This window comes from Hippoglossus stenolepis, chromosome 1 (assembly GCF_022539355.2).
Source record: "Hippoglossus stenolepis isolate QCI-W04-F060 chromosome 1, HSTE1.2, whole genome shotgun sequence".
Lineage (NCBI taxonomy): Eukaryota > Metazoa > Chordata > Actinopteri > Pleuronectiformes > Pleuronectidae > Hippoglossus > Hippoglossus stenolepis.
In genome coordinates this window covers 3,454,700-3,598,878 of record NC_061483.1, presented here as the reverse complement: position 1 = coordinate 3,598,878, position 144,179 = coordinate 3,454,700, and the positions used below count along the sequence as shown (strand labels likewise).

General features: G+C 42.7%; 4 protein-coding genes and 1 long non-coding RNA gene across 5 annotated transcripts; 1 reads left to right on the top strand and 4 right to left on the bottom strand.

Annotated features, from left to right (window-relative positions):
* Positions 1-33,427: 33,427 nt before the first annotated feature.
* On the bottom strand, positions 33,428-41,476 carry LOC118103924 (NLR family CARD domain-containing protein 3; the record flags this gene model as incomplete). The annotated part of the gene is given in 16 exon segments (XM_047344073.1): positions 33,428-33,586; positions 35,164-35,189; positions 37,731-37,786; positions 37,788-37,882; positions 39,703-39,855; positions 39,857-39,926; positions 39,928-39,955; positions 39,958-40,050; positions 40,053-40,436; positions 40,439-40,814; positions 40,816-40,881; positions 40,884-41,089; positions 41,092-41,266; positions 41,268-41,331; positions 41,333-41,460; positions 41,462-41,476. Coding segments are annotated over 16 exon segments (2,094 nt in total), but the record flags the coding sequence as incomplete, so codon positions are not given.
* An 865-nt stretch (positions 41,477-42,341) lies between these two features.
* On the bottom strand, positions 42,342-67,879 carry LOC124851221 (putative palmitoyltransferase ZDHHC13). Its single transcript, XM_047338274.1, has 4 exons — positions 67,798-67,879; positions 66,062-66,282; positions 42,497-42,633; positions 42,342-42,397 (listed from the first exon to the last, which is right to left on the bottom strand). The coding sequence occupies exons 1-4, from the start codon at positions 67,819-67,821 to the stop codon at positions 42,378-42,380; spliced, it is 402 nt and encodes a 133-aa protein (XP_047194230.1). The 5' UTR covers positions 67,822-67,879; the 3' UTR covers positions 42,342-42,377.
* A 7,635-nt stretch (positions 67,880-75,514) lies between these two features.
* Positions 75,515-140,470, bottom strand: LOC118103932 (NACHT, LRR and PYD domains-containing protein 12-like; the record flags this gene model as incomplete). Its single annotated transcript, XM_047343493.1, has 9 exons — positions 140,341-140,470; positions 125,670-125,789; positions 124,998-125,206; positions 82,644-84,104; positions 82,250-82,589; positions 77,725-77,898; positions 77,168-77,341; positions 76,120-76,296; positions 75,515-75,686 (listed from the first exon to the last, which is right to left on the bottom strand). Coding segments are annotated over exons 1-9 (2,877 nt in total), but the record flags the coding sequence as incomplete, so codon positions are not given.
* LOC118103944 lies at positions 84,473-85,671 on the bottom strand. The gene is made up of 3 exons (XR_004694981.2): positions 85,485-85,671; positions 84,865-85,002; positions 84,473-84,533 (listed from the first exon to the last, which is right to left on the bottom strand). It is a non-coding gene; the product is annotated as an uncharacterized LOC118103944 (long non-coding RNA).
* Positions 89,478-92,141, top strand: LOC118103940 (cysteine and glycine-rich protein 3-like). The gene is made up of 3 exons (XM_047338393.1): positions 89,478-89,586; positions 91,054-91,165; positions 91,941-92,141. Exons 2-3 carry the CDS (start codon positions 91,054-91,056, stop codon positions 92,138-92,140), a joined length of 312 nt encoding a protein of 103 aa, XP_047194349.1. The 5' UTR covers positions 89,478-89,586; the 3' UTR covers position 92,141.
* Positions 140,471-144,179: the final 3,709 nt, after the last annotated feature.

The following is a 144,179-nucleotide window of genomic DNA, read 5'->3' as shown; positions in this document are numbered from 1 at the left end:
TGGTGCTGCTGGTGCTGCTGGTGGTGCTGAGGTTCTCCCACTGCAGGAACACGGAGCCGCCGGACCTGCTGGCTGCCAACAGCATCGTCCGATCCCTGAAGGGGACGAGCCTGAAGGGGCCTTTACCCAAAACTACAGACAGGACGCCATGTCAGTGTTTTTACAGTATAACAAACCAACCAATTAATGCTACTCAACTTTGATTTATATTTATTATACTTTTTTAACACTTAAAAAAAGTAAGGAATTGAATCCCATTTTCACAGCCATACAAACAAAGTATAAACTGTATCAGGGACATGAATTCATATAGATTTTTGATCATGTTTTTAAACTTCCCAGCTTTATCTTATTATAATATTGTTAATAATAATAATTATTATATTGATATTTAATTATCTGGAGAAGCACAACTAACGGATGGAATAATGGGTCGATGGATTAGCCAATAAAAAAATAAGGTGAGAATGTCTGTGGTCTGGAAAAAACCTCCCACACTGATAAATACTGTGAAAAATGACTGAGCTGTGGGTGAAATAAATAAATGTTCATACCTTTGTTGAAGAATTCACAATCATAAGCTGCAGAGAGAAAATAATCAGTTAATAACAATAACGTAAATATTAAAAAGAGTTTTATAACTAAGACAAATCTGTTTGTCTAATTTAAATTTAACATTTTAAAGGGCTCTTTTAATGATGAATGATTTATTAATGTTTCATAGGTTGTCAGGTTTACTGTTTATGATTATCTCTTAAAATTTCCTGCACTTTGACTTACGACTCTATTGAACGTCACACTCCAACTTAAATCTGTCAATTTATGTTTGATCTATTTATTCTATTTATCTGGAATATAATAAATCTAAAAGGTTATGGATGAACAAACTAAAACACACATGTTAAACCAAGGGAATGTCTTAAACTGAAAAAAATTAGAAATATATGAGATTGACAGTTTCACAACAAGAGACTCCGGCACATATTTAGGTGTAAAGTAGTTGAGCGTTGTCAGTCAGGAGGTGATGAGCAGTGAGACGAGAGAGTTTCAGAGCAACGAGACAGAAGCAGCAGATCCAAACCTGCAGGAGCAGATTACTCACCACTGGGTGGCAGGCCTGGAAGACCTCGCCGAGCAGGACGGCACATTGACGCTTGGCAAAGGGTTCACACACACACACAAGCAAGCACAGACATCACGAGCAGACCATTTTAAATGTGAAGTGATTTGGTGACCCCACACTCCACAGGACTGAACCTATTGAATGTTTTTCAGTGTGTGTTTTTGTCTTTGCACTTTGTAGACGGTCCCTGCACTCGTCTCACTGCAGGTTGTCAAGTCCAATGGTTTCCTCCTGATGGTTTATAAATGAAAACTGTTGCTGCTTGTGTACGTGACTCTGACTGGAAGGAGGCTTCACTTGTGTTTTAACAACGTTTCATTCATTACTGGTCTGAAAAGTCACATTATGACGTGATACGGATCGTTTGCTCAGTTTTCTGCTGTGACAGCAGTTTTCTTCTGCACGTCTCTCTTGAAATACAAACTGTAAAAGAAGATGGACGACGTGACGGCTCCCACAGTGAAGTGAAAAACATCTGGATCGCCCCCTAGTGGCCGGCTGCAGTATAGGTCATGAACCCTACTTCCTCCATGTTAGCAGCTGGGACATGGATCAATCTAAAAACTCAAAGTAGATGTTAAATAAATATTATATACTTAGAGGGAGAGAAAGCGGTTAAACCTAACACAAACTTAAACCTAATCTAAACATGAACCTTATCGTAACCCAACCCTAGACTTAAACTAACCTAAACCTAAACCTGGCCTAAACTAAACCTGAAACTACTTTGTCATGAACGTCTTGTGAAAGGGCGCAGATTGTCTCAGTTATTCTTCCTTCTGCTCCTTTTCAGTGGGCAAAATTGTGGCCTAAATCAAGCTTTTCTTCATAAGTATAAAGTATATCCCTGCAATGTTGGTAATTTAGACAGTCCATTTGACATTGTCAGCCACTTTGTGTTTTGTGTCACATGACAACAGCACCGTGCACAACTCCATGCAGAGATGATGAATATCTACTCTGGTACAGAGGAAATGGACTGAACCTCCACAACTATCTGCTGGACAGATGTTGACATCATTCATGAACATGTTTGTGCACAGTCACATGTTACACTGACACCCGTGTGTTGATGATCTGCCAGAATGCAGTGACCTCGTACAGTGAGAACCCGAAGCCTGTCAGGAACAGACTCTGTCAAACATTTCTTATCCTGAAGTCACACAAAAAGAATGAAGCGGAGGCAGAAAATAGAAACAGTGAAATCATCTATTATTGAGACAAGTGTCTCCTAAAATAACTACAAACTATTCCTTTATAGGCCCAAATGTCCACTGTCTTCCGGATATCATCTCTAGACCACTTTCAATAGCATGCTCTGCTGTGAACCTCCATCATCAATTATTTTATGCTGCTGTTTCCAGAGGCCTGTGATCCTCCCCCCTTGTGGTTGTTCTGAGTTGGTGGTGAGAACATACAACTGGATTACATTGTTTTGAACAATTCTCACAAGCGACAGAGCGAAGAATCTTCATCGTTTGTATAAAAGCGTCCTTGAGTCAGTTTTCTATTAAATGGTAAAATATTTCTGAAAGTTTCCTCAGAGAGACTTAAAGTATATCTTTGCTTATTCTTCTATCATTCATAAATATGACATTGGTACCTTCTGGTTGTTTCCATTATATCGACTGGTGATTTTGTTCATGCCTGTGAGGTGATGCTTTTCTGATCACGCAAGAGGAAGAAACCAGAGTCATGATTCCAGTAGAAGTGGTGGAAGGATGATATTTATTGTGCATTAAATGATCCATGTGTTTTTGACTCATAGAGTGAATATAAGGAAACTTTGACTGCAGGATGTTCTGCTTTTATACTACAGCGCCACCTGTGGGTCAAGTGAAAAGCAACCACCGCTCTGCACCTGATGCAGTAAGCCGTCCCATTTTTAAGTCCAGGTTTTGATCTTTGTGTCAAAGACAAAACTCTGATTTTAAACTCAAAGTGATTCGTCTTAACTTTGTGGAACTGAATCAATTTGTGCGTATCAGGAACTTTAAGATCATAAACAGATACACAGAATGTGGTTTATACACATAGAATGTACTGAGGACACAGGTGGAAAATAACAAGGAAAAAGTTAAATACACTATATGCTTGAGCTCTTTACAGAGGTTTATATATTCTGTTGAGGTGTTGTGTCCTTTCAATAAACATTCTTCATGTGAATAAACACAATCAGTAGCGAGGGGGCTGAACTGGGGCTGCGAGGTGGTTGGCACTGTCGCCTCACAGCGGCTTCCTGGTTTGAATCGGGTTCAGATGGGCTCTTCCTGTGTGGAGTCTGCATGTTCTCCCGTGTTTTCTCAGGTGCTCCCGGCTTCATCACAAACACGTGCAGATTAGAGGTTGATGGGGTGGAGACTCTACATTGAACGTAGGTGTGAACAGAAATAATCTCTGCTGAGTGTTTGTGTTCAGAATATGTGAGTGAATAAAAAGAGTGGAGGAGGTGGAGGAGCGTGAGTGTGTCTGCAGACACTGAGTCAGAGACAGAGCAGCAGCAGATCCACTGATGATGCTGTGTCCTCCACAAGGGCTGCCACAGGGAGGATGGTGGACTGGACACTGTGACAGCTGAATCTCAGAGCGCTCCTCTAATTCCTCTGGAGCTCTGTCTCCCTCTGCCTCCCAGCAACAAAGGCCCGAGTCAGAGCCGCTCTACACACAAGCTGCTGCTGCTTCAGCCTCTGGATCACTCAGGACACAGCTCAGCCTGCGTCCACACACACTGTCCTCTTCCTCACCTTCACTAAGATCATCACACCATCTGTTAAGAGAAAGAAGACATCAGTGTTTCCAAGACTCACTTCATCAGCTGTGAGTCAGTGATGCACAGCATCAGTAGAAAGAGCAGCAGGGACTTCAGTCCTGTTCAGAGGTGGAGCAACTTCTCTGCTTCATGTTCACGTGTTGGAATGAACACGCTAAGTGTGTTTCCTCTGCATGTCAAAGTGCAGTGGACACACCTGAGAGGTGGTTACTGCTGTTACAGGTGAAGCCATGTTTCACTATGTGAGCACCTGCACATAAAGGCGGGAGTTTACTGCGTATGACCAATGACAGACATGGACAGTTTTGACTGACAGCAGAGCCTCATGTTTCTAGAGGATCAAACTGTTCTATAATAAAAATCAAAGGAGAACAAACACATGATCCAGAATAAAAACTCAGTTACAGCTGCTAAATGCAGGAAGAACAGCTGAAGAGTAAAACATCTGGGATTGTGTCAATGTGTAAGTTACAGCGCCCCCTGATAATATTTGGTAAAAATATATTAAGCCACGATATAATAACGTGAGCAGAGAGATAAATAACTTTCGGGGCGTACGAGATCTGAATCTGTTGTTTACTAACAAGGCAGTGGAAGAGAAGATTCTTGATGAGAAACGTTTGAATCCCAGGATGTGGCCTCGATAATGAGCTTTAGTTTGAGACACACTGTCTCACTGACTCTGAGGACACACACTGACTCTGAGGACACACACTGACTCTGAGGACACACACTGACTCTGAGGACACAACTGACTCTGAGGACACACACTGTCTCACTGACTCTGAGGACACACACTGTCTCACTGACTCTGAGGACACACACTGTCTCACTGTCTCTGAGGACACACACTGTGGTGGAAACCTCTGACATCACCTCAATGGGAAACACATCTTCCAGGAAGCTGACTGAGTGCATCTGGTGTTTTGGTGACAGGATGAGTCTGGAGAGATTGAGATGTTCTGGGTGAGTTAAGAGATCAATAGACAACCAGACGTTGATTTAAACTTCCCTTATCCTTCCCCTTTAAGGAGAGTGTGCACCACACAACAGTGTAGAAGTCACTGTGGTCAGTGGGCGGAGCTTTTTATACGGGTTGATCTCCAAGCCTGGAGCAGGTTAGCCGTTCATCAGAAGTTACCATGGTGATTACCTCGATAAGTGAAACGAGCTTCGTAGGACTGAAAAAACCAAACCTGAAGTTTGCAAATAACCACAAATCCTGCTTGGTAGCACAGACCCTGGATCTGTGCTGTGATACTGACTGTGTTTAGTAAAATACTGATGAAGCACAGTGTGGATGACTCCAACCATCTACTGACCTCAGAGTCTCCAGTCATGAGTTGGACTCTGCTTTAGATCAAGCAGCTCCTTCACTCCTGAACCACACAGCCTGTTTCTAGTCAGATCAGTTCTCTCAGATGAGGAGTTTGACCTCAGAGCTGAAGCATGAGGAGGAGGGAGGAGGCGAGGAGGAGGAGAGAGAGGGAAGGCTACAGAAGAACAGCTGATCTCTGTCAGCTCTGCAACCCCTCAACCTGAAGAAAGGATAAAACTTAACTGTAAATTCAGCTTCTGAGTTCGCCCTTCTTGAAAATAACATACAACTATTCATGTGAGCACAGACTCATAACATGGAAGATAAATATGAAATCAGACATGTTGGATAAGCGAGTCTGATTCAGTAAAAATATATTATTTGGACGAGTCTCTGTCCTGCAAATCAGTTTAGAAATCCAGAACTAAACTCAGGTAACATTTTATTTCGTAGCTGAATATTTAAAATGTCACAGACTAATTAAAGACTGGATTCAAGTTATGTATGAAGGAATTGTGTTAAATTAGAAGTAAATGGAATCAATTGGGTATAAATGCTGTAGTAGAGATATGAGATCTACAAAAGTCAGTCAGTAGACTGACCACAGAGTCTCAATCGACAGGTTGGACTCTGTAGAAAAGTACAGCTCCTTCACTCCTGAGTGCACAGCTTGTTGTTGTTACTCAGATGCAGTTCTCTCAGATGAGAGGGGTTGCAGCCTCAGAGCTGAAGCCAGAGAAGAACAACTGATCTCTGACAGACTGCAGTCCCTGGCCTGAATAAATAATAATAATAATAAAACTATTAATATAGTATACTAAAGCAGTCTACAAAGTGCTTTGACAGCAAAGCAAGAAAAGTAAATAAAAACTTGAACCATAAAAGCAGTAAAATGACAATAGAGATAAATGAACAAGTAAATAAAAGGTGAAAATGATAAAACACAGTAAAACACAACATCACATGAAGCAAGTCTATAAAATGGGTTTTAAATTAGTTTAAAAAAGTCACTGACTCTGCCTCCTCAGGAGCGTTCAAAGCCGAGGGGCCTGATGGTAAAAGCACGGTCACGGTTTAGTTTTCAACCTGTACTTTGGAACCTTAGGATCCACCTGAGGATCTAAGGCTCGTGCAAGAACCTACAGGCTCAATAATTCTGTGATGTAGTTTGGGGCCAGATACTTTAAAAGTGATCAGTAAAATCTTAAAATCAATTCTAAAGCGGACAGGGAGCCAATGGAGAGAAGCGAGGATCAGGGAGATGTGATGTTGGTGTTTTAATACCAGTGAGAAGCTGCTGCGTTCCTGAACTGATTGGAAACTAATTGTTGTTTTCTTTACCCTAAAAATACTGAGACATTTATATTTAACTACATTCTTATTACATACTTTATATTTACATCAGGGCCAGGTCCTCTCTACAGAGGCAGCCATGTTTTCTAATGTGAACTGGACAAGCTAAACCTTTTAGTTTCTGCGGCAATGACTTCCACAGGTTCTCTTTCATGTTTGGAAAGGAGGGGGGTTGTTCGCTGCAACATGACACTTCACCACTAGATGTCACCAACTAGACCTTCAACAATACAAACATGATGTCAAGCCTCACGTCTCCAGTCGACAGTTTGGACTCTGTGAAAACCACACAGCTCTTCACTCCTGAGTCCTGCAGGTCATTTAGAGTCAGATCAGTTCTCTCATATGAGAGGTTTGACCTCAGAGCTGAAGCCAAGAAGAACAGCCTGATCTCTGACGTTTTTACAGCTCTCAAACCTGAATAAAGGATAAAACTTAACTGTAAATTAAACTGAGTTCATGTGAAAATAACATACAAATATTCATGTCAGCACAGATTCATAACATGGAAGATAATGTAGATGAATACGTTGGACTTAAAGCGAGTCCTGATTCAGTAAAAATATATTATTTGGACCCAGGTCTCTGTCCTGAAGATCAGTTTAAGTAGAACTAAGCTCAGATGTGTTTTAACAAGTAGCTAAAGATATTTAAATGTCACAGATAAAATTAATGAATAGATTCAAGTTACTTATGAATTATATATTAGAATTAATGGGATCAATTAGGTATAAATGCTGTATTATAAATATGAGATCTACAAAAAGTCAGTCAGTGGAGCGACATAAGGTCTCCGTCGACAGGTTGAACTGGAGAAGGCCACACACTCCTTCACTCCACGGTGCTGCAGGTCATTGTAGTTCAGATCCAGTTCTCTCTCAGATGGGAAGGGGTTTGACCTCAGGCTGAAGCCAGAAGAACAGCTGATCTCTGACGAATAAACTCTCTGGCCTGAGATGAAGACCATGACCTTTGGAATGTGTGTCATGCATTTGTTGTGGGATAGCCATGCTTTGTAACTGACTCTGCTCATGCCATACTCAGGTCAATTTACACGACCACGGATAATCTCAGATCAGACATGTTGGTGTGTTTCTTTCTCTCTTCACCTGCAGCAGCCATTTGATGCACTGACGGTTTGTGTATTAACACTATTTAAAGCAGGATGGCTCCACGGCGATCGTTTGTTTCATTCCCTGCCGCCATGGCTTTGCCAGCGTGTTCAGCGGGCATCATGTCGTGGCTGAAGCCACAGGGGCAGTGCTGGCTCAGTCCATATTCTTACAGCGCTTTCTTCTGGCGAGGCTCCAGGAGCAGTGAGTGCAGGTGATGGAGCTGATTAGTGGGCATGACCAGGCAGAGCTGGGCAGTGAGACATAGATGACTGAGGACGAGGCAGAGCAGAACTGAACATTTAAATAAATAATAATAGATAGAAAAGATTGGAAAAGAAAAGAAGGATTTGGGACCTCAGATTCTCAGTCGACATTTTGGACTCTCAGTCCAGAACTACAACAGCTTCACTCCTGAATCCATGGGAGTTTACACTCAGATCCAGTTCTCTCTCAGATGTACTTGAGGTCTGACTTCAGAGCTGAGACACGACTTCCCTACAGCAGTGAGTCTCTGAGAGTCGACAACCATCAAGTCTGTAATTAAAGAAATATCAGTTCGAATAAAATCAACTTTAACATTCATACAAAGCGTCTGATCATATGACCCCTCACCCTGGTAAATCCCCTTTTTGCCTCATGAACATGTTGAAAACTCCTCAAGAGAATCCTTTCAGATTTGGTACAAGCGTTCATTTAGACTGACAGAGGAACTCATTAGATTCAGGTGGTCAAAGGTCAAGGTCACACAAAATGTACATTTCACATTAGTTTTGTTATTGTTGACAAGTCCAAATGATAGATATTAAGATTGAAAAATATAATAAAATCAAACTAAAACATACCACACCATAATTAAATGTGGCTGTCTCTTTGCTTTGCCTCTGAGCAAACATAAGATGATGTTATTTAGAACATTAAATTTCTTTATCAAACTCAAAGAAACTTTATCCTAAACAATCAGGGGTTCTTAGCTTTTCCTTTTTTTTTTTTATAGCAAATATAGGATGGTTGAATAAAACCTTTTTCTTTTCTTTTTAAATCAAACAAACAACCAAACCTTGACACAATTAAATGTGAATGTGAAATCTGAATCTGAGCCCATCTGCAGAAGCAGTGTTGAGCCAGTTCACACTTAAAAAGAACGAGTTCCAAGTTCAGTTCATGCAGATGAAAATGAACTAGTTCACGTTCATAGTTCATTTTTTATTGGGAGGATTCAGGTGACAAGCGACCGGTCATGTGTTTGGTTCTAGAATCCCGATGGAGTCGGATCATGTCTGCGTGTAACTCATTTAACACTGAGTCTGACTGTGGCGTCTAGTATTTGTACTGAAGCACAACATATTGTGAGTCATTTTCATGATATTAAATGCAGCCTCATAAACTGTAGAGATCAAACCAACACCAGTGACTCATGTGCTGATCAGGTCTGATAACTGGTGATGAGTGTTTGTGGATTCCAGTGGGCAGAGTGGAGGACTGAGAAGCTCAGCTCGGTACCGACCAGCTGCAGCTTCTGCTCTGATCATGAAGCAGCTGATCACTGAGCAGCTGAACCAGAAAACTCTGTGTTTCACTTCTACAAAGTCACTGAGCAGCTGCTTCGTGAACGAGCTCTGATCTCACTGTGTCGCTCTGAGCGAGTGAGTGGAGGGGTGTATGGGTTCATGGGCGAAACATTCTGCTTGTGCGTTAAAATAATTAACACGTTAATTCCACAAATTAATCATCCCGTTAATTTTGGTATATATTTAAGTATACGCATCGTATAAATAAACACACACACTCAGCCAGTAGCCACTTCTCCTTTAGCGGTCTCAGGGGCCACCTGGAGCCAATCTCAGCTGACACTTTGAATCTCAGTCTCCAATCAACCTAACTCCAGTCTCACATGCTTTGGGTTTGTGGAAGCTGGAGCAGAAAACCACAAGACACCAGGAGAACATCATCTCTATCTGAAAGGCTGCACTAACAGTGTTGACCACTGCAACACCATGCTGCCCCCAAACAATGAAGCATTTAACACTGAGTGTATTTGACGACTCATCGCCACTGATTGAACATGTTATTGATCATGTCTGGACTCACTGAGCCTTCCTGCAGTTCCCTCCCACAGCTGGGATCCAGTCTCCATCGACCCGGTCTGATGTGTTGAACTTCTCCAGGTCCAACTCATCCAGAACCTCCTCCTGACATCTCTGCAGTAGGCCAGAGGCTGAACAGTGGATCTCAGAGAGTTCACTCCAGCTGATCTGTTCTCTGACGTCAGAACTGTTGCATCTGCAGTGGGCTGATGGTCGTTCTGTCTCTCAGTCAGACAGTGGAAGATGTTGATGCTTCTGTCCGGAGAAATGTCACCACTCTCCATCTCCTTCAGGTTTGGTGATGACTCTCTGGATGATCTCTGGATGGTTCTCTGGCCGACCCAGCAGGTCTCCACCAAGACTCTCTGGTTGGACTCCAGACTGACGCAGTGAAGAGCGAGCAAACAGGTCAGATGACCATTTGTACTGGTGAGGATTTCTTCATGGTTCTCTTCTGGAGGTCATCCAGGGAGAAAGTCTGGTCTCATGACCCATATGTTCCCAAGTTGTTGAGTTCTTCTGTGTTCCCTCTTAGTGTAACAGTAGATTATGTAGACTGCAGCAGAAACTCCTGAACGCTCAGATGAACAAACAGTAGACTGATTTCTGGAAGATCACACACTCTTCTGAAGAGATCAGTACAAACTCCTGAGTACACTGAGGCCTCTGTGACATTAAGACCACACCGCTCCAGGTCTTTATGGTAGAACATGATGTTTCCTTCCTCCCGAATGTTTCAGCGCCCAGCCTCCCAGCTTCAGAAGAGCGTCCCTGTCAGCCTCCGTCAGCTGCTGTAGAGTCGATCTCATGTCCCTCACCATTAACATTGTTCTTCCTGTCCTGAACCAGCAGGAAGTGTAGTACAGTCAGGGTCTTGGGCAGCTCTCCTCTCTCTGGTCTGTGGTCAACATGTGCTCCAGACATGCTGATGCAGCAGAAGACTGGATTGGCATGATGTGGAGGCTCACCTGGACGTCTTGATGTGTGAGATGATTCTGCTGCAGAACTCTTCATCACTGAATCTCCTCCTGAAATGCTCCTCCTTACAGAGTAGTGAAGCCTCGTACTTATGACCCTGTCAACATGTAGGAGGGATCTGATTAGCCAGGTCTGATTATCAGACGAGAGCGAGGGAAGCAGCTTCCCTGGATCAGGGTTTGTCACCAGCACACGTTGACTGACCTCTGTGTGACATCAGGCTACCCAACCAGCTGCATGGTTAGAGGTCAGAAATTGCTTTCATCCAGGCAGTCAAAGATAGAACAAAGTTTACAGACAGCAGCGTCTACTGCAGTGACTACCTTAGCAGCACCAAGATGGAAAACAGACAGCGTGAAGACTGTATGCTGCTGGTCTTTCCACCAGGTTCGGCTCTCCTGAACGAAAGCACAGTCAGACCCTTAACCCAGTTTCTAAACCCTCTGCCCAATTGCGGTGACTTCCTGCCGAAGGTTTTCCAAACGCCAGCGGCGCCCGTTGGTCAGGCGACTCGATGCTGCTCTGCCTGCTGGTCAGTTGGAAGCGCTGCAAAGATGTCGTGGCACTTGATGGAGGTGTCGTGGAGGCTCTTGCTGTCATGGAAGCCGTCTCAAGCTGCCTCACCTCATGTTGAGTATTAACACAACTGCTCTGTCCCTACTGTGATGTGACTCAGTGTAGATCCTGTTGAGAGGTTCTACTTCCTGTTTCCCATCAGTTCCTTCAGTCATGTTCACATCTCCCTCTCGGAGTCAAACATGTTCATCTAAAGCCTCACTGCAGACACGATCTGCTGAAAGACAAAACAATCTTCAGAACAGAGAATCGAGAATCTGCTGATTGATTTCATCAGATCAGAAAAACTACCAAAATAAGCTTTTAACTTTGTGCTTTTATAGATATTAAAATGTTGATGCTGTATGAAGGAACAAATAAAACCACATGTGCTGATATCAGAAGTGAAGACATCAGCAGACACATGTACAGTGCTGCTCTGACCAGCTATCCCCAGGCTCCAGCTCTGTTCTGGATCTTTGTCCACACTGGACGGAGGAGTCTCTGAAAGAATTGAGACTGGTCCCAGTATGAGTGATGCTGTCTGGGAACCAGTGTCCACAGCTGGTGACTGGATCCTTCAGGACGTCCTGACACAGAAGCACAGCAGGACGACTGCTCCTCCTCAGCAGCAGCTCCTCTTCACTCTCTCTGTGAAGACATTTCCACAGTGCTTCATGTCCCAGTCACAGGTTGTCATTACTTCTGTCAAGGAGGTTTTGTTTTCACCCTGTATGTTTGTGTGTTGGTTGGTTTTATTTAGTTGGTGAGTTATAAAACACCACTGAACAGATTACCAGTAAACAGGTGGAGGATGTGTCCTATGAACCTTGGGTGGAGGTTCCTCTTTCACAGACATGTTCAGAGGACTGATGTTTATGAGTGTGTATAGATTTAGTGCAGATCCAATAAAAATGAGTCTCTAGTGAATCTCAAGAAGTGGTTTCATAAGGAGCGTGTTGGTTCTTGGTGGGGTCAGGCCTCTTTCAGTGATTCTGAGAGTTGATCACCAACTATTAAACTGTGTCCTAATGCAGGGAGGCCCACTGAGAAACTAAATCCTCTTTGAAACAGGTCACAGTAGAAACAGTCTTACTCTGTGTGTGAGGTCAGGTCATTACTGAAGAAGACTGGAGGATCTCCCATGGACCGGTCACTGTTGATTACCTAGCTGGACCCTGGAGACTCTGCTCTCAGTCTGGTCTGACCTCCTGCAAACTGGCTCTTTATTCAGAACACATCATTCACTGGTTCATTCTCTGAGGATTCAGTTTGGGTTCCATGTTTGCCAGCGGGTCTCTTACTTTGTGTGGTCAGTTCATTACTGATTTGGAGGATCTCCCATGGACTGTGGTCACTCTTCAGAGACAAACAGCTGAACACTGGAGACTCTGCTCTGTCCCCTCCCTCTTCCTCCTCATAACCACTCATCTTCAGTCTGGGGGAAAAAACACTGACTTGACTCTGAGCTCAAACTTTACAGCTGACCAGGTACATAAGCTCAGTGTTTCTTCCAAATATAACAGAGTCAACCCTCCAACACTGTTTCCTGTTGCAATAAAGGAGAGTAACCTGAGACAGTTGTAGGTTTAATATTTGTGGACTCTGCCGATCTGTGTCGAGTCAAACTGATTGACTGACAGAAGTTCATCTGAATCTTCTTCTCTCTAAAGTCCACAGTAAAGCAGCTCAGAGTCTGTGACAGTAAAATAATATGAATGAATAATATTAATGTTGCTGAACACCAGCCTCAGACTACGTTTCCTCCCTCTCTGCTCTGGGTATAGTTAAACAAAGTCTGAACACTGTCACTGGCTGCTCCTCCTCTCTGCATTTACTGGAAACCACGTGACTCTGTGTGTGTGTGTGTGTGTGTGTGTGTGTGTGTGTGAGAGTCACGTCCCGGTTTGTGTCGCAAGTTTAACCCTTGTGTTGTTCCTGGGTCGAATTGACCCAGAGTGTGTGTGTGTCTGTGTGTGTGTGTGTGTGTGTGCGTGCGTGCGTGAGTGTGTGCGTGTGATCATACGCAAGCCCTGGCCGGTCAGGGGTTAGGGGTTAGGAGTGGCCCAGGATTGTCATTTATCAATTCTCCTGGGGTAATTGAGACCAATGATTGTCATTCGTTGTCATGGGAGGGGTCATTTTAGACCCCAGAGAGAACTGTAAATTCATTTAGACCCACCTGATTCCAATTAAAAATCAAGAGTACATTAGACCCACATATAAGTCTCAGTGTCTGCCACTCACTCACGGACCATGGCCGCGATGTCGGCGTCAGAGCATTTCACCAGAGAACAGGTTCTCCAACAGCTATTCTCCCAGCAACCATCCTCTGAACCCGAAGAGGACGCGAAAGAGCCAGACCAAGAAGCGGACGGACAAGGAGATGGAGAAGCAGACCGAGAAGCAGACAGAAAAGCAGACATTTTGCCATTGAAATAGGCCATCACTTCTCAAAATAAATGACTTTAATGCTTTGTCTAGATCAATTTGGTCCTGTATTGTTAAATGTTAGAATATCAAATTTAATCAAAAGACTGTTATGTGGAATTGGAATTGCTTGCTCACCACATTAGCCCTCCTCCTTTCATCTGGGCCCAGGACCCTTAGAAGTGATCCAAAAGAGACACTCTGGCAGAGTTACTTAGGTTTTTTTAAAGTTTTATTCTATAAAATTTGTTTTGGGTTTCTTAAGTTTGGTTTTAGTTTCTAACCTTATGCTCCACCTAGGAGCCAAAACAAGTCACAGTAAAACATGACATTTTTTAAACATTTTTTTGTATAGATGGTTTTAACTTGACAACAATAACAATCTGAATGGACCAAAAAGAGAGACATTAGAAAAAACTGTCAATGGCAATGTGAGAAGAGTATAGTAACTAGTCTGGCCCTAATCAGGTTTTCATGAACATTTGTTTTCAGACCCCCTCCACACACACATGCTGTGCTGGCTCACAGAAAAGTAGGTCATCTTCATTTTAGTCAAGAGCTTTCCCATGGCAGGTTCAGCAACTGAGGAGCTGACTTAAATGAGTAAGAAGCTGATGTGCCAAAAAGCTGCAAAACATTATCAGGCAGCTTGTGCTCATAAGCAAAGCCTCACCAGACAGCCTCAGACCATATCGGACCTTGGGATGGAGTTAAGGGTCTGCAAGGCAGAAACTTCTAAGTTTAAAAAGCTTACCCACACACACTCATCTGGCTGAATAATCTCTACGACTAGCATTCGAGTGTGGCAAGGTTAACACAGACACAGCAGCCATGGCAAGTTCTGAAACAGGTTGATATCTGGCTGCATCCCTGAACTGGAAATCTCACTCCTTCAGCACTGTGGACCCCGTGCCAATCCCCATATATGGAGGCATTGTCAGTCCCTATCCCCAGGAGTTTCTCTTTTAAGACAACACTTCTCAGGGAAGCACAACAGCTCGGGCTATAGATCTGGCATCTCCTTCCTCCAACTCAACCAGCCCAGAAATGTTGAGACAATTTGTGTGTTTGGTGTCATGAAATTACCTTATCACAACCCCCAGGTACTTAGAAACACTTATATCTGTGGACTCTGCATCGGGAGGAGGCTGAAAACGCTGTCACCACATCTGCGACAACTTTTTGCAGTATGGTGCTAGAACACCATTAATCATTTCCGTGCACTTTGTCCTGTGCATTTTGAAGTGAGTAGCAGCCGTGGAGTCTGAGAAAGCAGTTTTACATATACTTCCCCAATGTGATCACATGCCAGCATGGAACTGTGTTCAGCAATAGCCAGCTGCCATGGTGCTTCAGCCTTTTTGCAGTCAATTTTTGTACTCATTAATGGCAGCTTGCTTTAGGTGATTCTGATAAGGCTTTGCCTTTTGAGTGTATTTTTGAGTTGTCTGTGTGTTTTTATATACAAAGTTTGTGCGTAGAAATCAGCGCCTGGCTGAGCAGTATGCCGTGTATCATGCAATAAACGGCTGCCAGCCTTTGAACTCAGGTTTGATTCCCACTCCTTTCTGTATTTTTGAGCATACAGTTTGGACTGGAGACATGATAGGCTAGCTGGTTAGATGGTTGCTTATGTCACAGGCACACACACACAGTGGACGAGGTAGGTAAGTGACTGAGGCTGTGTGAGTCAAATGCAGTGGTTATTTTTAGTGTGACAGTGAAGAAACATTGACGTTGACATCCCTTCTGTGGGCAGGATCAGCGGCAACTTTGCTGCCGCGCAGTTCATTTGCAGTGTGGAACGCGGGCTGGCTCTCCTGGAGGCTGACCGCTGCTTGAGTGCCGCGGGCCCGGCGGAGGAAAACCAGCAGACCCGCTCGGTGAGGACAACCGCAAGAGAACGACCACGTGCTTTCGTCAGAGTCTCAACCTGGGGAAAGTCGCTCGATTTGTCGCTAGTCGCTTTTGACAAAAGAAGTCGCCAAGAGGATTTGGAAAGTCGCCAGATTTAGCGAGAAAGTCGCCATGTTGGCAAAACACTGTGAAGCAGCGGTGTTAGAATTATTCTGCGGTGGAAACCTCTGACACTGTGAACGCATTGGAAAACACGAGTCTGTAGTCCACCTAATGGACCGGCTGTGGGGGGGGGGCAGTGTGACAGTAAAACCTTCAGAAAGTTGTGTTCACACTCACCTGCTCACTTTTCCTCCTTCTGCTCATCCCGAAAATGGAGTCTGACACGTCCATGTTCTCATGCTCCTCCTCCGTGTTGAACCAGTTCACTCTTGAAAACAACCAGTTCAAAGTCCAGTTCATACACATGAAAATGAACTGGTTCACGTTCACAGTTCATTTTTTATTGGGATGGTATTTAGTTAATTGATGGAGTCGGATCATTGTCCTGACTGTGAGCGTCTCCTGTTACTGATCCAGGATCAAGACCTGCTGTCTGTTCAGCCGATGTTTGGCTGCCAGGGGGCAGAAGAACAACCTGACAATGAGAATAATAATAATAATAATAATAATAATAATAATAATAAGCAGGGATAACATCTATATTGCACAGCATCCTGTTATCTAATAAACAGACGAAAACCTGTTTTACTTTTTCAAAAGGAAATATTTATTGAAAATGCAAATGTACATTTATATAATACAAATCCTCTTTAACTTTAAAATATCAGTGTTTGATATAGATAAACACAGAAAAGTTGGTCCACAGAGAAACATGCATCTATAACGCTCACAGGTACTCTTCCCTGTGTTTTTCTGTCATCGATAATTGAACCAAATCAAGTTTGGTTTGTTTCTTCTCCGCTTGGACCAAATGTTTCCACCAAATAAAAACAGCTTTGCTCTGTCGAACTCCAATAAATAAATAAAGTGCTCCACATACTGCTGCTCGAGATTCATATTTAAAATGTAAAATTTGTCCACATGCAAACACAAAGTTCAATACATGTACAAACAATTAACTTGATTTGTTTTGATTTAAATGGACGGTTCTTTTAAGGAAATTCTTATTTCACATACAATTAGCACCAATAACTACATTTCTTCTGCCTGGAAATGTACTGGGAAATTACAAACCTGTAAAACAGAAGTGTTACCAGTTTCCAGATTTTCTTATTTCTTATTGTATGGTGAACCAGGAATCACGTTGGACACAAACATACCGGCCTGTTACTGCGACAGTCGTTCTTCCTGATGTCGTCATCCTCACCGTCACCGCTGACCGGCTTTCCATCTTCTTTGCCTGTCGCTCAAATCAGTCCGAACAGAAGTGAACATGAAAAGATCAAAACACACGTGATCTGACAAATGTATGACTTGCTCTGAAACGGCGGGAAGAAGAAGCCCTGACAGAGAGGAGAGAAGAAGAAGCAGGTCAGTGCTGAGCCGTCGATCATGCAAGCTGAAGCTGCTTTAATGGATGGACGGCAGAGTTGGATGACGGAGAAAGTTTTGAAAGTTAAAAATAAAAAAGCAACTCGGGAGAAACTTGCTATAAGAAAGAAAAATGAAATGTTGAGCAGGCGTCATGCTTTTATCGCACAGTGAACTTCTATTCAGACGAGTTGAAACAGGCAGGTGAAGGCGTGCTCATCGGCGTTGCAGAGACATTTTCACACCAACACACATCAACGCAGCTGACCATGTTGTTTAAAGGAGGCTGTAGATCATCAATAGAAGCTTCATCCTCAATCAGATTCAATGTGACGTCAATATACGGTTGGTTTGTTAGAAAGACCCAAATGTGGATTTTCAAACTTTTACATACTTTAAATTGGAAGAAATATCACCAGTATTACTTTACAGTGTAATATTTGTTTTCTAAGCTGTTCTATGTAAATTCAGTATAGCTGTGTATGATAACTCTTTATTCCCTGTTTCTGGTTTCATCTGAAAGCAGCGCAAAACACATTTTAAATTATGATATTTTCTACAATCTAGTGATCAGCCTCTCTCTTCAATATGGCGTAGCAAGGCAGTTCACCATCAGGGGGATGTGAGGTCTGTGTACATATCTAAAGTATTTCTGGCATTTTGCAAAAACACAACAGATAAAATAACAGCAGAGTACAAAGCTGCTATGCGGCACATCAGCTGTTTCCCGTTCTTCCTCTGAACATTTTAAACACGTCTGTTCAACAGAATCTGCTTGAGTAAGTGAGTCACATATATCAGTTATATAAGTCAAATAAGTAAATATTTGTGTCATAATAAATATTTATTCTTAGATTAAATCAAATTCATTTGTGTTAATCAATGTTAATGGAAAATAGAAGCTAAAGTTTTTACATAAAGGATTAATAAAATGATTCAGGTATAATAATATAACTATCATCTATTGTTAATATTGAAATAATTCCTTCCACGTGTATAATTTCTTTCTTTTTTCAATGTAAGCATGATGCAACATCCTGAACTTGTTAAAAAGAGGAAAAAAACACCAGATGTAAGAATATGTTCAAATGGGAATAAATTCAACATTAGAATCACTTTTGGTTGCATTATATGGAAATTGGTTGGTTACATGTACAAGTTACACGGCTCTAAAAACTACATTACCCTTCAGCCTGATGCTGATTGCAACTCACAGAGGTTCTCTGGTGGTGGAACAGAGAACTCAAACACTGAAGAAGAACTAACTTCAAATGTTTAAATGTGTAAAACGTAAGGTATTTTAAATATGGTGATTCCAGTTCATTTACATGACAGCGTTTACAAGTAGAGCTGAAACAATGAACCAATAATCTGTATATAATTAGCAATTAACAAAGAACACTTCCGTGTGCCGGACTAAAAAGTACACGTTAAATATTATTTGGCAGAACGTCGATACTGCAGCTCCACTCCGGTGACACAGATGGCAGCGTTCGTACCTGAGATATTTTGGTTTCACTTTCGTACAGCAGGAGGAAGTGGAAACACGTCATCCATCTTTATTTAACAAACATGAGCCGTCCCACTAACTGAACTGAAGCTGGACGTGGCGTCCGAGGAGTCGTGAAGGGAAACGCTCCGGTGTCTGTGTGGTGGTCGGTTGGTGTTTCTGATGTTATTTGGTTTGTTTAGCTGGTTTGTTTTTGTTGTATCAAATATTTCTTCAAATTACCACAAGTAGTAAAAGTATAAATAGCGCCACACGCAGCTCGGACGGATGTTTTGAACTGAAGAGACGAGTTTGATTGACTGATCATTTCAGCAGATGACTTTCTCTTGCACATATGTACCTTATTAACTTTTGCCCCTTTTTTAAAAAAATGGAATTGTCAAAGATGTGTGAATACTTGAGACTAATCAAGCGATTTGATGAGTTTAATTTATAAACAAATGACAAATTGTTTTTTGATGTCCTGCAAAATGTAAAATGCTGAATAAATTTGAATCTGTGTTTTTCTAAGAAGCGTCCTTACGTGTGTCGTTTTCTTTTCTCCTTAGGAAGAATTTCTCCATATGCTGCATATCCAGTATGAGCCTGATTTAAGTTTTTTAGTTCTACTTTAGTTTAATTCATATATATTTGCCTTCTTCATCAAATTTCATTTCTATATTTGTTACTTTTACACCAAGTATCTCCAAAGCTCTCCTCAGTTCTCTCATGAAGTTTCTCCCATTCAAACGGTTTTCTTCTCTTATAACTAAAACGATTTCTCATTTCCTCTCACCTCATTCTTCCTCTTTGAATAAATCAGAAATGTGTTTCCTGATTCAGACGACTTAGTTCAGTCGTCTCCATCATTAACTGCAAATTAACTATTTCTACGATATATTATGAGCGTGCCTGAATCCTTTGCGGTCCTCGACTCCTGGCTAGTTTAAATGCCCACGTTAAATTTAGTTTCACCTTGCTGATGTTTGGTATATTTTTATTTCAGAAAATACATTTTTCCAACATATTAGACCCAAAAAACACACAAGACAAATCAGGTAAAGGGCTGAGAGGTTTTAAATGACTTCAAAACAGATTTAAGAAAAGTGTTGATCTGCAGTCATGTAAGTGGCGAACAAACAATCTGCTGAGTGTGTTTGTGTTCAGAATATGTGAGTGAATAAAAGAAGTGGAAGTGGGAGAGCGTAGCAGGTGTCTGCAGACACTGAGTCAAAGGGACAGAGCAGCAGCAGATCCACTGATGATGTGTCACATCCACAGGAACACACACAGGAGGGATGTATTGGACTGGGCTGTGTGACAGCTGATCTCAAGGCAGCTCACCTGCTCTGGTCCTCTGGGCTCTGTCTCCCTCTGCCTCCCAGCAGCAAGGCCCAGTCAGAGCAGCTCACACACAAGCTGCTGCTGCTTCGGCCTCTGGATCCTCAGGACACAGCTCAGCCTGCGTCCACACACACTGTCCTCTTCACACTCCTCCCGAGATGTCACCAACTGTTGAGAAGAAGACATCAGTGTTACAGAGACTACTTCATCAGCTGTGATCCAGTGATACAGCACATCAGTAGAAAGAGCAGCAGGGACTTCCATTCCTGTTCAAGTGGAGCAACTTCCTCTCTGCTTCATGTTCACGTGTTGGAATGAACCGCTAGGCCAAGTGTGTTTCCTCGCATGTCAAAGTGCCAGAGTGGACACCTGAGAGGTGGATTTACTGCTGTTACAGGTGAAGACATGTTTCACTGTAAACATGTGCACATAAAGGGGCGGGGTTTGCGTATGACCAATCACAGACATGTAGACAGTTTGACTGACCTTGAGCCTCATGCTTCACGAGATCAAACTGTTCTCATCTAAAAATCAGAGAGAACAAACACATGATCCAGAATAAAAAACTTAGTTACAGCTGCTAAATGCAGGAAGAACAGCTGGTAAAACACTCTGGGATTGTCAATGTGTAAATTACAAGCTTCCTGGTGGGTGGTAAAAATATATTACGTGACACGATATAATAACGACTTAGGCAGAGATAAATAATAACTCGAGCCACGAGATCTGAATCTGTTGTTTACTAACAAGGCAGTGGAAGGAAGGCTTCTTGATGAGAAAGCGTTTGAATCCCAGGATGTGACACACACACTGTCTCCTGTCTCTGAGGACACACACTGTTTGTCTCACTGACTCTGAGGACACACACTGTCTCTGAGGACACCTGACCCTGAGGACACACACTGACTCTGAGGACACACTGTCTCACTGACTCTGAGGACATACACTGACTCCGAGGACAAACATTGTCTCTGAGTACACACACTGACTCACTGTTTCTGAGGACACACACTGTCTCTGAGGACACACACTGTCTCACTGTCTCTGAGGACACACTGACTCTGAGGACAAACACTGACCCTGAGGACACACACTGTCTCACTGACACTGAGGACACACACTGACTCTGAGGACACACACTGTCTCACTGACTCTGAGGACATACACTGACTCCGAGGACAAACATTGTCTCTGAGTACACACACTGACTCACTGTCTCTGAGGACATGACTCTGAGGACACACACTGACCCTGAGGACACACACTGTCTCACTGTCTCTGAGGACACACACTGACTCACTGTCTCTGAGGACACACACTGACTCTAAGGACACACACTGCCTCACTGTCTCTGAGGACACACACTGTCCACTGTCTCTGAGGACACACACTGACTCTGAGGACACACACTGTCCACTGTCTCTGAGGACACACACTTACTCTGAGGACAACACTGTCTCACTGTCTCTGAGGACACACACTGACACTGAAGCGGACACACACTGTCTCACTGTCTCTGAGGACACACACTGACTCTGAGGACACACACTGTCTCTGAGGACACACACTGTCTCACTGACTCTGAGGACACACACTGACTCTGAGGACCCACACTGTCTCTGAGGACACACACTGTCCACTGTCTCTGAGGACACACACTTACTCTGAGGACACACACTGTCTCACTGTCTCTGAGGACACACACTGACTCTGAGGACACACACGGTCTCTGAGGACACACACTGTCTCACTGTCTCTGAGGACACACACTGACTCTGAGGACACACACTGTCTCTGAGGACACACACTGTCTCACTGACTCTGAGGACACACACTGACTCTGAGGAAACACACTGACTCTGAGGAAACACACTGACTCTGAGGACAAACACTGACCCTGAGGACACACACTGTCTCACTGTCTCTGAGGACACACACTGACTCTGAGGACAAACACTGACCCTGAGGACACACACTGTCTCACTGTCTCTGAGGACACACACTTATTCTGAGGACACACACTGTCTCACTGACACTGAGGACACACACTGACTCTGAGGACACACACTGACTCTGAGGACACACAGTCACTCTGAGGACACACACTGTCTCACCGTCTGAGGACACACACTGACTCTGAGGACACACACGGTCTCTGAGGACATACACTGTCTCACTGACTCTGAGGACACACACTGACTCTGAGGACACACACTGTCTCTGAGGACACACACTGACTCTGAGGACACACACTGACCCTGAGGACACACACTGTCTCACTGTCTCTGAAGACACACACTGATTCTGAGGACACAAACTGACTCACTGTCTCTGAGGACACAGACTGACTCTGAGGACACATCTGCTGAGGACACCTGACTCTGAGGACACACTGACTCTGAGGACACAAACTGACTCACTGTCACTGAGGACACACACTGACTCTGAGGACACACACTGACTCTGAGGACACACGTTGTCTCACTGACTCTGAGGACACACAATGACTCTGAGGACACACACTGTCTTTGAGGACACACTGACTCACTGTCTCTGAGGACACACACTGTCTCTGAGGACACACACTGACTCTGAGGACACACACTGACCCTGAGGACACACACTGTCTCACTGTCTCTGAGGACACACACTGATTCTGAGGACACAAACTGACTCACTGTCTCTGAGGACACACACTGACTCTGAGGACACACGTTGTCTCACTGACTCTGAGGACACACAATGACTCTGAGGACACACACTGACTCTGAGGACACACACTGACTCACTGTCTCTGAGGACACACACTGACTCTGAGGACACACACTGTCTCACTGACACTGAGGACACACACTGACTCTGAGGACACACACTGACCCTGAGGACACACACTGTCTCACTGTCTCTGAAAAGACACACTGTCTCACTGACACTGAGGACACACACTGACTCTGAGGACACACACTGACTCTGAGGTCACACACTGTCTCACTGTCTCTGAGGACACACACTGACTCTGAGGACACTCCGTGACTCTGAGGACACACACACTGACTCTGAGGACACACTGTCTCACTGTCTCTGAGGACACACACTGTCTCTGAGGACACACACTGACTCTGAAGATGCACACTCTCACTGACTCTGAGGACACACACTGACTTTGAGGACACACACTGACTCTGAAAACACACACTGACTCATTTTATCTGAGGACAGACACTGGCTCTGATGACACACACTGTCTCGCTGACTGAGGACACACACCGACTCCGAGGACACACACTGTCTCACTGACTCTGAGGACACACACTGACTCACTGACTCTGAGGACACACTGACTCTGAGGACACACACTGTCTCTGAAGACACACACTGACTGTGAGGACACAAACTGTCTCACTGTCTCTGAGGACACACACTTACTCTGAGGACACAAACTGTCTCACTGTCTCTTAGGACACACACTGACTCTGAAGACACACACTGTCTCTAGGGACACACACTGACTCTGAGAACACACACTGACGCTGAGGACAGACACTGACTCTGAGGATACACACTGTCTTTGAGGACACACTGACTCACTGTCTCTGAGGACACACACTGACTCTGAGGACACACACTGTCTCACTGTCTCTGAGGACACACACTGACTCTGAGGACACACACTGACCCTGAGGACACACACTGTCTCTCTGTCTCTGAAAACACACACTGTCTCACTGACACTGAGGAAACACACTGACTCTGAGGACACACACTGACTCTGAGGACACACGTTGTCTCACTGACTCTGAGGACACACAATGATTCTGAGGACACATACTGACACTTAGGACACACACTGTCTCACTGACTTTGAGGACACACACTGACTCTGAGGTCACACACTGTCTCACTGTCTCTGAGGACACACACTGACTCTGAGGACACTCCGTGACTCTGAGGACACACACACTGACTCTGAGGACACACTGTCTCACTTCTTGAGGACACACACTGTCTCTGAGGACACACACTGACTCTGAAGATGCACACTCTCACTGACTCTGAGGACACACACTGACTTTGAGGACACACACTGACTCTGAGGACACACACTGACTCATTTTATCTGAGGACAGACACTGGCTCTGGGGACACACACTGTCTCGCTGACTGAGGACACACACCGACTCCGAGGACACACACTGTCTCACTGACTCTGAGGACACACACTGACTCACTGACTCTGAGGACACACTGACTCTGAGGACACACACTGTCTCTGAAGACACACACTGACTGTGAGGACACAAACTGTCTCACTGTCTCTGAGGACACACACTTACTCTGAGGACACAAACTGTCTCACTGTCTCTTAGGACACACACTGACTAGGAAGACACACACTGTCTCTAGGGACACACACTGACTCTGAGAACACACACTGACGCTGAGGACACACACTGACTCTGAGGACACACACACTGTCTCTAAGGACACACACTGACTCTGAGGACACACACTGTGGTGGAAACCTCTGACATCACTCCTCAATAGAAACACATGGACCTATCTTCAGGAAGCTGACTGAGTGCATCTGGTGTTTTGGTGACAGGATGAGTCTGGAGAGATTGAGATGTTCTGGGTGAGTTAGAGATCAACTGAACCAACCAGACGTTGATTTAAACTTCCCTTATCCGTCCCTTTAAGGAGAGTGTGCACCACACAACAGTGTAGAGTCACTGTGGTCAGTGAGCAGAGCTTTTATACGGGTTGATCTCCAACTTAACCTGGAGCAGTTAAGCCATTCATCAGAAGTTACCATGGTGATTTACCTCGATAAAAAGTTAACCTGAAGTTAACCTGATAACCACAAATCCTGCTTGGTAGCACAGACCCTGGATCTGTACTGTGATACTGACTGTGTTTAGTAAAATACTGATGAAAGCAGCGTGGACTGACTCCAACCATCTACTGACCTCACAATCTGCAGTCGACAGGTTGAACTCTGCTTTAGATCAAGCAGCTCCTTCACTCCTGAGTCCTGCAGGTTGTTTCCTCTCAGATCCAGTTCTCTCAGATGAGAGGGGTTTGACCTCAGAGCTGAAGCCAGAGAAGAACAGCTGATCTCTGACAGTCTGCAGCCCCACAACCTGAAGGAAAGGATAAACTTAACTGTTATCAAACTGAGTTCATGTGTGAAAATAAGGCAACATTCATGGAGCATGACTACAACATGGAAGATAAATATGAAATCACATGTTGGACTAAAACGAAGTCCTGATTCAGTAAAATATATTATTTGGACCCGTCTCTGTCCTGCAGATCAGTTTAGGAAATCCCGAACTAAACTCAGATGTATTTTCACAAGTAGCTGAATATTTAAAATGTCACAGATTAATGAATGAATGGGTTCAAGTTATGTATGAAGAGGAATTATGTTAAATTAGAATTAAATGAGATCAATGGGGTATAAATGCTGTATTATAGATATGAGATCTACAAAGTCAGTCAGTGAACTGACCTCAGAGTCTCCAGTCGACAGGTTGACTCTGTAGAAAACCACACAGCCCTTCCACTCCTGAGTCCTGCAGCTTGTTGTTTTTACCAGATCCAGTTCTTTCAGATGAGAGGGGTTTGACCTCAGAGCTGAAGCCAGAGAAGAACAGCTGATCTCTGACAGACTGCAGCTCTTCAACCTGGATAAAGGATAAATAATAACAATAATAAACTTTATTGATATAGTACTTTTTAAAAACAGAGTTTACAAAGTGCTTTGACAGCAAAACAAGAAAAGTAAATTCAGACTTGAACCCATAAAAGCAGTAAAATGACAAAAGAGATAAATGAACAAGTAAATAAAAGGTGAAAATGATAAAAACACAGTAAAAACACAACATCACATAAAAGCAAGTCTATAAAAATGGGTTTTAAGAAGTGATTTATAAGAAATCACTGACTCTGCCTTATCTCCTCAGGGGGCCGTTCCAAAGCTCGAGGGGCCCTGATGGTAAAAGCACGGTCATGGTTTAGTTTTCAACCTGACTTTAAACAGCAGGATTCACCTGAGGATCTGAGGCTGCGTGCAGAAACATACAGGCTCAATAATTCTGTGATGTAGTTTGGGGCCAGATGCTTTAAAAGGATCGGGTAAAATCTTAAAATCAATTTAAAACGGACAGGGAGCCAATGGAGAGAAGCGAGATCAGGGAGATGTGATGTTGGCAGCTGCTTAATACCAGTGAGAAGCTGCTGCGTCTGAACTGGTTGGAGGCAGGAGAGTGACTTTTGGCTTTTTCCAGAGAGGAGGGATTATAGTCATCCAGTCTAGAGAAGTGATCAGTATAAAGTATAAAGGATTAAACTTCACTGTAAGTTAAACTGAGCCCATGTGTGAAAAATAAAGGACTTGACTAAACATCACTGTCTCAGTTTTCAGGACCTGCATTGAAGCCCGAGTCAAGTTGTTCTTGGACATTTTCTGGAACTTTTCCTGCAGCCTCCTAATAAAGTTTCTGGGTGAGTCCATGTGAGAATAGAGCAGGTGAATGTCCAGAGGATTCACAGAGAGCGAGTGGACGTGTTGAGGACACAAACACGTGATGGATGTGAAACTGGAAGAACACAAATATCTCAGGATGAAGAAGAGGAGCCAAACACGTAGAAGACGAAGACATTAAATTGGAAACACGAGGAGATTCACACTGAACACTGATCTTTCAACAGCCGAATTTATACGTCATGTCCGGCCTCCTGCTGCTCCACCCGTTCTTCATATGTGAAAGTCAAACTCCAGAAAATGTCCAGACACTATTTTACCGAGTTCATGACTGAAAACAGCTTGAAAGTCCTCGTGTCCTCGGGCTCAGTTGTTTGTAATATGTAACTTCACCACTAGATGTCTCTAAATATCTTGCAGGATATGAACAGGAGTCGTACATGTGAAATAAGTGGACTACGCTCACATGTACGAATTCTGAGACGCTACTAACTCCTTTACAGTGAACCTGTAACTTAACATAACTTAACGTAACCATGGTTATCATGGAGATATGTATTTGGCCCCCTCGCCTGAATGTTCCCACATGTTCCTGTTGCTGTGAACCAGTCGGACCCGGACAATCTCCTGCTAAGGTTTCTAGCTCCAGAAAATGTCTGACCCACTTTTCTGACTATGTTCCACAGTTGATGTGTGAAGAGGGCGAGCAGTTCTATGGATCATGTTTTCTTGAAGTGGCGATGATCTGAGCAGCAGTTTGACCAGTTGAAAGTGGTGGAGCCTGAGGAACACGTGTGTACAGGGCGGACACAGAGATCTAGTGGTGAAAAGATAAAGGCAGCTGACTCACTCCCGCAGTAAGTCCTGAAACCAGAGGAAGGGTTTCATGTTTGAAATGAGCCCAGAACACGAACGCAGCATCACTGTCATGTGGTCAGTCCACAGGACCACCGACAAGTCCTGGTTAGCTTCCACAGAAACATTACATGTACTCATTGTCCAGCATTGGATTGTTTCTCTGTCAGTAAACTTCAGTCACATTGAGCCTGACTCGGTCCTCAGCGCCATTTTACAAACATCTCAGCTCAGTATCAGTGTTCACTGTTAGAACACATGTTCTGCACTTTGACCTTCAAGCTCCAGTGTAGGGCTGACGAGCAAACATATCGATAATTATCGCGATATGACTTTCCTCGATAGAAATTTAAGACACGCCGATAGAATTCATCCCTGGTCCATGTTTTGACAGACAACACAAACCAATCATGTGTCTGGAATAGAGTCATACCCACATCAGGTTAGGTTGACGCGACACAGCACAGATGAGGAGCAGCTGCAGCAGCACATGTGTTAATGTTTGGGCTCTGCAGTGAGGAGGATGACTCTGCATCGATGCAGTGACACAACATAATCATGTGTTCAGCTACGTTCATTTCAGGGGTTTCCACCGCTGAATAATTATAACACCGCTAAGGCCAGGACCAGGACAGACGTCATTAAAAGTCTGGCTGCCCTGTGTCAGATTCTGTGGGAGCTTCCTCCTCACTCCTCCTGACCTGCGCCACTTTACACTTCTTAACAATAAACATCAGCACTGATCGCATCAGACACGTGGCAGGACTGAATGCTCACTTTGTGTTGGTTTGATTCCCTAGAGTTTATGAGACACATGTTTAAACCTGCGACACAACACGTGGATTTGACGGCCACAGTCAGGACATCAGGGTTAAAGTGGACGGAACCATCTGGAGTCATGACATCATCCATTAATAACCCAATACATGGCTATCAGTTTGTGGTGAAGACGGACAGAGACGAAAGCAGACACTCACACACATTCACACGCTTCCCGCAGACAGTTCCTCCTGCAGATTACGATTTAATGAGTGTTTGAATCCTTTGTTGCAGGCCAGTTAATGCCTGCTTATCCAGGAACATAATATGAATTCAGCAGGTTTTTATAAAGTGATCAGTTCTAAGTGTGAGTGATTAGAAAACATCAGAGGAGCAGAGTCACTTGTTGACCAGTGGCGTAATGCGCCTCATAATAAAAAATATTTTAATTAATGAATTAATATATAACATTATATACACATTTTCAGAGTAGTGGTTTGTATGAAACGTTATAAGTAAAGTGCAGTGGCACAGGATGATTGTACGAGCAAGTAAAAATCTGTTTTTAACATTTGCACATAAGAAAAACACTGTACATAAACACAAATGTGCAAAAAAGTTATTTTCTGGATATTTAAATTATATCGTGATTTATAGCAATATCGACTGATATGAAAAACATTTAAATGATATATTTTTTTTCCATATCGCCCAGCCCTACTCCAGTGTGTAAGATTCAGGTGAAAGGATCTATAGTTAGAAACTGAATATAAAATAATAGAGATGTTTTTACTATTTTCATCTAAATTGTACAAATTGTTGTTTTCTTTACTTTATAATGAGACATTTATATTTACATCAGGAGTGGGTCCTCTCTACAGAGGCAGCCATGTTTTTTACAGTAACCGAAATTGGACAAACTAAACCTTTTCAGTTTCTATTACAACTGAAGCTACCACAGGTTCTCTTTCATGTTTGGAAGGGGAGGGTGAGGTGAGGGGTGTTCAGCTGCAACATGACACTTCACCACTAGATGTCACTATATTCTACACACTGAACCTTTAACAATAAAACATGATGTCTAACCTCAGAGTCTCCAGTCGACAGGTTGGACTCTGTAGAAAACCACACAGCTCCTTCACTCCTGAGTCCTGCAGGTCACAGTCAGGATCCAGTTCTCTCAGATGAGAGGGTTTGACCTCAGAGCTGAAGCCACAGAAGAACAGCTGATCTCTGACAGTCTGCAGCTCTCCAACCTGGAATAAAGATAAAACTTAACTGTAAATTAAACTGAGTTCATGTGTGAAAATACAAATATTCAAGTGTCAGCACAGACTCATAACATGGAAGATAAATATGAAATCAGACATGTTGGACTAAAAACTAGTCCTGATTCAGTAAAAATATATTATTTGGACCCGTTCTCTGTCCTGTAGATCAGTTTAGGAAATCCAGAACTAAACTCAGATGTGTTTTAACAAGTAGCTGAATATTTAAAATGTCACAGATTAATTAATGAATGGATTCAATTATGTATGAAGAGGAATTATGTTAAATTAGAATTAAATGAGATCAATTGGGTATAAATACTGTTTTATAGATATGAGATCTTCAAAAGTCAGTCAGTGAACTGACCTCAGAGTCTCCAGTCGACAGGTTGGACTCTGTAGAAAACCACACAGCTCCTTCACTCCTGAGTCCTGCAGCTTATTGTTTCTACTCAGATCCAGTTCTCTCAGATGAGAGGGGTTTGACCTCAGAGCTGAAGCCAGAGAAGAACAGCTGATCTCTGACAGACTGCAGCTCTCCAACCTGAATAAATAATAATAATAATAAACTTTATTGATATAGTACTTTTTAAAAACAGAGTTTACAAAGTGCTTTGACAGCAAAGCAAGAAAAGTGAATAAAAACCTGAACCCATAAAAGCAGTAAAATGACAAAAGAGATAAATGAACAAGTAAATAAAAGGTGAAAATGATAAAAACACAGTAAAAACACAACATCACATAAAAGCAAGTCTATAAAAATGGGTTTTAAGAAGTGATTTAAAAGAAGTCACTGACTCTGCCTTATCTCCTCAGGGGCCGCCTAAAGCCGAGGGGCCTGATGGTAAAAGCACGGTCACGGTTTAGTTTTCAAACCTGGACTTTGGGAACAGCAGGATCCATCTGAGGATCTAAGGCTGCGTGCAGGAACATACAGGCTCAATAATTCTGTGATGTAGTTTGGGGCCAGATGCTTTAAAAGTGATCAGTAAAATCTTAAAATCAATTCTAAAACAGACAGGGAGCCAATGGAGAGAAGCGCAGGATCAGGGAGATGTGATGTTGCTGCTAATACCAGTGAGAAGCTGCTGCGCTCTGAACTGGTTGAGACAGGAGAGTGACTTTGGCTTATTCCAGAGAGGGAGTTACAGTCGTCCAGTCTAGAGAAGACTACTATAAAGTATAAAAGGATTAAAACTAAACTGTAAATTAAACTGAGTCCATGTGTGAAAATAAAGGACTTCGACTAAATATCACTGTCTCTGTTTTCAGACCTGAAGTCTGAGTCAAGTTGTTCTGGACATTTTCTGGAACTTTTCCTTCTTCAGCCTCCTAACAGTTTCTGAGTGAGTCCATCTGAGAATAGAGCAGGTGAATGTCCAGAGGATTCACAGAGATGCAGTGGACTTGTTGATGACACAAACACGTGACGGACGTGGAAACTGAAGAAACACAAATATCTCAGGATGAAGAAGAGGAGCCGTACACGTAGAAGACGAAGACGTTAACTTGAAACACGAGGAGATTCCAGAGCTTCTGGTGAAGAGGGCCGACGCCGTGGATGAGCTGTAAACAATAACACTGATCTTTCACAGCAGGATTTATACGTCATGTCCGGCCTCCTGCTGCTCCACCCGTTTCATATGTGTGAAAGTCAAAGTCCAGAAATGTCCAGACACTATTTTACCGAAGTTCATGACTGAAAACAGCTTGAAAGTCCTCGTGTCCTCGGGGTTCAGTTGTTTGTAATATGTAATCTCACCACTAGATGTCTCTAAACATCTTGCTGGACATGTTCAGGAGTCGTGACACGTGAACAAGTGGACTACGTTGACATGCCGACACCTGGAGACGCCACTAACTCCTTCTACAGTGAACCTGTAATCTTAACATAACTTAACGTAACCATGGTTATCATGGAGATATGTGTCGGCTCCGCCTCATCTGAATGTTCCCACATGTTCCTTGCTGTGAACGTCGGACCTCGGAGGCACAATCTCCTGCTGCTGCTTCAGCTCCAGAAATGTCTGATCCACTTCCTTTTCTGACCATGTTCCACAGTTGATGTGTGAAGAGGGCGAGCAGTCCTATGATCATGTTTTCTTGAAGTGTGCGATGATCTGAGCAGCAGTTTGACCCAGTTGAAAGTGGTGTGAGCCTGGGAGGGAACACGTGTGTGTACAGGGCGGTACAGAGATCTAGTGAAAGATAAAGGCAGGACGACTCCGTAAGTCCTGAAACCAGAGGAAGGGTTTCATGTTGGAAATGAGCCCAGAAACACGAACGCAGCACGCTGTCATGTGGTCAGTCCACAGGACCACTGGGACAAGTCCTGGTTAGCTTCCACAGAAACATTACATGTACACATTGTCCAGCATTGGATTTTTTCTCTGTCAGTAAAACTTCAGTCACATTTCTTGAGCTCCACCTCGGTCCTCAGCTCATTCTACAAACATATCTCAGTTTCAGTATCAGTGTTCACTGATAGGAACACATGTTCTGCACTTTGGAACTTAAAGCTCCAGTGTAGGGCTGGGCGATAAAATGATATCGATAATTATCGTATACAACTTTTCCCTCGATAGAAATTTAAGACACGGCCAATAGAATTCATCCCACAATGTTTTGACAGACAACACAAACCAATCATGTGTCTGGAATAGAGTCATACCCACATCAGGTTAGGTTGGACGCACACAGCACACAGAGCGGAGGAGCAGCTGCAGCAGCACATGTGTTAATGTTTGGGTTCTGCAGTGAGGAGGACGATCTGCATCGATGCAGCACACAACATAATCATGTGTTCAGCTACGTTCATAGTTTCAGTGGGTTTCCACCGCTGAATAATTATAACACCGCCAAGGCCAGGACCAGACAGACGCTCATTAAAAGTCTGGTCATCCTGTGTCAGATTCTGGAGCTTTCACTCCTGACCTGCGCCACTTTACACTTTAACAAATAAACATCAGCACTGATCGTCAGGACACGACAGGACTGACGCTCACTTTGTGTTGGCTTGATTCACTAGAGTTTATGAGACACATGTTTAAACTCTGCTACACAACACGTGACGCGACGCACACAGTCAGGACATCAGGTTAAAGGACGGAACCATCTGGAGTCATGACATCATCCATTAATAACTAAATACAGATTACTCGTTTGTGTGTGAAGACGGACAGAGACGAGCAGACAGACACACACACATTCACACACGCTCCCGCAGACAGAAGTTCCTCCTGCAGATTACGACGTAACGCAGTGTTTGAACATCTTTGATGCAGAAGAAGCGACGCCCCGTTTATCCAAGAACATAAATATGAATTCAGCAGGTTTTTATAAAGATCAGTTCCAAGTGTGAGTGATTAGAAAACATCAGAGGAGCAGAGTCACTTGCTGACCAGTGGCGTAATGCGCCTCACAATAAAAATTATATTAATTAATTAAGTAATATATTACAATATATGCACATTTTCACCATAGTGGTTTGTATGAAACGTTATATGTAAAGTGCAGTGGCACAGGATGATTGTACGAGCAAGTAAAAATCTGTTTTTAACGTTTGCACATAAGAAAACACTGTACATAAACACAAATGTGCAAAAAAGTTATTTTCTGGTTATTTAAATTATATCGTGATATATAGCGATATCAACTGATATAAAAAATTCATCATGATAAGATTTTTTTACATATCTCACGGCCCGACTCCAGTGTGTAAGATTCAGGTGAAAGGATCTATAGTTAGAAACTGAATACAAAATAATAGAGATGTTTTTACTAGTTTCATCTAAATTGTACAAATTGTTGTTTTCTTTACTTTATAATGAGACATTTATGTTTAAATACTTTATATTTAACTACATTATATTGACATATTTTATATTTACATCAGGAGCGGGTCCTCTCTACAGAGACAGCCATGTTTTTTACAGTAGCCCAGACTGGACAAACTAAACCTTTTGAGTTTCTATGACAACTGAAGCTACCACAGGTTATCTTTCATGTTTGGAAAGGAGGGGGGGTGTTTAGCTGCAACATGACACTTCACCACTAGATGTCACCAAACTGAACCGTCAACAATAAAACATGATGTCTGACCTCAGAGTCTCCAGTCGACAGGTTGGACTCTGTAGAAAACCACACAGCTCCTTCACTCCTGAGTCCTGCAGGTCGTTGTTACTCAGATCCAGTTCTCTCAGATGAGAGGGGTTTGACCTCAGAGCTGAAGCCAGAGAAGAACAGCTGATCTCTGACAGAATGCAGCTCTCCAACCTGAATAAAGGATAAAACTTAACTGTCAATTAACCGAGTTCATGTGGAAAATAACATACAAATATTCATGTGAGCACAGACTCAACATGAAGATAAATATGAAATCAGACATGTTGGACTAAAACGAGTCCTGATTCAGTAAAAATATAATATTTGGACCCGGCCCTGTCCCTAGAATTAGCTAGGAAATCCAGAACTAAACTCAGTGTTTTAACAAGCAGCTGAATATTTAAAATGTCACAGATTAATTAATGAATGGATTCAAGCTATGTATGAAGAGGAATTATGTTAAATTAGAAGTAAATGATCAATTGTGTATAAATGCTGTATTATATTATGAGATCTACAAAAGTCTGTCAGTGAACTGACTCAGAGTCTCCAGTCGACAGGTTGACTCTGTAGAAAACCACACAGCTCCTTCACTCCTGAGTCCTGCAGCTTGTTGTTTCTACTAGATCCAGCCTCTCAGATGAGGGTTTGGACTAGATCTGAAGCCAGAGAAGAACAGCTGATCTCTGACAGAATGCAGTCCTCCAACCTGGATAAATAATAACAATAATAAACTTTATTGATATAGTACTTTTAAAAACAGAGTTTACAAACTGCTTTGACAGCAAAGCAAGAAAGTAAATAAAACTTGAACCTATAAAAGTAAATGACAATAGAGATAAATAACAAGTAAATAAAAGGTGAAAATGTTAAAAACACAGTAAAACACAACATCACATGAAAGCAAGTCTATAAAAATGGGTTTAAGAAGTGATTTAAAAGAAGTCACTGACTCTGCCTTATCTCCTCAGGGGCCAAAGCCGAGGGCTCCTAATGGTAAAAGCACGGTCACGGTTTAGTTTTCAACCTGGACTTGGAACAGCAGGATCCACCTGAGGATCTAAGGCTGCGTGCAGGAACACAGGCTCACAATTCTGTGATGTGCTTGGGGCCAGATGCTTTAAAAGTGATCAGTAAAATCTTAAAATCAATTCTAAAACGGACAGGAGCCAATGAGTGAGAAGCGAGGATCAGGAGATGGATGTTGCCGCTTAATACCAGTGAAAGCTGCTGCTCTGAACTGGTTGGAGTGCAGGAGAGTGACTTTTGGCTTCTTCCAGAGAGAGAGAGTTACAGTCGTCCAGTCTAGAGAAGACTTGTATAAAGTATAAAGGATTAAACTTCACTGTAAATTAAACCTGGAGCCCATGTGAAATGTAAAGGACTTTGGACTAAACATCACTGTCTCTGTTTTCAGACCTGCATTGAAGTCTAAGTCAAGTTGTTCTGGAGTTTTTCTGGAACTTTCCTGCAGCCTCCTAATAATGTTTCTGCTGAGTCCATGAGAATAGAGCAGGTAAATGTCCAGAGGATTCACAGAGAGCGCAGTGGACGGCTGATACACAAACACATGACGGACGTGAAACTGGAAGAACACAAATATCTCAGGATAAAGAAGAGGAGCCAAACACGTAGAAGACGAAGACGTTAAATTGGAAACATGAGGAGATTCCAGAGGTTTTGGTGATGAGGGCCGACGCCGGTGTGGATGAGCTGTAAACAACAACACTGATCTTTCCACAGCAAGATTTATACTTCATGTCCGGCCTCCTGCTGCTCCACCAGTTCTTCATATGTGAAAGTCAAACTCCAGAAAAATGTCCAGACACTATTTTACAGAGTCTATGACTGAAAAATAGTTTGAAAGTCTCGGTGTCCTCGGGGTTCAGTTGTTTGTAATATGTAACTTCACCACTAGATGTCTCTAAATATCTTGTTGGATATGTTCAGGAGTCGTATATGTGAAATAAGTGGACTACGTCACATGTACGACACCTGAGACGTCAGCCTAAATCCTTCACAGTGAACCTGTAACTTAACATAACTTAACGTAACCATGGTTATCATGGAGAGTGTGTTTTGCCCGCCTCGTCTGAATGTTCCCACATGTTCCTGTTGCTGTGAACGAGTCGACCTCGACAATCTCCTGCTGCTGCTTCAGCTCCAGAAAATGTCTGACCCACTTTTCTGACTATGTTCCACAGTTGATGTGTGAAGAGTGGGCGAGCAGTCCTATGATCATGCTTGAAGCGGCTATGATCTGAGCAGCAGTTTGACCAGTTGAAAGTGTGTGTGGAGCCTGAGGAACACGGTGAAAGGTACAGAGATCTAGTGGTGAAGAGATAAAGGCATGGACACTCCCGTAAGTCCTGGAAACCAGAGGAAGGTCTGCCAAAATGAGCCAAACACGAACGCAGCACGCTGTCATGTGGTCAGTCCACAGACCACCGGACAAGTCCTGGTTAGCTTCACAGAAACATTACATGTACACATTGTCCAGCATTGATTGTTTATCTGTCAGTAAAACTTCAGTCAATTGAGCCTGGACTCGGTCCTCAGCGCCATTCTACAAACATCTCTCGATCCAGTATCAGTGTTCACTGTTAGGAAATACATGTTCTGCACTTTGACCTTCAAGCCCAGTGTAGGCCAACATAAACGATATCGATAATTATCGCGATATAACTTTTCTCAATAGAAATTTATATATTGATAGAATTTATCCCGCCCATGTTTTGACAGACAACACGGCTAACTGGTGTGTCTGGAATAGAGTCACCCACAATAGGTTAGGTTGACGCACACAGCACAGAGCGGAGGAGCAGCTGCAGCAGCACATGTGTTAATGTTTGCTCCTGCAGTGAGGAGGACGACTCTGCATCGATGCAGGACAACGAATCATGTGTTCAGCTACGCTCATAGTTTCAGTGGTTTCACCGAATAATTATAACACTGTTGCTAAAGCCAGGACCAGGACAGACGCCTCACAAAAGTCTGGTCAGTCCTGTGTCAGATTCTTGAGGGAGCTTCCTCTCACTCCTGGACTGCGCCACTTTTACACTTTAACAATAAACATCAGCACTGATCGTCAACAGGACACGTACAGGACTGACGCTTCAATCTGTGTTGGTTTGATTCTCTAGAGTTTATGAGAGACACATGTTTAAACTCGCGATACAACACGTGACGCGGACGCATACAGTCAGGATATCAGGTTAGCGGACGAACCATCTCGGGAGTCAAGTGACATCATCCATTAATAACTAAATACATGTGATTATCAGTTTGTGTGTGAAGACGACAGAGACGAGCAGATGACACACATTCACACGCCCCGCAGACAGAAGTTCCTCCTGCAGATTACCACGTAACGCAGTGTTTGAACTTCTTTGTTGCAGTTGTTATCGCTTATCCAGGAACATAAATATGAATTCAGCAGGTTTTGGCAAAGACTGGGTTCATGTGAGTGATTAGAAAACATGAGGAGTAGAGTCAATGCGCCATAATAAATATATTATTAATTTTAATGAATTAATATATTACATTATATACACATTTTTACCGTAAGGTGGTTTGTATGTTAATATAAGCAACAGTTGGACTCTGTAGAAAACCACACAGCCCTTCCACCCTGAGTCCTGCGTCGCTATTACTCAGATCCAGCTCCTCTCAGAGAGAGGGATTTGACCTCAGAGCTGAAGCTACAGAGAAGAACAGCTGATCTCTTAGTCTGCAGCTCTTCAACCTGGATAAAGAAATAAGGAATATTTGAATGTGTCCTCCTGTTGTTGTGGATCGCCATCATGTCAACACAGACTCTCAAATATGCTGCTGACCTCAGTCCAGTCTGTGACCTAAAGAGACAAATATCAGATCAGGACATGTTGGACCACATTGTTTCATTCATCTCCTTCTTCTCTGTGTGTTGGTCACTGAGCAGGCTCTGTAATTAAACACTGTTTAAAGTAGGGATTGGCTCCTGTCATTCACTTCCTGTTTGTTTCTATACTCTATCAACTGTCCAACGTGTTTCAATAAGAATGTTTTATTTTAGGTAATAACTGATATGACTTAGTGCTCGCCCTCAGTCCACATGTTATTTACTGGACACTTTCTTGAAGACTAGGGCAGGTGAGTGGTGCGGAATGGAGCGATGAGGTGGATGACTGAGCAGGCTGGGTGAGCACAGATGACTGAGGGACAGTGAGCAGAGCAGAATTTTGACAATTTAAACAACAATGACCGAATAAGAAAGAAAGTTGGAAAAAGAAGAAGGGATTTATGAGACCTCAGAGTCTCCAGGTTCACAGTTTGGACTCTCCAGTCCAGAACACAGCAGCTTCACTCCTGAATCCTGCAGGGGAGTTTCCACTCAGATCCAGTTCTCCCAGATGTGAGGTCTCACTTCAGAGCTGAGGCCACGACTTCACAGTGAGTTCTGAGAGTCGACAACCACAAGTCTGTAATTAAAGAAAATATCTGTTAGAATAAAATCAGAAATATAACATTCATATAAAACGTGATCATTTGACCCTCACCCTGGTAAACTCTTTTGCCTCACAGATGTTAAAACTCCCGTTTCTGGCCTCGGACATGATGTCTCAAGTCTGTCTTTAGGGATTTCCTTCACATTTTGACCAGTTGGACTCAAAGATAAACTGATTAGATTTCAGTGGTCAAAGGTCACACAGTGACTCATATTGTGAATGCAAATATACCAGGAACCTGGAGGGACGGAGACTGCACTGGTTGGCGGTATGCATAAACGCAGGGTGGTAATTTAGTTTGACCAGAAAGAAGAATAAAACGACATTTCCAGTTCTGCTTCTTCAGTTTAAAGGAACAGTCAGTGATTCTCATCCTAAACACAGAGAAGCCAGATTATCTGATTAATCACCGTTTCTAAATGACTGAAAAATCCCCTTATCTCTGTATATTGTTGTGGGAAACAGAAAGATAAATGACAGAAGGTGGATATATAAGATTAACACAGTTTTAACGTTGATGACAAGTCCAAATGATAGTTATTTAGATTGAAAAAAATAAAATAAAATCAAACTAAAACATACCACACCATAATTAAATGTGGCTGTCTCTTTGCTTTGCCTCTGAGCAACATAGGATGATGTTATTTAGAACATTAAATTTCTACTTTTTTTTTTTTTTTAGCAAATATAGGATGGTTGAATTAAACTTTTTTCTTTTTTTTTTTGAATCAAACAAACAACCAAACCTTGACACAATTAAATGTGAATGTGAAATCTGAATCTGAGCCCATCTGCAGAAGCAGTGTTGAGCCAGTTCACACTTAAAAAGAACGAGTTCCAAGTTTAGTTCATACAGATGAAAATGAATCAGTTCCCACGCTCACAGTTCGCTTTTTTTATTGGGATGATTCAGGGTGACAAACGTCCGGTCATGTGTTTGGTCTTGAATCGATGGAGTCGGATCATGTTTTGCCGCTCATTTTAACACTGAGTCCTGACTGTGAGCGCTCTCGTGGTTGTACTGAGCACAACATGTTGACGCAGTCATTTTCATGATGTTTAAATGCAGCCTCATAAACTGTGGAATCAAACCAACACCATGACTTCATAAAGGATCAGGTCCTGATAACTAGTGATGAGTGTTTATTAGTTCCAGTGAGAGCAGAGGGAGGACACAGAAACTCAGCTCGGTACAAACCAGCTGCAGCTTCTGCCTGATCATGAAGCATGATCACTGAGCAGCTGGAGACTCCAGAGAAACTCTGTGTTTCACTTCTACAAAGTCACTGAGCGGCTGCTTCACGTGAACGAGCTCTGATCTCACTGCGTGGGTCGCTCTGAGCGAGTGAGTGGGGGGTTCATGGAGCTGCTCATTCTGCACATGCGTATCGTTAAAATAATTAACATGTTAATTCCATTAAATTAATCATCCCGCAGTTAACGGGTTAATTTTTGATACATATATTTAAGTATACATACGTATAAATACACACACACTCCAGCCAGTAGCCACTTTATCCTTTAGCGGTCTCAGGGGCCTGGCTAACCTCAGCTGACACTGAATTTCAGTTCCAATCAACCTAACTGATCTACATGTCTTTGTCTGGAGGGAAGCTGAGAACCCAGAGAAAACCCTGCAGACACCAGGAGAACCTCTCACAGAAAGGCTGTACCAACAGTGGCTGACCACTGCAACACCATGCTGCCCAAAACAATGAGAACCATTTAACACTGAGTGTATTTGAACGACTATCTCCACTGATTGAACATGTTATTGATCATGTCTGACTCACCGAAGCCTTCCTGCAGTTCCTCACTGCTGGGATCAGTCTCTGTCGACCCTGGTCTGATGTGTTGAACTTCTCCAGGTCCAACTCATCCAGAACCTCCTCTGACATCTGCAGCATGTAGGCCAGAGCTGAGCAGTGGATCTCAGAGAGTTCCTCCTTCATCTGTCTTCTGACTGTGGAACTGTTGCGAGATCTGCTGATGAACTGAGTGGTCGCTCATCTCAGCCACAGTGGAAGATGTTGATGCTTCTGTCAGAGAAATGTCATCACTCTGCATCTCCTTCAGATTGCTGATGACTTCTCTGATGATTCTTGGATTGTTCTCTGTCCGACCCAGCAGGCCTCCAAGACTCTCTGGTTGGACTCCAGACTGACGCCGTGAAGGAAGCGAACAAACAGGTCCAGATGACCATTTTTACTGGTGAGGGATTTCTCCATGGTTCTCTTCAGGAGGTCATCCAGGGAGAAGGTACTGTCTGTGTTCCAATAGGTTCTCAAGTTGTTGAGTTCTTCTGTTCTCTTGGTGTAACTGTGGAACATGTAGACTGCAGCCAGAAACTCCTGAACGCTCAGATGAACAAAGCAGTAGACTGATTTCTGGAAGATCACACACTCTCTTCTGAAGATCTCAAGACAAACTCCTGAGTACACTGAGGCCTCTGTAACATTAAGACCACACCGCCCAGGTCTTCTGGTAGAACATGATGTTTCCTTCTCCAGATGTTTAAGTGCCAGCCTCCTAGCTTCAGAAGAACGCCCCTGTCAGCCTCCGTCAGCTGCTGTTGAGTCGCCTCATGTCCTCACCGTACTTGTTGTTCTTCTCCTCTTTGTCCAGAACCAGCAGGAAGGTGAGTACAGGTCAGGTCAGGTCTTGGGCAGCCTCTCTGGTCTGTGGTCAACATGTGCTCCAGAACTGTAGCACTCATCCAGCAGAAGACTGGGATTTGGACATGATGTGGAGGCTCCTGGACGCCTTGGATGTGTGAGATGATTCTGCTGCACAGCTCTTCATCACTGAACCTTCTCCTGAAGTACTTCTCCTTCTGGGCGCCAGTGAAGCCTCGTACTTCTGTGACCCTGTCAACACATGCAGGAGGGATCTGATTGTCAGCCGTGAGGTCTGGAGGTTATCCAGACGAGAGCCGAGGGAAGCAGATTCCTGATGAGGTTTGTCAGCAGCATCGCTGGACTGATGACCTCTGTGTGACATCAGACACGAGCTCCCTGTGGTTGAAGTCCAGAGAAAGTCTGCTTTCATCCAGGCCGTCAAAGATGAACAAAGGTTTACAGACAGCGCAGCTTCCTGCCGTGAGCTTCTGTAACGCTGGATGGAAAACACGGAGCAGCGTGAGAAGACTGTGCTGCTGGTCTTTCACCAGGTTCAGCTCCTGAACGAAAGCACAGTCAGCAGACCCACATCTTGGTTTTCTAAACCCTGCCCAGTCCAGAGGAACTTCTGCACCGAGAAGGTTTTCCAACGCCAGCGACGCCTGCTAATGTGACTTACTCTGATGCTGCTCTGCTGGTCAGTTGAGGCTTTAAAGATGTCGTGGCACTTGATGGGAGTGGTCGTGGAGGCTCTTCATCTTGGAAGCCGTCTCAAGCTGCCTCACCTCATGTTGAGTATTAACCCTTCACTCTGTCCTCTGTGATGTAGAGCTCAGTGTAGATCCTGTTGAGGAGGGTTCTACTTCCCGTTTCATCAGTTCCTTCAGTCACATGTTCACATCTCCTCCTCAGACTGAGCTTATGTTCATCTAAAAACCTCCTGCAGACCACGATCTGCTGAAAGACAAGAAACAATGTCAGAGACAGAGAATCTGAGAATCTGCTGATTGTTTTCATCAGATACAGAAAAAACTACAGAAAATAAAAAAGCTTTTTTAACTTTGTGCTTTTATAACGATGTTAAATGTTGATGCTGTATGAAGGAACAAAATAAAATCACATGTGCTGGGATGTCAGAAGTGAAGACATCACAGACACATGTACAGTGCTGCTCTGACCGGCTGTCTGAGCTCCAGCTCCTGCTCCTGATCTTTGTCCACACTGTGACAGGAGGAGTCTCCCTTGAAGAACCATCATCCCAGTATGAGGTGATGCACTGTCTGCAGAACCAGTGTCCAGCTGGTGGAGACTGGCCTAGGACGTCCTGACACGAAGCACAGCAGGACGATCGCTCCTCCTCAGAAACATGACTCCTCCTCCTCTCTCTCTGTGTGAAGACATTTCCTGATGTCATATGTCACAGTCACAGGTTGTCATTACTTGTCAAGGAGGTTTTGTTTTCACCTCTGTATGTTTGTGTGTTGGTTGGTTTGTTCGTTAGTGGATTATAAACACTCATGAACAGATCGGGGGAGGTGGAATTTGGTGCAGATCCAAATAAAAATGAGTCTCTAGTGAATCTCAAAGTGGTTTCATAAGGAGTTGTTGGTTCTTGGTGGGAGGTCTGAGCTCTTTCATGATTCTGAGAGATTAGTCACCAATCTCAATGAAGCTGTGTCCTAATGCAGGGGCCACACTAGAGGAAATCCAAATCCTCTTCAGAGCAGGTCACAGTAAAAATAAACTTCTTACTCTGTGTGTGAGGGTCCAGGTTCATTACTGAAGTCTAGAGGAAGTCCTTGACATGTCACTCTTTCAGAGACACACAGCTGAACACTGAGACTCTGTTCTCAGTCTGTGGTCCTGACCTCTGCAAACACAAACATGTTTACCTAGAACATCATTCACTGGCTCCATTCTCTGAGGATTCAGCTGGAGGTTCACATGTTTGTAAAGTAGGGTCTCTTACTTTTGTGTGAGGGTCCAGGTTCATTACTGAAGTGTGGAGGATGTCCCATGGACCAGTCACTCTTCAGAGACACACAGCTGAACACTGGAGACTCTGCTCTGTCCTCCTCTTCCTCCTCATAACCACTCATCTTCAGTCTGAGAGGAAAAACACTGTAAGCACAAAGGAATCAGGACAAACAAGTCTGTTCAAGAAACACACCCAAAAAAACAAGGAAGGACACACACACACACACACACACACACACACACACACACACACACACACACACACACACACACACACACACACACACACACACACACACACACACACACACACACACCAGCTAAGGTGACTGTAACGTATGATTCTGAAATCACGTTCTGTTATTAAACACTTGATGAACAGATGTGATGAAGATAAACGGAAACTGTGAGTTAACTCTGCTAATTAGTCCTTTGAAGGCCTTTGTTCCACAGCTGTTGGTTCACATCTGTCTCGGGGATCTGATCACATGGAAACCACGTCTGTCACCAGGTGAACTGACAAACTTAGAGTCCTGTGATCAGCAGACGGATGTAAAAGCAATAGCAGGTGTGAGAGTGTGTGACAGTAAACTTTCAGAGTTGTGTCTACACTCACCTGCTCACTTTTCTTCCTTCTGCTCATCCTAGAGAAAATGGAGTCTGACAACTCCCTGTTCTCATGCTCCTCTCTCTCTCTCTCTTTACAGTAAATAGATAGCTGCTCACAGACCATTTAAAGCTGCAGTGTGTAAGACTCAGGTGAAAGGATCCATCTTGGAAATTAAATACAAAATAATCCTGGTGATGTTTCCACTAGTGTGTTTGATCTAAATTGTATGAATCACAGTTTTCTTGACTCTAGAATGGGAAGATCTGTATCACGTTATAACGTGAAACTCAGCACGTTGTCCTGTGGAGTGGAGCTTCCTGAAACAGCCGCTCAAATTTAATTTGATGTTTAAAATTTGATGCTTGAAATTTGTATTAGTTTGAAAACTAAGAAAAAAATTGATTTAAAAGTCCTGAGTCATGTTTTAGAATCAACTCAATAAAATGTGAGACTCTGGTCGGAAGGAAAGCATGACTGACACAGTCACACCCAGGATTTCCCCGGCTGAAAACACAAACACAACATCAACAAGTTTCTGAAAACTTGATGATGTTTGATAAGTTTTTTAGTTCCAGTTTAGTTTGATTCATATATATTTGCATTTCTTCTTCATTAATTATTATTCATTGCTTGAATCCTACAGTCCTCGGCTTTTAAATTTGTTTCACTCTGCTGATGCCCGGTATCTTTTTTTTCTGAAAATACATTTTTCAACATATTGGACCCAAAAAACACACAAGACAAATCACGTATCGAGGTTTGAAATGAAACGTAGAAACCACAGAGTCGCGTGTGAGGATCCCTCTCCCAGGACGGACAGAAGTGCAACAGATGCTGTAACTGTATTTGTACATAAACAAAAATGCCTTATTATTATTATTACTACTATCATTAATATCTTTAATTTGACTAGAGAAAGTCGCTCTGTCCTCCGTCTCACCAGGAAACACGATGTGGTGAAACACAAAGAGGAAATTGAAACCAACTCTGGTAAATTTCCAGTTGATCTGGTAAACTCAGTATATTTGAATATATCAGTATTTGTATATAATCATAAATCATATATTGAGTATAATTTTGCACTGGGGGGGGGTTCTGTAGGTTTATTTGTATCACTACAGTAAAGTCACATGTTCTAAACATTTCTTCTCTACTACACTTCTGATATTTTCCCCAGTTCATTCTTTCATGTAAACCCGTAATATTTATACTTTTTCTACAATTAAATTCTGTATTTTTAATTTTTTATCTTTTTACAAGTTGAATGAGCTTTTTGTGTTGCGAGGTGCTTTGATCTTCTTTCACATCAAAGTGTTCTGGAGGATGATAGAATAAAAAATAATTCAAAGTCATCATTAATTCAACTAAACTTCCGTCTCTCCTCCTTCTGCAGCTCAACGGGGAAACTGAAACCTAACATATATTTGAATATATGAGTAGTACATCAGTATTTGGGGGGTTCTGTAGGTTTTTAGTTATCACTAGAGTAAAACCAGGAAGTCATCAGATCCACGTGAGAACCTCAGACTAAATCCTTTAATGGAGGAAACGATGAAACAGTTAAATCATCATCATGACGAATCTCCCCAGGACCTGGACGCTGAGTATTTAGCTAGTTAGCTAGTTAGCTAGTTGCACAGGACTGAGTTAACACGAGTCAGGCGTTAGTTAGTTGTCGCCTGGTTGACCACAGGTAACTAGCAGCACGTTAGCAACGCCCACTTCCGCCAGGGACGAGCTGACAGCTGGTTCGACTCCGCAGGTTAATTCCGCGTTTGGGCAATTTACCGTCGAGATTAACCGCGAGTTAGCTGGTTAATGCTAACGAGGGAGTGAACCCGGGTTTGAACGCAGCGTCTGACCCGGGTTAACTAGTTGGCCCCGCTAACCAGACGGCAGCAGCAGCTAGTAAATAAGAGGAGACTCACGGTGCTGCTCTCGGTCCAGTCCATCTTCGTGAGGGGGAACCGAAAACAAACGTTCCTGATGCTACACGGGCCACAATCAACGTGCAACTTCCGCTGCTCGCTTTTCAAAACAAATGCTACTAATACTAATACAATAACTAATACCACTACTACTACTACTACTACTACGACTACCAATAATAATAATAATAACAATAATAATAATTATAATTCAAGATTCAAGATTCAAGAGTTTAATGTCAAATGCACAACAATTACATTAAGCAGTCGCTGGCAAAATATTGAATAAAATAATATAAAATAGAATATCAAAAGTTTAAAATAGAAAATAAATTATATATATCTAAATATATATATATATATATACACCTAAAGAAGAAAAAAAAAGAAAAGAAAAACAATGGTGCAATTATGTGCAATAGTGCAAATGACAACGATAACAGTACTACTACTATTACTACCACCAATAATAATAACTAGAAAATCCCTCCTAGAAATTTTTAGCTCTGATAGATTTCATAGTGACATGTCTGCGTAGCTAACAAGATTTCCTACGTTTTGAAGTAAAAATCATGTTTGACAACCTCCATTTGTGGCTTTGATTTTCTCACTTGTTCCTTTGATGAATGCTCCCATTTACTCCCATTCAATTTGTTCCCGCTGTTTTTCGCAATGTACGAGCGAACCGTTTGGCGAAAGTCTTAGAAAAGTCAAAGCATTAATTTCGTTACTGCACATATAATAACAATAATTATTATTATAATAACCATAACAATAACAACGACTACTACTGCTACTACCAATAACAATAACAATACAACTACTAATACGACTACTAATACTACTAAAACTAATAATAATAATAATATGAACATGAAACACATTAAACTCACACAGTATAAATCTGAGTATTTGGTCCCAAAATATTCCAAAATGCCTTTAATGAAAAATGGATAAGAGCAAGATGAATGCCACTGGTTTCCAAATGAGATTTGATGTGGTGTCATGTTGTGATTTGGTTCTATACAAGTAAATTTAAACTGAATGTTTTCTTATTTCTTTGCATTGCCCTGATTGCTGTAGAATTCTTTTTTTTATCCAGTGCACCTACTGTATTTTTGTTACATTAAAACCTGTATAGTTTTACGTTGAAGCCTTAAGTGTTAAACAGGAAATGTTCTTTCTGGTCATTTTCGTTACCTTGACTCATTTCACTTCCTCCTCTTCCTTCAGATCCCTCTGTGATTGGACAGTTTGGTTTTCCTCCCGCCCACAGGCCCCGCTCCGGCTCCTGAGTTCATCAACAGAGAACAACTGTTCTAAAGCATCAGTGTAGAAAAACAACACGTGTCAGGATGGAAACAACACATGAATATTTAATAAAGAAAACGAGGCCTCTCAAGCTTCTAATGAATTCAGACATGTTGGATTTTAAACCGGGAAAAGCTGCTTTTGTGCTGCAGAAATGTTTCCTCTCACATTTCCAACCACCTGAGTCTGATGAGTTGAATCTAAAACTTAACACATTAGAGTTAACTTCACATTTATGTTTAAGTTTATTCATTTAAAAAAGGACAATGCACATCAATTAGCAGGTCTTAAAAACATGAATAACACAGAGACACATGACAAAACACACTGAAGCACATGCACATACATGAAAATGAATAAATCTGTGACAAAACTGTATGAAAAGATAAACAAAAGCAAATAGGACATGTTCAAATATCAGAAACTGAAATTCCTGCACCTGAGATCCACACTGAGACTCGGGGACTGTTCCTAAATTGCTGCTGTTACTAAATGAGCAGATAATTGATAAAAGTTTTCTGAGCACGGAAACCTGAGCCCGAACACATCGACGGATGAAACTTCAACATCAAAACAGTATGAAAAGTAGAAAACTAGATATAATACCGGAAATAGGTTAATTTAAGTCTCGAATAAACAGAATAAAAGATGATTTTATTTGAATATTCTCGCTCCCGGAGAAATGAAATGATATTCGCTGAATCTGCAAGTGAAACCGGGTTATTTTCCAAAAGAAAATCAAAATGCTTGCGTAACATTTGACTCAGGTGTGAAAACGAGATGAGATGTGAGATAGTTGACGGAGACGCTCTTTATCTCGCCTGATGTGTAAAGCAAACCCTACATGACGTATTCAGGTCTGAGAGAAATGTTGAAAAACAGGCAAAGCAACAACTGGAGAAAAGTCAGCGAGGTCGTCTGAGCTCCAGTTCAGAGCCGAGAAGCTGAAACTGTGAAGGGAACACAAACGTTATTCATGATGTTAACTGATGTTGTGCAATAATGCATTAAACGTGATACCATAAAATGGTGTGCTTTTCGGCATTCAATAAATTTGGTTATCAAAATAAAATATTGAATATTAATATTAAAAATATTAATATTAAATAATAACTTTAATTGATTAAAGTTACCTCGGGGCACCACCCTTCAAAGGAAGGGAAAAGATAGCCAATTTATTGATTAAGTCTCATAAAAGTACTAACTACAAATTTGGAACTCTGATTAACAATTCAATTAATAACTATAACCAAAATTACCATATAGATAGTTCGCTAAGTTGAAGGATATGGAGTTCTTGACAGTGTAGAGGTTGGCGAAATTCACTTATGCAACATTAATGAAAAAACATTTGTGAAAGAAAAACATTTATTATGAATATAATAAAGTATAAAAACACAAATTACTAACGGTCTAATTGCTAAACAAAGATAGGTATGTGTGTGTGTCTGTGTGAGTCAGTGTGCTTTCAAGATGGCGGCTGGCCAAAGAGATAACACCCTCCCCCCCATTGGAATGTTTACGACCTGTAGAGATAATGAGGTGAAGAGTTATGCGTGTGTCTGTGTGTGTGCCAAATTAGAGAAAGTTACTAGATTGGATGCAACGAAAGACTGTGAAGAGCATAACAGACTAACATTACTTTCTCAATAACTTGTACCCAAAATATCACCACACCACAAATCAAACTTATAAACCTCACACAGAATCGAATAAACAGTCTTGCTTAGCCTAGTATAATTATTAAGCCCAGTTGTGTTACCAGTCCGTGGAAAGGGGAAAAAGGAAGTTGCTGTGCAGTTCGAAGTTTTGTGTAGTCTTGCTGGTTTCTGTTGAGCTGTGTAGCTCAGTTGCTGGCTGAAGTTTTCCGGAAGGACATCGCATCGCTGCTAGGACGTTGGTAGAGCTTTGAGGGCGAGGAGGTTTCCTTGGTGAGATGAGCTGGAAGCTGCACCTTTGTGCTCCTCTCGAAGAGTTGGATGGGAAGAGAAGATGTGAGCTGGAGAAGAGGCTCGACAGCCTTCTCTCCATTGAGGGAGTGTAGAAAGAGGGCAGAAGAGGGGGAGACCTGACTTTATATTGGCCCGGTGACCTCACAGGTCATGGGGTCCAGAGTGACCAATGGGAGTTGAAACCTGTGTCCCTGGGGGTTTTTTTCACACCTCTGTGTGATGTTGATGCTCCCTGGGAGACTGAGTTCCTTGCTCTGGTTTTTGATGGCCCCTGGGAGACTGAGTCCTGGAGGAACATGCGGCTTCAGGCTTTGACTGAACATGTAGGCCGAAGTGTGGTTTCACGAAGAACCATGGCCCAACATAGATGTTAAATAAATATAATATACTTAGAGGGAGAGAAAGCGGTTAAACCTAACACAAATTTAAACCTAATCTAAACATGAACCTTATCGTAACCCAACCTAGACTTAAACTAACCTAAACCTAAACCTGGCCTAAACTAAACCTGAAACTACTTTGTCATGAATGTCTTGTGAAAGAGCAGTGGATTATATCAGATTATTCTTCCTTCTGCTCCTTTTCAGTCAAGATTTGAGAATTTGTATTTAAATCAAACTTTTCTTCATAAGTATAAAGTATATCCCATAAATATGTTTGGTGGAATTTGAACGGATCATTTGGACGACGTGTCCTTCACACTTTGTGTTTTGTCTGTGTCACCATGACAACAGCCTCGTGCACAGCTCCATGCAGAGATGATGGTCTCACTCTGGTGCAGAGGAAGTGGACTGGACCTCACAGCTTCAACATCTGCTGGACAGATGTTAGAGCAGCGTGTTCATGAACATGGCGTCACAGTCACATGTTACACTGACACACATGTGTTGATGATCATAACAAAGTCACATGATGACCTCTCCGTACAGTGAGAACTTGAGCCTGTCAGGAACTGACTCTGTCAAACATTTCTTATCCTGAAGTCACAAAGAACTGAGACGGGCTTGAAAATAAACTCAGTGAAATCATCATGTTGAGACAAGTGTCTCCACAAAATAACACAAACTGTTCAACACAACAGGCCCAAAATGTCCACTGTCTTCAGGACATCATCTCTCAGACACTTTCTGTCCCTTGTCTCTGCTGTGAACCTCCCATCATCAATTATTTCCCAGCATGCTGCTGTTCCCAGAGGCCTGCTACAGTCTCCCCCTTGTGGTTGTTCTGAGTTGGTGGTCGAGAACATACAAACAGATTTACATTGTTTTTGAACAATTCACAAACTGGACAAACGAAGAATCTTCATCTACGTTTGTATAAAATGTCCTTGGGTCAGTTTTCTATTAAATATGGTTAAATATTTATGAAAGTTTCCTCAGAGACTTAAAAATGCTCTGCTCTTTATCGACTCTTCTTCATTCTGTAAATATAACATTCATTTTTCTTCTGGTTGTTTCCATTATGTCAAACTGGTGATTTTGTTCATGTACCTGCAGCAAGGAGGTGATGTTTCCACCTGTTTGTTTGCAAGATGAAAGAAAACCAGAGTCATGATTCCAGTGAAGTCGGTGGAAGGATGTTTATTGAGCATTAAAGCAGAGACAAGTAGAAACAACAGAACTTTTCTCTCGGAGATGTTTTTCTTCTCGTTACATCTGGTTTGTCACAGAGGAAATGATCCATGTGTTTGACTCATAGACTGAATATAAAGGCTTTGACTGGGATGTTCTGCTGTTATACTACAGCGCCACCTGTGGGTCAAAAAGTAGAAAAGCAACCACCGCTCTGCACCTGATGCAGAAATGAAAAAGTCCCATTTTTAAGTCCAGGGTTTTGATCTTTTGTGTCAAAGACAAAACTCGGATTTTGAACTCAAAGTGATTTAAATGTGTTTAACTTTGTGTGGAACTGAATCAATTTGTGACGTGAATCCAGGAACTTTAAGATCATAAACAGATACACAGAATGTGGTTATACACACATGGAGACATACTGAGGGACAAAGGTGGAAAATAATAAAGACAAAGTTAAATACACTATATGTGACTCTTTACAGAGGGTTTATATATTCTGTTGGTGTTGTGTCCTTTCAATAAAGACATTCTTCATGTGAATAAACACAATCGGTAGCGAGGGGCAAGACTTTGGGGCTGCGAGGTGGTTGGCACTGTCGCCTCACAGCCTTAAGGTTCCTGGTTTGAATCCCGGTTCAGATGGGCTCTTCCTGTGTGGAGTCTGCATGTTCTCCCCGTGTTTTCTCCAGGTGCTCTGGCTTCATCTCACGAACACATGCAGATTAGGGGTTGGGTAAATTGGAGACTCTACATTGAGCGTAGGTGTGAACAGAAACAATCTGCTGAGTGTGTTTGTGTTCAGAATATGTGAGTGAATAAAAGAGTGGAGGAGGTGGAGGAGCGTGAGTGTGTCTGCAGACACTGAGTCAAAGGACAGAGCAGCAGCAGATCCACTGATGATGCTGTGTCACATCCACAGGAACACAGGGAGGATGGTGGACTGGACACTGTGTGACAGCTGATCTCAGAGCAGCTCACCTCCTCTGATTCCTCTGGAGCTCTGTCTCCACTCTGCCTCCCAGCAACAAGGCCCAGTCAGAGCCGCTCTACACACAAGCTGCTGCTGCTTCAGCCTCTGGATCCTCAGGACACAGCTCAGCCTCCGTCCACACACACTGTCCTCTTCACACTCACCTTCACTAAGACCACTCCCATCTGTTGAGAGAAGAAGACATCAGTGTTACAGAGACTCACTTCATCAGCTGTGAGTCAGTGATGCAGCACATCCAGTAGAAAGAGCAGCAGGGACTTCAGTCCTGTTCAGAGGTGGAGCAGCTTCCTCTCTGCTTCATGTTCACGTGTTGGAATGAACACGCTAAGAGCTAAGTGTGTTTCCTCTGCATGTCAAAGTGCAGAGTGGACACCTGAGAGGTGGATTTACTGCTGTTACAGGTGAAGCCATGTTTCACTGTGTGAGCACGTGCACATAAAAGGGGCGTGGTTTACTGCGTATGGCCAATCACAGACATGGACAGTTTGACTGACAGCAGAGCCTCATATTTCACAACGAGGATCAAACTGTTCTATAATAAAAATCAGAGGAGAACAAACACATGATCCAGAATAAAAGAAACTCAGTCACAGCTGCTAAATGCAGGAAGAACATCTGGTAAAACATCTGGGATAGTGTCAATGTGTAAGTTACAGCGCCCCCTGGATGCATTTGGTAAAGATATATTACGTGACCACGATATAATAACGTGTGAACGAGATAAATAACTCGGGGCCACGAGATCTGAATCTGTTGTTTACTAACAAGACGAGTGGAAGAGAAGAAGATTCTTGATGAGAAACGTTTGAATCCCAGGATGTGACACACACTGTCTCACTGACTCTGAGGACACACCCTGTCTCTGAGGACGCACACTGTCTCACTGACTCTGAGGACAAACACTGTCTCACTGTCTCTGAGGACACACACTGACTCTGAAGACACACACTGTCTCTGAGGACACACACTGACTCCGAGGACACACACTGTCTCACTGACTCTGAGGACACACACTGTCTCTGAAGACACACACTGTCTCACTGACTCTGAGGACACACACTGTCTCACTGACTCTGAGGACACACACTGTCTCTGAGTACACACACTGTCTCACTGACTCTGAGGACACACACTGTCTCTGAAGACACACACTGTCTCACTGACTCTGAGGACACACACTGTCTCACTGACTCTGAGGACACACACTGTCTCTGAGTACACACACTGTCTCACTGACTCTGAGGACAAACACTGTCTCACTGTCTCTGAGGACACACACTGACTCTGAAGACACACACTGTCTCTGAGGACACACACTGACTCCGAGGACACACACTGTCTCACTGACTCTGAGGACACACACTGTCTCTGAGGACACACACTGTCTCACTGACTCTGAGGACACACACTGTCTCACTGACTCTGAGGACACACACTGTCTCTGAGGACACACACTGTCTCACTGACTCTAAGGACACACACTGTCTCACTGACTCTGAAGACACACACTGTCTGAGGACAGACACTCTATCACTGTCTCTGAGGACACACACTGACTCTGAAGACACACACTGACTCTGAGGAGACACACTTTCTCCGAGGACACACACTGACTCTGAGGACACACACTGTTTCTGAGGACACACACTGAATCTGAGGACACACACTGACTCTGAAGACACACACTGACTCTGAGGAGACACACTTTCTCCGAGGACACACACTGACTCTGAGGACACACACTGTCTCTGAGGACACACACTGAATCTGAGGACACACACTGACTCACTGTCTCTGAGGACATACACTGACTCAGAGGACACACACTGACTCACCGTCTCTGAGGACAACACTGGCTCTGAGGACACACACTGTCTCACTGACTCTGAGGACACACACCTGACCCTGAGGACACACACTGTCTCTGAGGACACACACTGACTCTGAGGACACACACTGACTCTGAGGACACACACTGTCTCACTGACTCTGAGGACACACACTTTCTGAAGACAGACACTGTATCACTGTCTCTGAGGACACACACTGTCTCACTGTCTCTGAGGACACACACTGACTCTGAAAACACACTGACTCTGAAGAGACACACACTGTCTATGAGGACACACACTGAATCTGAGGACACACACTGACTCACTGTCTCTGAGGACATACACTGACTCTGAGGACACACACTGACTTTGAGGACACACACTGACTCACTGTCTCTGAGGACATACACTGACTCTGAGGACACACACTGACTCACTGTCTCTGAGGACACACACGGACTCTGAGGACACACACGGACTCTGAGGACACACACACTGACCCTGAGGACACACAATGTCTCTGAGGACACACACTGTCTCACTGACTCTGAAGACACACACTGACTCTGAGGACACACCTGACTCTGAGGACACACACTGTCTCTGAGGATAAACACTGACTCTGAGGACACACACTGTCTATGAGGACACACACTGTCTCTGAGGATAAACACTGACTCTGAGGACACACACTGTCTATGAGGACACACACTGAATCTGAGGACAGACAGTGTTTCATTGTCTCTGAGGACACACACTGACTTTGAGGACACACACTGACTCACTGTCACTGAGGACATACACTGACTCTGAGGACACACACTGACTCACTGTCTCTGAGGACACACACAGACTCTGAGGACACACACACTGACCCTGAGGACACACAATGTCTCTGAGGACACACACTGTCTCACTGACTCTGAAGACACACACTGACTCTGAGGACACACACTGACTCTGAGGACACACACTGTCTTTGAGGACACACACTGACTCTGAGGACAAACACTGTCTCTGAGGACATACACTGACTCAGAGGACACACACTGACTCACTGTCTCTGAGGACACAAACTGACTCTGAAGACACACACTGTTTCACTGTCTCTGAGGACACACACTGACTCTGAGGACACACACTGTCTCTGAGGACACACACTGTGGTGGAAACCTCTGACATCACTCCTCAATAGAAACACATGGACCTATCTTCAGGAAGCTGACTGAGTGCATCTGGTGTTTTGGTGACAGGATGAGTCTGGAGAGATTGAGATGTTCTGGGTGAGTTAGAGATCAACTGAACCAACCAGACGTTGATTTAAACTTCCCTTATCCGTCCCTTTAAGGAGAGTGTGCACCACACAACAGTGTAGAGTCACTGTGTCAGTGGGCGGAGCTTTTATACGGGTTGATCTCCAACTTAACCTGGAGCAGGTTAGCCGTTCATCAGAGGTTACCATGGTGATTTACCTCGTTAAGAAGTGGACGAGCTTCGTAGGACTGAAAAAACTAAACCTGAAGTTAACCTGATAACCACAAATCCTGCTTGGAAGCACAGACCCTGGATCTGTACTGTGATACTGACTGTGTTTAGTAAAATACTGATGAAAGCAGCGTGGACTGACTCCAACCATCTACTGACCTCAGAGTCTCCAGTCGACAGGTTGAACTCTGCTTTAGATCAAGCAGCTTCTTCACTCCTGAGTCCTGCAGGTTGTTTAGACTCAGATCCAGTTCTCTCAGATGAGAGGGGTTTGACCTCAGAGCTGAAGCCAGAGAAGAACAGCTGATCTCTGACAGTCTGCAGTGATTCAACCTGAATAAAGAATAAAACTTAACTGTAAATTAAACTGAGTTCATGTTAAAATAACATACAAATATTCATGTGAGCACAGACTCATAATATGGAAGATAAATGAAATCAGACATGTTGGACTAAGCGAGTCCTGATTCAGTAAAAATATATTATTTGGACCCGGTCTCTGTCCTGCAGATCAGTTTAGGAAATCGAGACTAAACTCAGATGTGTTTTGAGCAAGTAACTGAATATTTAAAATGTCACAGATTAATTAATGAAGCTGATTCAAGTTATGTATGAAAAGGAATTATGTTAAATTAGAATTAAATGAGATCTGTGAGTATAAATGCTGGATTATAGATATGAGATCTACAAAAGTCAAGTCAGTAGGGCAGCCTCAGAGTCTCTCCAAATCGACAGAGTTGGACTCTGTAGAAAACCACAGCTCCTTCACTCCTGAGTCCTGCAGGTTGTTGATACTCAGATTTCAGTTCTCTCAGATGAGAGGTTTGACCTCAGAGCTGAAGCAGAGAGAACAGCGATCTCCTGACAGACTGCAGCCCTCCAACCTGAATAAATAATAACAATAATAAACTTTATTGATATAGTTCTTTTTAAAAACAGATTTACAAAAGTGCTTTGACAGCAAGTAAGAAAAGTAAATAAAAACTTGAATCTATAAAAGCAGTAAAATGACAATTTAGACAAATAAACAAGTAAATAAAAGGTGAAAATGATAAAAACACAGTAAAAACACAACATCATATCAAAGCAAGTCTATAAAATGGGTTTGAAAAGTGATTTAAAGAAGTCACTGACTCCGCCTTATCTCCTCAGGGCGTTCCAAGCCGAGGCTAATGGTAATGCAGTCACGGGTTTAGTTTTCAACCTGGACTTTTGGAACAGCAGGATCCACCTGAGGATCCTGGGCTGCGTGCAGGAACATGCGGGCTCAATAATTCTGTAGTGTAGTTTGGGGCCGAGGATGCTTTAAAAGTGATCAGTAAAATCTTAAAATCAATTCTAAAGAAACGGACAGGGAGCAATGGAGAGCGAGGATCAGGGAGATGTGATGTTGCTGTTTAGCTCACCAGTGAGAAGCTGCTGCGTTCTGAACTGGTTGGAGCAGGAGAGTGACTTTTGTCTTATTTCAGAGAGGAGGAGTTACAGTGGAAGTCTATTCTAGAAGACTAGTATAAAGTATAAAGTTAAACTGAACTGTAAAATTAAACCTTCCAGTCCATGCGTGAAAATAAAGGACTTTGACTAAACATCCCTGTCTCTGTTTTCAGACCTGCATTGAAGTCTAGATCAAGTTGTTCTGGATGGCTCTGGAACTTTTCCTGCAGCCTCCTAATGCAGTTTCTGGAGTGAGTCCATCTGAGAATGAGCAGGTGAATGTCCAGAGGATTCACAGAGGAGAGAACCAGTGGGCGTGTTGATGACACAAACACGTGACGGACGTGAAACAGGAAGAACACAAATATCTCAGGATGAAGAGGAGCCGTACGGAGAAGGCAGAGAGCGTCAACTTCGAAACACGAGGAGGTTCCAAGGCTTTGGTGATGAGGGCCGACGCCGGTGTGGATGAGAGCTGTAAACAACAACACTGATCTTTCCACAGCAGAAATTTGCTCGTCATATCGGCCTCCTGCTGCTCCACCCGTTCTTCATATGTGAAGAGTCAAACTCCAGAAAATGTCCAGACACTATTTTACAAGAGTTCATGACTGAAAACAGCTTGAGCGTCCTCGTGTCCTCGAGGTTCAGTTGTTTGTAATATGTAACTACCACTAGATGTCTCTAAATATCTTGCTGGACATGTTCAGGAGTCATTACGTGAACAAGTGGACTACGTTCACATATACGACACCTGGGGGCGTCACTAACTCCTTCACATTGAACCTGTAACTTAACGTAACCAGCATGGCCATGGTTTATCATGGAGATATGTGTTTTAGCTCCGCCCCTCGTCTGAATGTTCCCACATGTTCCTGTTGCTGTGAGCAAGTCGGACCGGACAATCTCCTGCTGCTGCTTCAGCTCAGAAAATGTCCGACCCTTTTCTGACCATGTTCCACAGTTGATGTGTGAAGAGGCGAGCAGTCCTATGATCATGTTTTCTTGAGTGGCGATGATCTGAGCAGCAGTTTGACCAGTTGAAAGTGGTGCAGGGAGCCTGAGGAACACGTGTGTACAGGGCGGTACAGAGATCTAGTGGTGAAGAGATAAAGGCATGGACGACCCGTGTAAAGTCTGAAACCAGAAGAAGGTTTCATGTTTGAAATGAGCCAGAACACGAGACGCAGTACGCTGTCATGTGGTCAGTCCACAGGACCACCGGAACAAGTCTGGTTAGCTTCCACAGAAACATTACATGTACACATTGTCCAGCATTGATTGTTTCTCTGTCAGTAGCTTTCAGTCACATTGAGCCTGACTCGGTCCTCAGCTCATTCTACAAACATCTCTCAGCTCAGTATCAGTGTTCACTGATAGGAACACATGTTCTGCACTTTGACCTTCAAGCTCCAGTGTCGGGCTGGGCGATAGCGATATTGATAACTTTTCCTCGATGGAAATTTAAGACACGTCGATAGAATTCATCCGTCCATGTTTTGACAGACAGCACGAACCAATCATGTATGGAATAGAGTCATACCCACATCAGGTTAGGTTGATGCACACAGCACAGAGCGGAGGAGCAGCTGCAGCAGCACATGTGTTAATGTTTGGGCTCCTGCAGTGAGGAGGGGGCGACTCTGCATCGATCTGACACAACATAATCATGTGTTCAGCTACGTTCATAGTTTCAGTGGGTTTCCACCGCTGAATAGTATAACACTGCTCCGTCAAGGACCAAGGACAGACGCTCAGTAAAAGTCTGGTCGTCTGTGTCAAGATTCTCTGAGGAGCTTCCTCCTCATGCCTCCTGACGCTCACTTTACACTTTAACAATAAACATCAGCACTGATCGTCATCAGGACACGTACAGGACTGACGTTCACTTTGTGTTGGTTTGATTCTCCTAGAGTTTATAGAGACATATGTTTAAACCTGCGACACAACCGTGACGTGACGCACACAATCAGGACATCAGGGTTAAAGTAGCGGAACCATCTAGGTCATGACATCATCCATTAATAACTAAATACATGTGATTATCAGTTTGTGTGAAGGCGGACAGGAGCGAGCAGACAGACACACACATTCACACCTGCGCTCCCGCGAACGAAGTTCCTCCTGCAGATTCTGACGTAACGCAGTGTTTGAACTTCTTTGTTTTGCCGAAGCGGCGCCCGTTTATCCAGGAACATAAATATGAATTCAGCAGGTTTTTATAAAGATCAGTTCTAAGTGTGAGTGATTAGAAAACATGAGAGGAGCAGAGTCAATGCGCCTCATAATAAATATTATATTAATTAATGAATTAATATATTACATTATATACACATTTTTACCGTGGTGGTTTGTATGAAACATTATAAGTACAGGTTGGACTCTGTAGAAAACCACACAGCTCCTTCACTCCTGAGTCCTGCAGGTCGTTGTTACTCAGATCCAGTTCTCTCAGATGAGAGGGATTTGACCTCAGAGCTGAAGCCAGAGAAGAACAGCTGATCTCTGACAGTCTGCAGCTCTTCAACCTGGATGAAAAGAAATATGAATATTTGAATGTGTCCTCCTGTTGGCTGTGGATCGTCATCATGTCAACACAGACTCTCAACATGCTGCTGACCTCAGTCAGTCTGTGAGCTGAAGATAAATATCAGATCAGACATGTTGGACCATTGTTTCATTCATCTCCTTCTTCTCTGTGTGTTGGTCACTGAGCAGGTTGTGTAATTAAACACTACTGTTTAAAGTAGGATGGCTCCTGTCATTTCACTTCCTGTTTGTTTCTGCTTATCAACTGTCCAACGTGTTTCAATAAGAATGTGTCTTATTTTGAAAACCTGAGGAGGAATGAGTGCTAAACCTCAGTCCACATGTTATTTACTGACACTTTCTTAGTGATCAGGAGCAGGTGAAGTGCAGGTGAATGGAGTTGATGAGGTGGAGCGTGACTGACAGTGGGTGAGTGACAGATGACTGAGGGACAGTGAGCAGAGCAGAATTTTGACAATTTTAAATAAATAATGACCCGAATAAGAAAGAAAGTTGGAAAAGTGAAGAGGATTTAAGGACCTCAGAGTCTCCAGTCCACGGTTTGGACTCTCTCCGGTCAGAACACAGCAGCTTCACTCCTGAATCCTGCAGGGAGTTTCCACTCAGATCCAGTTCTCTCAGATGTGAGGGGTCTGACTTCAGAGCTGAGGCCACGACTTCACAGTGAGTCTCTGAGAGTCGACAACCAATAAGTCTGTAATTAAAGAAAATATCTGTTAGAATAAAATCAGAAAATACAACATTCATATAAAACGTGATCATTTGACCCTCACCCTGGTAAATCCCCTTTTTGCCTCATGAACATGTTAAAAACTCCTGTTTCTGGCCTCTTGGACATGATGTCTCAAGTCTGTCTTTAGGGGATTTCTTCACATTTTGACCAGTTGGACTCCAGATGACTGATTGAATTTCCCAGTGGTCAAGTCAAGATTTTTGGTGACCTCATATTATTATGAATGCAACATGTCAGGAACCTGGAGGGACGGACACTGCACTGGTTAGCGTGGCGTACAAACGCAGAATTGGTAATTCTAGTTTGACCAGAAAGAAGAATAAGCGATATTTCCAGTTCTGCTTCTTCAGTTTAAAGGAACAGTCAGTGATTCTCATCCTAAACACAGAGAAGCTGTGATTTATCTGATTAATCACCGTTTCTAAATGACTGAAAAATCCCCTTTATCTCTGTATTGTTGTGGGAACAGAAAGATAAATGACAGAAGGTGGATATATACATTTTAACATTAGTTTTTAATTGATGACAAGTCAAATGATAGTTATTTAGATTGAAAAATAAAATATCAAACTAAAACATACCACACCATAATTAAATGTGGCTGTCTCTTTGCTTTGCCTCTGAGCAAACATAGGATGATGTTATTTAGAACATTAAATTTCTTTATAAAACTCAAAGAACCTTTATCCTAAACAATCGGGGGTTCTTAGCCTTTACTCTTTTTTTTTTAGCAAATATAGGATGGTTGAATTAAACTTTTTTCTTTTCTTTTTTGAATCAAACAAACAACCAAACCTTGACACAATTAAATGTGAATGTGAAATCTGAATCTGAGCCCATCTGCAGAAGCAGTGTTGAGCCAGTTCACACTTAAAAAGAACGAGTTCCAAGTTTAGTTCATGCAGATGAAAATGAACTAGTTCACGTTCACAGTTCGTTTTTTATTGGGATGATTCAGGTGACAAACGTCAGTCATGTGTTTGGTTCTGAATCGATGGAGTCGGATCATGTCTGCGTGTCGCTCATTTTAACACTGAGTCTGACTGTGAGCGTCTCGTGTTTGTACTGAGCACAACATGTTGGCGAGTCATTTTCATGATGTTTAAATGCAGCCTCATAAACTGTGGGAATCAAGCCAACACTAAGTGACTTCATGTGCTGATCAGGTCCTGATAACTAGTGATGAGTGTTTATTAGTTCAGTGAGAGCAGAGTGGAGGAGGACACAGAAACTCCAGCTCGGTACAAACCAGCTGCAGCTTCTGCTCTGATCATGAAACGCTGATCACTGAGCAGCTGAGACCAGAGAAACTCTGTGTTTCACTTCTACAAAGTCACTGACTGACTGCTTCATATTGAAGGAGCTCTGATCTCACTGCATGGGTCGCTCTGAGCGGTGAGTGGGGGGTTCATGGAGCGGCTCATTCTGCACATGCGTTAATGCGTTAAAATAATTAACATGTTAATTCCACAAATTAATCATCCCGTGTTAACGGGTTAATTTTGATACATATATTTAAGTATACATACGTATAAATACACACACACACTCCAGCCAGTAGCCACTTATCCTTTAGCGGTCTCAGGGGCCTGGAGCCAATCTCAGCTGACACTGAATTTCAGTCTCCAATCAACCTAACTCTGATCTACATGTCTTTGGGTTTGTGGAGGCTGGGAGGGCAGAAAACCCTGCAGACACCAGGAGAACCTCCTCCTCACAGAAAGGCTGCACTAACAGTGTTGACCACTGCAACACCATGCTGCCCAAAACAATGAGAACCATTTAACACTGAGTGTATTTGAAGAACAACTCATCTCCACTGATTGAACATGTTATTGATCATGTCTGGACTCTGAGCCTTCCAGTTCCTCACTGCTGGGATCAGTCTCTATCGACCCTGGTCACAGTATTGAACTTCTCAGAGTCCAACTCATCCAGAACCTCCTCTGACATCTGCAGCATGTAGGCCAGAGCTGAGCAGTGGATCTCAGAGAGTTCCTCCTTCGATCTGTTCTCTGACGTCAGGAACTGTTGCATCTGCTGATGAACTGGTGGTAGTTCATCTCAGTCCAGACAGTGGAAGATGTTGATAGCTGTCAGGAGGAAATGTCATCACTCTGCATCTCCTTCCAGATTGATGACTCTCTGGATGATCTTGGATTGTTCTCTGTCCGACCCAGCAGGCCCCTCCTAAGACTCTCTGGTTGACTCCAGACTGGCTTGCCTTCGTGAAGGAAGCGAACAAACAGGTCAGATGACCATTTTACTGGTGAGGATTTCTCCATGGTTCTCTTCAGGAGGTCATCCGGGGATAGGTACTATCTGTGTTCCAATAGGTTCCCAAAAGTTGTTGAGTTCTTCTGTGTTCCTCTTGGTGTAACTGTGGAGACATAGACTGCAGCCAGAAACTCCTGAACGCTCAGATAGACAAAGCGGTAGACTGATTTCTGGAAGATCACACACTCTCTTCCTGAAGATCTCGAAAGTACAGCTCCTGGTACACTGAGGCCTCTGTAACATTAAGGCCACACCGCTCCAGGTCTTCTTGGTAAGAACATGATGTTTCCTTCCTCCAGATGTTTAAGTGCCAGCCTCCTAGCTTCAGAAGAACGTCCCTGTCAGCTCCGTCAGCTGCTGTTGGAGTCGTCTCATGTCCCTCACCGTACTTGTTGTTCTTCCTCTTTGTCTGAACCAGCAGGAAGTGTGAGTACAGGTCAGTCAGGGTCTTGGGCAGCTCTCCTCTCTGGTCTGTGGTCAACATGTGCTCCAGAACTGCAGCACTCATCCAGCATGAAGACTGGGATTTGACACATGATATTGGAGGCTCCTGGGCGTCTTGATGTGTGAGATGATTCTGCTGCACAGCTCTTCATCACTGAATCTTCTCCTGAAGTGCTCCTCCTTCTGGGCCTCCAGTGAAGCCTCGTGCTTCTGGCCTGTCAACACATGCAGGAGGATCTGATTGGCCGCCGCAGGTCTGGAGGTTATCAGGCGAGCCGGGAAGCAGATTCCCCTGGATGAGATTTGTCAACGCTTGCGTTGACTGATGACCTCTGTGTGACATCGAAAGACGAGCTCCTGTGGTTGGAAGTCCAGAAAGTCTGCTTTCATCCAGGCCGTCAAAGATGAACAAAGGTTTACAGACAGCGGCGTCTCTGCAGTGACTTCTGTAGCGCTGGATGGAAAGCACGGGCAGCGTGAGAAGACTGTTGCTGCTGGTCTTTCACCAGGTTCAGCTCCCTGAGCAGAAAGCACAGTCAGCAGACCACATCTTGGTTTTCTAAACCCTCTGCCCAGTCAAGTGAACTTCTGCACGAAAGTTTTCCAACGCCAGCGGCCGCCGTTGGTCAGGGCGACTCTGATGCTGCTCTGCTGGTCAGTTGAGGCTTTAAGATGTCGTGGCACTTGATGGGAGTGTAAAGTGGAGGCTCTTCCATCTTGGAAGCCGTCTCAAGCTGCCTCACCTCATGTTAGTATTAACCTCTTCCTCTGTCCCTCTGTGATGTAGAGCTCAGTGTAGATCCTGTTGAGGAGGGTTCTACTTCCTGTTTCATCAGTTCCTTCAGTCACATGTTCACATCTCCTCCTCCAGACTGAGCTTATGTTCATCTAAAACCTCCTGCAGACCACGATCTGCTGAAAGACAGAAACAATGTCGAGACAGAATCTGAGAATCTGCTGATTGTTTTCATCAGATACAGAAAAACTACAGAAAATAAAAACTTTTTAACTTTGTGCTTTTATAACGATGTTAAATGTTGATGCTGTATGAAGGAACAAATAAAACCACATGTGCTGATGTCAAGTGAAGACATCAGCAGACACATATACAGTGCTGCTCTGACCGGCTGTCACAGGCTCCAGCTCCTGTTCTGGATCTTTGTCCACGCAGGGACAGGAGGTCTCCTAAGAAGAACCAGACTGGTCCCAGTATGAGGTGATGCACTGTCTGCAGGAGCCAGTGTCCACAGCTGGTGGAGACTGGATCATGGGAGCGTCTGACGAAGCACAGCAGGGCGACTGCTCCTCCTCAGAAACATGACTCCTCTTCCTGTCTCTGTGAAGACATTTCCTGATAAGTCACATGTCACAGTCACAGGTTGTCATTACTTCTGTCAAGGAGGTTTTGTTTTCACCCTGTATGTTTGTGTGTTGGTTGGTTTGTTCGTTAGTGGGATTATAAAACACCATGAACAGATCGGGGGGGGAGTGTGTGGAATTTGGTGCAGATCCAAATAAAAATGAGTCTCTAGTGAATCTCAAAGTGGTTTCATAAGGAGCGTGTTGGTTCTTGGTGGAGGTCTGAGCTCTTTCAGTGATTCTGAAATTGATCACCAACTTCAATGAAGCTGTGTCCTAATGCAGGAGCCACACTAGAGGAAACTAAATCCTCTTCCAGAGCAGGTCACAGTAAAAAACAGTCTCTTACTCTGTGTGTGAGGGTCCAGGTTCCATTACTGAAGTCTAGAGGAAGTCCTTTGGACATGTCACTCTTCAGAGACACACAGCTGAACACTGGAACTCATACTCAGTCTGTGGTCCTGACCTCTGCAAACACAAACATGTTTGGTAGAACACATCATTCACTGGTTCATTCTCTGAGGATTCAGTTTGGAGGTTCACATGTTTTGTAGCAGGTCTCTTGCTTTGTGTAGGGTCAGGTTCATTGCTGAAGTGTGGAGGATGTCCCATGGACCAGTCACTCTTCAGAGACACACAGCTTAGTTTTGGAGACTCTGCTCTGTCTCCCTCTTCCTCCTCACTTAACCACTCATCTTCAGTCTGAGAGGAAAAACACTGTAAGCACAAAGGAATCAGGACAAACAAGTCTGTTCAAGAAACACACCCAAAAAAAGTAAGGAAGGACACACACACACACACACACACACACACACACACACACACACACACACACACACACACACACACACACACACACACACACACACACACCAGCTAAGGTGACTGTAACGTATGATTCTGAAATCACGTTCTGTTATTAAACACTTGATGAACAGATGTGATGAGATAAAGCGTGAAACTGTGAGTTAACTCATTAATTAGTCCTTTGAAGGCTCTTTGTTCACAGCTGCTGTTCACATCTGTCTCTGAGATCCGATCACATGGAACTGCGTCTGTCACCAGGTGTGAACTGACAAACTTAGAGTCCTGTGATCAGCAGGCGGATGTTAACAGCAGGTGTGAGTGCTTCGAGTATTAAAACTTTCAGAAAGTTGTGTTCACACTCCTGCTCCACTTTTCTTCCTTCTGCTCATCCCAGAAAATGGGTCTGACAACTCCCTGATTCTCAGGCTCCTCCTCTCTCTCTTTACAGTAAATATGATGATTGCTCACAGACCATTTTAAAGCTGCAGTGTAAGACTCAGGTGAAAAAGTCCATCTTGGAAATTAAATATAAAATAATCCTGGTGATGTTTCCACTAGTGTGTTTGATCTAAATTGTATGAATCACAGTTTTCTTGACTCTAGAATGGGAAGATCTGTATCACGTTATAACGTGAAACTCAGCACGTTGTCCTGTGGAGTGGAGCTTCCTGAAACAGCCGCTCAAATTTAATTTGATGTTTAAAATTTGATGCTTGAAATTTGTATTAGTTTGAAAACTAAGAAAAAAATTGATTTAAAAGTCCTGAGTCATGTTTTAGAATCAACTCAATAAAATGTGAGACTCTGGTCGGAAGGAAAGCATGACTGACACAGTCACACCCAGGATTTCCCCGGCTGAAAACACAAACACAACATCAACAAGTTTCTGAAAACTTGATGATGTTTGATAAGTTTTTTAGTTCCAGTTTAGTTTGATTCATATATATTTGCATTCTTCTTCATTAATTATTATTCATTGCTTGAATCCTTTACAGTCCTCGGCTTTTAAATTTTGTTTCACCTTGCTGATGTTCGGTATCTTTTTTTTCTGAAAATACATTTTTCAACATATTGGACCCAAAAAACACACAAGACAAATCACGTATCGAGGTTTGAAACAATTTAAAACGCTCTATCTCACATAGTTTTAGCAACTAATCCTGGATCTGTCCCCTTGTCTGATTCTGAGCTGAAATTAAACGAGTCCTTTCTTGGCTCGTGTCTCAACCTTCAGCCAAGTTTGTTTGAAATACATTCTGCATGAACCAGCTGACAAACAAACAATGAACAGGGGTGAAAACACAACCTCCTGGGTGGAGGTTGTCATAGCTTCCAGACAAAGGTTTTAATGTGCACACATGAGCTGCGAAATCATAATTAAAAACACAACAAGAAGATCTAACACAGAGCATTAAATAAAATCATTTTTAAAAATATATTTTCAATGAGACAAAATAATAAGTTGTCAACTCTGCCCGAAAGTGGAAAAGCAGGTTCAGTCTATTTGAAAGATATTTCCAGACATAGGTTTAAGGGAGTGGCTCCACACATTCTTTTCTTTTTCGTACAACAAGCAGTGACCTTTGCTCTTCTGCAACTCAGCTGCCTGATCGGTTAGAGAAAGTAGCCGAGCAGCAACTCCTGTGGTTTGTGAAGCCTTTACCTCTTCGGGCTGGTTTTCTTTCTAGATGAATTTCAATCTGATCAAAAAAAAATGAATCATCCCCTTCTGACTGCCAAGTAAACACAGAGTTCTACGTTCCTGCAGTTCAGTTGTAAAACTCCTGCACAAACGCACTGATCAAATATCTGTCCGTGTCAGAGACAAGGTGTGTGTTGACCTCTTTGCTACATTTTGAACATATTTGAATCTGAGATCTTCCTGAAAATTGTCTGTTGTCATTCTGTTTTACTTTTGTGAAAACACGGTGAGGACTCAGGCAGTGAACATCTGGAAAAACATCTGAGTAAAAGAAAAATAAATGTATAGGTTTTATAGGAGCAACTGCAAACCTATAGGAAAGAAATGTGCTGGATGAAGCAGTTGCCAATATGTAATAATGTAATTACATATGAAAGGAAGAGGCGGTGATGTTACTGAATATAAAAATCATTAAAACATCATTAATCATCACCCGTTGTGGTTTGCTCCATCCTCTCAGTCCGGAAAACAAAAAGGTGATTTGATGTCACACCTGTGTACAAGTAATACTTTCTCTGACTGTTGACATGAAACGGAAAAGACAGATCCTCCATGATCCACCACTCACTGTGTTGCCTTCACGATGTCCCAGCTGGCGCTGTCGTCCATGTGCGAGCGTTTCTTCGGCTGCTGAGTGAGGTCCATCGTCTGATCTGCGCTCTTGCCAAACGGCCCTTGAAAAGCCGGCGCAAAGGGATGAGGCATGCTGCCGGCCGCCGCTCTCGGCCCGTGGCTGTGAGAGTGACCCGCATGTCCGTGGTGACAGCCGTCACGCATGTGGCCGTGATCCTGGCACAATAACACACAAGGGAAACACACAGGTTTGGTCCAGAAGGGTTCATGTGGAAACATCATCCTGGCAGATTACAGTAGTATGACTCGTTAGGCTCAGTCACACAGAACACACAAACACACAGAACACACAAACACACAGAACACACAAACACACCTACACACAGAACACACCTACACACAAGAACACACAAAACACACATACACTTTTGGATTTTTGGACATGTCGCTCAGTCCTACGTCAATCAATCTAATTTACATTGTAAAGCCCTTATTCACAAACCACAATTTGTCTCACAGATCTTAACACGGTGCCACTTCCTCTGATCTTAACCCGCAATGAGAAACAACAAAACGTAGAAACCACAGAGTCGCGTGTGAGGATCCCTCTCCCAGGACGGACAGAAGTGCAACAGATGCTGTAACTGTATTTGTACATAAACAAAAATGCCTTATTATTATTATTACTACTATCATTAATATCTTTAATTTGACTAGAGAAAGTCGCTCTGTCCTCCGTCTCACCAGGAAACACGATGTGGTGAAACACAAAGAGGAAATTGAAACCAACTCTGGTAAATTTCCAGTTGATCTGGTAAACTCAGTATATTTGAATATATCAGTATTTGTATATAATCATAAATCATATATTGAGTATAATTTTGCACTGGGGGGGGGTTCTGTAGGTTTATTTGTATCACTACAGTAAAGTCACATGTTCTAAACATTTCTTCTCTACTACACTTCTGATATTTTCCCCAGTTCATTCTTTCATGTAAACCCGTAATATTTATACTTTTTCTACAATTAAATTCTGTATTTTTTATTTTTTATCTTTTTACAAGTTGAATGAGCTTTTTGTGTTGCGAGGTGCTTTGATCTTCTTTCACATCAAAGTGTTCTGGAGGATGATAGAATAAAAAATAATTCAAAGTCATCATTAATTCAACTAAACTTCCGTCTGTCCTCCTTCTGCAGCTCAACGGGGAAACTGAAACCTAACATATATTTGAATATATGAGTAGTACATCAGTATTTGGGGGTTCTGTAGGTTTTTAGTTATCACTAGAGTAAAACCAGGAAGTCATCAGATCCACGTGAGAACCTCAGACTAAATCCTTTAATGGAGGAAACGATGAAACAGTTAAATCATCATCATGACGAATCTCCCCAGGACCTGGACGCTGAGTATTTAGCTAGTTAGCTAGTTAGCTAGTTGCACAGGACTGAGTTAACACGAGTCAGGCGTTAGTTAGTTGTCGCCTGGTTGACCACAGGTAACTAGCAGCACGTTAGCAACGCCCACTTCCGCCAGGGACGAGCTGACAGCTGGTTCGACTCCGCAGGTTAATTCCGCGTTTGGGCAATTTACCGTCGAGATTAACCGCGAGTTAGCTGGTTAATGCTAACGAGGGAGTGAACCCGGGTTTGAACGCAGCGTCTGACCCGGGTTAACTAGTTGGCCCCGCTAACCAGACGGCAGCAGCAGCTAGTAAATAAGAGGAGACTCACGGTGCTGCTCTCGGTCCAGTCCATCTTCGTGAGGGGGAACCGAAAACAAACGTTCCTGATGCTACACGGGCCACAATCAACGTGCAACTTCCGCTGCTCGCTTTTCAAAACAAATCCTACTATTACTAATACAATAACTAATACCACTACTACTACTACTATAACTGCTACTACTACTACTACTACGACTACCAATAATAATAATAATAATAACAATAATAATAATTATAATTCAAGATTCAAGATTCAAGATTCAAGAGTTTAATGTCAAATGCACAACAATTACATTAAGCAGTCGCTAAAAATATTGAATAAAATAATATAAAATAGAATATCAAAAGTTTAAAATAGAAAATAAATTATATATATCTAAATATATATATATATATATACACCTAAAGAAGAAAAAAAAAGAAAAGAAAAACAATGGTGCAATTATGTGCAATAGTGCAAATGACAACGATAACAGTACTACTACTATTACTACCACCAATAATAATAACTAGAAAATCCCTCCTAGAAATTTTTAGCTCTGATAGATTTCATAGTGACATGTCTGCGTAGCTAACAAGATTTCCTACGTTTTGAAGTAAAAATCATGTTTGACAACCTCCATTTGTGGCTTTGATTTTCTCACTTGTTCCTTTGATGAATGCTCCCATTTACTCCCATTCAATTTGTTCCCGCTGTTTTTCGCAATGTACGAGCGAACCGTTTGGCGAAAGTCTTAGAAAAGTCAAAGCATTAATTTCGTTACTGCACATATAATAACAATAATTATTATTATAATAACCATAACAATAACAACGACTACTACTGCTACTACCAATAACAATAACAATACAACTACTAATACGACTACTAATACTACTAAAACTAATAATAATAATAATATGAACATGAAACACATTAAACTCACACAGTATAAATCTGAGTATTTGGTCCCAAAATATTCCAAAATGCCTTTAATGAAAAATGGATAAGAGCAAGATGAATGCCACTGGTTTCCAAATGAGATTTGATGTGGTGTCATGTTGTGATTTGGTTCTATACAAGTAAATTTAAACTGAATGTTTTCTTATTTCTTTGCATTGCCCTGATTGCTGTAGAATTCTTTTTTTTATCCAGTGCACCTACTGTATTTTTGTTACATTAAAACCTGTATATTTTTACGTTGAAGCCTTAAGTGTTAAACAGGAAATGTTCTTTCTGGTCATTTTCGTTACCTTGACTCATTTCACTTCCTCCTCTTCCTTCAGATCCCTCTGTGATTGGACAGTTTGGTTTTCCTCCCGCCCACAGGCCCCGCTCCGGCTCCTGAGTTCATCAACAGAGAACAACTGTTCTAAAGCATCAGTGTAGAAAAACAACACGTGTCAGGATGGAAACAACACATGAATATTTAATAAAGAAAACGAGGCCTCTCAAGCTTCTAATGAATTCAGACATGTTGGATTTTAAACCGGGAAAAGCTGCTTTTGTGCTGCAGAAATGTTTCCTCTCACATTTCCAACCACCTGAGTCTGATGAGTTGAATCTAAAACTTAACACATTAGAGTTAACTTCACATTTATGTTTAAGTTTATTCATTTAAAAAAGGACAATGCACATCAATTAGCAGGTCTTAAAAACATGAATAACACAGAGACACATGACAAAACACACTGAAGCACATGCACATACATGAAAAATGAATAAATCTGTGACAAAACTGTATGAAAAGATAAACAAAAGCAAATAGGACATGTTCAAATATCAGAAACTGAAATTCCCTGCACCTGAGATCCACACTGAGACTCGGGGGACTGTTCCCTAAATTGCTGCTGTTACTAAATGAGCAGATAATTGATAAAAGTTTTCTGAGCACGGAAACCTGAGCCCGGAACACATCGACGGATGAAACTTCAACATCAAAACAGTATGAAAAGTAGAAAACTAGATATAATACCGGAAATAGGTTAATTTATGTCTCGAATAAACAGAATAAAAGATGATTTTATTTGAATATTCTCGCTCCTGGAGAAATGAAATGATATTCGCTGAATCTGCAAGTGAAACCCGGGTTATTTTCCAAAAAGAAAATCAAAATGCTTGCGTAACATTTGACTCAGGTGTGAAAACGAGATGAGATGTGAGATAGTTGACGGAGACGCTCTTTATCTCGCCTGATGTGTAAAGCAAACCCTACATGACGTATTCAGGTCTGAGAGAAATGTTGAAAAACAGGCAAAGCAACAACTGGAGAAAAGTCAGCGAGGTCGTCTGAGCTCCAGTTCAGAGCCGAGAAGCTGAAACTGTGAAGGGAACACAAACGTTATTCATGATGTTAACTGATGTTGTGCAATAATGCATTAAACGTGATACCATAAAATGGTGTGCTTTTCGGCATTCAATAAATTTGGTTATCAAAATAAAATATTGAATATTAATATTAAAAATATTAATATTAAATAATAACTTTAATTGATTAAAGTTACCTTGGGGCACCACCCTTCAAAGGAAGGGAAAAGATAGCCAATTTATTGATTAAGTCTCATAAAAGTACTAACTACAAATTTGGAACTCTGATTAACAATTCAATTAATAACTATAACCAAAATTACCATATAGATAGTTCGCTAAGTTGAAGGATATGGAGTTCTTGACAGTGTAGAGGTTGGCGAAATTCACTTATGCAACATTAATGAAAAAACATTTGTGAAAGAAAAACATTTATTATGAATATAATAAAGTATAAAAACACAAATTACTAACGGTCTAATTGCTAAACAAAGATAGGTATGTGTGTCTGTGTGAGTCAGCGTGCTTTCAAAATGGTGGCTGGCCAAAGAGATAACACCCTCCCCCCCATTGGAATGTTTACGACCTGTAGAGATAATGAGGTGAAGAGTTATGCGTGTGTCTGTGTGTGTGCCAAATTAGAGAAAGTTACTAGATTGGATGCAACGAAAGACTGTGAAGAGCATAACAGACTAACATTACTTTCTCAATAACTTGTACCCAAAATATCACCACACCACAAATCAAACTTATAAACCTCACACAGAATCGAATAAACAGTCTTGCTTAGCCTAGTATAATTATTAAGCCCAGTTGTGTTACCAGTCCGTGGAAAGGGGAAAAAGGAAGTTGCTGTGCAGTTCGAAGTTTTGTGTAGTCTTGCTGGTTTCTGTTGAGCTGTGTAGCTCAGTTGCTGGCTGAAGTTTTCCGGAAGGACATCGCATCGCTGCTAGGACGTTGGTAGAGCTTTGAGGGCGAGGAGGTTTCCTTGGTGAGATGAGCTGGAAGCTGCACCTTTGTGCTCCTCTCGAAGAGTTGGATGGGAAGAGAAGATGTGAGCTGGAGAAGAGGCTCCACAGCCTTCCCCCCGTTGAGGGAGTTTAGAAAGAGACAGAAGAGGGGGAAACCTGACTTTATATTGGCCCGGTGACCTCACAGGTCATGGGGTCCAGAGTGACCAATGGGAGTTGAAACCTGTGTCCCTGGGGGGGTTTTCACACCTCTGTGTGATGTTGATGCTCCCTGGGAGACTGAGTTCCTTGCTCTGGTTTTTGATGGCCCCTGGGAGACTGAGTCCTGGAGGAACATGCGGCTTCAGGCTTTGACTGAACATGTAGGCCGAAGTGTGGTTTCACGAAGAACCATGGCCCAACATAGATGTTAAATAAATATAATATACTTAGATGACTTTGTCATGAACGTCTTGTGAAAGAGCAGCGGATTATATCAGATTATTCTTCCTTCTGCTCCTTTTCAGTCAAGATTTGAGAATTTGTATTTAAATCAAACTTTTCTTCATAAGTATAAAGTACATCCCATAAATATGTTTGGTGGAATTTGAACGGATCATTTGGACGACGTGTCCTTCACACTTTGTGTTTTGTCTGTGTCACCATGACAACAGCCTCGTGCACAGCTCCATGCAGAGATGATGGTCTCACTCTGGTGCAGAGGAAGTGGACTGGACCTCACAGCTTCAACATCTGCTGGACAGATGTTAGAGCAGCGTGTTCATGAACATGGCGTCACAGTCACATGTTACACTGACACACGTGTGTTGATGATCATCACAAAGTCACATGATGACCTCTCCGTACAGTGAGAACTTGAGCCTGTCAGGAACCGACTCTGTCAAACATTTCTTATCCTGAAGTCACAAAGAACTGAGACGGGCTTGAAAATAAACTCAGTGAAATCATCATGTTGAGACAAGTGTCTCCACAAAATAACACAAACTGTTCAACACAACAGGCCCAAAATGTCCACTGTCTTCAGGACATCATCTCTCAGACACTTTCTGTCACTTGTCTCTGCTGTGAACCTCCCATCATCAATTATTTCCCAGCATGCTGCTGTTCCCAGAGGCCTGCTACAGTCTCCCCCTTGTGGTTGTTCTGAGTTGGTGGTCGAGAACATACAAACAGATTTACATTGTTTTTGAACAATTCACAAACTGGACAAACGAAGAATCTTCATCTACGTTTGTATAAAACGTCCTTGGGTCAGTTTTCTATTAAATATGGTAAAATATTTATGAAAGTTTCCTCAGAGACTTAAAGATGCTCTGCTCTTCATCGACTCTTCTTCATTCTGTAAATATGACATTCATTTTTCTTCTGGTTGTTTCCATTATGTCAAACTGGTGATTTTGTTCATGTACCTGCAGCAAGGAGGTGATGTTTCCACCTGTTTGTTTGCAAGATGAAAGAAAACCAGAGTCATGATTCCAGTGAAGTCGGTGGAAGGATGTTTATTGAGCATTAAAGCAGAGACAAGTAGAAACAGGACTTTTCTCTCTGAGATGTTTTTCTTCTCGTTACATCTGGTTTGTCACAGAGGAAATGATCCATGTGTTTGACTCATAGACTGAATATAAAGGCTTTGACTGGGATGTTCTGCTGTTATACTACAGCGCCACCTGTGGGTCAAAAAGTAGAAAAGCAACCACCGCTCTGCACCTGATGCAGAAATGAAAACGTCCCATTTTTAAGTCCAGAGTTTTGATCTTTTGTGTCAAAGACAAAACTCTGATTTTAAACTCAAAGTGATTTAAATGTGTTTAACTTTGTGTGGAACTAAATCAATTTGTGACGTGAATCCAGGAACTTTAAGATCATAAAGAGACACACAGAATGTGGTTCTACACACATGGAGACATACTGAGGGACAAAGGTGGAAAATAATAAAGACAAAGTTAAATACACTATATGTGACTCTTTACAGAGGGTTTATATATTCTGTTGGTGTTGTGTCATTTCAATAAACACATTCTTCATGTGAATAAACACAATCGGTAGCGAGGGGCAAGACTTTGGGGCTGCGCGGTGGTTGGCACTGTCGCCTCACAGCAAGAAGGTTCCTGGTTTGAATCCTGGTTCAGATGGGCTCTTCCTGTGTGGAGTCTACATGTTCTCCCCGTGTTTTCTCCAGGTGCTCCGGCTTCATCTCACAAACACATGCAGATCAGGGGTTGGGTAAATTGGAGACTCTACATTGAGCGTAGCTGTGAACAGAAATAATCTGCTGAGTGTGTTTGTGTTCAGAATATGTGAGTGAATAAAAGAGTGGAGGAGGTGGAGGAGCGTGAGTGTGTCTGCAGACACTGAGTCAAAGGACAGAGCAGCAGCAGATCCACTGATGATGCTGTGTCACATCCACAGGAACACACAGGAGGATGGTGGACTGGACACTGTGTGACAGCTGATCTCAGAGCAGCTCACCTCCTCTGATTCCTCTGGAGCTCTGTCTCCACTCTGCCTCCCAGCAACAAGGCCCAGTCAGAGCCGCTCTACACACAAGCTGCTGCTGCTTCAGCCTCTGGATCCTCAGGACACAGCTCAGCCTCCGTCCACACACACTGTCCTCTTCACACTCACCTCCACTAGATCCCTCCCAACTGTTGAGAGAAGAAGACATCAGTGTTTCCAGAGACTCACTTCATCAGCTGTGAGTCAGTGATGCAGCACATCCAGTAGAAAGAGCAGCAGGGACTTCAGTCCTGTTCAGAGGTGGAGCAGCTTCCTCTCTGCTTCATGTTCACGTGTTGGAATGAACACGCTAAGAGCTAAGTGTGTTTCCTCTGCATGTCAAAGTGCAGAGTGGACACCTGAGAGGTGGATTTACTGCTGTTACAGGTGAAGACATGTTTCACTGTGTGAGCACGTGCACATAAAGGGGCGGGGTTTACTGTGTATGACCAATCACAGACATGGACAGTTTGACTGACAGCAGAGCCTCATATTTCACAACGAGGATCAAACTGTTCTATAATAAAAATCAGAGGAGAACAAACACATGATCCAGAATAAAAGAAACTCAGTTACAGCTGCTAAATGCAGGAAGAACAGCTGGTAAAACATCTGGGATTGTGTCAATGTATAAGTTACAGCGCCCCCTGGTGGCCTTTGGTAAAAATATATTACGTGACCACGATATAATAACGTGTGTGAACGAGATAAATAACTCGGGGCCACGAGATCTGAATCTGTTGTTTACTAACAAGACGAGTGGAAGAGAAGAAGATTCTTGATGAGAAACGTTTGAATCCCAGGATGTGGCCTCGATAATGAGCTTTAGTTTGAGACACACTGTCTCACTGACTCTGAGGACACACACTGACTCTGAGGACACACACTGACTCTGAGGACACACACTGTCTCTGAGGACACACACTGTGGTGGAAACCTCTGACATCACTACTCAATAGAAACACATGGACCTATCTTCAGGAAGCTGACTGAGTGCATCTGGTGTTTTGGTGACAGGATGAGTCTGGAGAGATTGAGATGTTCTGGGTGAGTTAGAGATCAACTGAACCAACCAGACGTTGATTTAAACTTCCCTTATCCGTCCCTTTAAGGAGAGTGTGCACCACACAACAGTGTAGAGTCACTGTGGTCAGTGGGCGGAGCTTTTATACTGGTTGATCTCCAACTTAACCTGGAGCAGGTTAGCCGTTCATCAGAAGTTACCATGGTGATTTACCTCGTTAAGAAGTGAACGAGCTTCGTAGGACTGAAAAAACTAAACCTGAAGTTAACCTGATAACCACAAATCCTGCTTGGTAGCACAGACCCTGGATCTGTACTGTGATACTGACTGTGTTTAGTAAAATACTGATGAAAGCAGCGTGGACTGACTCCAACCATCTACTGACCTCAGAGTCTCCAGTCGACAGCCTGAACTCTGCTTTAGATCAAGCAGCTCCTTCACTCCTGAGTCCTGCAGGTTGTTTCTAGTCAGATCCAGTTCTCTCAGATGAGAGGGGTTTGACCTCAAAGCTGAAGCCAGAGAAGAACAGCTGGTCTCTGACAGTCTGCAGCTCTCCAACCTGAATAAAGAATAAAACTTAAATGTAAATTAAACTGAGTTCATGTGTGAAAATAACATACAAATATTCATGTGAGCACAGACTCATAACATGAAAGATAAATATGAAATCAGACATGTTGGACTTAAAACGAGTCCTGATTCAGTAAAAATAGATTATTTGGAGCCGGTCTCTGTCCTGCAGATCAGTTTAGGAAATCCAGAACTAAACTCAGATGTGTTTTAACAAGTAGCTGAATATTTAAAATGTCACAGATTAATTAATGAATGGATTCAAGTTATTATGAAGAGGAATTATGTTAAATTAGAATTAAATGAGATCAATTGGGTATAAATGCTGTATTATAGATATGAGATCTACAAAAGTCAGTCAGTGAACTGACCTCAGAGTCTCCAGTCGACAGGTTGGACTCTGTAGAAAACCACACAGCTCCTTCACTCCTGAGTCCTGCAGGTTGTTGTTTCTACTCAGATCCAGTTCTCTCAGATGAGAGGGGTTTGACCTCAGAGCTGAAGCCAGAGAAGAACAGCTGATCTTTGACAGTCTGCAGCTCCTCAACCTGGATAAAGAATAAAACTTAACTGTAAATTAAACTGAGTTCATGTGTGAAAATAACATAAAAATATTCATGTCAGCACAGACTCAAAAACATTGACATTACATAACATTAAACAATAACATTAACATTACAACAATAACATTAAAGATAAATATGAAATCAGACATGTTGGACTAAAAACGAGTCCTGATTCAGTCAAAATATATTATTTGGACACGGTCTCTGTCCTGCAGATCAGTTTAAGAAATCCAGAACTAAACTCAGATGTGTTTTAACAAGTAGCTGAATATTTAAAATGTCACAGATTAATTAATGAATGGATTCAAGTTATGTATGAAGAGGAATTATGTTAAATTAGAATTAAATGAGATCAATTGGGTATAAATGCTGTATTATAGTTATGAGATCTACAAAAGTCAGTCAGTGAACTGACCTCAGAGTCTCCAGTCGACAGGTTGGACTCTGTAGAAAACCACACAGCTCCTTCACTCCTGAGTCCTGCAGCGTGTTGTTTCTACTCAGATCCAGTTCTCTCAGATGAGAGGGGTTTGACCTCAGAGCTGAAGCCAGAGAAGAACAGCTTATCTGTGACAGTCTGCAGCCCCACAACCTGAATAAATAATAATAATAATAAACTTTATTGATATAGTACTTTTTAAAAACAGAGTTTACAAAGTGCTTTGACAGCAAAGCAAGAAAAGTAAATAAAAACTTGAACCCATAAAAGCAGTAAAATGACAATAGAGATAAATGAACAAGTAAATAAAAGGTGAAAATTATAAAAACAGTAAAAACACAACATCACATGAAAGCAAGTCTATAAAAATGGGTTTTAAGAAGTGATTTAAAAGAAGTCACTGACTCTGCCTTATCTCCTCAGGGGGCCGTTCCAAAGCCGAGGGGCCCTGATGGTAAAAGCACGGTCACGGTTTAGTTTTCAACCTGGACTTTGGAACAGCAGGATCCACCTGAGGATCTAAGGCTGCGTGCAGGAACATACAGGCTCAATAATTCTGTGATGTAGTTTGGGGCCAGATGCTTTAAAAGTGATCAGTAAAATCTTAAAATCAATTCTAAAACGGACAGGGAGCCAATGGAGAGAAGCGAGGATCAGGGAGATGTGATGTTGCCGTTTAATACCAGTGAGAAGCTGCTGCATTCTGAACTGGTTGGAAACTAATTGTTGTTTTCTTTACCCTAAAATGAGACATTTATAATTAACTACATTATATTTACATATTTTATATTTACATCACGAGCAGGTCCTCTCTACAGAGGCAGCCATGTTTTTTTACAGTAGCCCAGACCGGACAAACTAAACCTTTTGAGTTTCTATGACAACTGAAGCTACCACAGGTTCTCTTTCATGTTTGGAAGGGGAGGGTGAGATGAGGGGTGTTCAGCTGAAACATGACACTTCACCACTAGATGTCACCAAATTCTACACACTGAACCTTTAACAATAAAACATGATGTCTGACCTCAGAGTCTCCAGTCGACAGGTTGGACTCTGTAGAAAACCACACAGCTCCTTCACTCCTGAGTCCTGCAGGTTGCTGTTAGTCAGATCCAGTTCTCTCAGATGAGAGGGGTTTGACCTCAGAGCTGAAGCCAGAGAAGAACAGCTGATCTTTGACAGACTGCAGCCCAACAACCTGGATAAATAATAAAACTTAACTGTAAATTAAACTGAGTTCATGTGTGAAAATAACATAAAAATATTCATGTCAGCACAGACTCATAACATGGAAGATAAATATGAAATCAGACATGTTGGACTTAAAACGAGTCCTGATTCAGTAAAAATAGATTATTTGGACCCGGTCTCTGTCCTGCAGATCAGTTTAGGAAATCCAGAACTAAACTCAGATGTGTTTTAACAAGTAGCTGAATATTTAAAATGTCACAGATTAATTAATGAATGGATTCAGGTTATGTATGAAGAGAAATTATGTTAAATTAGAATTAAATGAGATCAATTGGGTATAAATGCTGTATTATAGATATGAGATCTACAAAAGTCAGTCAGTGAACTGACCACAGAGTCTCCAGTCGACAGGTTGGACTCTGTAGAAAACCACACAGCTCCTTCACTCCTGAGTCCTGCAGCTTGTTGTTACTCAGATCCAGTTCTGTCAGATGAGAGGGGTTTGACTTCAGAGCTGAAGCCAGAGAAGAACAGCTGATCTCTGACAGACTGCAGTGAATCAACCTGGATAAATAATAACAATAATAAACTTTATTGATATTGTACTTTTTAAAAACAGAGTCTACAAAGTGCTTTGACAGCAAAACAATAAAAGTAAATAAAAACTTGAACCCATAAAAGCAGTAAAATGACAATAGAGATAAATTAACAAGTATATAAAAGGTAAAAATGATAAAAACACAATAAAAAGACAACATCACATGAAAGCAAGTCTATAAAAATGGGTTTTAAGAAGTGATTAAAAAGAAGTCACTGACTCTGCCTTATCTCCTCAGGGGGCCGTTCCAAAGCCGAGGGGCCCTGATGGTAAAAGCACGGTCACGGTTTAGTTTTCAACCTGGACTTTGGAACAGCAGGATCCACCTGAGGGTCTAAGGCTGCGTGCAGGAACATACAGGCTCAATAATTCTGTGATGTAGTTTGGGGCCAGATGCTTTAAAAGTGATCAGTAAAATCTTAAAATCAATTCTAAAACGGACAGGGAGCCAATGGAGAGAAGCGAGGATCAGGGAGATGTGATGTTGCCGTTTAATACCAGTGAGAAGCTGCTGCGTTCTGAACTGGTTGGAAACGAATTGTTGTTTTCTTTACCCTAAAATGAGACATTTATATTTAACTACATTATATTTACATATTTTATATTTACATCACGAGCAGGTCCTCTCTACAGAGGCAGCCATGTTTTTTTACAGTAGCCCAGACTGGACAAACTAAACCTTTTGAGTTTCTATGACAACTGAAGCTACCACAGGTTCTCTTTCATGTTTGGAAGGGGAGGGTGATGTGAGGGGTGTTCAGCTGCAACATGACACTTCACCACTAGATGTCACTAAATTCTACACACTGAACCTTTAACAATACAAGATGATGTCTGACCTCAGAGTCTCCAGTCGACAGGTTGGACTCTGTAGAAAACCACACTGCTCCTTCACTGCTGAGTCCTGCAGGTCGTTGTAGCTCAGATCCAGTTCTCTCAGATGAGAGGGGTTTGACCTCAGAGCTGAAGCCAGAGAAGAACAGCTGATCTCTGACAGACTGCAGCGCCACAACCTGGATAAAGAATAAAACTTAACTGTAAATTAAACTGAGCTCATGTGTGTAAATAACATACAAATATTCATGTCAGCACAGACTCATAACATGGAAGATAAATATGAAATCAGACATGTTGGACTTAAAACGAGTCCTGATTCAGTAAAAATATATCATTTGGACCCGGTCTCTGTCCTGCAGATCAGTTTAGGAAATCCAGAACTAAACTCAGATGTGTTTTAACAAGTAGCTGAATATTTAAAATGTCACAGATTAATTAATGAATGGATTCAAGTTATGTATGAAGAGGAATTATGTTAAATTAGAATTAAATGAGATCAATTGTGTATAAATGCTGTATTATAGATATGAGATCTACAAAAGTCAGTCAGTGAACTGACCTCAGAGTCTCCAGTCGACAGGTTGGACTCTGTAGAAAACCACACAGCTCCTTCACTGCTGAGTCCTGCAGCTTGTTGTTAGTCAGATCCAGTTCTCTCAGATGAGAGGGGTTTGACCTCAGAGCTGAAGCCAGAGAAGAACAGCTGATCTCTGACAGTCTGCAGCTCTTCAACCTGGATAAAGAAATATGAATATTTGAATGTGTCCTCCTGTTGTTGTGGATCGTCATCATGTCAACACAGACTCTCAACATGCTGCTGACCTCAGTCCAGTCTGTGACCTGAAGATAAATATCAGATCAGACATGTTGGACCATTGTTTCATTCATCAGCTTCTTCTCTGTGTTGGTCACTGAGCAGGTTTGTGTAATTAAACACTGTTTAAAGTAGGGATGGCTCCTGACAGTCACTTCCTGTTTGTTTCTATACTTATCAACTGTCCAACGAGTTTCAATAAGAATGTGTCTTATTTTGAAAACCTGAGGAGGACGAGTGCTCGGCCTCAGTCCACATGTTATTTACTAACACTTTCTTAGTGATCAGGAGCAGGTGAGTGCAGGTGAATGGAGTTGATGAGGAGGACGTGACTGACAGGCTGGGTGAGTGACAGATGACTGAGGGACAGTGAGCAGAGCAGAACTGAGACAATTTAAATAAATAATGACCGAATAAGAAAGAAAGTTGGAAAAGTGAAGAAGGATTTAAGGACCTCAGAGTCTCCAGTCCACAGTTTGGACTCTCCAGTCCAGAACACAGCAGCTTCACTCCTGAATCCTGCAGGTAGTTTCCACTCAGATCCAGTTCTCTCAGATGTGAGAGGTTTGAATTCAGAGCTGAGGCCACGACTTCACAGTGAGTCTCTGAGAGTCCACAACCACCGAGTCTGTAATTAAAGAAAATATCAGTTAGAATAAAATCAGAAAACACAACATTCATACAAAACGTGATCATGTGACCCTCACCCTGGTAAATCCCCTTTTTGCCTCATGAACATGTTAAAAACTCCTCAAGAGAATCCTTTCAGATTTGGTTCAAGCGTTCATTTAGACTGACAGAGGAACTCATTAGATTCAGGTGGTCAAAGGTCAAAGGTCAATGTCACACAACATGTTTCTGGCCTCTTGAACATGATGTCTCAAGTCTGTCTTTAGGGGATTTCTTCACATTTTGACCAGTTGGACTCAAAGATAAACTGATTAGATTTCAGTGGTCAAAGGTCAAAGGTTACAGTGACCTCATATTATTGTGAATGCCACGTCAGGAACTTAATCGCCGTTTCTAAATGCCTGAAAAATCCCCTTTATCTCTGTATATTGTTGTGGGAACAGAAAGATAAATGACAGAAGGTGGATATATACATTTAACATTAGTTTTGTTTTTGTTGACAAATGATAGTTAGATTGAAAATAAAATAAAATCAAACTAAAACATACCACACCACAATTAAATGTGTCTTTCTCTTTGCTTTGCCTCTGAGCAAACATAGGATGATGTTATTTAGAACATTAAATATCTTTATAAAACTCAAAGAACCTTTATCCTAAACAATCGTGGCTTCTCAGCCTTTGCTCTATTTTGTTTTTTGCAAATATAGGATGGTTGAATAAAACTTTTTCTTTTCTTTTTAAATCAAACAAACAACCAAACCTTTACACAATTAAATGTGAATGTGAAATCTGAATCTGAGCCCATCTGCAGAAGCAGTGTTGAGCCAGTTCACACTTAAAAAGAACGAGTTCCAAGTTCAGTTCATGCAGATGAAAATGAACTAGTTCACGTTCACAGTTAATTTTTATTGGGATGATTCAAGTGACAAACGTCCGGTCATGTGTTTGGTTCTAAATCGATGGAGTCGGATCATGTCTCCGTGTCGCTCATTTTAACACTGAGTCCTGACTGTGAGCGTCTCGTGTTGTACTGAGCACAACATGTTGACGAGTCATTTTCATGATGTTTAAATGCAGCCTCATAAACTGTGGAATCAAACCAACACTAAGTGACTTCATGTGCTGATCAGGTCCTGATAACTAGTGATGAGTGTTTATTAGTTCCAGTGAGAGCAGAGTGGAGGACACAGAAACTCCAGCTCGGTACAAACCAGCTGCAGCTTCTGCTCTGATCATGAAGCAGCTGATCACTGAGCAGCTGAGACCAGAGAAACTCTGTGTTTCACTTCTACAAAGTCACTGAGCGGCTGCTTCACGTGAACGAGCTCTGATCTCACTGTGTGTGTCGCTCTGAGCGAGTGAGTGGGGGTGGGGGTTCATGGAGCAGATCATTCTGCGCATGCGTTAATGCGTTAAAATAATTACACATGTTAATTCCACAAATTAATCATCCGCGTTAACACGTTAATTTTGACAGCCCTTATATATATATAAATATACAGCAAACTCCAGCACAGTGATCACTTGGATTTCACTCTCCACATCTGATCTAGTTGCTCTTATATATAAATGAGAACAATGAGAATGTATATATACAAACCAAATGTATACATATATTTACGTATACATACGCATAAATACACACACACACACACACACACACCACACACACACACACACACACACACACACACACACACACACACACACACACACACACTCCAGCCAGTAGCCACTTATCCTTTAGCGGTCTCAGGGGCCTGGAGCCAATCTCAGCTGACACTGAATCTCAGTCTCCAATCAACCTAACTCCGATCTACATACGTCTTGGGGTTTGTGGAGGAAGCTGGAGAACCCAGAGAAAACCCTGCAGACACCAGGAGAACATCCTCCTCACAGAAAGGCTGCACTAACAGTGTTGACCACTGCAACACCATGTTGCCCAAAACAATGAGAAGCATTTAACACTGAGTATATTTGAAGAACAACTCATCTCCACTGATTGAACATGTTATTGATCATGTCTGGACTCACCGAGCCTTCCTGCAGTTCCTCACAGCTGGGATCAGTCTCCATCGACCCTGGTATGATGTGTTGAACTTCTCCAGGTCCAACTCATCCAGAACCTCCTCTGACATCTGCAGCATGTAGGCCAGAGCTGAACAGTGGATCTCAGAGAGTTTCTCCTTCGATCTGTTCTCTGACGTCAGGAACTGTTGCATCTGCTGATGAACTGAGTGGTCGTTCATCTCAATCAGACAGTGGAAGATGTTGATGCTTCTGTCAGGAGAAATGTCACCAGTCTCCATCTCCTTCAGGTTGTTGATGACTCTCTGGATGATCTCTGGATTGTTCCCTGTCCGACCCAGCAGGCCTCCTAAGACTCTCTGGATGATCTTTGGATTGTTCCCTGTCCGACCCAGCAGGCCTCCTAAGACTCTCTGGTTGGACTTCAGACTGAGGCCGTGAAGGAAGCGAACAAACAGGTCCAGATGACCATTTGTACTGGTGAGGGATTTCTCCATGGTTCTCTTCAGGAGGTCATCCAGGGAGAAGGTACTGTCTGTGTTCCCATATGTTCCCAAGAAGTTGTTGAGTTCTTCTGTGTTCCTCTTGGTGTAACAGTGGAACATGTAGACTGCAGCCAGAAACTCCTGAACGCTCAGATGAACAAAGCAGTAGACTGATTTCTGGAAGATCACACACTCTCTTCTGAAGATCTCAGTACAAACTCCTGAGTACACCAAGGCCTCTCTGACATTAAGACCACACCGCTCCAGGTCTTCTTGGTAGAACATGATGTTTCCTTCCTCCAGATGTTTAAGTGCCAGCCTCCCCAGCTTCAGGAGAACGTCCCTGTCAGCCTCCGTCAGCTGCTGTGGAGTCGTCTCATGTCCCTCACCGTACTTGTTGTTCTTCCTCTTTGTCTGAACCAGCAGGAAGTGTGAGTACAGGTCAGTCAGGGTCTTGGGCAGCTCTCCTCTCTGGTCTGTGGTCAACATGTGCTCCAGAACTGTAGCACTGATCCAGCAGAAGACTGGGATTTGACACATGATGTGGAGGCTCCTGGACGTCTTGATGTGTGAGATGATTCTGCTGCACAGCTCTTCATCACTGAATCTCCTCCTGAAGTACTCCTCCTTCTGGGCGTCAGTGAAGCCTCGTACTTCTGTGACCCTGTCAACACATGTAGGAGGGATCTGATTGGCCGCCGCAGGTCTGGAGGTTATCCAGACGAGAGCCGAGGGAAGCAGATTCCCCCGGATGAGGTTTGTCAGCAGCACGTTGACTGATGACCTCTGTGTGACATCAGACACAAGCTCCCTGTGGTTGAAGTCCAGAGAAAGTCTGCTTTCATCCAGGCCATCAAAGATGAACAAAGGTTTACAGACAGCGAGCGTCTCTGCCGTGAGCTTCTGTAACGCTGGATGGAAAACACGGAGCAGCGTGAGAAGACTGTGCTGCTGGTCTTTCACCAGGTTCAGCTCCCTGAACGAAAGCACAGTCAGCAGACCCACATCTTGGTTTTCTAAACCCTCTGCCCAGTCCAGAGTGAACTTCTGCACCGAGAAGGTTTTTCCAACGCCAGCGACGCCGTTGGTCAGGACGACTCTGATGCTGCTCTGCTGGTCAGTTGAGGCTTTAAAGATGTCGTGGCACTTGATGGGAGTGTCGTGGAGGCTCTTCATCTTGGAAGCCGTCTCAAGCTGCCTCACCTCATGTTGAGTATTAACCTCTTCACTCTGTCCCTCTGTGATGTAGAGCTCAGTGTAGATCCTGTTGAGGAGGGTTCTACTTCCTGTTTCATCAGTTCCTTCAGTCACATGTTCACATCTCCTCCTCACACTGAGCTTATGTTCATCTAAAACCTCCTGCAGACCACGATCTGCTGAAAGACAAGAAACAATGTCAGAGACAGAATCTGAGAATCTGCTGATTGTTTTCATCAGATCCAGAAAAACTACAGAAAATAAAAGCTTTTTAACTTTGTGCTTTTATAACGATGTTAAATGTTGATGCTGTATGAAGGAACAAAATAAAACAACATGTGCTGTTGTCAGAAGTGAAGACATCAGCAGACACATGTACAGTGCTGCTCTGACCGGCTGTCTGAGCTCCAGCTCCTGTTCTGGATCTTTGTCCACACTGGGGACAGGAGGAGTCTCCTGAAGAACCAGACTGGTCCCAGTATGAGGTGATGCACTGTCTGCAGAACCAGTGTCCACAGCTGGTGGAGACTGGATCCTTCAGGACGTCCTGACACGAAGCACAGCAGGACGACTGCTCCTCCTCAGAAACATGACTCCTCTTCCTCTCTCTGTGAAGACATTTCCTGATAACTCACATGTCACAGTCACAGGTTGTCATTACTTCTGTCAAGGAGGTTTTGTTTTCACCCAGTATGTTTGTGTGTTGGTTGGTTTGTTCGTTAGTGGGATTATAAAACACCACTGAACAGATTACCAGTAAACTTGGTGGAAGGATGTGTCCTATGAACCAGATCGGGGGTAATTTGGTGCAGATCCAAATAAAAATGAGTCTCTAGTGAATTTCAAAGTGGTTTCATAAGGAGCGTGTTGGTTCTTGGTGGAGGTCTGAGCTCTCTGAGTGATTCTGAGAGATTAGTCACAGTAGAAACAGTCTCTTACTCTGTGTGTGAGGGTCCAGGTTCTTTACTGAAGTTTATAGGATGTTCCATGGACCGGTCACTCTTCAGAGACACACAGCTGAACACTGGAGACTCTGCTCTGTCCTCCACTTCCTCCTCATAACCACTCATCTTCAGTCTGAGTGGAAAAACACTGTGAGCTCAAAGGAATCAGGACAAACAAGTCTGTTCAACAAACACACCCAAAAATACCAAGCAAGGAGACACACACACACACACACACACACACACACACACACACACACACACACACACACACACACACACACACACACACACACACACACACACACACACACACCAGCTAAGGTGACTGTAACGTATGATTCTGAAATCACGTTCTGTTATTAAACACTTGATGAACAGATGTGATGAAGATAAAACATGAAACTGTGAGTTAACTCTGTTAATTAGTCCTTTGAAGGCTCTTTGTTCCACAGCTGCTGTTCACATCTGTCTCTGGGGATCCGATCACATGAAACTACGTCTGTCACCAGGTGTGAACTGACAAACTTAGAGTCGTGTGATCAGCAGACGGATGTTAACAGCAGGTGTGAGAGTGTGACGGTAAAACTTTCATAAAGTTGTGTTCACACTCACCTGCTCACTTTTCTTCCTTCTGCTCATCCCAGTGAAAATGGAGTCTGACACTTCCCTGTTCTCATGCTCCTCCTCCTTGTTGAACCAGTTCACTCTTGAAAACAACCAGTTCAAAGTCCAGTTCATACACATGACAATGAACTGGGTCATGTTCACAGTTCATTTTTTATTGGGATGGTATTTAGTTAATAATGATCATTGATCCAGATCTTCACTTTAACACTGAGTCCTGACTGTGAGCGTCTCCTGTTACTGATCCAGGATCAAGACTTGCTGTCTATTCAGCCGATGATTGGCCGCCAGTATAATAATAATAATAATAATAATAATAATAATAATAATAATAATAACAATAATAATAATAACTTGGGCTACGTTGTAGCACTGACAGGCCCGAGCACACACACGTTGAAGCCTGTTGCGGTCGGTGGAGAGACCGATCAATGACCAAGTGCACGTCTCCGCGTTGCACTTGTTTTGCGCACTGCGGCAAGGACAAACGCTTCACTTCCTGCGTCCATCGAGCGATGTCAATCCTTGCCTGCTAATTGCTCATTACGGTCCACGCTATCAATTGCACATCACACTGTGAACATTTTATGTAAATTGAATGATAGTTGTAAAACAAAGCTTACTTCCTGTTGCCAGTAGGTGGCGCCATCACTATTATTACCTACAGACTAATATATCTGTAGGGGCTCTGATGTAGCGTGAGCAATTTTGTGTCAATTGGACAATGTTACAACAACTTAATTTTCACACTGATCAATAGGTGGCGCTATGACCCTGAACTAATATTAATATATGGAGCTGTTCAGGTCAGGATTGTGATCATAGGTCAGTAGTTCGCAGCCGGTTGGATAATGCAGAGTGGATTTACAAAGTACTTCCTGTTTCATGGCGAATCAGTAGGTGGCGCTATGACACTGAGGAAATATTGACACATAGAGCTGTTCAGGCTTGGACTCTGATCATGTGACAGAAGTTTGGTAGTGATAGGACTATGCACACTGGAGTTATGACAACATCATGTCCTTTGGCGAAGGATGATCCTTCGCCGCACCGCAATGTTTACACGGTTTGAGGAAATGTCACAATTGTGACCATGGTCCATTGACTTCTCTCAGCTCATTTGAGCTGTATATTGTTAAGCAGCCAGGAGCAGTGCATCAAAGTATAAAACATGTCACTTCCTGAAGCCAGCAGGTGGCGCTGTGTTTGTAAGCCATGATTTCTGTGTAGATGTCATCAGGCCGGAATTCTTGTCTTACATGTCTAGTTTGGACTCGATTGGACAAAATATGTCCGAGATACAGAACCTCATGTTTTGATGGCGTGTCATCAAAATGCTGCGCCACGCCACGGTCACACCGTGTGATGAAATCAAATATACCGAGGTAATTTATATCTCCATCTTGTTGAGATGACATTCACAGAAGTTGAAGTTGATCAGATGAAAGCCCTGGGACAAGTTTGCCAAAGTAAAAATGTGGAAAATGTGGAAAATGGCCACTAAAGTCAAAATGGCAGGCTTCCTGTTTGGTCTAGCATGTTTATCCAAGAGAGTTTTTTGTTTGTCATGAAAAGACACATGTCCCTATCAATTTTTGTAGATGTAGGCCAATCGTAGTGCCGGGGCTGCCCTTTAGGGGGCACTAGTCAGTTATTTTGCCACACCCATTCCTTAAAACCATATGAATGTCTGCAGGGGGGCTGTTGCTACACAAATGTGGTTTGAGGGAGGTTGAACCTCGAACACCGAATTTATAGCCATTTCGTGTGTCATGGCGAGTTGATGAACTTTGACGCCACGCCACTATTATGGCGTTTGACGAAAAGTCACAGTAATCTTATGCCTACATTATCAATGTCTTGAGACCCATTTGATACAGTTTGACATGGTTGAGGTCAGTGGATGAGGAGGAATACATCCAAGTGTAAGACGTTACAAAAACAAGACATTTCCTGTTGCCACCAGGGGGCGCTGTGATTTTAAGTCACGATTTCTGTGTAGATGTCATCAGGCCGGGACTCTTGTCTTACATGTCTAGTTTGGACTCGATTGGACCAAATATGTCCGAGATACAGAACCTCGTGTTTTGATGGCGTGTAATCAAACCTTGACGCCACGCCACGGTCACACCGTGTGATGTGATGATCTTTGAGACAGTTTTTATCTCCGTCTTGTTGTGATGACACGCATCTCAATTTGAAGTTGATCTGATGAAAGCCCTGGGACAAGTACATCAAAGTAAAAATGTGGAATATGGCCAAAATGACCACTAAATTCAAAATGGCGGGCTTCCTGTTGCTTTTTTCCCATCGCACCTCTGACCTTTTTTGTTTGTCTGGTCATGATACACCTGGGCTACGATTTTTGTCAAGATCGGTGAAAGCTAACTGAGGGGCTTTTCCTTAGATGGCGCTGTTGAGCCATTTTTCCACGCCCATTTCAAATTACTCCAGAATACAATTACCCCCAAAAGGGAAATTCAAATCCTTCGAAATACAACAGGGCCTCCCACCGGAGCTGCTTGGGCCCTAATAATAATAATAGTAATAAGCAGGGATATCATCATCTATATTGCACAGCATCCTGTTATCTAATAAACAGACGAAAACCTGTTTTAGTTTTTCAAAAGGAAATATTTATTGAAAATGCAAATGTACATTTGTATAATACAAATCCTCTTTAACTTTAAAATATCCAGTGTTTGATATGAACAAAGAAGAAAGAAGTTTGGTCCACAGAGAAACTTGCATCTATAACGCTCCACCGTGCTCTCCCTGTATTTTCTGTCATCGATAATTGAACCAAATCAAAGTTTGGTTTGTTTCTTCTCCGCTTGGACCAAATGTTTCCACCAAATAAAAACAGCTTTGCTCTGTCGAACTCCAATAAATAAATAAAGTGCTCCACATACTGCTGGATTCAAATCAGTTCATTCACCTGACTCCCTCTGATTATCTAAAAGATGTGTGTAATCAGTACATTTACAATTTATTGTCTTAATAAGAGGGAAATCTCAAAGTGTTTGATGTTGCAAAACATTTTCAAACATGAGGAAATTTAGTTATTTACAAAAACCAGGCACAATGGGAGGAGATGTGGAGAGTGTGCAGTCTGACAGGGAGGTGGCGCCACGACTTTCCATCTTACATACATCCTCCATCTAAAGTCAATGTGTTCAGAGATGAAGAAAGACAATAACATGTAGAAGTATGTGACACAGTGTGGGATGACCTAATCATCACTGTACTTAAAATCTGCAAGAAAATCAATAAATCAATTCACTTTTTTCAGCAGTTAAGATGTTTGCATAGTTTAAGCAAAGCTTGATGTAGATGAAAGCTTGGAAACTTGTTGGTGTTTTTTGATAAGTTTTTTAGTTCCAGTTTAGTTTAATTCATATATATTTGCATTTTTCTTCATTAATTATTATTCATTGCTTGAATCCTTTAGAGTCCTCAGCTTTTACAGTCAGTTTTAAATGCCACGTTAAATGTAGTTTCACCTTGCTGATGTTCGGTATCTTTTTTTTCTGAAAATACATTTTTCAACATATTGGACCCAAAAAACACACAAGACAAATCACGTATCGAGGTTTTAAATGACTTCACTACAGATGATAAATACATTTTAAACAGTAAAAAAACACGTTCTCTTCATTTAGCTTCCCTCAGACCAAGCAGCTCAATAGATTCTCTGCATTCTGCGTCCGTCCAACCAGCTGTTTAGTTTCCTGGTGTGTTCTGAGCACCACGAGGTCACTGGTGCGTCTGCAGTTGTCATTTACGTGCTTTGAGTTCCCGTCGTTTCTGCTGATAATCCAGCATCGAAGCCTCCGTGCGAGCAGCTGTCACACACAGTCCAGTTTCCTGTGTGTGTCTGTGGGCCCATGAACAAGCGTCTGTGACATTCAGGCGTCTCCGGGGCCGTGATGAAGGGTCAGAGGGCCTCCGCTCTGTCACAGGTTATTTTGGGAGGATGCTCTCACTGCAGTGTCACCGGTGGACTGTGGTGATGGTGGGATGGAGGATATATAAACCAGCCGGGCGTGTTCACTGCCACAGGACTGAAGCGTTCGGACTTTGATTCAAGGTAAGATCTCATTTCCAGAGTTTGTGTGTTATTATCACGAGGCTGATGTTTAAATGTGATGAGGTTATTTTGTTGATTTCAGTTTGTGTAGGTGGAATTAAATCAACTTCATCAGACTCTTTTCCTTTCTGACGTGAACATCAACATCAGGACTCAGCTCCACATGAGATATTATTAATATTCAGAAGTTTGCGGCGGCGTTTCGTTGTCAGACAGTTTGACTTCTGTGTGTGTGATGTGTCAGTGAAGCCTCTATTCCTGGAACATCACATACCAGTGCTGTGAGGTGCTGGGCAGCGTCTGATATGAGAGGGAGCTGGAACAACAGAGAGAAGAACCAGCAGGATTCCTTTTGACTGAAGCTGAAATTAAACCAGTCAAAGAATTAAGTGAGATGAAAAATAATAAATATTACAATTGATGGAGGAAGGAAATCTGAGGAACACTGTGTAGATACAGGATGTTAACCGCCAGAGAACCTTAACCAGGTGACTGTAAATGAGTTAGTTTATTCAAATATGTTAATGTGTCTCTATTGGGTTTAAATGTTCAAGAAAAGGATAAATAATTTGTCTAAAATAGGAAACAGACACAAGAAAGTACAGATGATTTATGTTTTTAACATTTGTCTCTATTCATAAGGCAGAGTTCATATTGTGAGGTTATCACATATTATCTGGGACCTAATTTAAAACAGGAAAAGAATTGTTGTAACCTCCCAATAATCAAGCTGTGACACTGCATGAAAAATATAAACCAAAATAAAGTGGTTCACTGACTTGATTCAATTTAATTTGCAGCACAAACAAGGTAAAAAACTTTTCACTAAAGTTTTATTGCAGCTACTTTGGCTTAATGTCATCTGACGTATAGATATTGATCATTTCTAAGGTAAATCAAATGATAATTAATAATTTAAAAATCATTCAGAGTAGTCGTGATGTCATTTGAGTTCAAATCTAAATATCACAGGTTGATTATTTGTTTAAAAGAGAAATTTATTATTAAATTGTTTTGTTTTGTCTTGATGAACTCTTGAGCTTAATGGGATGGGGTTCTCTCTCATCTTCATTTTATATCCTTGAATATTTGAACAGTTTTAAGTTATCAGCAGAATAATTAGTTTATTAATTAAATCAGTTTATTAGGAATTAATTGAAAACTAATTGGAGATAGTTTGATTATGGAATTGTCAAACTACTCCTGGTTCTGCGTCTCAGCTGAGAAGCTAAAAATAAACTGTTTCTCTGTTTTATAACATTATGAATTGAGTGATTTATTTATATGAGGAATATTTAAGATGTCACATTACATCACAGGAGATTATAAATAGTTAATTTTCTAATGTTATTATTTGAGTCAATGGGAATAATTGATGGCTGCAGCCCAACACTAGATCCTGGAAATGGATTTAGAGTTTGTGATCAATAGATTGATTGAATTCTGTTTTTATCTTTTCACTCTAAGATGCCAAACTGGGGAGGAGGAGCCAAGTGTGCGGCCTGTGAGAAGTCGGTGTATCATGCAGAGGAGATCCAGTGTAATGGGAGGAGCTTCCATAAAACCTGCTTCATCTGCAGTGAGTTCACCTCCTCTTCTTCGTCTCTCTGGTGTCATGGTGGATCAGCAGAAACAAAGAGCTTCTTCCAGCCTTTTTCATTTCCTCCTCTTGGAATTGTTGCATTTTCTTTTCCTCGTTTCTTATTTGAGTTCTTGTCAGATTTTTCATTTCTTTCTTGCCTCCTTCATCTTTTTCATTCTCCGTCCATCTATCCCCTCTTTCTTGCAACTTTCCAATCTGTTGTGCTTCTTTCTCCTCATTTCTTCTTTTCCTTTCTCTCCTTCTTCTCTTCAGTAACTCCTCTTCCTCTTCATCGTTCTGTTCTCTCAGCGGTTATTCACATTCACTGCATAAAAAGCCTCTTTTCTCACCTTCCAGTCGTTTTACAGTAAAAACTGTTCTCTGAGTTTCTCCTCCTCTTCCTCTGTGGCCTGAATTTCAGTTGTGTTGTTGTTGTGTTACAGTCAAAATGTGTTAGGCCACAATCAGCCTCTCTTCGGTCTGATCCGAGGCCTCGGACAGCGGCCATGTTGTTTAGGTTTTCTGTTCCCTGCCGTCTGTCATGAGCTGGAGCTCTGAGGCCTCATCCATCTGCCGAGAGTTCATCTTTCTCCAACACTCTCCTCTCGTCCCACAAATAGAAACATGTGAACACGTGTAAATGCCACCGTTGACTGATAAACCCAGCGAGGTGCAGGAGCTTTATTTAAACTCCATCGCTCCTCCATGACTGAGTCTGAAGGTAACAGGTTCAAGTGTGTGTGGTTTGGTTTGTTGTGTCTGTTTCGCACAGTGAGCTGCAGAAAAGGGCTGGACAGCACCACGATGGCAGCGCACGAGTCCGAGATCTACTGCAAGTCCTGCTACGGCAAGAAATATGGGCCCAAAGGCTACGGATACGGGCAGGGAGCCGGAGCTCTGAGCTCGGATCCTCCCGGACAGAATGTGGACATGCAGCAGGCGTTCTTCGAGGCCTTCCACACCTCGCCGTGAGCACGGGGAGCGCCGGAGCTGTCGGTGCAGGCTGAGGATGCACAAATGACGCCATGATTTCTAGTTCACTGGTCATGAGACGACAACACTGAAGCAGACTACAGGAACAAAGGTTATTATACAGGTCTCGTACATTTAAAACTGACTCAAATCAAGACTGAAGATAATTCATTCATTTTCAGATTTTCTTCACAACCTTGTGTCGTCATAATCTAACTTTGTGACGTCCGGTTTGAGACTTACCGCATTTCTCGGGTGAGATGCAGAGGGCGGAGTAGGGCCGGTGGAGCAGCGTCCCCTCAGGACACACGCAGCCCTCGGTCAGGCCTGAACACTGGTCGGGGTCGGAGTCGAAGTCGTGGTTGGGGCAGGACTGAGACGTGCACGCCGGCAGACAGGCCTGATACCGCAGAGTGTCGGGACACGCAAAGGCTGCGGAGGAGAGACACGCAAACATGTCGGTGCCGCAATCACATCACAAGATCCAAGGTGGTGCTGCTAGGATGAATCGATCACGCTCCAGGTAAACAGGTCATAGGGTCGAGAACTTTGCTTCAATCTTTATTACATGACTTTGGCCTGATTGTGTGCGTTTTAAAATACAATAAACACGTGATTACAGAGGGATTTTTCACATGTTACAGTCGGAGAAGCACAAGTGTAAAATCAATCATTTATTTTTGCTTGTAATTCGTCAAACACTTGTTTTACCAACGACAGGTCAGAGAGCGACGATGGCAGAAAATTGTTGAAGTTAAATTGCGATTCATTTATCGTATTTTATTATTTAATGATTGTTTTATATCATATTTAGGTAAAGAATTTGTTCTATTTTCACCCTGTAAGAATATAGATCACTGTGTTTCAGACCGAACCTGAGTTTAGTTTGTGATCAGGCTGAGAAACTATTGATTACAACAAAACTGCTTCATATATAATATTTACAATATGTAGAATTTGATTACGAGCACAAACTTTTCTTCATAAGTATAAAGTATATCCCATGAAATAGCAAAAGATATGATTCCTAATCTGTCCTTGTATCTGCTTGAGTTTATTGATTCCTAGTTTCCTGCATGAGTTATCGTGATTTATGATGATAACTGATGTTGTGCAATAATGCATTAAACGTGATACCATAAAATGGTGTGCTTTTCGGCATTCAATAAATTTGGTTATCAAAATAAAATATTGAATATTAATATTAAAATGTTAATATTAAATAATAATTTGAATTGATTAAAGTTACCTCAGGCACTACCCTTCAAAGGAAGGGAAAAGATAGCCAATTTATTGATTAAGTCTCATAAAAGTACTAACTACAAATTTGGAACTCTGATCAACAATTAAATTAATAACTATAACCAAAATTACCATATAGATAGTTAGCTAAGTTGAAGGATATGGAGTTCTTGACAGTGTAGAGGTTGGCGAAATTCACTTATGCAACATTAATGAAAAACATTTGTGAAGAAAAACATTTATTATGAATATAATAAAGTATAAAAACACAAATTACTAACGGTCTAATTGCTAAACAAAGATAGGTATGTGTGTCTGTGTGAGTCAGCGTGCTTTCAAAATGGCGGCTGGCCAAGAAGATAACACCCTTCCCCCTATTGGAATGTTTACGACCTGTAGAGATAATGAGGTGAAGAGTTATGCGTGTGTCTGTGTGTGTGTGTGCCAAATTAGAGGAAGTTACTAGATTGGATGCAACTAAAGACTGTGAAGAGCATAACAGACTAACATTACTTTCTCAATAACTTGTAACCAAAATATCACAACACCACAAATCAAACTTATAAACCTCACACAGAATCGAATAAACAGTCTTGCTTAGCCTAGTATAATGATTAAGCCCAGTTGTGTTACCAGTCCGCGGAAAGGGGAAAAAGGAAGTTGCTGTGCAGTTCGAAGTTTTGTGTTGTCTTGCTGGTTTCTGTTGAGCTGTGAAGCTCAGTTGCTGGTTGAAGTTTTCCTGCAGGACATCGCATCGCTGCTAGGACGTTGGTAGAGCTTGGAGGGCGAGGAGGTTTCCTTGGTGAGATGAGCTGGAAGCTGCACCTTTGTGCTCCTCTCGAAGAGTTGGATGGGAAGAGAAGATGTGAGCTGGAGAAGAGGCTCCACAGCCTTCCCCCCGTTGAGGGAGTTTAGAAAGAGACAGAAGAGGGGGAAACCTGACTTTATATTGGCCCGGTGACCTCACAGGTCATGGGGTCCAGAGTGACCAATGGGAGTTGAAACCTGTGTCCCTGGGGGGGTTTTCACACCTCTGTGTGATGTTGATGCTCCCTGGGAGACTGAGTTCCTTGCTCTGGTTTTTGATGGCCCCTGGAAGACTGAGTCTTGGAGGAACATGCGGCTTCAGGCTTTGACTGAACATGTAGGCGAAGTGTGGTTTCACGAAGAACCATGGCCCAACATAGATGTTAAATAAATATAATATACTTAGATGAACTTGTCATGAAACGTCTTGTGTGAAAGAGCAGTGATTATATCAGATTATTCTTCTTCAGTTCCCTTCTTTTCAGCCGTATTTGAGAATTTGTATTTAAATCAAACTTTCTTTTCATAAGTATAAAGTACATCCCATAAATATGTTTGGTGTGTGGAATTCTGAACGATCATTTGGACGACGTGTCCTTCACACTTGTGTTTTGGTCTGGTATTACTATGACAACAGCCCTGCACAGCTCCATGCAGAGATGATGGTCTCACTTCCATGCAGAGGAAGGACTCACAGCTTCAACACATCTGCTGACAGATGTTAGAGCAGGGCGTGGTTCATGAACATGTACGCCACAGTCACATGTTACACTGACACGGTGTTGTAGATCATAACAAAGTCACATGATGACTCTCTCCACAGTGAGAACTTGAGCCTGTCAGGAACTGACTCTGTCAAACATTTCATCCTGAAGCCACAAAGAACTGAGACGGGATTGAAAATAAACTCAGTGAAATCATCATGTTGGAGGACAAGTGTTCCAAAATAACACAAACTGTCTAACACAACAGGCCTAAAAATGTCCACTGTCTTGCGACATCATCTCTCAGACACTTTCTGTCACTTGTCTCTGCTGTGAACCTCCCATCATCAATTATTTCCAGCATGTTGCTGTTCCCAGAGGCCCACAGTCTCCCTTGTATGTTTTGAGTTGGTGGTCGAGAACATACAAACAGATTTACATTGTTTTTGAACAATTCACAAACTGGACAAACGAAGCACCTCATCTACGTTTATATAAAACGTCCTTGGTCAGTTTTCATTAAATATGGTTAAATATTTATGAAAAGTTTCCTAAGAGACTTAAAAATGCTCTGCTCTTCACTCGACTCTTCTTCATTGTAAATATTTATTATCTATTTTTCTTCTGGTTGTTTCTATTATGTCAAACTATGATTTTGTTCATGTACTTCCGCAGTGCGGGAGGTGATGTTTCCACTTCGTTTGTTTGTGAAGATGAGAAACCAGAGTCATGATTCCAGAAGTCGGTGGAAGGATGTTTATTGAGCATTGTGCCAGAGACAAGTAGGAAACAGGACTTTTTTCTCTGAGATGTTTTCTTCCTGCTACATCTGGTTTGTCACAGAGAAATGATCCATGTGTTTGACTTACAGACTGAATATAAAGGCTTTGATCACCGATGTTCTGCTTTTATACTACAGCCACCCAAGCCAAAAAGTAGAAAAGCAATCCACCGCTCTTCACCTGATGCAGAAATGAAAAACGGCCCCATTTTAAGTCCAGAGTTTTGATCTTTGTGTCAAAGACAAAACTCTGATTTAAACTCAAAGTGATTTAAATGTGTTTAACTTGTGTTGGGAACTGAATCAATTGTGACGTGAATCCAGGAACTTTAAGATCATAAACAGATACACAGAATGTGGTTATACACATGGAGACATACTGAGGGACAAAGGTGGAAAAAATAACAAAGACAAAGTTAAATACACTATATGTGACTTTATAGAGGGTTTATATATTCCATGGTGTTGTGTCCTTTCAATAAACATACATTCTTCATGTGAATAAACACAATCGGTAAAGGAGGGGCAAGACTTTGGGCTGCGAGGTGTGGTTGGCACTGTCACTCACAGCCTGAAGGCCCTGGGTTTGAACTCCCGGTTCAGATGGGCTCTTCCGTGTGGGAGTCTGCATGTTCTCTCGTGTTTCTCCAGGGCTTCATCTCTACGAACACATGCAGATTGGGTAAATTGAGACTTACATTGAGCGTAGCTAGAACAGGAAATAATCTGCTGAGTGTTTGTGTCTGTGAATATGTGGAGTGAATAAAAGAGGAGGAGGTGGAGGAGCGTGAGTGTGTCTGCAGACACTGAGTCAAAGGACAGAGCAGCAGCAGATCCACTGATATGCTGTGTCACATCCACAGGGAACACAGGGAGGATGGTAGGACTGGGACACTGTGTGACAGCTGATCTCAGAGCAGCTCACTCCTCTGATTCCTCTGAGCTCTGTTCCACTCTGCCTCCCAGCAACAAGGCCCAGTCAGAGCCGGGGCCTACACACAAGCTGCTGCTGCTTCAGCTCTGATCCTCAGGACACAGCTCAGCCTGCCCACACACACTGTCCCTCTCACTCACCTCTACCAAGACTCTTCACTACCAACCGTTGAGAGAAGAAGACATCAGTGCTCTAGAGACTCACTTCACTGGGGTCAGAGTCATGATGCAGCACATCCAGTAGAAAGAGCAGCAGTAAATTTCAGTCCTGTTCAGAGGTGAGCAGCCTCTTCTCTGCTTCATGTTCACGTTGGAAATGAACACGCTAAGAGCCATGTGCTCTCTCTGCATGTCAAAGTGCAGAGTGGACACCTGAGAGGTGGATTTACTGCCGTTACAGGTGAAGCCATGCTCACTGTGTGAGCACGTGCACATAAAGGCTGGGTTTACCGGGCTGATCTTCAATCACAGACATGGACAGTTTTGACTGACAGCAGAGCCTCATATTTCACAACACCAGGATCAAACTGTTCAATAATAAAAATCTCAGAGGAGAACAAACACATGATCCAGAATAAAAGAAACTCAGTTACAGCTGCTAAATGCAGGAAGAACAGCTTGTAAACATCTGGGATTGTGTCAATGTGTAAGTTACAGCGCCCCTGGTGGCTCAAAATATATTACGTGACCAATGATATAATAAATGTGAACGAGATAAATAACTCGGGGCCATGAGATCTGAATCTGTTTACTAACAAGATTTATGGAAGAGAAAAGCTTCTTGGATGAGAAACGTGCTTGAACTTAGTGGATGGCCTGATAATGAGTTTTTAGTTTGAGACACTGTCTACTGACTCTGAGGACACACTGACTCTTGGAGGACACACACTGACCTGAGGACACACACTGACTTGAGATACAAATTGACTCTGAGGACACACACTCACCCCACTGACTCTGAGTGAGACACACACTGTCTCTCACTGACTCTGAGGGATAATACACTGTCTCACTGTCTCTGAACACACACTGTGGTGGAAACCTCTGACATCACCTCACAGAAAACATACATATGGACCTATCTTCTGTGAAGCTGACTTGAGGTATCTGTTGCTTTGGTGACAGATGAGTCTGGAGAGATTGAGATGTTCTTGGGTGAGTTAGAGAGATCAAATCTGAACTAACCAGATGTGTTGATTTTAAACTTCCCCTTATCCGTCCCTTTATGAGAGTGTGCACCACAACAGTGGAGAGTCACTGCGGTCGCGTGGCGAGCTCAATACGGGTTGACTCCAACCTAACCTGGAGCAGGTTAGCCGTTCATCTTGGGTTACCATGGTGGATTTAACAGATAAGAAGTGAACGAGCCAGACTGAAAACGAACCTGTGCTAACCTGGATAACCACAAATCCTGCTTGTAGCACAGACCCTGGATCTGTACTGTGATACTGACTGTGTTTAGTAAACACTGATGAAAGCAGTGTGACTGACTCCAAATCCATTCACTGACCCTCAGAGTCTCCAGTCGACAGGCGTTGAACTCTTCAAGCTTCGAGATCACAGCTCCTTCTACTCCCTGAGACTCAGCCTGTTTCTAGTCAGATCCAGTTCTCTCAGATGAGAGGGATTTGACTCGAGCTGAAGCCACAGAAGAACAGCTGATCTCTGGTCTGGGCAGCCCTCAACCTGAAGAAATGATAACTTAACTGTAAAATTAAACTGAGTTCATGTGAAAATAATACATAACTATTCATGTGTATACAGACTCACAACATGGAAGATAAACATGAAATCAGACATGCTGACTGCAACCCAGGTCCTGATTCAGTAAATATATTATTTGACACGTCTCTGTCCTGGGCAGATCAGTTTAGGAAATCCAACCAAACTCAGATGTGTGTTTTAACAAGTAGCTGAATATTTAAAATGTCACAGATTAATTAAAGTACTGATTCAAGTTATGTATGAAGAGGAATTTCAGTTAAATTAGGAAAATGAGATCAATTGGGTATAAATGCTGTATTAGAGATATGAGATCTACAAAAGTCAGTCAGTGAACTGACCACAGAGTCTCCAGTCGAGGTTGACTCTGCAGAAACCACACAGCCTTCTTCACTCCTGAGTCCTGCAGCTTGTTGTTGTTATCAGATGCAGTCTTCTCAGATGAGAGGGATTGACCTCAGACAGTTTTATAAAGAAACAGCTGATCTCGACAGACTGCAGTCCCACAACCTGAATAAATAATAATAATAATAAAACTTTATTAATATAGTACTTTTAAAAACAGAGAGTTTACAAAGAAGTGCTTGACAGCAAAGCAAGAAAAGTAAATAAAACTTGAAAACCTACAAAAGCAGTAAATGACAATAGAGATAAATGAACAAGTAACAAAAGGTGAAAATGATAAAACACAGTAAAAACACAACATCACATGAGTAAGTCTATAAAAATGGCTCTTAAGAAGGATTTAAAAGAAGTCACTGACTCTTGCCTTATCTCTCAGGCTGCCCAGCCGAGGGCCCAGACAGTAAAGCACGGTCACGGCTTAGTTTCAACCTGACTTTGAACAGCAGGATCCACCTGAGGGTCTAAGGTTGCGTGCAGAAACCCAAGCAGGCCTGGCTAATTCTGTGTGATGTAGTTTGGGGGCTGATGCTTGGTAAAAGTGATCAGCAAAATCTAAAATCAATTCCAAACGGACAGGGAGCCAATGGAGAGAAGCGAGGATCAATAGGGAGATGTGATGTTGCTGTTTAATACCAGTGAGAAGCTGCTGCGTTCTGAACTGGTTGAAACTAATTGTTGTTTTCTTTACCCTAAAATGAGACATTTATATTTAACTATCATTTACATACTTTATATTTACATCAGGAGCGGTCCTCTCTACAGACAGCCATGTTTTTTCACAGTAGCCTAGACTGATAAAATTTAAACCTTTTGAGTTTCTAAGGACAACTTAGCCTACAGTATTTTCATGTTGAAAGAGGGGTTATGCGTGAATGCAAAGGACACTTCACCAATAGATGTCACCAACTGAACCTTCAACACAAAACATGATGTCCGACTCTCAGGAGTCTCAGTCGACAGTTTGGACTTCCAGGAAAACTACAGCCCTTCCTCACTCCTGGAGTCCTGGGCAGGTCATTGTAGTTCGTTAGATCCAGCTCTTCTGTGATGAGAGGGTTGACCTCAGAGTCAGCCAGAGAAGAACAGCTGATCTCTGACAGTCTGCAGCCTTCAACCTGGATAAAGAAATATAACATTCTCGAATGTGTCCTCCTGTTGCTGTGGATCGTCATCATGTCAACACAGACTCTCAACATGCCTGTCAATCTCAGTCCAGCCCAGACCGAAGATAAATATCAGATCAGACATGTTGGACCATTGTTTCATTTATCTCCTTCTCTTCCTCTGTGTGTTTGGTCACTGAGCAGGTCGTGGCTCAAACACTGCTGTGAGGGATGGCCTCCACAGTCACTTCCTGCTTGTTTCTATACTTATCAACTGTCCAACGTGCTCTAATAAGAATGTGTCTTATTTTTGGAAAACCTGGAGGGAGGATTTGAGTGCTCGGCCTCAGTCCATGTTATTTATCATACCTTCAGTGATCAGGAGCAGGCGAGTGTGCAGGTGAAATGAGCCAGATGAGGGACGGACTGGACAGGCTATGGGAGGACAGATGACTGAGGGACAGGAGCAGAGCAGAACTGAGAGCAATTTTAGAAATAAATAATGACCGAATAAGAAAGAAAGTTGGCAAAGAAAAGAAGGATTTAAGGACCAGATTCTTCTTAGTCGAGCATTTTGGACTCTCCAGTTCAGAATACAGCAGCTTTCATCTCCTGAACTCAGTAGGAGTTTACACGATTCAGTTCTCTCAGATGTGTGAGGGGGTCTGACTTCTTGAGCTGCGCTACGACTTCACAGTGAGTCTCTGAGAGCTGTGACAATCATCAAGTCTGTAATTAAAGAAAATATCAGTTAGAATAAAATCAGAAAATACAATATCTTTATACAAAACGTGATCATGTGACCTCACCCTGCAAATCCTCTTTGCCTCATAACATGTTGAAAACTCTCAAGAGAATCCTTTCAATGGTACAAGCGCTCATTTAGACTGACAGAGGAACTCATTACCCAGGTGGTCAAAGGTCAAGGTCATACAAAATGTACATTTAACATTGTGTTTTCTTATTGTTGATAAAGTCCAAATGATAGATATTAAGATTGAAAATATAATAAAATCAAATCCAAAACATACTACACCAGCAATTAAATGTGGCTGCCCTTTGCTATGCCTTCTGAGCAACATAAGAGATGATGTTATTTAGAATAATAAATATCTTTATCAAACTTGAAAGAAACTTTATCCCAAACAATCAGGGTTCTAGCTTTCCTTTTTTTTTTATATAAATATAGATGGTTGAATAAAACCTTTTCTTTCTTTTAAATCAAATAAATAACCAAACCTGACATAATTAAATGTGAATGTGAAATCTGAATCTGAGCCCATCTGCAGAAGCAGTGTTCAGCCAGTTCATACTTAAAAAGAACGAGGTCTGTTCGTTCATGTGGATGAAATGAACGAAGTTTTACGTTCATAGTTCATTCTTTATTGGGAGGATTCAGGTGCAACGTCCGCCGCGCTTGGTTCTGGAATCGATGGAGTCGGATCATGTCTGCGTGTCGCCATTTGCACACTGAGTCCTGATCAGAGCGCCTCGTGTTGTACTGAGCACAACATGCTGACGCAGTCATTTTCATGATGTTTGAATGCAGTCTCATAACTGTGTGGGAATTCAAACTAATACTTGCGACTTACAAGATCAGGGGTCCTGATACCAGTGATGAGTGTTTGATGTTCCAGGTGTGAGAGCAGAGGAGGAGGACACAGAAACTCCAGCTTGAGCAAACCAGGCTTGCAGCTTGCTCTGATCATGAAGCAGCTGGATCACTGAGCAGCTGAGACCAGAGAAACTCTGTGTTTCACTTCTACAAAGTCACTGAGCGGTCAGTTTCACGTGAATGAGCTCTGATCTACCAAAAAGGTCGCCTGAGGCGAGTGCGAGTGGGGGTGTAAGGGTTCATGTGGAGCGCCCATTCTGGCGCATGCTAAAAATAATTAAATAATGTTAATTCACAAATTAATCATCCTGGGTTAATTTTGATATTGGTTTACATGTACACGTGTGATAAATAAACACACACACACTCCAGCCAGCAGCTACTTATCCTTTAGCGAACCAGGGGCCTGAGCCAACTTCAGCTGATACTGGAATCTCAGTCTCCAATCAATCCCAATCTCCATCTACATGTCTTTGGGTTTGTGGAGGAAGTTGGAGAACCCAGAGAAAACCTCTGCAGACACCAGGAGAACATCCTCTCACAGAAAGGCTGCACTAACAGTGTTGACCATCAAAATACCATGCTGCCCTAAACAATGAGAAGCATTTAACACTGAGTGTATTTGAAGAATCACTCACGCCACTGATTGAACATGTTATTGATCATGTCTGACTCACTGGAGCCTTCCCGGCAGTTCCTCACAGCTGATCAGTCTCCATCTCCACCTCCGGTCTGATGTATGAACTTCTCCAGGTCCAACTCATCCAGAACTCCTCCTCTGATCTGCAGCATGTAGGCCAGAGCTGAACAGGGATCTCAGAGAGTTCCTCCTCATCTGTTCTCTGACGCCAGGAACTGTTGCATCTGCTGATGAATCGAGTGGTCGCTCATCTCAGTCAGATACAGTGAAGATGTTGATGCTTCTGTCAGGAGAAATGTCACCACTTCCATCTCCTTCAGGTTGTTGGATGACTCCTCTGGATGATCTCTTGGATGGTTCTCTGTCCGACCCAGCAGGTCTCCTCTAAGACTCTCTGGGTTGACTCCTGTACATCAGACGTCGTGAAGGAAGCAACAAACAGATCCAGATGACCATTTGTAATGTAAGAGGACTTCATGGTTCTCTTCAGGAGGTCATCCAGGGAGAAGGTAATGGTCTGTGTTCCCATATGTTCCCAAGAAGTGCTGATTCTTCTGTGTTCCTCTGAGGTAATAGTGAACATGGTGAGACTGCAGCCAGAAACTCCCCAACGCTCAGATGAACAAAGCAGTAGACTGATTTCTGAAGATCACACACTCTCTTCTGAAGATCCTAGCACAAACTCCTGAGTACACTGAGTGTGTCTCTGTACATTAAGCACCAGCACTGCCTTCCAGGTCTCTCTTTGTAGAAATATGATGCTCTTCCTCCAGATGTTTAAGCGCCCAGCCTCCCAGCTTTCAGAAGAACGTGCCCTGTCAGCCTCCGGGCTGGGCTGCTGTGAGTCGTCTTCATGTCCCTCACTGCATTTGTTGTTCTTTCCTCTTTAGTCTGAACCAGCAGGAAGTGAGGCAGGTCAGTCAGGGTCTTGGCAGCTCTCTCTTCTGGTCTGTATCAACACATGTGCTCCAGAACCGCAGCAATTGATGCAGCAGAAGACTGGGATTTGAGCCACACATGATGAGGCCCCTTAGACGTCTTGATGTGAGATGATTCTGCTGCAGCAGAACTCTTCATCACTGAATCTCCTCCTGAAGTACCTCCTCCTTCTGGGCCTCAGTGGAAGCCTGTACTCTGTGACCCTTGTCAACACATGTAGGAGGGATCTGATTACGCGCAGGTCTGGTGGGGTTATCCAGACGTGAGAGCTGAGGGAAGCAGCTTCTGGATGAGAGGTTTGTCACCAGCACGTTGACTACGACCTCTAGTACATCAGACACAACCTTCTGTGGTTGAAGTCCAGAGAAAGTCTGGCTTATCCAGGCCGTCAAAGATGAACAAGGTTTACAGACAGCGAAAGGCCTCTGCCGCGGAGCTCTGTAACGCTGGATGGAAAACACGAAAGCAGCTGGAGAAGACTGTGCTGTTGGTTCTGCCACCAGGTTCAGCTCCCTGAACGAGTACAGCCAAGTAGACCTAATATCTTTATTTTCTTTAAACCTCCGCCCAGTCCAGAGGAACTTCTGCACCGAGAAGGTTTTTCCAACGCTACGACGCCTGCTGGTCAAGACGCACTCTGATGCTGCTCTGTCAGTCAGTTAAGGTCAAAGATGTCGTGGGTACTTGATGGAGTGTCGTGGAGGCTCTTCATCTTGGAAGTCAGCTCCTGCTGCCTCATCTAAGGTTGAGTATTAACCTCCTCCACTCTGCCTCCCTTCCTGTGATGGTGAGCCTGTAGTGATCCTGTTGAGGAGGGTTCTACTTCCTGCCTCAATGCCCCTTCCGTCACATGTTCACATCTCCTCCTCTAGATTGCTTGCTGCTCATCTAGCCTTCCTGGCAGACCTACGATCTTGCTGAAAGACAAGAAACAATGTCAGAGACAGAGGAATCTGAGAATCTGCTGATTGATTTCATCAGATCCAGAAAAATTCAGCAGAAAATAAAAGTTTTTAACTGAGCTTTTATAACGACACAAATGTTGATGCTGTATGAAGGAACAAAATAAACCACATGTGCTGATGTCAGAAGTGAAGACATCAGCAGACACATGTACAGTGCTGGGCTTGACCGGCCATCTGAGCTCCAGCTCCTGTTCTGGATCTTTGTCCACACTGGGACAGGGAGGAGTCTCCTGAAGAACCAGACTGTCCTCCAGTATGAGGTGATGCACTGTCTGTAGAAATCCAGTGTCCACAGCTGGTGGAGACTGATCCTCCAGACGTCCTGACACTTCTAAGCACAGCAGGACGACTGGCTCCTCCTCAGAAACATGACTCCCTTCCTCTCTCTGGTGAAGACATTTCCTGACAACTCGTATGTCCCAGTCACAGGCTGTTTTTCATACTGTGTCAAGGAGGTTTTGTTTTCACCCCCTGTATGTTTGTGTGTTGCTGGTTTGTTAGTTAGTGGATTATAAAACACCACTGAACAGATTACCAGTAAACTTGTGAAGGATGTCCTATGAACCAGATTTGGGGTTCTCTTCTGCTGTATATGTTCAGAGTGACTGATGTTTATGGGAGTGTGTGGAATTTGGTGCAGATCCAAGCCAAAAATGAGTCTCCAGAGAATTTCTGGAAGCGGTTTCATAAGGAGCGTGTTGGTTCTGGTGGAGGTCTGAGCCTTTTCAGTGATTCTGAGAGATTAGTCACCAACTTCAATTTTAAAGTCAGTGTCCCAATGCAGGGGCCATACTAGAGGAAACTAAATCCTTCAGAGCAGGTCACAGTAGAAACAGCCTACTCTGTGTGAGGGTCCAGGTCCATTACTGAAGACTGGGAGGATCTCCTATGACTCTGTCACTCAGAGACACACAGCTGGGACTCTTGGAGACTCTGCTCAGGTTCGTGGTCCTGACCTCTGCAAAACACAAACATGTTTTTATTCAGAACATTACTGCTCACTAAGTTCATTCTCTTGAGGATTCAGCTCTTGAGGTTCACATGCCTATAGCAGGTCTTCACTTTGTGTGTGTGAGGGTCCAGGTCTGCTTACTGAAGTTTGAGGATCTCCCCATGGACTGGTCACCTTCAGAGACAAACAGCTGAACACTGGAGACTCTGCCTGTCCTCCTCTCTCCTCCCTCATAACCACTCTCCATCTTCAAATTGAGAGGAAAACACTTAAGACACTGACTCTGGAGCTCAAACACAATGAAGCCAGGCATATAAACTCAGTGTTTCTTCAAATATAACAGAGTCAACTGTCCAACATCACTTCTGCTGTCAAGGTAACCTGAGACAGTTGTAGGTTTAATGTGCCGGACTCTGCCGATCACAGCCGAGTCAAACTGTTGGATTGACTGACAGAAGTTCATCCTGAATCTTCTTCTCTCTAAAGTCCACGAGTAGAAATCGACTCAGAGTCTGGTGACAGCAAAAATAATATGAATGAATAATATTAATGTTGCTGAACACTACTGTGCCTCAGATTCTCACGCTTCCTCTGCTCGCTTGGTAGTTAAAACAGTCTGAACACTTTCACTGGTTGCTCCTCCTCTCTGCATTTACTGAAACCATGTGACTTGGGTGTGTGTGTGTGTGTGTGTGTGTGTGTGTGTGTGTGTGAGAAAGCCACGTCCTGGTTTGTGTCGCAAGTTTAACCCTTATGTTGTTCCTGGGTCGAATTGACCCAGAGTGTGTGTGTGTGTCTGTGTGTGTGTGTGTGTGTGTGTGTACGTATGGCATGAGGCATGTGTGGTGATCATACGCAAGCTCCCATGGTCAGGGGGTTAGGGCGTTAGGTGACTTCCAAGGATTGCCACATCCACCTCCTGGGGTAATTGAGACCAATGATTGTCATTCGATTGTCATGGGAGGGGTCATTTAGGACTTCAGAGGTGGCGCCTGTGGGGTCATTTAGACCTACACCTGATTCCAATTGGGAAATCAAGGGGGGGTACATGACCTCACATATAAGTCTCAGTGTGCCACCACCACGACCATGGCACGTGATGTCGCGTCAGGAGCATTTCACCAGAGAACAGGTTCTCCAACAGCTATTCTCCCAGCAACCATCCTCTGAACCCGAAGAGGACGCAAAGAGCTGTACTCCAAGAAGGATTTGGACAAGGAGATGGAGAAGCAGACAGAAAAGTAGACATTTTGCCATTGAAATAGGCCGCTAATACTACAAAATAAATGACTTTAATGCTTTGTCTAGATCAATTTGTCCTGTATTGTTAAAATGTTAGAAATATCAAATTCTAATCAAAGACTGTTATGTGGGTGAATTCGTTAGCCTACGTCCAACCCTCCTCCTTTATCTGGGCTTGGGACCGCAAAAGTGATCCAAAAGAGACACTCTGCAGAGTTACTTAGTTTTTTAAAGTTTTATTCTATAAAATTTAAGCCAGCTCTTCTAAGTTTGGGCTTAGCTTCTAACCTTATGCTCCACCTGTGGAGCCAAAACAAGTCACAGTAAAACATGACATTTTTAAAACATTTTTTTGTATAGATGTATTTTAACTTGACAAATAAATAACAAATTGAATACCAAAAAGAGACATTAGAAAACTGTCAATGCAGCAAATGGAGAAAATTATGGTAACTATTTATTCTAACAGTTCATCGTTTGTTTGTTTTCAGACCCTCTCCACACACACATGCCAAAGGGCTGCCAGGAAAGAGTAGGTCATCTTCTATTTCCAGCTGCTGGTTTAAGCAGGTCTACAACTGAGGAGCTGACTTAAATGAGTAAGAAGCATGCTGCAAGTCAAAACATTATCAGGCAGTTTAAAGCTCAGCAAGCCTCACCAGGACAGAGCCTCTGTGACCATATCGGACATAAGGATGGGAGTTAAGCAGTCTGCAAGGACATCCGACTTTAAGTTTAAAGTTTACCACTCATCTGGCTGAATAATCTTCTCAGACTTCAGCATTCGAGTGCAAAGGACAACACAGACACAGCAGCCAAGGCAAGTTCCTGAATCAAGCTGAGTATTGCTTGCATCCATGAACTTCCAAATCTCTACCCTTTCAGTACTTTATGGACTCCATTGTTAATCCTCTGCCAACAGAGGCATTGTCAGTCTCATCCCCAGGGGAGTTTCTTTTAAGACAACACTTCTCCAGGAAAGCTACAATAGCTCGGCTATGTGATCTGGCATTCCTTCCTCCAACCTGGGTGCTTCTTCCAAGAAATGTTGAGACACTGTGTGTTTGGTGTCAATGAATTACCTTTTTAATAAGCAACCCCTGGGCAATGGAAACACACTGGTATCTGTGGACTCATCGAGAGAGGCTGAAATACAGTCACCCAGATTCATGCACTTAACTTTTAGAAAGTATGAAAGGAACACCATTAATCACTTCCGCACTTGTCCCGTACTTAAAGGGAGTAGCAGCCGTGAGTCTGGAGAGCAGTTTTACATGCTTCTGTCGATCACATGCCAGCATGGAACTGTGTTCAGCAATAGCTAATGCCATGGTAGCTTCAGCCTTTTTGCAGAGTCAATTTTACTCATTAATGGCAGCTTGGTTTTCTAGGAACTGTTATAAGGCTTTGCCTTTTGATATGTTTTGAGTTGTCATGTGTTTTTTTGAGCTTCACAAAGCTTTCTGCACAGGTGTTCAGCTTCTTACAATGTGTGGCAAAGTAGGTGCTGTGGTCAATATCTTCCTAATAAACGGAGCCTAACTCAGCCTTTTGAATCAGGGTTTGATTCCCTACTCCTTTCTGTATTTTTGAGCATACAGTTTGGGACTGAGACATGATGAGCTAGCTAGCAGATGATTAGCTTATGTCACTGAGAGGCACACACAGTGACGAGGTGAGGCGACTGAGGCTGTGAGTCAAATGCAGTGATTTATTTTAGTGACAGTGAAGAAACATTGACGCTCATATCCTGCCTCTGTGGGCGGGATCAGCGGCGGCTTTGCGTACGCAGTTCATTTGCGGTAGGAGGACGCGTGGAGCGCGGGCTCCCGGGGAGACTGACTGGCTGCGGAGGCGTTGCGGCTGGTGGAGGGGCTCCCGGCAGACCCGCTGCCTGGTGAGTGACAGCAACTGCAGAACGATACGCGCTTTCACGCCGAGTCTCCAACACCAGGAAATGCTCGATTTGGTTGCTGCCAGTCGCTTTTGACAAAAGAAGTCGCCAAGAGGATTTGGAAAGCCGTTGATTTAGTGAGAAAGTCGCCATGTTGGCAAAACACTGTGATGAGCGGTGTTAGAATTATTCTGCGGTGGAAACTCTGACACTGTGAACGCATTGAAAACACGAGTCTGTAGTCCACCTAATGGACCGGCTGTGGGGTGGCGGACAGTAAAGGTAAATCCTTCTGTTGTGTTCACACTCACTGCCTACTTTTCCTCCTTCTGCTCATCTCAGTGAAATGGAGTCTGACACGTCCCTGTTCTCATGCTCCTCCTCCTGCTGGAACCAAGTTCACTTGAAACAACCAGTTCAAAGTCCAAACATACATGAAATGAATCCACTCCACAGTTCACAGTTCATTTTATTGGGACAGGTCATACACAATTGATGGAGTTTGATCATTGTCCTGACTGTGAGCGTCTCCTGGGTTACTGATCCATCAAGACCTGCTGGTCTGTTCAGCCGATGTTTACGTTGTAAATTGGGTGAAGAAACAACCTTGACAATGAGAATAATAATAATAATAATAATAATAATAATAATAATAATAAGGTGATAACATCTATATTGGGCAACATCCGGTTATCTAGTCAAAATAGACGAAAACCTGTGTTTACTTTTTTCAAAAGGAAATATTTATTGAAATGCAAATGCATATTTATATAATACAAACTCTCTTAACTTTAAAATATCCAGTGTTTGGATATGAACAAACATAAAAGTAAGTTTGTCCACAGAGAAAACATGTACTATAATCGCCCACTGGTTTCTGTATTTTCTGTCATTCTATAATTGAACCAAACTGCTTGGTTTGTTTTTCTCCGCTGACCAAATGTTTCACCCAAATAAACAGCTTGCTCTGTCGAACTCCACAATAAATAAAGGCCCACATACTGCTGCCTTCGAGATTCATATTTAAATGTAAAATTTGTCCACATGCAAACACAAAGTTCAATACATGTACAAACAATTAACTTGATTTGTTTGATTTCAAATGACGGTTCTTTAAGGAAATTTATTTCACATACAATTAGCACTACAACTATATTTCCTTTCTGCCAGGAATGTAATTGGGAAATTGCTAAACCTGTGAAACGTGAAGTGTTACCAGTTTCAGATTTTCTTATTTATTGTATGAACCAGGAATCACGCGGACACAAACATACCGGCCTGTTACAGCGACAGTCGCTCTTCCTGATCGTCATCCTCACTGGCCACCTGGCCAGACACGACTTTTCCATCTTCGGCCTGTTCGCGACCAAAATCAGTCCAACGAAGTGAGCATGAAAAGTATCAAGATAAAAATACACGGATCTGACAAATGTAGCAACACAGCAAACAGCGGAAAGAGAAGTAGTTCGACAGAGAGGAGATAAGTGGCAAGAACGGTCAGTGCTGAGGCCGCGATCATGCACAAGCTTGAGAAGGCTTTAATGGATGGACGCATTTAGCGATGATTTGAGAAAGTTTGAAAGTTAAAAATAAAAGCAACTCGGGAGGAAACTTGTCAGAGAAAAGAAAATGAAATGTTGAGCAGCTGGGCCATGCTTTATCTCGCAGACAGTGAACTTTTCAGACGCAGTTGAAACCAGACGGGTGTGAAACGTGCTCCACCGGACGCTTGAGAGCATTTTCACACCAACACACATCAACGCAGTGCCATGTTGTTAAAGAGGAGGCTGTGAATCTGTCTGCTCATTTCATCCTCAATCAGATTCAATGACGCCTGACTGCTCTAGTAGTTTGGTTTGTTAGAAAGACCCAAATGTGATTTTCAAACTTTTACATACTTTTAAATTGGAAGAAATATCACCAGTAATACTGATGGGACATTTGTACTTCTAACAATAATGTTCTATGTAATTCAGAATGTAGTACTTGTGTATGATAACCTTTATCTCTGTTTCCTGGTTCTCATCCTGAAAACATACAAAATACATTTTAAATTATGATATTTTCACAATCTGGAAGTGATCAGCCTTCTTCAATATGGCGTGCAGCAGAGATTTGTCTGTCACTATCAGGATGTGAGGTCTGTGTGTACATATCTAAAGTATTTCTGCATTTTGCAAAAACACAACAGATAAAATAACAGAGTACAAAGTTGCCATGAAAGTGTACATCAGCTGTTTCCTGTTCTTCCTCCTGGAACATTTTAAACACGCTCTGTTCAACTGGAGATCTGTAGAGTAAGTGTGACAGCCACATATATCAGTTATATAAGCCAAATAAGTAAATATATATGTGTCATACTAATATTTATTCTTAGATTAAATGCCCACTATGTTAATTCAATGTTAATGGAAAATAAAGCAAAGTTTTTATACATAAAGAGTTAATGAAATGATTCATGTATAATAATATAAATTATCATCTATTGTTAATATTGAAATAATTCCAAACTAATGTAGAATTTCTTTTTTATTTTTCTTCAATGTAAACATGATGCAAATTGTCCTGGGACTTGTTAAAAGAGGAAATTGCAGATGCAAGAACATATTTAAAAATGGAAATAAATTCAACATTAGAATCCTTGGCCATATTTATGGAAATTAAGTTAGTTAGTATGTGTGCAAGGTTCATACGGTCTAAAAACTACATTACCCATCAGCCCCTGGATGCTGGGATTAATGTCACAGAAGCTCTTGGTGGTGGAAACGAAACTCAAAACACTGAAGAACTAACTTCAAATGCTTTCAAAAACAAAACATGAGTATTTTAAATATGGTTAAGTTCCAGTTCATTTACACAGTTATTTACAAGTAGAGCTGAAACAATGAAATCCAATAATCTATTATATAATTGTACTCAACAAAAAAGAACACCAAAAAGTCTCACACACGTTAAATATTATTTGGCAGAACGTCGATATTGCGGTGCTCCACCTGGTGACAAGATGGCAGCGTTCGTACCTGAATTTTGCTCTACCAAAGCAGCAGAGGAAGGGAAATACGTCATCCATCTTTATTTAACAAACATGAGCTGTCCTACTAACTGGAACTGAAGCTGGACGGGCGTCCGAGGAGCCGGGATAGAAATGCCCGGTGTCTGGTGGTGTTTGGTTGGTGTTTCTGATGTTATTTGGTTTGTTTAGCTGGTTTGTTTTTGTTGTATCAAATATTTCTTCAAATTACCACAAGTGAAAAAGTTTACAAATAGCGCCACACGAAAGCCTGACGGATGTTTTGGAAACTGAAGAGACGAGTTTGATTGATCAGATCATTTAATAAGATGACTTTACTCTTGCACATATGTACATGTGTGTTAACTGTTGCCTTTTTAAAAAAAATGGAATCACAAGAATGTATACTTAAGACTAATCAAACGATTTGATGAGTTTAATTTATAAGCAAAATGACAAAATTGTTTCTGGATGTCCTGCGTAAATGTAAAATGCTGAATAAATTTGAATCTGTGTTTTTCTAAGAACGCTACACGCTGAAAAGTCTGGTTTTTCTTTCTCCTCCAGAGGAATTTCTCCCATATGCTGCATATCCAGTGAGGCCTGATTTAAGTTTTTTGCCTAGGTTTAGTTTAATTCATATATGTTTTGCGCCTTAAATTCTCATTTATATGTTGGTATTTTATTTATAATATTTTGTTCACATTTTTCAAATATATTACTCCAAACACATACATAAACTGGTGTAAAGACTCAGAGTGTTTTAAAATGACTTCAAACAGATTTAGAAAAGTGTTGATTCGGGTAGTCATGTTTCATTGTTTGTGTTCAGAATATGTGAGGAATAAAGAGTGGAGTGAGTGGAGAGTCAGTGAGCAAGTCTGCAGACACTGTCAAAGGACAGAGCAGATCCAGTGATGATGCTGTGTCACATCCACAGGAACACACAGGGAGGATGGTGGACTGGACTCTGTGTGGACAGCTGATCTCAGAGCAGCCTGCCCTCCTCTGACTCTCTGGAGCCTGTCTCCACTCTGCCTCCCAGCAACAAGGCCCAGTCAGAGCTGGGCTCTGACACACAAGCTGCTGCTGCTTCAGCCTCTGGATCCTCAGGACAGCTCAGCCTCCGTCCACACACACACTGTCCTCTTCACACTCACCTTCACAAGACCACCCCCATCTGTTGAGAGAAGAAGACATCAGTGTTACAGAGACCTTACCTCCATCAGGCCAGAGTCAAGGGGATGTTAATATCCAGTAGAAAGAGCAAGGTGGACTTCAGGGTCCTGTTCAGAGGAGCAGCTTCCTCTCTTCTGCCTCTATGTTCACGTGTTGGGAATGAACACGCTAAGAGCTATGTGTTTCCTCTGCATGTCAAAGTGCAGAGTGACACCTGAGAGGTGGATTTACTGGGTTGTTACAGATGAAGCATGTTTCACTGTGTGTGAGCACGCGTACATAAAGGGCGGCCTATTTGTGTATGACCAATCACAGACATGGACAGTCGACTGACAGCAGAGCCTCATATTCTCACAACCAGGATCAAAACTGTTCCCATAATGTAAAAAATCAGAGGAGAACAAACACAGATCCAGAATAAAAGAAAACTCACTTTACAGCCAATGCAGGAAGCAACAGCTGGTAAAACATCTGGGACAAAGTCAATGTGTGTTACAGCGCCTCTGGTGGCATTTGTAAAATATATTACGTGACTAATATATATAATAACGCATGAATGCAGATAAATAACTTGAGGTTACTTAGACTGAATTGGGTTGTTTACTAACAAGACGAGGGAAGAGAAGAAGCTTTCTGATGAGAAACGCTTGAATCCAGACAGACACACACTGTCTCACTGTCTCTGGAGGACACACACTGCCTCTGAGGACACTGCCTCTGAGGACACACACTGACTCTGGAGGACACACACTGTCTCACTGACTTGAGGACAGACACTGACTCTGGGAGGATACATGCACTGGTCTCACTGTCTCTGAGGACAATACAAACTGACTCTGGAGGACACACTGGGTCTCTTAAGACACACACTGACTTCTGGAGGACACACTGACTTGAGGACACAACTGTCTCACTGTCTCTGAGGACACACACTGACTGAAGATACACACTGTCTCTGAGGACACACACTGTCTCACTGGAATGGAGGACACACACTGTCTCACTGTCTCTGAGGACACACTGACTCTGGGACACACACTGACTCTGAGGATGCCACACTGTCTTTGAAGACACACACTGACTGAGGACACAAACTGTCTCACTGTCTCTGAGGACACACTGACTCTGGGACACAAACTGTCTCACTGTCTCTAAGGACACACACTGACTCTGAGGACAAAAACGTCACTGAGGACACACACTATCTCACTGACTGAGGACACTCACTGACTCTGATGACACACACTGACTCTGAGGACACACGCTGTCTCACTGACTCTGAGGACACACACTGACTCTGAGGACACACACTGACTCTGAGAACACACAATGACTCTCAGGACACACACAGTCTCTGAGGACACACACTGTCTCACTGACTCTGAGGACACACACCGACCCTGAGGACACACACTGTCTCACTGTCTCTGAGGACAAACACTAACTCTGAGGACACACACAGTCTCTGAGGACACACACTGTCTCACTGTCTCTGAGGACACACACTGTCTCTGAGGACACTCACTGTGGTGGAAACCTCTGACATCACTCCTCAATAGAAACACATGGACCTATCTTCAGGAAGCTGACTGAGTGCATCTGGTGTTTTGGTGACAGGATGAGTCTGGAGAGATTGAGATGTTCTGGGTGAGTTAGAGATCAACTGAACCAACCAGACGTTGATTTAAACTTCCCTTATCCGTCCCTTTAAGGAGAGTGTGCACCACACAACAGTGTAGAGTCACTGTGGTCAGTGGGCGGAGCTTTTATACGGGTTGATCTCCAACTTAACCTGGAGCAGGTTAGCCGTTCATCAGAAGTTTCCATGGTGATTTAACTCGTTAAGAAGTGGACGAGCTTCGTACGACAGAAAATACTAAATTTGAAGTTAACCTGATAACCACAAATCCTGCTTGGTAGCACAGACCCTGGATCTGTACTGTGATACTGACTGTGTTTAGTAAAATACTGATGAAAGCAGCGTGGACTGACTCCAACCATCTACTGACCTCAGAGTCTCCAGTCGACAGCCTGAACTCTGCTTTAGATCAAGCAGCTCCTTCACTCCTGAGTCCTGCAGGTTGTTGTAGCTCAGATCCAGTTCTCTCAGATGAGAGGGGTTTGACCTCAGAGCTGAAGCCAGAGAAGAACAGCTGATCTCTGACAGACTGCAGCACTCCAACCTGAATAAAGAATAAAACTTAACTGTAAATTAAACTGAGTTCATTTGTGAACATAACATACAAATATTCATGTGAGCACAGACTCATAACATGGAAGATAAATATGAAATCAGACATGTTGGACTAAAAACGAATCCTGATTCAGTGAAAATAGATAATTTGGACCCGGTCTCTGTCCTGCAGATCAGTTTAGGAAATCCAGAACTAAACTCAGTGTTTTAACAAGTAGCTGAATATTTAAAATGTCACAGATTAATTAATGAATGGATTCACGTTATGTATGAAGAGGAATTGTGTTAAATTAGAATTAAATCAGATCAATTGGGTATAAATGCAGTATTATAGATATGAGATCTACAAAAGTCAGTCAGTGAACTGACCTCAGAGTCTCCAGTCGACAGGTTGGACTCTGTAGAAAACCACACAGCTCCTTCACTGCTGAGTCCTGCAGGTCATTGTAGCTCAGATCCAGTTCTCTCAGATGAGAGGGGTTTGACCTCAGAGCTGAAGCTAGAGAAGAACAGCTGATCTCTGACAGACTGCAGCTCTCCAACCTGAATAAATAACAATAATAAACTTTATTGATATAGTACTTTTTAAAAACAGAGTCTACAAAGTGCTTTGACAGCAAAGCAAGAAAAGTAAATAAAAACTTGAACCCATAAAAGCAGTAAAATGACAATAGAGATAAATGAACAAGTAAATAAAAGGTGAAACTGATAAAAACACAGTAAAAACACAACATCACATGAAAGCAAGTCTATAAAAATGGGTTTTAAGAAGTGATTTAAAAGAAGTCACTGACTCCACCTTATCTCCTCAGGGGGCCGTTCCAAAGCCGAGAGGCCCTGATGGTAAAAGCACGGTCACGGTTTAGTTTTCAACCTGGACGTTGGAACAGCAGGATCCCCCTGAGGATCTAAGGCTGCGCGCAGGAACATACAGGCTCAATAATTCTGTGATGTAGTTTGGGGCCAGATGCTTTAAAAGTGATCAGTAAAATCTTAAAATCAATTCTAAAACGGACAGGGAGCCAATGGAGAGAAGCGAGGATCAGGGAGATGTGATGTTGCCGTTTAATACCAGTGAGAAGCTGCTGCGTTCTGAACTGGTTGGAAACTAATTGTTGTTTTCTTTACCCTAAAATGAGACATTTATATTTAACTACATTATATTTACATACTTTATATTTACATCAGGAGCGGGTCCTCTCTACAGAGACAGCCATGTTTTTTCACAGTAGCCCAGACTGGACAAACTAAACCTTTTGAGTTTCTATGACAACTGAAGCTTCCACAGGTTCTCTTTCATGTTTGGAAAGGAGGGGGGTTGTTTAGCTGCAACATGACACTTCACCACTAGATGTCACCAAACTGAACCTTCAACAATAAAACATGATGTCCGACCTCAGAGTCTCCAGTCGACAGTTTGGACTCTGTAGAAAACCACACAGCTCCTTCACTCCTGAGTCCTGCAGGTCATTTAGAGTCAGATCCAGTTCTCTCAGATGAGAGGGGTTTGACCTCAGAGCTGAAGCCAGAGAAGAACAGCTGATCTCTGACAGACTGCAGCTCCTCAACCTGAATAAAGGATAAAACTTAACTGTAAATTAAACTGAGTTCATGTGTGAAAATAACACAAACATATTCATGTGAGCACAGATTCATAACATGGAAGATAAATATGAAATCAGACATGTTGGACTAAAAATGAGTCCTGATTCAGTAAAAATATATTATTTGGACCCGGTCTCTGTCCTGCAGATCAGTTTAGGAAATCCAGAACTAAACTCTGATGTGTTTGAACAAGTAGCTGAATATTTAAAATGTCACAGATTAATTAATGAATGGATTCAAGTTATGTATGAAGAGGAATTATGTTAAATTAGAATTAAATGAGATCAATTGTGTATAAATGCTGTTCTATAGATATGAGATCTACAAAAGTCAGTCAGTGAACTGACCTCAGAGCCTCCAGTCGACAGGTTGGACTCTGTAGAAAACCACACAGCTCCTTCACTCCTGAGTCCTGCAGGTTGTTGTGTCTACTCAGATCCAGTTCTCTCAGATGAGAGGGGTTTGACCTCAGAGCTGAAGCCAGAGAAGAACAACTGATCTTTGACAGGCTGCAGCCCTCCAACCTGGATAAAGAATAACAATAATAAACTTTATTGATATAGTACTTTTTAAAAACAAGTCTATAAAAGTGGGTTTTAAGAAGTGATTTAAAAGAAGTCATTGACTCCGCCTTATCTCCTCAGGGGGCCGTTCCAAAGCCGAGAGGCCCTGATGGTAAAAGCACGGTCACGGTTTAGTTTTCAACCTGGACGTTGGAACAGCAGGATCCACCTGAGGATCTAAGGCTGCGTGCAGGAACATACGGGCTCAATAATTCTGTGATGTAGTTTGGGGCCAGATGCTTTAAAAGTGATCAGTAAAATCTTAAAATCAATTCTAAAACGGACAGGGAGCCAATGAGAGAAGCGAGGATCAGGGAGATGTGATGTTGCCGTTTAATACCAGTGAGAAGCTGCTGCGTTCTGAACTGGTTGGAAACTAATTGTTGTTTTCTTTACCCTAAAATGAGACATTTATATTTAACTACATTATATTTACATACTTTATATTTACATCAGGAGTGGGTCCTCTCTTCAGAGACAGCCATGTTTTTTACAGTAGCCCAGACTGGACAAACTAAACCTTTTGAGTTTCTATGACAACTGAAGCTACCACAGGATCTCTTTCATGTTTGGAGGAGGGGTGTTCAGCTAAAACATGACACTTCACCACTAGATGTCACCAAATTCTACACACTGAACCTTTAACAATAAAACATGATGTCTGACCTCAGAGTCTCCAGTCGACAGGTTGGACTCCGTAGAAAGCCACACAGCTCCTTCACTACTGAGTCCTGCAGGTCATTGTTACTAAGATCCAGTTTTGTCAGATGAGAGGGGTTTGACCTCAGAGCTGAAGCCAGAGAAGAACAGCTGATCTCTGACAGACTGCAACTCTCCAACCTGGATAAAGGATAAAACTTAACTGTAAATTAAACTGAGTTCATGTGTGAAAATAACAGACAAATATTCATGTCAGCACAGACTCATAACATGGAAGATAAATATGAAATCAGACATGTTGGACTAACAACGAGTCCTGATTCAGTAAAAATAGATAATTTGGACCCGGTCTCTGTCCTGCAGATCAGTTTAGGAAATCCAGAACTAAACTCAGATGTGTTTAAACAAGTAGCTGAATATTTAAAATGTCACAGATTAATTAATGAATGGATTCAAGTTATGTATGAAGAGGAATTATGTTAAATTAGAAGTAAATGAGATCAATTGGGTATAAATGCTGTATTATAGATATGAGATCTACAAAAGTCAGTCAGTGAACTGACCTCAGAGTCTCCAGTCGACAGGTTGGACTCTGTAGAAAACCACACAGCTCCTTCACTCCTGAGTCCTGCAGGTCGTTGTTTCTACTCAGATCCAGTTCTCTCAGATGAGAGGGGTTTGACCTGAGAGCTGAAGCCAGAGAAGAACAGCTGATCTCTGACAGACTGCAGTGATCCAACCTGGATAAAGAATAACAATAATAAACTTTATTTATATCGAATTTTTTAAAAACAGAGTTTACAAAGTGCTTTGACAGGAAGACAAAAAAGTAAATACAAATTTGAACCCATAAAAATAGTAAAATGACAATAGAGATAAAAGAACAAGTAATAAAACACAGTAAAAACACAACATCACATAAAAGCAAGTCTATAAAAATGGGTTTGAAGAAGTGATTTAAAAGAAGTCACTGACTCCACCTTATCTCCTCAGGGGGCTGTTCCAAAGCCGAGGGGCCCTGATGGTAAAAGCACGGTCACGGTTTAGTTTCCAACCTGGACTTTGGAACAGCAGGATCCACCTGAGGATCTAAGGCTGCGCGCAGGAACATACAGGCTCAATAATTCTGTGATGTAGTTTGGGGCCAGATGCTTTAAAAGTGATCAGTAAAATCTTAAAATCAATTCTAAAACGGACAGGGAGCCAATGGAGAGAAGCGAGGATCAGGGAGATGTGATGTTGCCGTTTAATACCAGTGAGAAGCTGCTGCGTTCTGAACTGGTTGGAAACTAATTGTTGTTTTCTTTACCTTAAAATTAGACATTTATAATAAACTAAATTAAATTTACATACTTTATATTTACATCAGGAGCGGGTCCTCTCTACAGAGGCAGCCATGTTTTTTTACAGTAGCCCAGACTGAACCAACTAAACCTTTTGAGTTTCTATGACAACTGAAGCTACCACAGGTTCTCTTTCATGTTTGGAAGGGGAGGGTGAGGTGAGGGGTGGTCAGCTGCAACATGACACTTCACCACTAGATGTCACTAAATTCTACATACTGAACCTTTAACAATAAAACATGATGTCTGACCTCAGAGTCTCCAGTCGACAGGTTGGACTCTGTAGAAAACCACACAGCTCCTTCACTCCTGAGTCCTTCAGCTTGTTTTCAGTCAGATCCAGTTCTCTCAGATGAGAGGGGTTTGACCTCAGAGCTGAAGCCAGAGAAGAACAGCTGATCTCTGACAGTCTGCAGCTCTCCAACCTGGATAAAGGATCAAACTAAATTGTAAATTAAACTGAATTCATGTGTGAAATATTCATGTCAGCACAGACTCATAACATAGAAGATGAATATGAAATCAGACATGTTGGACTAAAAACGAGTCCTGATTCAGTAAAAATATATTATTTGGACCCGGTCTCTGTCCTGAAGATCAGTTTAGGAAATCCAGAACTAAACTCAGATGTGTTTTAACAAGTAGCTGAATATTTAAAATGTCACAGATTATTTAATGATTGGATTCAAGTTATGTACGAAGGGGAATTATGTTAAATTAGAATTAAATGAGATCAATTGGGTATAAATGCTGTATTATAGATATGAGATCTACAAAAGTCAGTCAGTGAACTGACCTCAGAGTCTCCAGTCGACAGGTTGGACTCTGTAGAAAACCACACAGCTCCTTCACTCCTGAGTCCTGCAGGATGTTGTCAGTCAGATCCAGTTCTCTCAGATGAGAGGGGTTTGACCTCAGAGCTGAAGCCAGAGAAGAACAGCTGATCTCTGACAGACTGCAGCTCTTCAACCTGGATAAAGGATCAAACTAAACTGTAAATTAAACTGAATTCATGTGTGAAAATAACATAAAAATAGTCATGTCAGCACAGACTCATAACATGGAAGATAAATATGAAATCAGACATGATGGACTAAAACCGAGTCCTGATTCAGTAAAAATATATTATTTGGACCCGGTCTCTGTCCTGAAGATCAGTTTAGGAAATCCAGAACTAAACTCAGATGTGTTTTAACAAGTAGCTGAATATTTAAAATGTCACAGATTAATTAATCAAGGGATTCAAGCTATGTATGAAGAGGAATTATGTTAAATTATAATTAAATGAGATCAATTGGGTATAAATGCTGTTTTATAGATACGAGATCGACAAAAGTCAGTCAGTGAACTGACCTCAGAGTCTCCAGTCGACAGGTTGGACTCTGTAGAAAACCACACAGCTCCTTCACTCCTGAGTCCTGCAGGTTGTTGTGTCTACTCAGATCCAGTTCTCTCAGATGAGAGGGGTTTGACCTCAGAGCTGAAGCCAGAGAAGAACAGCTGATCTCTGACAGTCTGCAGCCCTCCAACCTGGATAAAGGATCAAACTAAACTGTAAATTAAACTGAATTCATGTGTGAAAATAACATACAAATATTCATGTCAGCACAGACTCATAACATGGGAGATGAATATGAAATCAGACATGTTGGACTAAAAACTATTCCTGATTCAGTAAAAATATATTATTTGGACCCGGTCTCTGTCCTGCAGATCAGTTTAGGAAATCCAGAACTAAACTCACATGGGTTTTAACAAGTAGCTGAATATTTAAAATGTCACAGATTAATTAATCAATGGATTCAAGCTATGTATGAAGAGGAATTATGTTAAATTAGAATTGAATGAGATCAATTGGGTATAAATGCTGTATTATAGATATGAGATCTACAAAAGTCAGTCAGTGAACTGACCTCAGAGTCTCCAGTCGACAGGTTGGACTCTGTAGAAAACCACACAGCTCCTTCACTCCTGAGTCCTGCAGGTCGTTGTAGCTCAGATCCAGTTCTCTCAGATGAGAGGGGTTTGACCTCAGAGCTGAAGCCAGAGAAGAACAGCTGATCTCTGACACACTGCAGCTCTTCAACCTGGATAAAGAAATATGAATATTTGAATGTGTCGTCCTGTTGTTGTGGATCGTCATCATGTCAACACAGACTCTCAACATGCTGCTGACCTCAGTCCAGTCTGTGACCTGAAGATAAATATCAGATCAGACATGTTGGACCATTGTTTCATTCATCAGCTTCTTCTCTGTGTGTTTGGTCACTGAGCAGGTTTGTGTAATTAAACACTGTTTAAAGTAGGGATGGCTCCTGACAGTCACTTCCTGTTTGTTTCTATACTTATCAACTGGCCAACGTGTTTCAATAAGAATGTGTCTTATTTTGAAAACCTGAGGAGGACGAGTGCTCGGCCTCAGTCCACATGTTATTTACTGACACTTTCTTAGTGATCAGGAGCAGGTGAGTGCAGGTGAATGGAGTTGATGAGGTGACTGACAGGCTGGGTGAGTGACAGATGACTGAGGGACAGTGAGCAGAGCAGAACTGAGACAATTTAAATAAATAATGACCAAATAAGAAAGAAAGTTGGAAAAGTGAAGAAGGATTTAAGGACCTCAGAGTCTCCAGTCGACAGTTTGGACTCTCCAGTCCAGAACACAGCAGCTTCACTCCTGAATCATGCAGGTCGTTGAAGCTCAGATCCAGTTCTCTCAGATGTGAGGGGTCTGACTTCAGAGCTGAGGCCATGACTTCACAGTGAGTCTCTGAGAGTTCACAACCACCGAGTCTGTAATTAAAGAAAATATCAGTTAGAATAAAATCAGAAAACACAACATTCATACAAAACGTGATCATGTGACCCTCACCCTGGTAAATCCCCTTTTTGCCTCATGAACATGTTAAAAACTCCTCAAGAGAATCCTTTCAGATTTGGTACAAGCGTTCATTTAGACTCATTAGATTCAGGTGGTCAAAGGTCAAAGCTCAAGGTCACACAACATGTTTCTGGCCTCTTGAACATGATGTCTCAAGTCTGTCTTTAGGGGATTTCTTCACATTTTGACCAGTTGGACTCAAAGATAAACTGATTAGATTTCAGTGGTCAAAGGTCAAAGGTTACAGTGACCTCATATTATTGTGAATGCAACATGTCAGGAACCTGGAGGGACGGACACTGCACTGGTTGGTGGTGGCGTACAAATGCAGGGTGGTAATTCTAGTTTGACAAGAAAGAAGAATAAACGATATTTCCAGTTCTGCTTCTTCAGTTTAAAGGAACAGTCAGTGATTCTCATCCTAAACACACTGAAGCTGTGATTTATCTGATTAATCACCGTTTCTAAATGCCTGAAAAATCCCCTTTATCTCTGTATATTGTTGTGGGAACAGAAAGATAAATGACAGAAGGTGGATATATACATTTAACATTAGTTTTGTTATTGATGACAAGTCCAAATGATAGTTAGTAAGATTGAAAAATACAATAAAATCTAACTAAAACATACCACACCATAATTAAATGTGGCTGTCTCGTATGGGTTCATGGAGCGGCTCATTCTGCGCATGCGTTAATGCGTTAAAATAATTAACACGTTAATTCCACAAATTAATCATCCCACGTTAACGCGTTAATTTTGACAGCCCTTATATATATATATAAATAAATATACGGCAAACAGTGATCACTTGGATTTCACTCTCCACATCTGATCTAGTTGCTCTTATATATAAATGAGAACACTGAGAATGTATATATACAAACCAAATGTATACATATATTTAAGTATACATACGTATAAACACACACACACACACACACACACACACACACACACACACACACACACACACACACACACACACACACACACACACACACACACACACACACACACACACACACACACACACACACACACACACACACACACACACCAGCCAGTAGCCACTTATCCTTTAGCGGTCTCAGGGGCCTGGAGCCAATCTCAGCTGACACTGAATCTCAGTCTCCAATCAACCTAACTCCGATCTACATGTCTTTGGGTTTGTGGAGGAAGCTGGAGAACCCAGAGAAAACCCTGCAGACACCAGGAGAACCTCCTCCTCACAGAAAGGCTGCACTAACAGTGTTGACCACTGCAACACCATGCTGCCCAAAACAATGAGAACCATTTAACACTGAGTGTATTTGAAGAACGACTCATCTCCACTGATTGAACATGTTATTGATCATGTCTGGACTCACCGAGCCTTCCTGCAGTTCCTCACAGCTGGGATCAGTCTCCATCGACCCTGGTCTGATGTGTTGAACTTCTCCAGGTCCAACTCATCCAGAACCTCCTCTGACATCTGCAGTATGTAGGCCAGAGCTGAACAGTGGATCTCAGAGAGTTTCTCCTTCGATCTGTTCTCTGACGTCAGGAACTGTTGCATCTGCTGATGAACTGAGTGGTCGTTCATCTCAATCAGACAGTGGAAGATGTTGATGCTTCTGTCAGGAGAAATGTCACCAGTCTCCATCTCCTTCAGGTTGGTGATGACTCTCTGGATGATATTTGGATTGTTCCCTGTCAGACCCAGCAGGTCTCCTAAGACTCTCTGGATGATCTTTGGATTGTTCTCTGTCTGAACCAGCAGGCCTCCTAAGACTCTCTGGATGATCTTTGGATTGTTCTCTGTCTGAACCAGCAGGCCTCCTAAGACTCTCTGGTTGGACTCCAGACTGAGGCCGTGAAGGAAGCGAACAAACAGGTCCAGATGACCATTTGTACTGGTGAGGGATTTCTTCATGGTTCTCTTCAGGAGGTCATCCAGGGAGAAGGTACTGTCTGTGTTCCCATATGTTCCCAAGAAGTTGTTGAGTTCTTCTGTGTTCCTCTTGGTGTAACAGTGGAACATGTAGACTGCAGCCAGAAACTCCTGAACGCTCAGATGAACAAAGCAGTAGACTGATTTCTGGAAGATCACACACTCTCTTCTGAAGATCTCAGTACAAACTCCTGAGTACACTGAGGCCTCTGTGACATTAAGACCACACCGCTCCAGGTCTTCTTGGTAGAACATGATGTTTCCATCCTCCAGATGTTTAAGCGCCAGCCTCCCCAGCTTCAGTAGAACGTCCCTGTCAGCGTCCATCAGCTGCTGTGGAGTCGTCTCATGTCCCTCACCGTACTTGTTGTTCTTCCTCTTTGTCTGAACCAGCAGGAAGTGTGAGTACAGGTCAGTCAGGGTCTTGGGCAGCTCTCCTCTCTGGTCTGTGGTCAACATGTGCTCCAGAACTGTAGCACTGATCCAGCAGAAGACTGGGATTTGACACATGATGTGGAGGCTCCTGGACGTCTTGATGTGTGAGATGATTCTGCTGCACAGCTCTTCATCACTGAATCTCCTCCTGAAGTACTCCTCCTTCTGGGCGTCAGTGAAGCCTCGTACTTCTGTGACCCTGTCGACACAGCAGGAGGGATCTGATTGGCCCGCAGGTCTGGAGGTTATCCAGAGCCGAGGAAGCAGATTCCCTGGATGAGGTTTGTCAGCAGCACGTTGACTGATGACGTCTGTGTGATATCAGACACAACCTTCTTGTGGTTGAAGTCCAGAGAAAGTCTGCTTTCATCCAGGCCGTCAAAGATGAACAAAGGTTTACAGACAGCGGCGTCTCTGCCGTGAGCTTCTGTAACGCTGGATGGAAAACACGGAGCAGCGTGAGAAGACTGTGCTGCTGGTCTTTCACCAGGTTCAGCTCCTGAACGAAAGCACAGTCAGCAGACCCACATCTTGGTTTTTAAACCCTCTGCCCAGTCAGAGTGAACTTCTGCACCGAAGAGTTTTTCCAACGCCAGCGCCGCCGTTGGTCAGGACGACTCTGATGCTGCTCTGCTGGTCAGTTAAGGCTTTAAAGATGTCGTGGCACTTGATGGGAGTTCGTGGAGGATCTTCATCTTGGAAGCCGTCTCCAAGCTGCCTCACCTCATGTTGAGTATTAACCTCTTCACTCTGTCCCTCTGTGATGTAGAGCTCAGTGTAGATCCTGTTGAGGAGGGTTCTACTTCCTGTTTCATCAGTTCCTTCAGTCACATGTTCACATCTCCTCCTCAGACTGAGCTTATGTTCATCTAAAACCTCCTGCAGACCACGATCTGCTGAAAGACAAGAAACAATGTCAGAGACAGAGAATCTGAGAATCTGCTGATTGTTTTCATCAGATCCAGAAAAACTACAGAAAATAAAGCTTTTAACTTTGTGCTTTTATATCGATGTTAAATGTTGATGCTGTATGAAGGAACAAAATAAAACAACATGTGCTGTTGTCAGAAGTGAAGACATCAGCAGACACATGTACAGTGCTGCTCTGACCGGCTGTCTGAGCTCCAGCTCCTGTTCTGGATCTTTGTCCACACTGGGGACAGGAGGAGTCTCCTGAAGAACCAGACTGGTCCCAGTATGAGGTGATGCACTGTCTACAGAACCAGTGTCCACAGCTGGTGGAGACTGGATCCTTCAGGACGTCCTGACACGAAGCACAGCAGGACGACTGCTCCTCCTCAGAAACATGACTCCTCTTCCTCTCCCTGTGAAGACATTTCCTGATAACTGACATGTCACAGTCACAGATTGTCATTACTTCTGTCCATGAGGTTTTGTTTTCACCCAGTATGTTTGTGTGTTGGTTGGTTTGTTCGTTAGTGGGATTATAAAAAAACACTGAACAGATTACCAGTAAACTTTTTGGAAGGATGTGGTCTGTGAACCAGATCAGGGGGGGGGTTCCTCTTTCACAGACATGTTCAGAGGACTGATGTTTATGAGTGTGTGGAATTTGGTGCAGATCCAAATAAAAATGAGTCTCTAGTGAATCTCAAAGTGGTTTCATAAGGAGCGTGTTGGTTCTTGGTGGAGGTCTGAGCTCTTTGAGTGATTCTGAGAGATTAGTCACCAACTTCAATGAAGCTGTGTCCTAATGCAGGGGCCACACTAGAGGAAACTAAATCCTCTTCAGAGCAGGTCACAGTAGAAACAGTCTCTTACTCTGTGTGTGAGGGTCCAGGTTCATTACTGAAGTTTTGAGGATGTCCCATGGACTGGTCACTCTTCAGAGACACACAGCTGGACCCTGGAGACTCTGCTCTCAATCTGTGGTCCTGACCTCTGCAAACACAAACATGTTTTTATTCAGAACACATCATTCACTGGTTCGTTCTCTGAGGATTCAGTTTGGAGGTTCACGTGTTTGTAGCAGGTCTCTTACTTTGTGTGTGAGGGTCCAGGTTCATTACTGAAGTTTTCAGGATGTCCCATGGACTGGTCACTCTTCAGAGACTCACAGATGAACACTGGAGACTCTGCTCTGTTCTCCTCTTCCTCCTCATAACCACTCATCTTCAGTCTGAGAGGAAAAACACTGTAAGCACAAAGGAATCAGGACAAACAAGTCTGTCAAGAAACACACCCAAAATACAGACACACACACACACACACACACACACACACACACACACACACACACACACACACACACACACACACACACACACACACACCAGCTAAGGTGACTGTAACGTATGATTCTGAAAACACGTTCTGTTATTAAACACTTGATGAACAGATGTGATGAAGATAAAACATGAAACTGTGAGTTAACTCTGTTAATTAGTCCTTTGAAGGCTCTTTGTTCCACAGCTGCTGTTCACATCTGTCTCTGGGGATCCGATCACATGAAACTACGTCTGTCACCAGGTGTGAACTGACAAACTTAGAGTCGTGTGATCAGCAGACGGATGTTAACAGCAGGTGTGAGAGTGTGACAGTAAAACTTTCAGAAAGTTGTGTTCACACTCACCTGCTCACTTTTCTTCCTTCTGCTCATCCAAGTGAAAATGGAGTCTGACACGTCCCTGTTCTCAGTCTCCTCCTCTCTCTCTTTACAGTAGATATGAGAGTTGCTCACAGACCATTTAAAGCTGCAGTGTGTAAGACTCAGGTGAAAAGATCCATCTTTGGAAATTAAATATAAAATAATCCTTGTGATGTTTCCACTAGTGTGTTTGATCTAAATTGTATGAATCACAGTTTTCTTGACTCTAGAATGGGAAGATCTGTATCACGTTATAACGTGAAACTCAGCATGTTGTCCTGTGGAGTGGAGCTTCCTGAAACAGCCGCTCACAGGAGGAAACAGTGCATTTGTTGGGGACTATTTCCAGCGGCGGATGGAGCTCTATGGCACAAACACATGAGATGTGTCAGGCTGTGGATGCACACACAATATGTTTATATCAACAAGAAGAAAAATAAATATAAAATATCACCAGACTTGTTCTTTTAAACGTCTTCTCCTGATAATCAGACTGAGAGAGTTTGAGTTTTGGGCTGTGAATCTAAACTAAATCAATTTGTGACGTGAATCCAGGAACTTTAAGCTCATAAAGAGACACACAGAATGTGGTTATACACACATGGAGACATACTGAGGGACAAAGGTGGAAAATAATAAAGACAACATTAAATACACTATATGTGACTCTTTACAGAGGGTTTATATATTCTGTTGGTGTTGTGTCATTTCAATAAACACATTCTTCATGTGAATAAACACAATCGGTAGCGAGGGGCAAGACTTTGGGGCTGCGCGGTGGTTGGCACTGTCGCCTCACAGCCTGAAGGTTCCTGGTTTGAATCCCGGTTCAGATGGGCTCTTCCTGTGTGGAGTCTGCATGTTCTCCCCGTGTTTTCTCCAGGTGTTCCGGCTTCATCTCACAAACACATGCAGATCAGGGGTTGGGTAAATTGGAGACTCTACATTGAGCGTAGGTGTGAACAGAAACAATCTGCTGAGTGTGTTTGTGTTCAGAATATGTGAGTGAATAAAAGAGTGGAGGAGGTGGAGGAGCGTGAGTGTGTCTGCAGACACTGAGTCAAAGGACAGAGCAGCAGCAGATCCACTGATGATGCTGTGTCACATCCACAGGAACACACAGGGAGGATGGTGGACTGGACACTGTGTGACAGCTGATCTCAGAGCAGCTCACCTCCTCTGATTCCTCTGGAGCTCTGTCTCCACTCTGCGTCCCAGCAACAAGGCCCAGTCAGAGCCGCTCTACACACAAGCTGCTGCTGCTTCAGCCTCTGGATCCTCAGGACACAGCTCAGCCTCCGTCCACACACACTGTCCTCTTCACACTCACCTCCACGAAGACCATCACCAACTGTTGAGAGAAGAAGACATCAGTGTTTCCAGAGACTCACTTCATCAGCTGTGAGTCAGTGATGCAGCACATCCAGTAGAAAGAGCAGCAGGGACTTCAGTCCTGTTCAGAGGTGGAGCAGCTTCCTCTCTGCTTCATGTTCACGTGTTGGAATGAACACGCTAAGAGCTAAGTGTGTTTCCTCTGCATGTCAAAGTTACAGTGGACACCTGAGAGGTGGATTTACTGCTGTTACAGGTGAAGACATGTTTCACTGTGTGAGCACGTGCACATAAAAGGGCGGGGTTTACTGTGTATGACCAATCACAGACATGGACAGTTTGACTGACAGCAGAGCCTCATATTTCACAACGAGGATCAAACTGTTCTATGATAAAATCAGAGGAGAACAAACACATGATCCAGAATAAAAGAAACTCAGTTACAGCTGCTAAATGCAGGAAGAACAGCTGGTAAAATCTGGGATTGTGTCAATGTGTAAGTTACAGCGCCCCTGGTGGAATTTGGTAAAAATATATTACGTGACCACGATATAATAGTGTGAACGAGATAAATAACTCCAGACCACGAGATCTGAATCTGTTGTTTACTAACAAGACGAGTGGAAGAGAAGAAGTTTCTTGATGAGAAACGTTTGAATCCCAGGATGTGACACACACTGTCTCACTGTCTCTGAGGACACACACTGACTCTGAGGACACACACTGTCTCACTGACTCTGAGGACACACACTGTCTCACTGACTCTGAGGACACACACTGACTCTGAGGACACACACTGTCTCACTGTCTCTGAGGACACACACTGACTCTGAGGACAGACATTGTCTCTGAGGACACACACTGACACTGAGGACAAACACTGTCTCACTGACTCTGAGGACACACTGACTCTGAGGACACACACTGACACTAAGGACAAACACTGTCTCACTGACTTTGAGGACACACACTGACTCTGAGGAAACACACTGACTCTGAGGACACATACTGACTCTGAGGACACACACTGTCTCTGAGGACACACACTGACTCTGAGGACACACACTGACTCTGAGGACACACACTGACTCTGAGGACACACACTGACTCTGAGGACACACACTGACTCTGAGGACACACACTGTGGTGGAAACTTCTAACATTACTACTCAATAAAAACACATGGACCTATCTTCAGGAAGCTGACTGAGTGCATCTGGTGTTTTGGTGACAGGATGAGTCTGGAGAGATTGAGATGTTCTGGGTGAGTTAGAGATCAACTGAACCAACCAGACGTTGATTTAAACTTCCCTTATCCGTCCCTTTAAGGAGAGTGTGCACCACACAACAGTGTAGAGTCACTGTGGTCAGTGGGCGGAGCTTTTATACGGGTTGATCTCCAACTTAACCTGGAGCAGGTTAGCCGTTCATCATAAGTTAACATGGTGATTTACCCCGATAAGAAGTCAACGAGCTTCGTAGGACTGAAAAAACTAAACCTGAAGTTAACCTGATAACCACAAATCCTGCTTGGTAGCACAGACCCTGGATCTGAACTGTGATACTGACTGTGTTTAGTAAAATACTGATGAAAGCAGCGTGGACTGACTCCAACCATCTACTGACCTCAGAGTCTCCAGTCGACAGCCTGAACTCTGCTTTAGATCAAGCAGCTCCTTCACTCCTGAGTCCTGCAGGTTGTTTTCACTCAGATCCAGTTCTCTCAGATGAGAGGGGTTTGACCTCAGAGCTGAAGCCAGAGAAGAACAGCTGATCTCTGACAGTCTGCAGCTCCTCAACCTGAATAAAGGATAAAACTTAACTGTAAATTAAACTGAGCTCATGTGTGAAAATAACAGACAAATATTCATGTGAGCACAGACTCATATCATTGAAGATAAATATGAAATCAGACATGTTGGACTAAAAACGAGTCCTGATTCAGTAAAAATAGATTATTTGGACCCGGTCTCTGTCCTGCAGATCAGTTTAGGAAATCCAGAACTAAACTCAGATGTGTTTTAACAAGTAGCTGAATATTTAAAATGTCACAGATTAATTAATAAATGGATTCAAGTTATGTATGAAGAGGAATTATGTTAAATTAGAATTAAATGAGATCAATTGTGTATAAATGCTGTATTATAGATATGAGATCTACAAAAGTCAGTCAGTGAACTGACCTCAGAGTCTCCAGTCGACAGGTTGGACTCTGTAGAAAACCACACAGCTCCTTCACTCCTGAGTCCTGCAGCTTGTTGTTTCTACTCAGATCCAGTTCTCTCAGATGAGAGGGGTTTGACCTCAGAGCTGAAGCCAGAGAAGAACAGCTGATCTCTGACAGACTGCAGTGATACAACCTGGATAATTAATAACAATAATAAACTTTATTGATACAGTACTTTTTAAAACCAGAGTTTGCAAAATTATGTATGAAGAAGAATTATGTTAAATTAGGATTAAATGAGATTAATTGTGTATCAATGCTGTATTATAGATATGAGATCTACAAAAGTCAGTCAGTGAACTGGCCTCAGAGTCTCCAGTCGACAGGTTGGACTCTGTAGAAAACCACACAGCTCCTTCACTCCTGAGTCCTGCAGGTCATTTAGACTCAGATCCAGTTCTCCAGATGAGAGGGGCTTGACTCTCAGAGCTGAAGCCAGAGAAGAACAGCTGATCTCTGACAGACTGGGCCTCCAACCTGGATAAATAATAATAATAAACTTCATTGATATTGTACTTTAAAACAGGAGTTTATGCAAGTGCTTTGACAGCAAAGCAAATTAAAGTAAATAAAAACCTTGGAACCTACAAAAGCAGTAAAATGACAATAGAGAAGAAAATGAACAAGTAAATAAAAGGTGAAAATTATAAAAACACGTAAAAGCACAACATCACATAAAGCAAGTCTATAAAATGGTTTTAAGAAGTCACTGACTTCGCTTTCATCTCCTCAGGGGGCTGCCCAGTTTATAGCCTGATGGTAAAAGCACGGTCACGGTTTATTTCCAACCTGGACTTTGGAACAGCAGGATCCATCTGAGGATCTATACAAGGCAGGAACATACTGGCTCAATAATTCTGTGATGTAGAAGTTTGGGGCCAGATGTTTTAAAAGTGATCAGTAAAATCTAAAATCAATTTAAAACGGACAGGGAGCCAATGGAGAAGGGAGGATCAGGGAGATGTGATGTTGCTGTTTAATACCAGTGAGAAGTCATGCTCTGAACTGGTTGGAGGCATATATGACTTTTGGCTTCTTTCCAGAGAGGAGAGAGTTATTAGCCATCCATTTTAGAGAAGACTATATAAAGTATAAAGGATTAAACTTCACTGTAAATTAAACTGAGCCTCCATGGGAAAAATAAAGGACTTGACTAAACTTCACTGTCTCTGTTTTCAGACCTGCATTGAAGCTTGAGTCGGGTTAATGGACATTTTCGAACTTTTCCTTTCTGGGCTTCCAATAAAGTTTCGAGGAGTCCATGTGAGAATAGAGCAGGTGAATGTCCAGAGGATTCACAGAGCGAGTGGACGTTGGATGACACAAACACGTGACGGACGAAACCGGAAGACACAAATATCTCAGGATGAAGAAGAGGAGCCAACACGTAGAAGACGGAAGACGCTGCAACTTCAAACACGAGGAGATTCCAGAGCTTTGGTGAGCGAGGGCTGACGCTGTGTGTGTAGGAGCTGTAAAACAACAACACTGATCTTTCCACAGCAGAATTTATTCGTCATGTCCTGCCTCCTGGTTGCCCGTAATCTATCTTCATAGCAGTATGTGAAAGTCAAACTCAGAAAATGTCCAGACACCATTTTACAGAGTCCACACCGGGAAAACAGCTTGAAAGCCCTGTGTCCCCGGGGTTCAGTTGTTTGTAATATGTAACTTCACCAGCTCAGATGTCTCTAAATATCTTGCTGGACATGTTCAGGAGTCGTACATGTGAACAAGTGGACTACGTCCACATGTACGACACCTGGAGACGTCACTAACTCTTCTACAGTGAACCTGTAACTTAACATAACCCTAACGAACTAAGTTATCATGGAGATATGTGCTTTGGCTCCACCCCTCGTCCGACACTGTTCCCAGTACGTTCCTGTTGCTGTGAAACCAGGCCACCGGACCCGACAATCTCCTGCTGCTGCTTCAGCTCCAGAAAATGTCCGACCCACTTTTCTGACCATGTTCCACAGTTGATGTGTGAAGAGGGCTTACAGTTCTATGATCATGTTTTCTTGAAGTGGCGCGATCTGAGCAGCAGTTTGACCAGTTGAAAGTGGCAGGGAGCCTGAGTAACACGTGGTGTACAGGGCGGGCATAGATCTAGTGGTGAAAAAGATAAAGGCATGGACGACCCTAGAATGTAAGTCCTGAAACCAGAGGAAGGGCTCATGTTTGAAATGAGCCCAGAACACGAACGCAGCACGCTGTCATGTGGTCAACACAGGACCACTGACAAGTCCTGGTTAGCTTCACAGAAACATTACATGTACATATTGTCCAGCATTGATTGCTTTCACAGTAAAATCAGCCACATTGAGCCTGACCAGTCCTCAGCGCTATTCTACAAAACATCTCTCAGCTCAGTTATACAGATATCAGATATAACTTTCCTCGATAGAAATTCAAGACACTTATAGAATCACATCCTGGCCAATGTTTTGACAGACAACACAAACCAATCATGTGTCTGGGAATAGAGTCATACCACATCAGGTTAGGAAGACGGGACACAGCACAGAGCCGGAGGAGCAGCTGCAGCAGCACATGTGTTAATGTTGGGGCTCCTGCAGTGAGGGAGGACGACTCTGCATCGATGCAGGACACAACGAATCATGTGTTCAGCTACGTCATAGTCGAGTGGGTTTCCACTGCTGAATAATTATAACACCGGGCCGCGCCAGGACCAGGACAGACGCCATTAAACGCCTGGTCGCCCCAGGTCAGATTCTGTGGAGCTTCCCTCTCACTCCTGACCTGCGCTCACTTTAAACTTTAACAATAAAATATCAGCACTGATCGTCAATAGGACACGACAGGACTGACGTTCACTTTGTGCTGAGCTTGATTCTAGAGTTTATGAGACACATGTTTAAACTCATACACAACACGTGACGGACGCACACAAAATAGACATCAGGTTAAAGTGACGGAACCATCTGGGAGTCATGATCATCCATTAATAATCAACACATGTGATTATCAGTTTGTGTGTGAAGACGAATAGAGACGGCAGACAGACACTCACACACATTCACATGCACGCTTCGCAGACAGAAGTTCCCTCCAGATTACTACGAACGCAGTGTTTGAACTTCTTGTTGCAGAAGTTAAAGCGACGCCTGCTTATCCAGGAAACATAAATATGAATCTGTGCAGGTTTCTTATAAAGATTCGGGTTCTAAGTGTGAGTGATTAGAAAACATCAGAGGAGCAGAGTCACTTGTTGACCAGTGGCGTAATGCGCCTCATAATAAAATTATGTTAATTAAATGAATTAATATATTACATTATATACACATTTTCACCGTAGGGTTTGTAAGGAATGCTATATCGTAGTGCAGTGGCACAGGAGATTGTACGAGCAAGTAAAAATTCCTTTTTTTTGAACATTTGCACATAAGAAAACACTAAATTGTACAAATTGTTGTTTTCACTTATAAAGAGACATTTATGTTTAAATACTTTTATATTTAACTACATTATATTTATGTATATACTTTATATTTACTTCAGGAGCGGGTCCTCTCTACAGAGGCAGACATGTTTTTTACCGAGTCTAGACTGGACAGACTAAACCTTTGAGTTTCTATGACAACTGAAGCTACTACAGGTTCTCTTCATATGTTTGAAGTGAGGTGAGGTGAGGGGTGTTCGGCTGCAACATGACACTTCACCACCAGATGTCACTAAATTCTACACACTGAACCTTTAACAATAAAACATATGTCTGACCTCTCAGAGTCTCCAGTCGACAGGTTGGACTCTGAAGAAAACCAGCCTCTTTCCACCCTGAGTCCTGCAGGTCGCTGTTACTCAGATCCAGTTCTCCCAGATGAGAGGGGTTTGACCTCAGAGCTGAAGCTGAAGAACAGCTGATCTTGACAGACTGCAGAGATTCAACCTGGATAAAGAAATATTAATATTTGAATGTGTCCACTCTGCTGTGGATCGCTACTGTCAACACAGACTTCAACATGCTGTTGACTCTAGGTCCAATTGCACCTAAATATAAACACTGAGAGATCGACATGTTGGATCATTGTTTCATTTATCTCCTTCTTCTCTGTAGTGTTTGGTCACTGATAATGGTGTAATTAACACTGTTTAAAGTAGGGGATGGCTCCTGTCAGTCACTTCCTTGTTTGTTTCATACTTAGCCAACTGTCCAATCGGTTTCAATAAGAATGTGTCTTATTTGAAAACCTGAGGAGGATTATGCTCGCCTCAGTCCACATGTTATTTACTGGGACACTTTCTTTGTGATCAGGAGCAGGTGAGTGCAGGTGAATGGAGTTGATGAGGGACGGACTGACAGGCTGGGTGAGTGACAGGATGACTGAGGGACAGTGAGCAGAGCAGAACTGAGACACTTAAAGAAATAATTGGAATAATAAAGAAAGTTGGAAAAGTGGGCTAGGGGATGATTTAAGACCCTAGAGTCTCCAGTTGACAGTTTGATTCTCCAGTCCAGAACACAGCAGCTTCTACTCCTGAATCCTGCAGGGTGTTTCCTCTCAGATCCAGTTCTCAGATGTGAGGTCTGACTTCAGAGCTGGGAGGCCACGACTTCACAGTGAAAGGCCCTGAGAGCTCTAATAAACCATCCAAGTCTGTGATTGAAGAAAATATCTATTAGAATAAACCAGAAAACACAACTTTCACAAAAACGATCATTTGACCCTCACCCTGGTAAATCCCCTCTTTGCCTCATGAACATGTTAAAAACTCCTCAAGAGAATCCTTTTCAGATTTGGCATGTTCATTTAGACTGACAGAGGAACCTTATGATCTAATGGGTCAAAGGTCAAAGGTCAAGGTCACACAACATGTTTCTAGCCTCTTGAACATGATGTCTCAAGTCTGTCTTTAGGGATTTCTTCAGCATTTTGACCAGTTGGACTTCAAAGATAAACTGATTAGATTTAGTGGCCAAAGGTCAAAGGTTACAGGACTCCCACATTATTGTGGAATGCAAATATGTCAGAACTCTGGAGGATTCGACACTGTAATTGGCGGGTGGTGGCGACAAACGAGGGGTGGTAATTTAGTTTGACCAGAAAGTAGTTGTATCAAACGATATTTCCATTTCTGTTTTTCAGTTTAAAGGAACAGTCAAAGATTCCTTTATCCCAACACAGAGAAGCTGTGATTTATCTGATTAATCACTGTTTGTAAATGACTGAAAACTTTATTCTGTGGTATTGTTGTGGGAACAGAAAGATAAATGATAGAAGGTGGATATATACATTTAACATTAGTTTTGTTATTGTTGACAACTCCAAATGATAGTTATTAAGATTGAAAAAATAGTAATAAAATCAAACTAAAACATACCACCATAATTAAAATGTGGCTGCCCTTTGCTTTGGCTTGCTAAACATATACGTTATTTAGAACTTTTTACTTTTTTATCAAACTAAAAGAACCTTTATCTTAAACAATCGGGGCTTCTTAGCCTTTGCTTTTTTTAATAAAACTTTTCTTTTCTTTAAATCAAACAAACAAATTCAAAACCCTTACACAATTAAATGTGAATGTGAAATCTACCTGCCCATCTGCAGCGCAGTGTTGAGCCAGTTCACACTTAAAAAGAACGAGTTCCAAGTTTAGTTCGATGCAGGCAAATGAATCAGTTCACGCTCATAGTTCATTTTATTGGGATGATTCAGGTGACAAACGCCGGTCATGTGCGTTTGGTTCTGAATCGAGCAGCCGGATCATGTCTGCGTGTCGCCATTTTAACACTGAGTCCTGATAGGAGTGATCTCTGTTGTACTGAGTACAACATGTTGATTTGTGTCATTTTATGATGTTTAAATGGTTCATGGAGCGGCTCATTCTGCGCATGGCAAGTAAAATAATGAGCACGCAATTCCACACTAATCATCCCGCCGTTAATGCTTAATTTTGACAGCCCTTATATATAAATAAATATACGAAAACCCAGCACAGTGATCACTTGGATTTCACTTCACATCTGATCGAGTTGTTTGCATGTAAATATCACTGAGAATGTATATAGCAAACCAAATGTATATACATATTTAAGTATATACGTATAAATACATACACACAGCACTCCAGCCAGTAGCCACTTTCTATACTTTAGAAGGCTCAGGCCTGGAGCCAATCTCAGTCTCCAATCAACCCACTCCGATCTACATGTTCTGTTATTGACCATGTCTGGACTTCACTGAGCCTTCCTGCAGTTCCTCACAGCAGGGATCAGTCTCCGTCGACTTTGGTCTGATGTGTTGAACTTGTGTCCAATGCACTATCCAGAACCTCCTCTGACATCTGCAGCATGTAGGCCAGAGTTGAGCAGTGGATCTCAGAGAGTTCCTCCTTCGATCTGTTCTCTGACGTCAGGAACTGCTAGATCTGCTGATGAACTATGGTCGCTCATCTCAGTCAGACAGTGGGAAGATGTTGATGTCATCAGAGAATGTCACCACTCTCCATCCTTCAGGTTGCTGATGACTCTGGATGATCTTTGGATTGTTCACTGTTCGACCCAGCAGGACTCTAAGACTCTCTTGGATGATCTTTGACTGTTCTCTGTCCCGACCCAGCAGGCCTCCTAAGACTCTCTGGGTTGGACTCAGACTGAGGCCATGAAGGAAGCGAACAAACAGGTCCAGATGACCATTTGCACTGGTGAGGGATTTTCCATGGTTCTCTTCAGGAGGTCATCCAGGGAGAAGGTACTGTCTGTGTTCCCATATGTTCCCAAGAAGTTGTTGAGGGTTCTCTCTGTGTTCCTCTTGGTGTAACAGGGAAACATGTAGACTGCAGCCAGAAACTCCTGAACGTCAGATGAACAAAGCAGAGACTGATTTCTGAAGATCACACACTCTCTTCTGAAGATCTCAGTACAAACTCCTGAGTACACTGGAGGCCTCTGTGACATTAAGACCACACCGCTCCAGGTCTCTCTTGGTAGAACATGATGTTTCCTTCTCCAGATGTTTAAGCGCCAGCCTCCCAGCTTCAGTAGAATGTCCCTGTCAGCCTCCGCTAGCTGCTGTGGAGTTGTCTCATGTCCTCACCGTACTTGTTGTTCTTCCTGTTTGTCTGAACCAGCAGGAAGTGTGAGTACAGGTCAGTCAGGGTCTTGGGCAGCTCTCCTCTCTGGTTCACAGGTCATCATGTGCCCAGAACTGTAGCACTGATCCAGCAGAAGACTGGGATTTGACACATGATGAGACTCCTGGACGCCTTGATGTGTGATGATTCTGCTGCACAGCTCTTCATCACTGAATCTCCTCCCTGAAGTACCTCCTTCTGGGCGTCCGTGCCTCGTACTCTGTGACCCTGTCATGCAGGAGGGATCTGATTGACGCCGCAGGTCTGGAGGTTATCCAGATTTGAGGAGCGAGGGAAGCCAGATTCCCTGGATGAGGTTTGTCAGCAGCACGCGACTGATGACCTCGCAGTGACATCAGACACAAGCTTCAGGTTGAAGTCCAGAGAAGCGTCTGCTTTCATCCAGCTTGTCAAAGATGAAAATAAAGGTTTACAGACAGCGAGCCGCTCTGCTGTGAGCTTCTGTAACGCTGGGATGGAAAACACGAGCAGCGTGAGAAGACTGTGCCACAATCCTTCACCAGGTTCAGCCTGAACGAAGCACAGTCAGTGCAGACCCACATCTGGCTTTTCAAACTCCTCTGCCCAGTCCAGAGTGAACTTCTGCACCGAGTAAGGTTTTTCCAACGCCAGCTGAGCGCTGGTCAGGACTGACTTGATGCTGCTCTACATTGCTAAGGCTTTAAAGATGTTGGCACTTGATGGGAGGTCGTGGAGGATCTTCATCTTGGAAGCCGTCTCAAGCTGCCTCTGTACCTCATGTTGAGTATTAACCTCTTCACTCTGTCCTCTGTGATGTAGAGCTCAGGTAGATCCTGGTTGAGGAGGCCCCATCTCCTTGCCCATCAGTTCCTTCCAGTCACATGTTCACCCCCTCCTCAGACTGAGTTTATGTTCATCTAAAACCTCCTGCAGACCATTTACCTGCTGAAAGACAAGAAACAATGTCATGAGATAGAGAACTGAGAATCTGCTGATTGTTTTCATCAGATCCAGTGTTGGGACCTGGCTTTTGTGGAGACAACACTTCGTATCACATGTCCAGTCAAAGCTTGAAGCCGCATGTTCCTCCAGGACTCAGTCTCCCAGGCCATCAAAACCAGAGCAAGGGAACTCAGTCTCCTGGGGGTACATCAACGTCACAAAGAGGTGTGAAACCCCAGGGACACAGGTTTCAACTCCCATTGGTCACTCTGGGACCCCATGACCTGTGAGGTCACCGGGCCAATATAAGGCCTGTTCTCTCTCCCTCTGTCTCTCTGCCTTTCTACACTCCTTCCACGGAGAGAAGGGGCTGTCATGCCTCTTTCCCTCGTGATCGCCGAGGGAAGAAGCCTGGCTTCTCCAGTCACATCTTCTCTTTTCCATCCAACTCTTCGAGAGGAGCACAAAGGTGCAGCTTCCAGCTCATCTTACCAAGGAAACCTCTTCGCACTCCAAGCTCTACCAACCCTTCAAGCAAATGACCATGTCCTGCTTGCAAACTCAGCCAGCAACTGAGCTTTGCACAGCTCAACAGAATCACTAAGGAGCCACAACCAGCCAGAAGACTTCACAGAACTCGAACTGCACAGCAACTTCCTCTTTTTCCCCTTCTGACGGACGGGTAACACAACTGGGCTTTAATAATTATACTAGGCTAAGCAAGACTGTTTATTCATTCTGCAGGTTTCTTATTTGATTTGTGCGACATTGTGGTTACAAGTTGTTGAGAAAGTTAATGCCAGTTATGCTCTTCAGTCCTTCCTGTACAAGCATCTAGCAACCTTCTCTAATTTGGCACACACAGACACACGCATAACTCTTCACCCTAATATTCTACAGGTCGTAAACATTCCAATTGGCCAGCCGCCATTTTGAAAGACGCTGACTCGTCACAGACACACATACCTATCTTTGTTTAGCAATTAGACCTACTAGAAAGCTTACACTTTATTATAGTCTATAATAAATGCTTTTCTCACAAATGTTTTTCTGCATTAATGTTTACAAGTGAATTTCGCTAACCTCACTTTGGTCAAGACCCATATCCTTCAACTTAGCTAACTATCTATATGGTAATTTTGGTTATATGTTCTTAATTGGCTAATCAGAGTTCAAATTTGTAGTTAACCTTTAAGGAGACTTAATCAATAAATTGGCTATCTTTTCCCTTCCTTGAAGGGTGGTGTTCTGAGGTAACTTTAACTGTAATTGTTATTATTTAATATTAATAATAAAATATTAATATTTAATATTTAATTCTTGATAACCAAATTTATTGAATGTCAAAGGCACACCATTTTGTTGGTATCACGTTTAATGCATTATGGCACAACACCAGAAAAACTACAGAAAATAAAAAGCTTTTTAAACTTTGTGCTTTTATAACAATGTTAAATGTTGAGTGATGTATGAAGAATAAATAAAACAACATAAAGGTTGCTGTAAGGAAGACATCAGCAGACACACTGCCAGTGCTGCTCTGACCGGCTGTCTGAGCCCAGCTCCTGTTCTGATCTTTGTCCACACTGGGGACAGGAGGAGTCTCCAAGAACCAGACTGTCCCAGTATGAGGTGATGCACTGTCTGCAGAACCAGTGTCCACAGCTGGTGGAGACTGGATCTCTTCAGGACGCCCTGACACGAAGCACAGCAGGACGACTGCTCCTCCTCGTGAAACATGACTCCTCTCTCTGTGAAGACATTTCCCGGGATAAATCATGCATGTCCCAGCCACAGGTTACCGCATGTTCAGAGTGGACTACGTTACGAGTGTGTGGAATTTGGTGCAGATCCAAAATAAAAAATGAGTCTCTCAGTGAATTTCAGTGGTTTCATAAGGATGTTGGTTCTTGGTGGAGGTCCAGAGCCTTTGAGTGATTCTGAGGAGATTGGGTCACTCAACTTCAATGAAGCTGTGTCCTAATGCAGGGGCCAGCACTAGAGGAAACTAAATCCTCTTCAGAGCAGGTCACAGTGAAATAGCCCTTACTCTGTGTGTGAGGGTCCAGTCTATTTCTAAATTTAGAGGAGGATCCATTGACCAGTCACTCTTCAGAGACACAGTTGGACCTCGAGACTCTGCTCTCAGTCTGTGGTCCTGACCTCTGCAAACTGTAAACATGTTTTTATTCAGAACACATCATTCACTGGTTCATTCTCTGAGGATCCAGTTTGAGGTTCACATGTTTGTAGCAGGTCTCTACTTTGTGTTTGAGGGTCCAGGTTCATTACTGAAGAATATAGGAGGTTCCATGGATCTGTCACTCTTCAGGAGACACACAGCTGAACACTGAGACTCTGCTCTGTCCTCCTCTTCCTCCTCATAACCACTCATCTTCAGTCTGAGAGAAACACTGAGCCCAAACACACACAATGAAGCTAGTACATAAACCTGTGTTTCTTCAACAGAATGAGTCAACCTCCTACACTGTTTCCCTGTCGTCGTAACTCCAGATGTGCCAGGGTTTAATGCTGGACTCTGCCGATCACAGCGTTGAGTCAAACTCTGTTGATTGAATTGACAGAAGTTCATCCTGAATCTTCTTCTCTCTAAAGTCCACTTAGTAAAACTGACTCAGAGTCTGTGACAGTAAACAATATGGAATGAATAATATTAATGTTGTTGAACACTCACCACAGCCTCAGACTTAATGCTCTCCCCTCTGCCTGCTTATGAAAGGGAACAAAGTCTGGTAAAGACTTCACTGGCTGCCTCTCCTCTCTGCATTTACTGGCAATCACGTGACTCCTGTGTGTGTGTGTGTGTGTGTGTGTGTATCATGTCCCGTGTTGTGTTGCAAGTTTAAATATGTGTCTCTATAAACTGTAGAGAATCAAACCAACACAAAGTGAACTCTAGTGTCCTGTCCGTGTCCTGGATAACTAGACTGTGTTTCTGTTATAAAGCGGAAGTGAGCGCAGGTCAGAGGAGGAACGACTCGACACAGACCGGACCTTTAATGTTCGTCTGTCCTGAAGCAGCGGTGTTAGAATTATTCGCGGGTGGGAAACCTCTGACACTGTGAACGCATTGAAAAACACGAGTCATTGAGTTCAGGGCCCTTCATCGATGCAGAGTCCATTGATGCATCCAAGAATCGAGACCTTCACACCTTCCGGTGGAACGTGAGAAACTGAACCCTGTCAGGGCCCTGGGCCTGTAAATGCCCAATGGACCGGCTGTGGGGGGCAGTGTGACAGTAGAACCCTTCAGAAAGTTGTGTTCACACTCACCTGCTCACTTTTCTTCCTTCTGCTCATCCCAGTGAAAATGGAGTCTGACACCTCCTGTTCTCATGCTCCTCCTCCGTGTTGAACCAGTTCACTTGGAACAACCAGTTCAAAGTCCAGTTCATAAGCACATGAAATGAACTGGTTCACGTTCACACTTATTTTCGGATCATTGTCCTGACTGTGAGCGTCTCCTGTTACTGATCCAGGATCAAGACCTGTTGTCTATTCAGCCGATGTTTGGCCGCCAGGGGGCAGCAGAACAACCTGACAATGAGTATAATAATAATAATAATAATAATAATAATATACACAATAATAATAATAATATAATAACCAGGGATAACATCATCTATATTGCACAGCATCCTGTTATCTAAATAACAGACGAAACCTGTTTTACTTTTCAAAAGGAAATATTTATTGAAAATGCAAATGTGATTTGTATAATACAAATCCTCTTTAACTTTAAAATATCCAGTGTTTGAGGCGAACAACACAGAAAGAAGTTTGGTCCACAGAGAAACATGCATCTATAACGCCCACCGTGCTCTCCTGTATTTTCTGTCATCGAGCAATTGAAACCAAATCAAAGTTTGGTTTGTTTCTTCTCCGCTTGACCAAATGTTTCACCAAATAAAAACAGCTTTGCTCTGTCGAACTCCTAATAAAATAACAAAAGTGCTCCACATACTGCTGGATTCAAATCAGTTCATTCACCTGACTCTGATTATCTAAAAGATGTGTGTAATCAGTAAGTTACTTACAATGTATTGTCTTAATAAGAGGGAAATCTCAAAGTGCTGTTTGATGTTGCAAAACATTTTCAAACATTAGGAAATTTAGTTATTTACAAAAACTAGTACAATGGGAGTGAGATGTGGAGAGTGTGCAGGCTGACAGGAGGTGGCGCTACAGCAGTTTGAACAGTAATTTTGAACCATGACTGTAAAATAAAGATGGATGACGCCTCAACTTCCTCCTGTTGATCAAAATGAAGCCAAAATATCTCTGGTCCCAAACTACTAACATGGAGGAGGCAAGATTTATGAATTATACTGCAGCCAGCCAGTAAGGGCGATCAAGATCATTTGGTTTACTTTTGAGGAGCAGTCATGTCGCCCCATCTTTAACTACAGATGATGGTTTAATTGTTGTAAAATGTATCTTGCAGCATCAAAACTTTTCACGGCTGAAATCAAAACTATAAATATAAATGACAGCCAAAGTTGTCATTGTGTCGACTGCTGCAGATGAAGCTGCCAGAAGTCTGACCTCCTGACAGCAGAGGCACCAGAACATTGTACTTTGTGTGTGTGTGTGTGTGTTCAGGACCACTGCAGGAGTAGTCGGTGGCTCCTGGATGCTGTAGCTGACCCAGGTTGCGCTTGCCGCTGCAGCCCCGTCTCCCGGCAGCAAGCGAGCGCTTCCAATTGTAAACCAATTAGTTGCTAGCACTCGAGATTCATATTTAAAATGTAAAATTTGTCTACATGCAAACACAAAGTCTAATACATACAAACAATTAGCCTAAATTGATTTGTTTTGATTTAAATGGACGGTTCTTTTTTAAGGAAATTTTTTACTTCACATACAATTAGCACTAATAACTACATTTCTTCCACAGAAATGTACTGGAAATTACAAAACTGTGGCAAAACGGTCAGTGGCTGAGGCTGGGCGATCATGCACAAGCTGAGAAGCTTTAATGGATGGACGACGAAGTTGATGACGGAGAAAGCTTGAAAGTTGCACAAAAAGCAACTCGGGGAGGAAACTGAGAAAAGAAAATGAAATGTTGAGCAGCATCATGCTTTATGTACTTACAATCTGCAAGAAAATCAATAAATCAATTCACTTTTTTCAGCAGTTAAGATGTTTGTATATCATCTATCAAGTTTCAGCAAACAATTGTGAAACAGGAACAAACACCAAACATTGAACATTTTATTTGATGTTTAAAAATTTGATGCCGAAATCTTTATTAAGAAAATATTGATTTAAAAGTCCTTGAGTCATGTTTTAGAATCAACTCAATAAAATGTGAGGATTTCCCTGAAAACACACACACATCATCAAATAAGTTTGCTAACATTTGTTCGGTATCTTTTTTTCAGAAAATACATCTTTCAACCCTTTGGACTCCAAAAACACACAAGACAAATCACGTATCGAGGTTTTAAATGACTTACTCAAGAGATGATAAATACATTTTAAACAGTAAAACACCTTCTCTTCATTTAGCTTCCTCAGACCAAGCAGCTCAATAGACTCTCTGCATTCTTAAGGCCCATTCAACCAGCTGTTTAGTTTCCTGGTGTGTTCTGAGCACCACGAGAGGTCACTGGGTGCGCTCTGCAGTTGTCATTTACGTGCTTTTGAGTTCCCCTGCTGTTTCTGGGCGATAATCCAGCATCGAAGCCTCCGTGCGAGCAGTTGTCAGCACACAGTCCAGTTTCCTGTGTGTCTGTGGCCCATGAATGCTGCCTGTGACATTCAGGCGTCTCCGGGGCCGTGATGAAGGGCCGTGAGGGCCTCCGCTCTGTCACAGGTTATTTTGGGAGGATGCTCTCACTGCACCGGTGGACTGTGGTGATGGTGGGATGGAGGATATATAAACTAGCCTGGCGTGTTCACTGCCACAGGACTGTGCTGCCTGACTTTGATTCAAGGCACATCTCACTTCCAGAGTTTGTGTGTTATTATCACGAGGCTTGATGTTTAAATGTGATGAGGTTATTTTGTTGATTTCAGTTTGTGTAGGTGGAATTAAATCAACTTCATCAGACTCTTTCCTTTCTGACGTGAATAT

Coding starts and splice junctions, on each gene's coding strand:
- LOC118103940 (XM_047338393.1), top strand. CDS start 91,054: ATGCCAAACTGGGGAGGAGGAGCCAAGTGTGCGGCCTGTGAGAAGTCG. Junction 91,166..91,940: donor TAAAACCTGCTTCATCTGCA/GTGAGTTCACCT, acceptor TGTTTCGCACAG/TGAGCTGCAGAAAAGGGCTG.
- LOC124851221 (XM_047338274.1), bottom strand. CDS start 67,821: ATGGACTGGACCGAGAGCAGCACC. Junction 42,634..66,061: donor GACATCGTGAAGGCAACACA/GTGAGTGGTGGA, acceptor TTTTCCTCTCAG/ACTGAAGATGAGTGGTTATG. Junction 42,398..42,496: donor ACCTGGACCCTCACACAAAA/GTAAGAGACCCT, acceptor TTGTGTTTGCAG/AGGTCAGGACCACAGACTGA.